The sequence below is a fragment of the Euleptes europaea genome, chromosome 18 (assembly GCF_029931775.1).
Source record: "Euleptes europaea isolate rEulEur1 chromosome 18, rEulEur1.hap1, whole genome shotgun sequence".
Classification (NCBI taxonomy): Eukaryota; Metazoa; Chordata; class Lepidosauria; order Squamata; family Sphaerodactylidae; genus Euleptes; species Euleptes europaea.
The window spans coordinates 16,839,435-16,981,441 of NC_079329.1; the positions used below are offsets into that span (position 1 = coordinate 16,839,435).

General features: G+C 47.7%; 3 protein-coding genes across 5 annotated transcripts; all 3 read left to right on the forward strand.

Moving 5' to 3' along the window:
• The first annotated feature begins 3,906 nt into the window (after positions 1-3,906).
• On the forward strand, positions 3,907-25,038 carry LOC130490565 (von Willebrand factor A domain-containing protein 5A-like). The gene is made up of 19 exons (XM_056864386.1): positions 3,907-3,958; positions 5,483-5,685; positions 6,371-6,593; positions 8,468-8,640; positions 10,409-10,523; positions 10,671-10,849; positions 11,146-11,234; positions 12,234-12,378; positions 13,443-13,522; positions 14,901-15,015; positions 15,609-15,773; positions 15,940-16,043; positions 17,736-17,941; positions 19,115-19,309; positions 20,546-20,581; positions 22,032-22,124; positions 23,548-23,696; positions 24,109-24,232; positions 24,959-25,038. Exons 1-19 carry the CDS (start codon positions 3,919-3,921, stop codon positions 25,036-25,038), a joined length of 2,514 nt encoding a protein of 837 aa, XP_056720364.1. The 5' UTR covers positions 3,907-3,918.
• Positions 25,039-33,222: 8,184 nt separating this feature from the next.
• On the forward strand, positions 33,223-60,726 carry LOC130490566 (von Willebrand factor A domain-containing protein 5A-like). Its single transcript, XM_056864387.1, has 16 exons — positions 33,223-33,262; positions 33,900-34,102; positions 35,706-35,928; positions 37,129-37,301; positions 38,947-39,061; positions 39,363-39,529; positions 39,717-39,805; positions 41,500-41,644; positions 44,495-44,574; positions 46,582-46,696; positions 48,030-48,194; positions 48,817-48,920; positions 50,755-50,960; positions 58,667-58,818; positions 58,940-59,063; positions 60,647-60,726. Exons 1-16 carry the CDS (start codon positions 33,223-33,225, stop codon positions 60,724-60,726), a joined length of 2,181 nt encoding a protein of 726 aa, XP_056720365.1.
• A 35,710-nt stretch (positions 60,727-96,436) lies between these two features.
• NDRG2 (NDRG family member 2) lies at positions 96,437-132,179 on the forward strand. Of its 3 annotated transcripts, XM_056863935.1 has the most exons (16): positions 96,437-96,514; positions 103,255-103,299; positions 106,990-107,095; positions 111,327-111,447; positions 111,552-111,614; positions 112,693-112,753; positions 114,966-115,052; positions 115,999-116,055; positions 117,549-117,652; positions 119,291-119,335; positions 124,194-124,245; positions 125,177-125,224; positions 125,915-125,950; positions 128,867-128,918; positions 130,063-130,096; positions 131,855-132,179. In XM_056863935.1, exons 1-16 carry the CDS (start codon positions 96,437-96,439, stop codon positions 132,051-132,053), a joined length of 1,188 nt encoding a protein of 395 aa, XP_056719913.1. In that variant the 3' UTR covers positions 132,054-132,179. The 3 variants fall into 3 exon arrangements, with proteins under 3 accessions (XP_056719913.1, XP_056719911.1, XP_056719912.1); XM_056863933.1 differs by lacking the exon at positions 130,063-130,096; XM_056863934.1 differs by lacking the exons at positions 103,255-103,299; positions 130,063-130,096 and having other exon boundaries at positions 96,438-96,514.
• The last annotated feature ends 9,828 nt before the right edge of the window (positions 132,180-142,007 follow it).

Genomic DNA, 142,007 nt, shown 5'->3' on the forward strand with positions numbered 1-142,007 from the left:
TCCATCCCCCCCCATTAATTTTTAAAAACAGAGATACTGGGAAGGGTGGGCAGTTCTGTCAGGGAATCTCAGGGAGGTCATCTGATCTCCGAGCCTTGTTTGCTTTAGTAAATCTGACTGCAGCTGTTCACCTGCTGAGAGAGGGATCCTGTGCTTTTTGAACAAACCCTCACTGGCCCTCCTCTTAAACTTTAACACAGATACATTTTAGGACTAAACTGTTGCTCAAAAACAAAGCAAACAAAGCACAAAGAACCAAGAAAACCCCTAAACCAAGCATAAAAACAAACAAAAGAACCCTGAGGACTGGTAAATAAGAAAAGAGCCCAGGGGCTTGTTAGACATTGACAACAGTTTTGGAAATTGACATGACTTTTAAGAAGGAGTTGGTTTTTATATGCTGGCTTTCTCTACTACTTAAGAAAGAATCAAACTGGCTTACAATCACCTTCCCTTCCCCTCCCCACAACAGACACCCTGTGAGGTAGGTGGGGCGGAGAGAGTGTGACTAGCCCAAGGTCACCCAACTGGCTTCATGTGGAGGAGTGGGGAATCAAACCAGATTCTCCAGATCAGAATCCACCACTCCAAACCACCGCTCTTAACCACTACACCACGCTGGCATTTAAACCTGTCATGGATAGACGATAATAATATGTGAACTCCGTTTTTATTATCTGGGAAGGTTTTTTTTTTTAAGAAATTCATAATAGCAATCACCACTGGAAGCTTTTTTATCTATTCTCATGAAGTATTGTATAGAGTATCTTATGATTTATGTCAAGAAATATTATTATGATCACCATTTAATGTGAATTGTTATATCGCAATTTACTGCTCATAATTATTGCTATCGTTATATAGTGTTTTTTGTTTGTTACATCATATGCACTTTTTCTTTTTACGATGGCATGAATTAATCTAGTCTTGGTGGCCAGTGACACATCCTTACACTTCAAAATCTTTTCTAGCTCCTTCATGGCTGCCCTTCCCAGTCTCAATCTCCTTCTGATTTCTCGACAAGAGTCACTGGAAAAGACAGTCATGCTAGGAAAAGTGGAGGGCAGCAGGAAAAGAGGAAGACCCAACAAGAGATGGATTGACTCAATAAAGGAAGCCACAGCCTTCAGTTTGCAAGATCTGAGCAAGGCTGTCAAAGATAGGGCATTTTGGAGGACTTTCATTCATAGGGTCGCCATGAGTCGGAAGCTACTTGACAGCACTTAACACACAACAATTGTTGTGTGTGATATGGCTACTGTTTTTCTGTTTTCTGTTCTGTTCATATTGATTTAAAAAATCTTTTAAAAAAAGAAAAAGAAAGAAATTGACACCACCTACTCCAGCATCAGTTTTTGTGAGTCTGTGCTCAAGGGACATGTTTTTTCCCCCAGGGGCCACTATTCGGTTGCATTATGTGATACTGGTTCAGCCCCTAGGAAAGCTGGAGGGGGCGCCTTGCACTGCCCTCCAGCTGAGAAGGAAAAGAGCGGGGGAGGGGGCGGTTTACTGAATGTCAGTCCTTGTCCAGGAGAGTTTTGAAGAAGCAAGACTCCTTCCCAGTTGGAGAGAACCTTGCAGTTCGTAGGAAATCACAGCTTCAGGATAAATCCTTGAGACACACAGCTGTGCAAAAGGAAATGGGCCTACCCCATGTTAGTCAGTCAGGGTTTTCCTCTACCCTGCAGGCTAAGGAGGGATGGATGTTACGAAATCCAGTTTTGTGGGCTGAAGCTATTCTGCTCCACGCCTGGATTCTTTGAAATCCGTGTATATATAAGACCATCTGAAGTCACACAATAAAACCAACAACAAAGGGTGTTCTGTTTGTCTGTTTATTAGATTTCTATTCTGCCCCTTCTCGGCTAAGGCCAGGCTTGGGGCGGCTCACGTCCAATATAATAGAAATCGTAATGCAATTCAATTTAAAACCATACATCATAATGGACAAGTTGCCATTAAAATCTCTAATAAAATCCACAATGTATACATTCCAGTATCCAGAGGTGCCATTCAAAACTTTAATAAACCCTTCAGTCAGGAGAAGAAGGTGGGCGGGCAAGATGGAACCAGGTTAGAATACACAAGGAGCAGGGGCAAGGGATCCAGCCTTGGTGTGTGTGTGTTGAGTGCCGTCAAGTCGCTTCCGACTCATGCTGACCCTATGAATGAAAGTCCTCCAAAATGTCCTATCTTTGACAGCCTTGCTCAGATCTTGCAAATCGAAGGCTGTGGCTTCCAGCCTTGGTACCGTCATTCTTTTCCTGTCCACTGTCTCTTTACGCCCCTTCTCGATGGCCATTTATGCAGGGTAGATTTTGATGCTCGCTCAGAGCTCCTTTTTTAAATCCAACCTTTAAAATGACTATTCAAGGTCCCAATGCAAGAGGAGAAAGTCAAACAAATTCCACACACCCCCACTCGCCTGCTCCTTCGTTCCTTCATTTGCATAGTCATTAGCAATCATCGTTTGCATAGCTAAGCCGCGGCTATGATTCTTCATGCTTCCTTCAGTGGATACTTTGAGGTGGGGGTGGAGCAAATACAAACCGTTCGCGTTAAAGGGGCTCTTAAGAAATGTGAAGCAGGTAGGCGGCAGCTTCGCAGTGACATCTGGAGTGATGGTCCAGCGTGAAGAAATTAAAAAAAAAATATGCGGGGCACTTCAGCCTGGAACGCACTGCTAATTACCAAGCATAAATGGCCACTCCCTTGGCTCTTCCTGTTCCCTTTTTCTCAGTAAACCCAGAATTCTGCCCCAATTCCATCAGCCGTCGCTCCATTTCTCCCTGGCCGCTCCCCTGCCATTAGGGCTGTCTGCTTTTATCTGCCTCCTCTTTTTGAAAGGCCCGTTTAAAAAACTCAGATTGGTTCTGCTGCTCTTACGCAGAAGTCCTTCCTTGCCTTTTTCTCCTCTGCCCCTCCTCTGTGGTTAACCTCTTTCATTGTATGCCTTTGGGCAGGGCCTGTGTCTGTATAGAAAGCACTGACTTATTCTTTTGGCTGTGGAAATAATATTGAGCCAAGTGGGTTGACTTGCTCTATTCTTGCTGGGGAAATCTTGTTCTTCAGGAAGCAATTTTCCTCCAGGCCAGACTGGCCAGGGATCCTGGAGGGTTTTTGTTTTTTTTTGCCATCATCTGGGCGTGGAATAAGGTTCACTGGGAGTGTGTGTGTGGGGGGGGGGGGTAGTTGTGAATTTCCTGCATTGTGCAGGGGGTTGGACTAGATGACCCTGGTGGTCCCTTCCAACTCTATGATTCTAACAGCCTTTTCGCAGACTGAAGAGGAGATAATAGAACTGTGTGTCTGTAGCATCTCAGAAGATGGCTTCCCTGAAGGATCCAGAAATCCTGCCTTCCTCTTGTAGCCTAGCCAATCAATGTTTTCTGTATGTTGGGATTCATCGGTCATGTTAGAGAAAACATTTTCAGCATCTCATGGCGCAGTCCTGGCAGCTCAATATGATTCTGAGTTCACGGTTGTGTCCTCTTCATCGATGCTAAATGTTAGCCTGGTTTTCCATTGTCAGTTAAATGTACTGCCCGGAATGTGACTTCTAATCCATACTAGTGCAAAGCATCAGCAGCTGTATCTATTCCAGATGAATCATCTGAGAGAAAATGGCTCTGGCTGTCTCAGCATTTAAACATCCATTTAATCTTTTAACTGATTAAACTGGCAGGGGGGCTTTAGAACTTGAAGCCGGTCCAATTTGAGTCAGGGAGAAATGTGAACATAACACTGTATTAGGGATGGGCAGCTTAACAGAATGGCGAGTTTTTATCAGATGCAGGCTTTCCAGCGCTTTCTATCCCTGCAGCCAAAAATAAAAACACGTTCCATTTTATTTTTGTTTTGCATGGCTAGGTTTTGTCGCCGCGTGCCAACTTCATTTCCAGAGATCCTCACTTAAACATGACGGTTTGCGGCCTCCTAAAGAACTCTCAGGAGCCAGGTAAATAATGTGCCCGTGGTTATTCAGCTCTGTCTCTCTGTCTCTCTGTGCCTGATGATTTTATGAAGAAGAGTTGGTTTTTATATGCTGACTTTCTCTACCACTTAAGGGAGTCTCAGACGGGCTTGCAATCACCTTCCCTTCCCCTCCCCACAGCAGACACCATGTGAGGTAGGTGGGGCTGAGAGAGCTCTAAGAGAGCTGTGACTAGTCCAAGGTCCCCCAGCTGGCTTCATGTGGAGGAGTGGGGAAACCAATCCAGTTCACCAGATCAGCCTCTGCCGCTCATGTGGAGGAGTGGGGAAACCAACCGGGTTCTCCAGATCAGAGTCCACCACTCCAAAGCTGAGAACAATAACATTTCATATGGCACTAAAAACTCAGATCGGTTGTAGATCTGATTTTTTTTCAAGTACTTTTTGGTACTAATCCAACTAGCCAGCTTAAAAGTTCCACAGAGCCTGCAATGCAAGACAGAGATGTTCCACCAGGCCTATGGTTGAGGACAGTATCAGTCACACCTGGTCTCCCTTCCCTTCCCTTCCTTCTCCTTGCCTTTCTTTCCCTTCCCTTTCCCCTCCCTCCCTTCTCATACCTTCCGTCTTTCCCTTTGTGTTTTCCCTTTTCCTGTGTCCTTCTGCCTCCATCTCCCCAAAGGAATGAAATCGATGCTAGCTGTTGGCCCCCATATTATCATTCTTGGTTCACGGCTGCCTTGTTGAAACATTCTCCCTAAGGTGAAATAGTTGATTAAGGTGCCATCTGTATGTAGTATGTATTAGTTTAGTTTTATGATTTTAATTATATTTTTAAACTTCGTGTGTGTGTGTATCTGCCCTGAGCCCGATTTGTCTGGGGATTGAGGGCGGGCTAGAAATCTAAATTAATTAATTATAAATTAATACAATTATATGATGTCAGACACCCTGAGCCCAGCTTGCCCAGGGATTGAGGGTGGGGCGAAAATCTAAATTTATTAATTAATAATAAATAAATTAAAATATATGATGTCAGCCGCCCTGAGTCCAGCTTGTCCAGAGATTGAGGGCGGGCCAGAAATCTTAATTAATTAATAATAAATTAAAATATATGATGTTGGCCACCCTGAGCCCAGCTGGCCAGGGGAGAGTGGGGTATAAAATAAATAAGCATGAAGGAAGCAGAGCTGACTAGGATGGCTGCTGGGAGTGGTTCCCCCAAACCGTGCGGCTTAGCTTGGAAGTCTGGGCTCAGGATTTCCGACCTGAGGGAGGGGCTGTGGCTCAGACTGTGGAGCATCTGCTTGGCATGCAGAAGGTCCCAGGTTCAATCCCCAGCGTCTCCAGTTAAAGGGACTAGGCGAGTAGGTGATGTGAAAGACCTCTGCCTGAGACCCTGGAGAGCCGCTGCCGGTTCGAGTAGACAATACTGACTTTGATGGACCGAGGGTCTGATTCAGTATAAGGCAGCTTCATGCGACCCTTGCGCAGAATCATCTTGAGTTGACGTGGCTAACTGTACTTGTCCACTGTTTCCTCCTGCCAGTGCCTTTGCAAAGCATCTCCGTGGATGTGGTGGTCCAGGGCTTTGTGGCCGACGTGGTGTCTGAGCTCCAGTACAAGAATGAAGAGAAGAACCCGGTGGAGGTTACCTTTGTTTTCCCTCTGGACGACGAAGCTGCCGTCTATGCTTTCGAGGGCCTGATTGGTGGGGCACGGATTGAGGCTCAGATCCGAGAGAAGAAAAAGGTGAGGGGGCTCAGGGAAGCAGGGGGAGTATTTGGGATTGTGGGGGCTTAGTTTCAGAGGGGAACTGGAGACTTCTCTTATGGAAGATCAGTTTCCCAGCCCAGACCTTTGTCAACCGAAGGGGAGAAAGAAGAAGAAGAGTTGGTTTTTATACCCTGCTTTTCTCTACTTCAAGAAATCTCAAACCAGCTTACAATCGCCTTCCCTTCCCCTCCCCTTGACACCTTGCGAGGTAGGTGGGGCTGAGAGAGTTCTGAGAGAACTGAGACTGGCCCAAGGTCACCCAGCAGGCTTCACGTGAAGGAGTGGGGAATCAAACCCAGTTCCCCAGATTAGAGGCCGCCACTCATGTGAAGGAGTGGGGAAACAAACCCGGTTCTCCAGATTAGAGTCCACTGCACAGTTCTCTCCGGACCCTCTCAGCCCCACCTACCTCACAAGGTGTCTGTTGTGGGGAGGGGGAGGGAAGGCGATCCTAAGCTGCTTTGAGACTCCTTAAAGGTAGAGAAAAGCAAGGTATTAAAACCAACCCTTCTCCTCTTTCCTGGTTAGGGCCCTGTTTCAAAGCATTTCCTATAGGCGGCATATTAATTTACAATCATAGTTTATTTTGTGTCTGTGGCAGGCTGTTTGCAGCACACTCCCTGCATCTCTAACTTTCTGTCTTCTCCCTGTTCCAACACAGGCACAGGAGGAATACGAGGATGCCCTAAGTGAGGGACGGCAAGCCTTCCTGCTAGAGAGGGAGACGGACACCAATGACATTTTCACCTGCAGCCTGGGTAACCTTCCTCCCGGCGGGGAGGCCACGCTGAAGCTCCGCTACGTCCAGGCGTTGGCTCCGGAGCCTGACGGGGCTGTCCGCTTCGTCCTGCCTGCTGTGCTGAACCCCCGCTACGTACCCCGGGGTATGTGTGCGCACTTTAATTCCATGTCGGAAAGTTAGGAAGGGTGTGGTTATCCTTTTACCAAACATCACGAAGGTTATTAACGTATCGGAAAATCAAATCAGGGAAACTGCCTCCTTTGTCTGAAGTAAAGAACCACCACCACCCCTCAAGTTTCAAGGGAACTGGACAAAGGGGTCTGAATCTATTGGCTCTTGAACAAGCTGCCCCTCACCATCATTCTCTGCATTGTTCTCTATGGGAGAGGAACGGTAGGTTTCTGGAGGCCTATTGTTTTAAAACAAAAGCAAATGTGTCATAGAAAAGAAAAAGAGTTGGTTTTTATACCCAAATTTCTCTACCTTTAAGGGGTCTCAAACCAGATTACAAACACTTTCCCTTCCCATCCCCACAACAGACACCTTGTGAGGTAGGTGGGGCTGAGAAAGTCCAGAGAGAACTGTGATTAGCCCAGGGTCACCCAGCAAGCTTCATGTGGAGGAGTGGGGAATCAAACCCAGTTCTCCATACTCTGGTTTCTCTTCAGATCGTATCAATCTTTCACCTTTTACTAAACCCGGTTCTCCAGATTAGAATCCACCACTCTTAACCACGACACCACGCTGGCTCTCAAAAGCTAGTGACTAATAGTAATCAAAATGAATCAAACCAGTCTGTAGTCTAGGTGGGGGTATAGCGCAGGAGTCCCAGTTCCAGACCTTCAAAATAAATCCAGGACTTTTCCCCAGCAAGACAGTAGCACCCAAAGAGCAGTGGGTGCGAAATGACTGCCCGGGGGTGTTGGCTGCCGTTGAAACTTCCTTCCCCTCGACCATTCTGCCCCCTCCCAGGGTAAAGGAGGACTGCCTGATTGACTAAGGACAACTCTCCTGATCCCCCCCCCCCCCGTTTAAATAGAAATCATTCAGAAAACATTTTCTCCAGTGGCAGATGCCATTCTGCACCTCTGGCATGCGTTGAACTAGGCTGAGAGAATTCTTCTGGAATCTGCTGCTCATAAATGTGAGCTTTAACTAGGCAGGCGTCGAAACCTGAGACTTAAATCACAACGGATTTGCGATTTCATGACTGGGGTTTCCTTTAACACAAAGCCTCAGTACCAAGCTCTGAGTGGTTCTGCGTATTATTGTATGAAAGTTAATTTTAGCCATTTGAATTTTAGATAACTCTGCATGTTAAATTTGTAGCAGTGTTCTGTGTTCAGTATTTTGATATGTTTTGGCAGGTTTGAGAGACACAGTGGGCACTATCACACAGCCCAAATAATGCACTTTCAATCCATTTTTGATGCCCTTTGAAAGTGGATTTTACTGTGTGAACTGGCAAAATCCAATTGCAAACGATCGTTAAGGTGCACCGAAAGTGGATTGAAAGTGCATTATTTGGGCTGTGTTGTTGTAATCAATGGGGGTTACCGCACTTTGTATTCCCAGCTATGTATTAAGAGTTTGAAAAAGTTGTAAAAAACATCACTTTAAAAGGGTTTTTGGATACCACGGCTTATAAATGGTTGGAAGACATCTTCACAGCTAAAGGGGCCAAACAAAGTGCTAACAGTATTATTTTATAACATTTTCAAACTCTTAATACATCGCTGCAAATACAAGTGCGGTAACAGCCAATGTTTGTTACCTGGATTTATACCATTTTCAGATTAAGTTTTGCACGGCCTTTGGCCATATGCAATAAATTTGAGCCATGGTGGACCTAGAATCCAACCCTTCCTCATGCTATGTGAGTCTGTCTGACTGCGCCTTTACCTACAATAACCCCATTTCTCCTCCCTCTCATACTGCGGGGGCAGTGTGTGCAATGGTGAATGAAGACTAACCAGGCTAACGTATCATGGTGTCCTTGCCTATCTCTTTCTGTAGGGTCAGAAGGGGACACGGTCACCAAGCATATACCGCGAGTGCCCAAGGGAAAGCTCCCCTACACGCTCAGCCTCAGCGCCACACTGGAGTCCTCCCACCGCATCAACCGGGTGGAATCAAAATGCAATCTGGAGCCCCTTCACTATACAGCGGAAGACCATACTGCTGCCCAGGTGGGCTACTGATAGGGTTGCCAGCTCCAGGTTGCGAAAATGGGGAGGGGAGCCTGAGGAGGGTGGGGTTTGGGGAGGGGAGGGACTTCAATGCCATAAAGTCCAATTGCCAAAGTGGCCATTTTCTCCAGGTGAACTGATTTCTGCCTGCTGGAGATCGGTGGTAATAGCGGGAGATCTCCAGCTACCACCTGGAGGTTGGCAACCGTAGCTACAGAGGAGCTGACCCATTTATGTTAGTGTTGTTTATGAAGGGGGGTTCCCCCTTCCAGAAAATTCATGTAAGCCCTGCCCCAAATTGTTACTATTTCTGCTTAAAACCTACATTTCAACTCAATAATTCATAGGCATACGCCACACACAGCTGTAGTCTAGATGTAGGTACTACAGTAGGGTGCTTCATGATTAGATGTTAATCGTAACAAGGGTTTTTTTCCTGTTTACAGTAGGAACAAGTGAGTTTGCCAAAAAAACTGTGTATTGCTCTATGGGGGCCTGAATATAATCCTTCTCTGTGTTGTGACTAAATAGAAAGGGCAAGTCTAGAGGAATATCCCCCAAGAACACACATGCGCCCTTTTAAGCATTTCCCCATGATGATGCCACAGTGCACCGAAAATGCATGGGGCTAAGGGCTGCTAAATGCTTTAAAAGGTAATGGTAGTCCCCTGTGCAAGCACTGGGTCATTACTGACCCATGGGGTGATGTCATATCATAATGTTTACTAGGCAAACTGTGTTTACAGGGTGGTTTGCCATTGCCTTCTCCTGTCATCTACCCTTTACCCCCAACAAGCTGGATACTAATTTTTCTAACCTCGGAAGGCTGAGTCAACCTTGAGCCCTCTGCCTGAAACCTACTTCCGTTGGGATCAAACTCAGGTCATGAGCAGAGCTTGGACTGCAGTACTGCAGCTTACCACTCTGCGCCACAGGGCTTCTGTATGCTTAGGCAAGGAGTATTATACCAATGCTGACTGACGTCACACAAACATCGACAAAAGAATGTGATTGAGTGGGGAATGAGGGCATCTATCACCATTCTGTAAATCTCCTTAGTTCCCCTTTATGCCAATGGAAAAGAATTTTAAATTGCATTTTCCAAGCACCTTTCCAATGGCCTCTGATTACTTAAATAGTATGGGGGGGTGGGGGGAAGCTGATGTTCAGTCATTCAGGAGAAGCCCATCAGAACATTTTACAAAGTACAGTTTCCTAAATCTGTATATAGGTCAGTAATCTCTCTGTGTGTGGTGGGGTGTTAGGAGTTATTTGTGATCTCCTGGTCCTTTTGTTTGACATCCTTGGTTCAGGGGTAAACATTCTCCAATTATTCTTACCCCTGTGTTTCTGCATGAGTTTCTAATCTGGGCATGCATTCTCATAGAAAGGAGGGAAGCCCACAACAGTGACTCATGGGTGTTATTCAATTATCAGTCTACCCAGGCCAGAGAAAAAGAGTAGTGTTAGTGAAAGCTGACAACGAAAAGACAAGGCCAGAGCAGTGACTCATGCAGAGGCACAATGAGCAACCTTCTCTGAGAGAGTACTTATTGGGCTCATAGGAGCTTCAAACTGTAATTAATTATTCACAGTACAATCACAGTTCTGTCTAGATAAAGGGTGTGGGAATATCCAATATTTACCATGTGGCAATTTTTAAGAAATTACCTACAAAAGTCAATGATTGGGGTTCTTCTGGAAGTTGGTATTTTTCCCAGCCTCCAATGATTCATTCAGTTTCTTGTTCTTCTTTTCTCACCCAAAGGTCTCCTTGGCTGAAGGGCACCAATTTGACCGGGATGTGGAGCTGCTGATTCATTATGAGGAAGTTCACAAGCCCATCGCGGTCTTTGAGGCTGGGAAGCCTGGAGCTGCATCAGGTGGGCAAGCCATGGATGGATAGGGGCTGACGTGCAAGGGATTCTGGGAGATGCGCTTGGCCTGGATGGGGATGGGAGGTACAACCCTTGGTGAGGAGTGTTAGATGGAAGTGTCTGTTGAATCTCCTTTCTTCCTTTGCAAAACAGGCTCCCTGATGGGGGACCCAGCCCTCCTGGTTACTCTGTACCCCAGCTTACGCAGTGCCCCCAAGCCGGGCCTGAGTGCCGCTGGGGAGTTCCTCTTCCTGCTGGATCGCTCGGGCAGCATGGATACCAGCACTGATTACAACGTTCCTGATGCGCCACAGCGCATTCAGAGCGCCAAGGTACGTACGAACAGATTAAATGCTGCAGTTTCCGAAAGACAGCGAGGTGGTGTGGAGGTTGGTTCAATGAGGAAGGAGATAGAGGAGGGAATGAGAGAGCAAGCAGTTCTGTGGAAAATGGAGGACACGCAGAGATGCAGAAGCCAACTAGGAAGAATGCTGGAGGTGAGTTGTACAGGGGAGGAAGTGAAGTTGTCAAGGAGACAGGAAGTGCTCTGGAAGCATGGGCATAATGCTGGACCAAATTCAGGAGGGACGTCTAGGGTGACACTATCTTTTCTCTCCCCCCACCTCAGGAGACCTTGATTCTCCTGCTGAAGAGCCTCCCTCTGGGATGCTTCTTCAACATCTACGGCTTTGGATCAACCTACGACTCGTTTTACCCGTGAGTGTTGAGAACGTCGCGTGTTTGTCAGCCCTTCCTCTCGGTCCTTATTCCATCTTGCCTCCCTGAGTCCAAGGGAAAGGAAGCAGAAAAGGGGTGCTGGCTCCCTGGCTGCTACTCTTGATGTACCAAGGTCAACAAAAAAAACACAGTAGTAGTCGCTTCCCATTTCGGTCATCTTTGCAGTCCCTGCTTTGGGCGCCCTGGCCATTTGGCGCTAGATGTGTGGCAACCCGAGAAAAGGCCTTCTCTGTTGAGGCACCAAAACTTTAGAATTGCCTCCCCATGGAATTTTGTCTCCCTCTGCCGTTGTCTTCCATCAGCTGGTGAAGACTTCCTTTTCTCGTTTGGTGTTCCTCCACTAACTCCTCCCTGGTTGTGTTATGCATGTTTGTGTGTTCACATATTTCATTGAATTGTTTAAATATTTCATATGTTGAAATGTTTGGATGTTTGCTACCTTGGGGACTGACCCTGTTTGAGTGGAAAGGCAGCACAGAAATGTTTTAAATAAATGAAATTATTAATAATAGCTTTGGCAAAGGAAAGGTTTAAAACCACCCCCCCCCCAAAAAAAAAGGTCACCAAAGGTGTTGGAAAGAAAAGAGAAGAGAAGTCCGTTGGGACTTTGCAAAAACCGCAGCTTTTCATTCTTATCTTCAGACCTTCTTCTTTTGGAAGGCGTATCTTGGACCATAGAAATTGTCTTGACCTTATGCTGCTACCATTAGTCTTTCTCTTCCCAGTAAACGTCGTGATGTGACCTCACCCCATGGGTTAGTAATGACCCAGTGCTTGCGCAGGGGACTACCTTTACCTTTTTAACTTGTCACTAATGGCTTGAATTTGAGTGAGTGAGGATTGCTACTAGACTAGGACAGTTTGAATCAGTTTGTACAAGCTTGGGACAGTGCAGGGAACAGACAATGTGGTTAAAACTCTTCAGAAATAAGTCATTCACGTTCTTGAATTTCTGGAATTGTCTTGTACCTTCTTCAGGCAGAGTGTAGAGTACACCCAGCAAACCATGTCAGACTCTCTGCAGCGCGTGAAGGCCCTAGATGCTGACTTGGGGGGCACAGAGATTCTGCAACCCCTGAAGGCCATTTACAGCCAGCCATGCCGAGAAGGACATCCTCGTCAGGTACTGAAAACTCTACTGAGAGTTTCCTTCCATACAATATATGAACGTTTCAGTGATTTTGTTTTTGCCATCACGTTGCAGCTGACTTATGGCCACCCAGTAGGGTTTTCAAGGCAAGAGACTTTCAGAAGTGGTTTGCCGTGGGCTGCCTCTGTGTAGAGACCCTGGTATTTCTTGGTGGTCTCCCATCCAAATACTGACCAGGGCTGACCCTGCTTAGCATCTGAGACAGATACAGGGTCCCAATTACCCTTATTCTCTAAGTCTGCCATTACCCCCAGACAATTGAGCACTCAACACCTACTGAATGGCTTGACATCTCCTCAAACTGCCTTTAGAACCAGGCACTTTGCTGCTGTGGAGTGGAAACCTTCTCTGTTATGGGGCTGCCAGTGGAAAAAGCTGGGGGTGGTAATGTTCGTTCCTAGTGCTGGGTCACTGGCGCCGTGTTGCTAAAGCCGAACTTTTTAAAAAAAATTTTTCCAAAGGTAGCTTCTTGATTATTAGTTCAAGTACTCTAGTTTGAAAACTATTGAATAACACGATGGGTAGCCAAGTTAGTCTGTCAATAGCAGTAGAAAAGAGCAAAAGACCAGAAGCTAAAGACAATGCATTCTCCTGGATTGAATAGAGACCTGGGATTCCTGTCTCATTACCAATGCTAACTTCTCCACACCTACTATCCGTCTGCATATCACACCTAATCCAATCGCGCCTGCGAATGTCATTCATTTGCTTTTGACATTTCCATTGCCATTGTGTGTCTAATTCACTCTTCTCTACTTAAGGATAGATGGACTCACATTTTAGTTGTATCTGAAGAAGTGAGCTGTGGCTCATGAAACTTCATACCCTGCCAGAAATGTTGTTAGTCTATATGGTGCTACTGGACTCTTGCTCTTTTCTACTACTATTAGAATAACATACATGTCAGGCACTGGCATCCCTCGACTATTTGTGAGGCTGAACTCGACATGGAGAGGATGAATAAAACCTTTATGCTAGTGGGTCTCCACAGATCAGCGTTCAGCCTCCAATCTCACATCCCCCTCTTTCTCTTTCAGCTCTTTGTGTTTACAGATGGAGAGGTATCGAACACAGGTGAAGTCATTGCAGAAGTTCAGCGTCACAGCAGCTCCCACAGGTTGTTACGAGGAACAAGATATCAAAACACTCCTTTCTCCCTGTGTCCTTCTTTGTATCACCTTCTCTTCCCTGCTCTCATTTCTCCTCCCCTAATAAATTTCTCATATAATGGGTAGCCAAATGTCACCCAAATCCTGTTCATTCTGTGATCAAGTTAACACAAAGAATACAAGGTATGTTTCTTTGTCGCCCTGACCTGGATGGCCCAGGCTAGACTGCTCTCATCAGATCTCAGAAGCTAAGCAAGGTTGGTCCTGGCTGGTACTTGGACGGGAGACCTCCAAGGAATACCAGGGTTGCTATGCCAAGGAAGCCAATGGCAAACCACCTCTGTTGGTCTCTTACCTTGAAAACCTTACCGGGTTGCCATAAGTCAGCTGTGACTTGACGGCACTTTACACACACACACACACACACACACACACACACACACACACACACACGTATTTCTTTGTCAGATAATCCCCTATTAATAATAGTTCAGAATATTTGGGAATCTTAAGATCTGTGTGTCTATTTTCAGTAGTCTACTTTGTTTCTCCTTTCAGTGACTGTGGTCAACTTTCAATGCTGTCGGTAGTGAAAGAGGCCTCAGCCTGGCTTGCTGGGGATGAGGGCGGGCTATAAATTTGAAAAATAAATAAATAAAGTCGGAGGAGTAGATGGTGTATATGACAGGGGCATCTGCAGCCAGAAGATTTAGCAGATGTTCCCACTGAAAAGGATTGCCCTGCTTGGCAAAAACACTGTGCCTCAAAATACCAATCATTGTACTATCTGCCTGGTTTGGGAAATACCTTGACTTCCCAAGGACGTGGGTTGGGGTGGGATTCTGTTAAAGAGTGGGACTTGTTGACTGAGCTGGCCTGTTATCTGGTACAGTACCTGCCATTCATAGAGGAAAGTATTTTGCTTGTATCCTCTGACAGGCAAGCTGGACTGTGGCAATGGAGGGATCCAGTTTGAGGCAGGTGGTAAATCTGTATTTTCCATACACAAAAAAACCAGGAAACATCTGCAGGGGCAGGGGCAAATGTTTTGATTTTCTCTGCTGTTTGCCAAGCAGGCACCTTTATAGAAGATAGGGTAGCGGCTTTGTCCTGTCCCTGTCCACTGAATGGCAAGCCATCCTCAATCAGAACTGTGTGCAAGCTTTTGAGTTCTGCTGTAAAGAAATTGCTAAAAACAAAAAATGTCTCCCTTCCATATATATTTTTTTTCTTTCGTTAGCCTGATGAAGGGTTCTGGAGAACTCAGAAGCTTGCACACTGTTCTGTGTGACTGTTATGCGACCAAATAAGTTGTATTACATGGCTTTTTTCCTTGTTTTTGGATACAAACATTTCCAAACCCCATTTTTGCACCCTTCCGTATAGGTGCTTCTCCTTCGGCATCGGGGAAGGGGCCTCCACCGCCCTCATCAAAGGTGTCGCTCGAGCAGCTGGAGGCAGTGCTGAATTCATCACCGGCAAGGAACGGATGCAGGCCAAGGTGAGCCGGGAGCCTGCCTTCCCCCTCCATCGCCGGCTGGGTTCCACTTCTCTCCCCTGAGCTCTAGGTAGTTTGTGTAACTCCCCTCTAGGCTGAAGAGCACCTAAAAGCTTGGATTCCCAGCCCATCACACTTCTGAAAGCAACGATATACTCTTTCAGTCTTTCCTCAGAGCTTGCTAGGAATGGGTCCTTGGACTGATGTTTCGTCTTGGTCCTCTCCTCTTGTTCCACTGGACTGCTTTTTCCCCAACTTTGAGAGCTAATAACTCCCAAAGGATCTAGATGTAGTGTTTTTCTTTAGGTGACATTTAATACAGTCTCTACTAGTGAGCGTAGTGTGCTTTTTTTTTTCCATTGGAAGAGAGTGCCCCACCATTCCTGCATGAAAATCATGCTAATTTAGTGTTCATTGCCTGCTGGGTGCTTAAATGACCATCTGTGAAACATCTCAGGATAAAATAAAGAGGATGTCCTATTTAGCCATTGTTCTGGCTTCGAAAGGCATATCCTACACCATTTTTATCTTTCTTATTTGGCCAAGGAACCCTGCTCTCCACAGCACACCTCTTTACGCCTCTTTTCTTCCTTCAGGCCCTGCAATCGTTGAAGAAGGCCCTGCAGCCAGCAGTAACAAAGATCTCTCTGAGTTGGGACTTACCTTCCGGTTTTGAAGCAGTGCTAGTGGGGTCTGGCCCCCAGGTCATCTTCGAAGGGCAGCGCAGCCTCATCTTTGCCCGGATATGTGGGCAGCATCAGGCAAGCGACCTCCACCAAGGCCCCAAAGACTGACCATCCATCCCTATCCACCTCCCTTGGCCGAAGGAGCCCTAAGACCTTTTGAGGCCAAAGTTCTGGTGTCATCTCTACTCCCAGAATGTATAACTCTTTTCCTTCTGCTCTGCCAATTTCTTTTCCTCTGCAGTCCTCAAGTGCCTCGGAGGGGTCCGTTGCACTGCAGTATGACTTCCAAGACCAGACTTTCACGGACATGGTGAAGTTCCCTCTCCAAGCTCAGGAGAGTAACAGGTGGGACACTGTTCCACGTATGTCCTCATTGGCCAATGGGATGGAATTTAATTGGGAAGAGAGATGTGATTGCTTGAAGAAGAAGAAATCAGTAATTGAGGGGGAAGTGTCTAAGTGTGGTGTAGTGGTTAAGAGCAGTGGTTTGGAGCAGTGGGCTCTGATCTGGAGAACCGGGTTTGATTCCCCAATCCTCCCCATGAGCGGCGGAGGTTTGTTTCCCCATTCCTACACATGAAGCCAGCTGGGTGACCTTGGGCTACTCACAGCTCTGATAGAGCTCTCTCCGCCCCACCAACCTCACAGGGTGTCTGTTGTGGGGAGGGGAAGGGAATGTGATGGTAAGCCGGTTTGATTCTCCCTTAAGTGGTAGAGAAAGTCAGCATGTAAAAACCAACTCTTCCTCTTCTTCCTGGGGATTTTTTCCCAGATTTTTTTAAAATACTTTTTAAAGCATTTAACAGTAGTTTTTCTGATGGCTATGTCAGCAGTTTCTTGGGAGCACTGAAAACAAAAACCTCCTGTGAAATATTTTCAAGTGCTCCATTGTGAGGTGAAGAGAAGAAGAAAAAGAAGAGTTGGTTTTTATATCCCACATTTCTCTAACAAAAGGGCTTTCAAAGTGGCTTACAATCACCTTCCCTTCCTCTCCCCACAACAGGCACCTTGTGAGGTAGGTGCCATTGAGAGAGTTCAGAGAGAACTGTGACTAGCCCAAGGTCTCCCAGCTGGCTTCATGTGGAGAAGTGGGGGAACCAACCAGGTTCACCAGATTAGAGTCCGCCGCTCTTAACCACTACACCACACATTTGGTGTCATTTTCAAGATGCTCCTGACATAATTACTCGCGTGGAAAATGCTTCCTGAATGTTACCATCACAAATCAGTTCCTGAACCCATCTTTATGTGCTACATCTTGGAGAGCCAGTGTGGGGTAGTGCTTAAGAGCGGTGGTTTGGAGCAGTGCACTCTGATCTGGAGTACCAGGTTTGATTCCCCACTCCTCCCACATGAGCGGCGGAGGCTAACCTGTGGAACAGGATTTGTTTACCCGCTCCTACACATGAAGCCAGCTGGGTGACCTTGGGCTAGTCACACTCTCTCAGCCCCATCTACCTCACAGGGTTTGTGTTGTGAGGAGTGGAAGGGAAGGTGATTGTAAGCCGGTTTGATTCTTCCTTGAGTGGTAGAGAAAGTCGGCATATAAAAACCAACTCTTCTTCTTGTTCTTCATTATTATTATTGTTGTGGTTTTTGTTGTTATTCGTAAAGCTGAGTTTTGTACCGGAGTGCTGGCATTCCTGTGTCCTTTGAGGCTGAGAGAATAGCTGGACAGTGGGTCTCATTCTGGCCACCTTTTGGGGGTGACTTTCCCAAAACTGCTCACGTTCACCAGGTGCCCAAGCGACAGCCAAGCATTGTGTGCTAAATGCAGGTCTAAGACATAGTGCAGAATGCTGCCTTTGGAGCAGACGTCGCATCAGTCTGGCTACTGAGTCTCTGTACAAACTGGCCAGCTGTGACTGGTGGCTTCCATTCCCTGTCCAGTCTCAGCAACCAACTTGCAGGCCGCATTTTACTACGCGTGGGACAAAAGATGCTTCTGTAGTTGAGGTGGTCCCATTTTTTTTCTCCAGCCATGGATATAATATCCACTGTGCCAGACATTCAATTCCTCTGCTGCTCTCTCCCCAGGCTCCCTGTTCATCGGCTGGCGGCCCGCACCCTGCTGCAGGATCTGGAGGGTACCGGAGAGAAGGAGGAAGAAAAGCGGCGCCTGGCTCTGGAGACGAGCCTGAGCTCCGGGGTGGTGTGTTCCCAGACGGCCTACGTGGGGGTGAACACTGAGCTGGGCCAGACAGTGCAGGGGCCCCTCGTCCACCGAGATGTCCCACATGCATGTGAGTTAAAGAGCTGGGCTTCCTCAGGTTCTGCGCCAAAATCTCCAGGTATTTCCCAACCTGGAGCTGGCCACCCTAGCTAAGACTGTTGCTATAGCTGGTTAACAGTAAACAGTACCTTTATTGGCATTAACAATAGGAAAACAGAACAAAGAAACAGCTAAATATAAAACTAAAAACAAAGGATTACACATTTCATCAATAATTACATTATAAAACCGATAATTATGAGCTTCCCTCCTCCTTCAGAACCTTGGCCAAAAATTCAGCTACCTGCTTGGTAACTTCCGGACATTTATCAGCAAGTAAATAGTCTATATCTCCGGTAGACACCGCATTAGTGAATTGGGGAAGCGAACCAATTAAACAAAACCGAAGCTGTGTGAAAAGCAATATAAGAGAATATGATGTCAATGTAAAGAACCTGACACAATACACCTACAACATCTTGCTTCTCGTGGAATTCCCTTATATCTACCATTAACAACAGCTGAATGAAATATGTTGAATCTGGCCATCAAAAATGCTCTACGGTGAGAGGGTATAATTAAGTTAAAAAAATACTGAGCCATAGTGTGAGTTTGGTAAGAGAGGCCTAAAAAACGTGGAGAACAGATACCTTCTGCACCAGACTATAGCTGGTTGATACCTTCATGACCAACTCCTTTAGTGAACCTGCATCGGCTGCCAGGGTCTAATCGGCTTTCAGCGCAGTGGGGGAAACAGCGGGGAAAGAATGTGACAAAAAGAAAATTGCCTGATGACTCCACCCCTGTCTTCTCTTCCTCGATCTAGTCTTCTGTGCTGGAAAGCCACATGTTATGAAGCGATGTGCACCTGCAGCCCCAGGTGCATTTGCTCTATATGCTTCCATGCCCATGATGCCTGCATGCAAAACAGGTAACAGAAGCAGTTCAACAACAGAAATCCCGTTTATATTCTGGATGGAAGGCCCAGGCTCTAGTTTTATGCGTGAACATCCCTGTGTGTGATGGGGTGGGTGAGAAATAACATTCATCAGTGTCCCGAGGTCGGCCCCTGCCAAGCCGACTTGGACCCTCAATGGACCCCCGAACCTCCTCGGGAATCCACCCGCCAAGGTTCGGGTGGAGCCAATGGGGCATAGAGCGAGTAGCGCAGCCCCTTCACCCGGCCGGCTTACCTTCCTCCCAGGCAGAAACATTGGGGGACGGACAGCCGGGAGCCGAGAGACACCCGACAAACATGCCACTGCCAAGGAAAGAAGGACGGGCCCCGTCCTGCAAGGAAGCAGACGAGGGCAGGAAGACGGACTAGTCGGCAGCCGCTGCGCCGCACGAATCAGGCGTGTCCCCGCTTCCCAGCTGAGAGTCGGGCAGGCCCGCCCAGGTTGGGGGAGCACACTCACAGAGGATACCGGGAGGAGGGGAGCACCGGGGAGGGAAATGGGGGAAGGTTCACCCTAATAAGGACTTGGGGGGGGGGAGAAGCTAAGAGAGAGGGGTTTATGAGCCAGGCCTATAAAAGGCCAGTAGAGCTGAGGCTGAGGAGGAGGATGGTCGGTGGTCTCTACTCCTGCTGGCTATAGCGAGAGCGCACGAGTGAGAGACCCTGGCTGCATCCGGGGGAGAGAGGGACTCAGACTCTCCCTCGGAATGGTCTGAGGCCGAGGAAGCTCCCTTGGCTCGGACCCCAAGGATCCCTGAAGGGCCGGAGAGGGTCAAGTCTGAGGCGGCGCTCCACAATCAGGATATAGTCATTTGCCATCTTGAACTGGGTTGCCCTATCTTCCAGTGGTAGGGTTTCTGCATGGGACAGGTTGGAAAAATCTGGTGTTCTGGGAGAACAAGTTTGAACTGAGAGTTGGGGAGGGGTGTGTGAATGCATAGGGAATGAGACACAGTATTGTGGATCCCATAGACAGAGGACTGGAGTTGGTGTCCAAAGAACCACGACCCCTTGAGCCAGCGTGGTGTAGTGGTTAAGAGCGGTGGTTTGGAGCGGTAGACTCTAATCTGGAGAATCGGGTTTGATTCTCCACTCTTCCACATGAGCGGCGGAGGCTAGTCTGGTGAACCGGGTTGGTTTCCCCGCTCCTCCACATGAAGCCAGCTGGGTGACCTTGGGCCAGTCACACACTCTCAGCCCCACCCACCTCACAGGGTGTTTGTTGTGGGGAGGGGAAGGGCAGGTGATTGTAAGCTGGTTTGATTCTCCCTTAAGTGGTAGAGAAAGTCGGCATATAAAAACCAACTCTTCTTCTTCTTTACTAGTGAGTATCTCTTCTTCCCCTTTGTGTTTTCTAAGGGATCTGGCAAATTCCACCCACTCATCTTTCAGCATTTTTTAGTTTTCTTTTATGAGATCTTAGGATTTATAAGGTCTAGAAACCTGGTCAACCAAATGGGGCTTTGAACTCATTCTAGGGCAACAACTAGGGTCTGTTTCAGGCAGTTGATCCAGAATAGAAGAAGCCTGGTCAGGGTAGAGGTAATACAAGGGGCTTCTCTCCTTAAACCAGAAAGCTAGTTACAGAAAGCAAGGAGGGACATCAGCTTAAATGGAGCATTCAGAGAAAGCGAGAAAAATTCTAGAAATCTGAATCCATTCTTTCTCTTTTCACAGAAATAATCGATGATTCACTCCAGGGTGATTTTTCAGGTAACGTATCAGAAGGATTTCTGAGACATGGAGGGGGCAAAGAACTGATGGACGAGCTAAATAATTGCATATCACTGTTTCTGACAGGTAGCCCATTCCTAAGGAGGGGGTGTTACGCTGGTAGTCATGGGCAGCACAGCTGCTCCATCCCTATGCAGTTTCTCGGACGGAATAAGTGAAATTAAAAGCATTTAAAAATGTAAAAATCGGGAAATCGCCCCGTTCACTTTAGCGAGGCTATGCCAGCAAAATAGCTAGCATGGCAATGCCACAGCATGAGGAGGCATTTCCAGGGCAAAAGGGTTAGGAAGCAGACTAACATCTGCTCCGCCCCCAAGAACGCCCTCAGGATGACTCCCAAGACGCCAGTGTGGGGAGAGATGGGGCAACACCGGCAGAAGGCCGCACCAGCATCCGAGAGCTGCGCTGCTGCAGAGGTGCAGGGAGGCTGGCATAAGTCACCCAATGCCAGCGTCCGTGCCAGTTTGCATACCGCAAGTGGCATGGACGGCAGCGTAGGGGTCATGCTGGCTCCTATGGGCATTCCCTCCCCCCTTCAGAATTGCACAATTAGAGTTGCCTAAGAGAAAATCAAATATCAATTGTGCAGTGCCATTAAACTTAATCCGTCAGGTGATTGTGGGGTGGCCAAAGCAGAATGAGTGAGAAGCATAATATGGATAAAGATCTCTATACAAGGAGAGGAGGGACGTCTGAATAGAACTGACTAAGGCCATTTATGCTTGGGAGGTTTTGCCTTGGATATGCCACTGCCTAGAGGCATATTTTCCCCATCTGAATTCTCAAAACTCAAAAACAAACCCCCATGCAGAGTTTTGAGAATTCGGATGGGGAAAATGTGCCTCTAGAGAGCAGCAAATCCAAGGCAAAACCTCCCATGCATAAATGGCCTAAGACTGTAGCTGGTTTGAGTCCTCTAGTGGACATTACAAAAAACTTCCACCAGTACATTCCATCCATTAGCAATATGTTGTATTTGTGGCCTGCAGACTCATAAGTTAGGTAGAAGGTACTTTTCCCCATAGGAGTGTGCTTGGCTTGTCCTGCGACCGGCCCGTTCCCGGGCGTCGCGGACTTGGGCCCCACCCCACCGGGAGCCCGGGGGGGGCGGGAGGCGACCCGTTCCCGGGCGGCAAAAGCTCGGCCCTCACCCCGCCGCTCACCGGGAGTCCGGGGGAGCCGGGAGGCAGCCCGGTCCCAGGCGGCAAGAGCTCGGCCCCCACCCCGCCGCTCACCTGGAGTCCGGGGGGGCTGGGGGATGCGCGCGGCGTCCCAGAGCGGGGAAGGGCCGGCGGGGCCGGCGGGAGAGAGCGGCCGGAGGGGAAGGCGCGCGGAAGGGAGACCGGGCAGGACGAGGCTGGAGGCCCTGCACCCCGAGAGCCGGCTGGGTGGGTCGGCCCCTCACGAGCCCTTCCTCTTTCCCCCGCAGACCCAGGGACGCTTGGAGGACCCTGGAGAAGGTCGGGAGCATCGCCTCTGCCGGTGGCCGGCAGGTCCCCAGCCCGCAGCGAATGGCCGGACGGTGGGGCACCCAGGGACACACCTGGCGACCCTCTGACCCGCGGACGAGCGAGAGTGGGGCGAGGGCGGGGTTACCGGGGCCGGATCCAGTAGGCGGGACCCTGGAAGGGAGGGAAACCCCGGCCTATATAGCCGTGTTGGCGAACCTATGGCACGGGTGCCACTTCCGGCACGCGTAGCCCTCTCTGCCGGCACGCGTGGTTCCTCCAAGCCGCTGGCCATTCCGGCTCTGCCCTGCCCCGGATGGGGGAAAATGTGCATCTGGAGAGTGGCAAATCCAAGGCAAAACTTCCCATACTTAAGTGGCCTCTTTCTTTCTCCGTCTCCCTCCGTCCTTTTCTTTCCCTATTTTTCTTTCTCTCCCTCACTCCATTTCTTTCTCCTTTCTCTTTTTCTTTCTTTCTCTCCCTCCCTTTCTTCCCTTTCCCCCTCCCTTCCCTTTCTTCCTTCCTTCTTTCCCTCCAGAGGCTTCTCCGGCGCCCTCTGGGTCGGTGCGGGCGGAGGGGCGTGCAGTCCTTTTCCACCTTTGAAGTGCCCACAAGCCATCCTCCAAACACCTTTCCATTTGTCTTGATATGTAGAGAGAAAACACTAAGGAACTAGTTCTCAATCTCCAGGTACTAGCTGGAGATCTCCTGCTATTACAAGTGATCTCCAACCAATAGAGATCAGTTCCCCTGGAAAAAATTGCCACTTTGGCAATTGGACTCTATGGCACTGAAGTCCTTCCCCAAACCCCGCCCTTCTCAGGCGCCACCCCAAAAACCTCCCACTCATGACAAAGAGGAACTTGGCAACCCTAGCCTCTCCTTCTGGGTCCCCTCTGGGGGTGGTATTCAGGTTAAATTGCCGCATTGGCACTCGGCGATAAATAAGTGGGTTTTGGGTTGCAGTTTGGGCACTCGGTCTCTGAAAGGTTCGCCATCACTGCTATATAGGCTCGGGAGGGCGGAGCCGCGGAGGGGGGAGGAAGGGCTTAAAAGGGAGCAGGGGAGTGGAGGCCGAGGAGGATGGCTGACTAGGAGGGGCCAATTGTCTGTGGCCCTAACCCTGGCGGACTCAGACGGGGAAGTGAGCTCAGACTCCCCGGCTGAGTGGTCTGAGGCCGAAGAAGCTCCCCAGACCCGACTAGAAGGGGGAGACATCGCACGCGGCTCCGCGCTCCCTCGCCCGGGGCACGACATGGCTGTTAAGAAGGAAATCTCCCCAAGTAAGCAAAAGAGTAGAAAAACAGATATAATGTTAAGCCTAACCCAATTGATTGCCTTCAGCTCTGACTCTGAACATACAGTGAATGCTGGATTTCAGTTCCAGAATAAAAGGCATAGAGGTACTAAGACCAAAATTGTACAACCATGAAATATGTTTCTGGCAATGTATTAATTTGTAATTCTTCTGACTGCTCTTCTCAACCTTTAATGCAGAAGAAGAGCCCACCCCCAAGAAAGAGGAACCCCCTCTCTTGAGGCTGGTCTCCCTGCAGAATGCGGATGGCTCCTGGGTCCTCGATGCCAGCCTGGCCAGTTTGCTGGGCCTGAGTGAGGCTGAGGTTATGAGCAAAACACCCAAACAGGTAAGTTCTGTGACAAAGCCAGAACCTGGCATTTGACTGGGCACCTGGGAGGGGAAACAGCACTCTTAGGGATCCGTTTGCCTGGTTTTAGTGTGAAGAGCAGACATAACATTAAGCCTAACCCAGTTTATTGCCTTTGGTTTTGATTCCAAGCCTACTGTGAAGTCAGGATTTCAGTTCCAGAAAAAAAAGAGGAAAAGGTGGGAAACTGACTTCACCATGGTCTACTCAGTGAATTCAGTAACATTCAGCCATCATTAATGCAAACCAGGGTTTCACATCTTGATTTGCCCCCCAGCTGCAAACATAGCTTCATCTTTCTTGCTTGACCATGGTTAAATGTTAGGCCTGTCCAGGGCCTGTGAGCAGGCAGGACTCAGGGTCTCTCTTCTCTTCCTTCCCCCACCACTAGGTGCCTCCCAACGTGTGGGCAACTGTGCTGGCCGTCTTGTGGCTCCACTCCCGAGCTGTGGAGCAGAGGGAGGAATGGGAGCTCCTGGAAGCGAAAGCCCTCAACTGGCTTCAAGCAACTGCAGGTGAGGGGCTGTGGCCGGGGGAGGAAAGGATCCTGATAGGGTTGCCAACCACCAGGTGGTGGCTGGAGATCGTCTGGTATTACAACTGATCTCCAGCTGATAGAGATCTGTTCACCTGGAGATAATGGCCGCTTTGGCAATTGGACTCTATGGCATCAAAGTCCCTCCCCAAACCCCACCCTCCTCAGGCTCCGCCCCAAAAATATTTCCCAACCTGGAGGGTCAGGGGTCCAATTTTATGGGCCCCCAAATGGAGGGAAAATGGGGGCCAATAACATTGGAACCCCTCACCCAGTCTTTACCCAACATGGAGGTTCTTCTAAGGAGAGTCATCAGCAGCTATGCTGCAAATTTGGTGCCTCTATCTTTAAAAAAAACAGCCCCCCAGAACCCTGCAAAGATTCCCCATAGACTAAAATGAATCTATATCAGATGCGAGAATCTCTCAGGCTTCCTATGCTGGGAATTTTTTTATCTATGTCGTTTTTCCTTTTTAAAAAAATGTCTAAAGGAGTTGCTCCCCCTCTCCTGTACAAGAGCACAAAGGTCCACACACTTAAATAAGAATCCAGAAATAAGATCTCCTGCATTAACCCTGGAAGGGAATCTAGCTCTCCTTTCATCGAAAAGGGACTTACAGAACCCTCACAGAGACATGCTAAAATGCATTCTGAGTCCATTGTGCTTGTGGGGAAAGACTCTTAACACTTTCTCTGTCTGTTGCAGGGTCTCAGCTAGCAGACTGTGTGAAGACCGGCAATGCAGTGCTGGGCAGCAGCGTGAGCCCCCAGGCTTTCGGTCTCTGAGCTCCTCTCTGTTGCCTTCAAACTGGAGTTCCTGCTTTGCTCCCTTTTCTCAACCTGCTCAAATGTAACCAGCTACTTTTATGAGGACTTGATTGAATTTCCTGGACAGTCGTTCCTGGATAGTAGTTCAGTCTGGTGCCTGAGGGTCTTCTTTACCAGTGTCCTGGGGCTGTCTTGTTCTTAAAAGCTGCTGCTCTTTCCCCAGCCATGAGGTGCCTTATGGTCCCAGGTGCTTTTCCCTAGCTCATGCTGTGTGGCATGCTCAGTAATCAAACTCTGCCCTCTAGTGGTTAATGTTTAGGATTGGTATAATATGGAGAATAAGCCTTAAGAGAGTTATATAGCTGCTAAGAGGGCGTGAGCAATAAATATAGTGTGTGATGAACTGTTTTCTTTCTTCTGTGTACCAAAAAAAAATGCATCTGAGGAAAAATAAATAGAAAATTCAAACCCTTCTGTTGATTTAGATGTATTGTGTGTGTGAGGGGGGGGACACACGACATTTATATGCCTGCCTTTCTCTTAAGCCTCTCATCCCCCAAGGTGGCTCAGAACAATGTAAAAAGAACTTTATTAAACAAATATTAGATAAGACACATATAAAAACATTCAGGTCACTCTGAAATCAACTCATATCATCCACCTGTGGGTATTCCCTCTCTCCTCAAATTCAGACAGGTCTGGGAGATCTCCTGAACATGATGCATTTTGCAGTGTTGCTAGGAGGGTAAGAGCTCTCTGGACCTCTTCCAGAAGGCTATTAGAGAGGCACGGTGGTGGCCCCTGTTCGAGCCCAGACTTATTGCTGAACACAGCTTGGATGTAGGGGGGAGAGTACTGACAGACTCAGCCGGGAAGAATGAATCTACTGTACAAGAACATGCATGGGAAGCAGTCTTTACAGTATGCGAACCTCGGGACATAGAGGACTGTAAAATGAAGTACCACCACCTTCAATTGGACCAAGAGACAAATGGGCAGCCCGTGAAGGGAACTCAGAATTTTATTTGTCCATTTAGTAGATTTTTAACCCACCCTTTCCCAACCAAGGTTGGGCTGCTGGTCCGAGGAGACAGTGCAGGGCTCAATGGGCCAAAAGGCTGGCTTGGTATAAGGCATACACATATTCCTGTGACTCTCAAGCTGCAGAAGTATAGCTTAGAAGGTCGGTGAATTTAGCCACTCTGGTTCAGCCATAATAATAATACCTTTAAGCAGGTTACAGCTAAGGATCCACCAAGGTTGAACTATATGGAGCATGCTCTCATAATTGAACTGTTCCATATCTACAAGCAATACCTAAGAATATTTTTGTGGGGGGTTGTGTGTTGGATTTCTGACCAGCCATAACAGCATAGAAAAAGAGTTGGTTTTTATATGCCGACTTTCTCTACCACTTAAGGAAGAATCAAACCGACTTACAATCACCTTCCCTTCCCCTCCCTACAACAGGCACATTGTGAGGTAGGTGGGGCTGAGAGTGTTCGGAGAGAGCTGTGACTAGCCTGAGGTCACCCAGCAGGCTTCATGAGTAGGAGTGGGGAATCAAACCTGGTTCACCAGATTAGCCTCTGCCGCTCATGTGAAGGAGCGGGGAATCAAACCCGCTTCTCCAGATAAGAGTCCACCACTCCAAACCACTGCTCTTAACCACTACATCACACTGGATGCATGCACATCATCATTTTCCAAATATGTAAAAGGGGGGGGGGGAAGAGCAGCAATTTTCATGGATGAAAACCATGTTTGCCAGAGCTTGGACAGAATCCTGCTCCCCAGTGTCAGGTTTAGTCTCTGGCAAGAAGCAGACACAAGAACCATGCTTATTTTATTAAATAAATGGTTCTGGTTAAGAGCCATCGACTGGGACTGGAACACCTGGATTTGAATCAGCTCTTAATCTCATCAGGCCACTTTGCGGCAAGCCTACGGTTAAAACCCAGCCTACCTCACAGGGCTGTTTGTTTAATGTGGGAACTGGCTGACACGTGTTTCCTTTTGTCCCTGGGAGCTCTATGCGAATCCTGTCAAAGTGAGTCCTGATGGGCAAAGTAAGGGGCACACACACCAGGAATAGGGTTGCCAAGCCCCAATTCGCCACCGGCGGGAGGATTTTAGGGTGGAGGGTGGGGTTTGGGGAAGAGAGGGACTTCAATGCCACAGAGTTAGGATTGCCAGCTCCAGGATGGGAAATATCTGGAGATTTTGGGGATGGAGCCTGAGGAGGGCGGGGTTTGGGGAAGGCAGGTGTTTTAATGCCATAGAGTCCAATTGCCAAAGAGGTCATTTTCTCCAGGTGAACTGATCTCTGTCGGCTGGAGATCAGTTGTAACAGCAGGAGATCTCCAGCCACTACCTGGAGTAGTGTAGTAATGGCTACACTTTTGAATCTTACCCCTTGTGGGAAGCAACATGTATCCAGCACTTTGAAATATTATTAAGATGTGCAATATAAGAGGAACCTTATTGAAGGACTGATGAAGAATTCATATTCAAAGAATTTGAAACGGCCGTATCCTCCATGAATTTTTTCCTCATTGAATATTGATATTCTCCTACCTACCTGCATTGAGAAGAGCGCAGAAGAATGATGTTTGTACTCTCCGAGACACGTCATATATGAACTGTTCCCTTTCTTCCTTCTCCTTTGAGGTGGTTGCTTGTATGTATGTATGTTTTACTGTTGTTATTTGCATGTTGTATACATTTTATATGTGACTTAGAATATTGATGTATAAGGTTAGACACAGTAGCATATAAAGATATTTTTGCACTTTAAATCTGATTTCGCTCCTGTACTGATTTCCTTATTTCCCCGATACTAGTACAGTGGTGTCTATTTCTCCCCCACTATCTGAAGGTTATTCACAGTATCCGAAGAAGTGAGCTGTGGCTCACGAAAGCTCATACCCTACCAGAAAATATTTTTGTTAGTCTTTAAGGTGCTGCTGGACTCTTGCTCTTTTCTACTACCTGGAGGTTGGCAACCCTAACCAGGAAACAGGTTTTCCCAGATCTCCCAAAGAGCCCACACCCTTCTTCCTTCAGGACACACAACCCAAGAACCTGCATTCCTTGCCAGCGTCCTGTCCTGGCCCTAAGAAAAGGACCCTGGATTGGCAGGGAAAGCCACCCCGGCCCTTTCCGGGCAGCATCACAATCGGGTCAGGAATTTGTACTGATACTACAACAAAATATCCCTAAAACACCAGAAATGATGTTGTTGAGCATAACTCCAGACACCATAGTGACCCAGAGACCTTTTTTGATATATGCCACTACTACCGCCAGAATGGTATACGCTAGGAGATGGAAAATGATGGATATACCAAATAAATCGGAGTGGATTGAAAAAATGATGGAATTAGTAGAAATGGCAAAAAGTACGGCGTTGATAAATCAAAAGGACAACAATGAATTTGCAAAAGAATGGGAGGCATGGATAAATTACTGTAGAAACGAACTTAAGTGTGATATTAAGAAACATATTTTGATCTCTAATTCAGAGTGGATGTACAAGATATGGATGCTTTTGGCATAATTGAGTTAGATAAATAATACAAAGAGAGAGACAATGTTAAATAAGGGGCCAGAGGAGGGGAGAGGGGAAGTTAAAGAATTATACTCTTTGATATGTGAACTGGAATGTATAATGATTTGGGAAAAAATAAAAAAAAAATTTTTTTTAAAAAAAGGAATTTGTTGACGCTCCCTCGGCGGAGGTGGGGCGAATGGGCTTGGATCGGAATTGCTCTAGATTAGAAGTTTTGCTTTCTGTTCTGCTGCGCAGGACCCGCTGCTTCGGGCCGGCCCAGGTAAGGCGATTCTTTCTTCTGATCTAAGAAGCCGGGTCCCTTTTTAACCCATCTGCCATCAGCGCACCGCTGGGGAGTCGGGAGCGAAGCGCCAATTCTCTTCCCAGATGCATCCCCCTACGTCGACCTGTAGGAGAAATCCCTCTTGCGCCCAGACCCCATCGCTCCCAAGTCCACTGCGGGGGCAGACTAGAGCTATTTTTCTATGGGCCATTTTGATGCTCGCTCAAAGCTCTTTTTTTTTTAAAATGCGACTTTAAAAAAATGCCTTTTCACGGTCCCGACGCAAAAGGAGAAGGGCCACTCCCTCCACTCGCCTGCTCCTTTTTATATATATATATATATATATATATATATATATATATATATATATATATATATATATATATATATATATATATATATATATTTCTTCATTTAATACATCAACATAGAAACAGCATCCAATACTAAATAGTAATAATAAAAATAAAAAAATTATATCACTAATTTAACAGTAAAATGACTCCCCCCTCTCCCTCTTCCATCTAGAAATAAATTGTATAAACTTTTGCTAACGGAGCGAATCCCAATATTATTTTAACCTGTTCTTATCCTAGCCAACAATATTAAATCAATACCTAATATAAAATTAATACAAAGTGTAGATAAGGGACTAGAGCAAAGAATATCCTTTAAATGATCCCATTAGAAATTGATTTTCACAGTAAATTCTCCAAGCCTCCCATTCCCCCCAAAATTGTACATTATCATTCTGGTTTATCAAAGCTGTAAGCTTCGCCATTTTAGTCAATTCCAGCATCTTTTTTATCCAATCCTTTTTGTCGACTGTCTTCCATTTAGCCGCATATATCAACCTTGCAGCCATGGTGGTATAAATCAAAAAGGTTCGATGGGTAAAAATGGTATCCGGTATCATACTTAATAGCATCATTTCAGGTGTTTTAGGAATATTTTGTTGTAAAATCAACCTTATTCCATTATATATCATCTCCCAAAATTTCTTAGCTTTTTCACAAGTCCACACTCGCCTGCTCCTTTGTTCCTGTTTGCATCGCCGTTAGCATATGCATAGCTAACACGCCTCTGTTGTTTTGCGTTGTTTCTTGAAGGGGATTCTTCCCGGCAAACACCAAAGGTGTTAAATGGGCTTTTTACTAATGCCAGGTCCCCCGTTTTCCTAATCCCTAACCCTTACAAAGCATTGGTCCATGTCAGTATTGGCTACTCACTGGCAGCTGCTGTCCCGGGCAGTGGCGGACTGGATCTAAAAATATTGGTTGCCAGGAGACAAAGGAGGCCCACTCACAACTATAAGGCTATCATTTAATTTTTATAAGAAATAAAATAAAATCCCAGGCTGGGATTCCCAGCTCAGCTTCATTGCACAGTCGCAATAGTAAAGATCCGAGCCTATATAACGTATATTAAAATAGCAATACAACGTAAATTTTAGTTGCATACATTAATATTGGAACTTCTACTGTATTTTCAAGCGACTAAAAGATCATTCTAAAAGGACTTTCATTCATAGGGTCGCCATGAGTCGACTTGACGGCACTTAACACACACACACACACAAAAAAAAGGTCATTAACATTTTTAACATATTCCCTAATGTTTAAGGGGCCCCACTTTATTAGGGGCCCACTTGCCATCGGGCAAGCTGACACCGTGGCCAGTCCACCACTGGTCCCAGATCTAAGGGCTGTCTTTTGCGTCACCTGCTCTTTGTGTGTGTGTGTGTGTAAAATGCCGTCAAGTCGCAGCCTATTTAAGGCAACCCCTTATGGGGTTTCAAGGCAAGAGACTAACAGCGGTGGTTTGCCAGTGCCTTTCTCTGCACAGCAACCCTGGTATTCCTTGGTGGTCTCCCATCCAAATACTAACCTTGCTCAGCTTCTGAGATTTAACAATATCAAGCTATACCATGCTGCCTCCCCTCCAGAGAACCAGCATGGTGTAGTGGTGAGAAGCGGAGGACTCTGATCTGGAGAGCCGGGTTTGTTTCCCCTCTCCTCCATATGAGCAGCAGATGCCAATCTGGAGAGTCGGGTTTGATTCCCCACTCCTACACATGAGCAGCGGATGCTAATCTGGTGAACTGGATTTGTTTCCCCACTCCTACACATGAAGCCAGCTGGGTGTCGTTGGGCTAGTCACAGCTCTCTTAGAGCTCTCTCAGCCTCCTACCTCTGTGTGTCTCTTGTGGGGAGAGGAAAGGAAGGTGATTGTAAGCCGGTTTGATACTTCCTGAAGTGGTAGAGAAAGTCAGCATATAAAAACCAACTCTTCTTCTTCCTCCTCCTCCTCCTCCCTGCGTCACCTGCTACCTGATCCTTTTAACTGCAAGTGTTGGGGATTGAACCCGGGATCTCCCGCAGACAAAGAAGGTGCATTTCCACTCTCTCCACTCATTAGGTAGGGCCTGATGATGTCACAGATGGGATGCAGCAGCAGGATGGGGTGGGACGTGGGGAAGTTACATTGAATGTTGTATTAAGAATAGTAGTATGTACCAGGCTAAACAACAATAATATGGAAAGTAACTATATGCTAAATGTAAAACATAGTTGAGTTTTTAGTGGTCATTATTGTTTCTCCTCTCCAATTGACCGTCTCCTAACATTCGGTGAAGAAAGAGACTGAGAGGTGATATGATAACCGTCTTCAAGTACTTGAAGGGCTGTCACATAGAGGAGGGTGCCGAGTTGTTTTCTGTTGCCCCAGAAGGTCGGACCAGAACCAACGGGTTGAAATTAAAGCAAAAGAGTTTCCTTCTAGACATTAGGAAGAATTTTCTAACTGTTAGAGTGGTTCCTCAGTGTGTTCACACAGTGGCCAACCAGGTGTGTGGCCAACCAGCCCACAGAAGCATCCTACCTGTATTCCATGGCATCTAATACATTAGGCATGCTCCGCTGAACCTGGAAAATCCCCACTTCATTCTGCAATTTTCACACCGGCTTCCTTTTTTTAGTCCTCAGCACTTCCTTGCTGTTCAGCCTGTTCAGCCAAATCTATTCTCAGTAACCCATTTCAGTACTTTCTCTTACTCTCTTCAGTAAGCCTGGAATTCTGCCTCCAGTTCCTCTGCCATTCCCCCCCACACACACACACACACACAATTCAGTGTTCCCTAGCTCCTGCCTCTTGATCTGTTGAAATGCCTGTTTAAAAAGTCATAAGAACACAAGAAAGGCCCTGCTGGATCAGACCGAGGCCCATCCAGTCCAGCAGTCTGTTCACACAGTGGGACAACTGATGTGCTCCCCCCATTATCGTAGAGTCCAATGAGCAACAATGAGGGCAGGAGGTTGGTTTGAGCTTACAGCTTGCTTTATTGGCCAAGGAGTCATAACCGGGTGAGCCAGGATCCAGACCAACAGCTCCGCGATCCTGTCACCCCGAGGCAGGGCTAATGCAAGAGGTTTTATAGACATTTGAGATTCCAATACAACAATGATACATTTTCTTAAGCGCTTCCTTGTGTGTTCAGCCTGTTTATGCAGGGCCTGTGGTTTTTGCTCTGTGTACATTGCAGACTTATTGTCTGCACTTAAAATGGGGGGATAGTTCACTATGCTATTGCAGGAAAATTTGTTTACTTCCTCAGGAACCCTTTGCTGCATGAGGAGGCAATAATAGGGTCATGAATCAGTAGCATTTCTAAAGGCAGCTTCCCTGCAGAGTCCAGAAATCCAGCCTCATGACACCAGTGCCTCGATCAAAATCTTTCAAATGGGGACTTGGGATTCATCAATAATGTTAGGGGAAACAATTTCAGCAACTCGTGAGACAATCCTGGTAGCTCAATGTCCTTGAATTGGGTTTCTGGCTGTGTAATCATGAGTACTAAATGATACCTTGGGTTCACCTTTTCTTTTTTAGTCCAAATCCAGATAACTTTGTATGTAGGTATTAAATTTTTACAAAATGTATTTAGTACTCTGATAAGATCCAGTGGTTAGAGAAACACACCCTTTGGGCTTTAAATGGTTACTTTTAACAATGTTTGCCTGCTACCCAGGTTTTTTTTTTCCGTTGTCAATTTTTATAACAACAATAAAACTGAACTTGAACTCTTTTAGTTAAGTGTATTGCGTGCAATGTGGCTTCTAATCCACACTAAAAGAAGAAGAATAGCTTTTATATGCCAACTTTCAGAGTCCACTGCTCCAAACGACCGCTCTTAACCACCACACCACGCTGGCTCTCTGAATGGGAGACACTGGTTTATAGGATTTCTGCTCTCAAGCTTTTTGTCCCTCTAACCAAAAATAAGAACAGAAATTCGAATTTTGTTTTGCCCAGCTGCGGCGGCGTGTGTCTGCCTCCCAGAATCATCTCTCCAGAATCATCCTCAACCATGGCAGTCGGTGGCCTCGTCACGAATTCTGATAAGCCAGGTAAGTCACTGACTTGTGGTTGTTCAGTTGGGTGTGCCTAACAATATTTTAGAAGTTTAGAATTGTGAGATCTGACATTCTGCATGCCACTAAAATTCAAAAATAAGATTTGTAACTTATCTGAACTTATTTTTTTGCCCTAGTGTAACTGGCCATCTTCGTAGAAGGAGAGTTCGTTTTTGTATGCCAACTTTCTCTGCCACTTAAGGAAGAATCAAACCGGCTTACAATCACCTTCCTTCCCCCCCCCCCCATAACAGACATCTTGTTAGGGAGGTGGGGCTGAGAGAGCTTTAAGACAACTGTGACTAGCTCAAGGTTGTCCAGCTGGCTTTATGTGTAGGAGTGGGGAAACCAACCTGCTTCTCCAGATTAGTGTCTGCCTCTCATGTGGAGGAATGGGGAACCAAACCCTGTTCTCCAGATTAGAGTCCACCGCTCGAGATTAGAGTCCACTGCTCGAGATTAGAGTCCACCGCTCTTAACCACTACCATGTTGGAGAACCCAATATATGGCTGCTGGGCATAGTTCTCCCTTCCCCAAGCTAACTCTGGGCTCAAGTTCTGTTGCCATGGGTTGGGCCTCCTCTTGAGCTGATGTGGCTTATCATGTACGTTCCTTGTTTCCTTGAGCCAGTGCCCTTACAAAGCATCTCAGTGGATGTGCTGGTCCGTGGCTTCGTGGCTGACGTCGTGTCTGATCTTCGGTACAAGAATGAAGAAGGGGACCCAGTGGAGGTTACATTTGTCTTCCCTCTGGATGACGAAGCTGCCGTCTATGCTTTCGAGGGCCTGATCTGCGGGACACGGATTGAGGCCCAGATCCGAGAAAAGAAACAGGTACGGGGACGCAGAGGAGTCTTTGGGACTAGGGGGACTTCGTTTCCGAGGGGAACCAGAGATTTGTCTTAGGCGAGATCAGTTTCCAAATCCAGAGCTCATGTCAAGAAACCATAAAGTTTTTTTGCTGAATCGTAGAGTGTTGTGACCTCACTTCAGGGTTCAACGCAGAAATGATGTCACGCCATCAGTGCAACAACCGTTTTTGCCTTATTTTTTCCCCTGTTGGCAACTGAGCAGCAGCAGGTAGGCTGAGGGTAGGCTGATACACATGTCTCTTTTTTGTAAGCCGCTGTGAAGTGCCCTGGTTATTGTGTAAGACAACATATATATATATCTATAATAAATTCAATTGGGGTCAAGAATAATGGTGTATACTTGAGGACCAGTAGTATTAAAGATTGAGAATTTACCTCCCTTCCACCTTTTACCTTTTTCAGTCAACTCCCATTCCTCACCTTTGACTGAGAGAAACCAAAGCTTGGAAGTCTCAACCATGTTGTGGGGCTGAGAGCTCTAAGAGAGCGGTGACTAGCCCAAGGTCACCCAGCTGGCTTCATGTGAAGGAGTGGGGAAACCAACCCGGTTCACCAGATTAGCCTCCACCATTCATGGGGAGCGGAGGAACTCTTAACCACTACACCACACTGACTCCTCTAGCACTTCTGTTTGGGCACGACCAGTGGTTTTCAACATGTCTTTTCACAAGTGGACGTGCTGGTGGAAGAGGAAGCAGGCTTCATACCAGAGGTCATCTTGTGCGCATGGAACTTATGCATAGGATCAAAGCCATTGAGTCTATGGGAGTCAGCTTGTGCCAGCCGTTCCTTGTCCTCAATCTCCATCCTCTCCCTATTCCAATACAGCAAGGGTGGGGAATTTTTTTTCCACCAAGGGCCATTTGGATAGTTATAACATCATTCGCGGGCCATACAAAATTATCAACTTAAAAATTAGCCGACCAAGCCCCAAGCAGGCAACTGCCACAGATGTTGTCCCCCCCCCACCACGTGGGCAAGCAGGCAGGCATCCAACCAGTGGCACACTCGCCCACCTGGTGGCACAGGATGGTCTGTTGCACCAGCCAGGCACAGCCGTCCAGCTGCACGCTGGAGTTGCTCCTGCTCTGCATGGTCGGGGCCAGATTCTACAGCCGGCTCCAGCTACATCCGCCTGCAGGGATGAAATGAGGACACGCTGGCTAAGAACTCACACCCACCCACCCCCCCCCCGGCACATTCTGGCCCTTCCTCCTTTAACCCCTCCATTGCCGCCACTTCTGTCCCCAGCCCTCTTGTAATACAGAGGGAATACGTTTCTCCATGGCCCAGGTGGGAAAGGGTTGACACAGTTTCTTGGGCGGTCCTAGCAGCTCCATAGCTAACGACTCTTCTGCAAGGGGGAAAAAAGGTTCCTTTTCTCGGCAAAACAAACTCACATCTGCCTTGAATAGAGGCTATTCCTGTCCACAGGAGGGGGCGGATCACCAGTCTTAGATCCTTCTGAGCTAGAGATCTGCCAGGACCCACGAAGGGCCAGACCAAATGATTTCGCAGGCCTTTAACACCCCCTGGGCCTGACGTTCCCCACCCCTGTGATACAGGCACAGCAGGAATATGAGGATGCCCTGAGCGAAGGACTACAAGCCTTCCTGCTCGAGAGGGAGACCAACACCAGTGACATTTTCACCTGCAGCCTGGGTAACCTTCCTCCCGGCGGGGAGGCCACGCTGAAGCTGCGCTATGTCCAGCCGTTGGCTTCGGAGCCTGACAGAGCTGTCCGCTTTGTCCTGCCTGCTGTGCTGAACCCACGCTACGTGCCTGCGGGTAAGACCCTGCCACCCAGTACATTTTCTTACACACACAGTCTGGCAAGGTGAGGCCGAGGTTTGCTTAAAGAAGCTGTATGTCTTGGCACCGCCGACTTGGATGAGGCCATCCGTTCTCTTCGCTTCTCCATGCTTTGTCAAGGGGTGTGACCTTCATGCTAATCCCATCCCCTTAGCTCCAAACCATCAGGATAGGGTTGCCAACTGCCAGGTAGTAGCTGGGGATCTCCTGCTATTATAACTGATCTCCAGCCGATAGAGATCAGTTCCCCTGGAGAAAACGGTCATTGTGGCCATTGGACTCTATGGCCTTGAAGTCCCTCCCCTCCCCAAACCCTGCCCTCTTTAGGCTCCACCCCAAAAACCTCCCGCCAGTGGCAAAGAGGGACCTGAGAACCCTACATCAGGATCTCATTGGTTTAAATGCTAAGGCCTGACCTACACAGGTAGAGAAATGGGAATGGAGAACCCTGAGAGGATACCAATTCAGACTAAGGGTTGGGGACATGACCTTTCTAGCATTCTCCTGTGCTTAACAAAATCTCTGGTGGTAGAAAATACGGTTCAGGCAGCTGCAGTATATGCAAGGACTTTGATTCCTGATGCAAAGTTCTTTACTGTCAAGGAGCTGTTTACATGGGAATCATTCAGAAGTGTTGCCTGAAGTGGTAGATTCCCTTCTCCGCCTGCTGCATGCGTTGACTAGGCCGAAACAGAGACTCCATCCACAATCCCATCTGTCATTTGTGCTATGCATTTGCTACCCTGTGCCTTTACCTAAAATAACTCCATTTTTCCTGCCTCTGATACCAAGGCTGTGTATCATGCAGAAGAAGAAGAGTTGGTTTTTATATGCTGACTTTCTCTACCACTTAAGGAAGAGTCAAATCGGCTTACAATCACCTTCCCTTCCCCTCCCCACCACAAACACCCCGTGAGGTAGGTGAGGCTGAGAGCTGTGACTAGCCCAAGGTCACCCAGCTGGCTTCATGTGTAGGAGTGGGGAAACCAACCCCGTTCAGATTAGTGTCGCCACTCTTGTGGAGGAGTGGGGAATCAAGCCCGATTCTCCAGATCAGAGTCCACCGCTCCAAACCACTGCTCTTAACCACTGCACCACGCTGTTGGAGTATCAAGAGAGGGATTTCCCATAAATGTGTCCTATAACTATTTCCTTGCCCTGTGTCTCTTTCCACAGGGTCAGAAGGGGGCACGGTCACCAACAGCATACCACGAGTGCCCGAGGGAAACCTGCCCTATACGCTCAGCCTCAGCGCTACAGTGGAGTCCTCCTATCGCATCAGCCGAGTCGAATCGAAATGCACCCTTGTGCCTCTTCACTTCACAGCAGAAAACCATACTGCCGCTCAGGTGGGGTTACTGATAAACTAAAGCATTGGTGCTAGTGATTGATACTGAGGAAGGGTTATTTCTTTCCCAGAAAATCCATGAACTCCCCATCCCAGGTTTTTGCTGCTTAACCCTAAATTTCAACAGCTCACTAGAATGTGCTACCAAAACAGATAATGGGTCACCCACGTGGTACCGGGGGGGGGGGGAGCATGGCACCTGCCAACACCTTTCCTGGCTCCCGCCTAGTGTTTGAGAAAGTGGGCAGGGCCAGGTGGGGCTTTTGCCCAGTAGGGCTCTTGTTGGTCAATAGGGTTGCCAGGCCCCTCTTCGTTACTGGTGGGAGGTTTTGGGGGCAGAGCCTGAGGAGGGCAGGGTTTGGGAAGGAGAGGGACTTCAATGCCATAGAGTTCAATGGACAAAGCGGCCATTTTCTCCAGGTGAACTGATTTCTGTTTGGCTGGCGATCAGTTGTAACGGCAGGAGATCTCCAGCTAGGACCTGGAGGTTGGCAACCCTATTGGTCATTGGAGATCTGATCGGCTGTACAGATTTTTTTTAATGTTGCTTTGAGAGCAGCTGGCGCCACTGCAAAAGGATCTTCACTCCCTGACTGAAGGGAAGCTGTTTGTATGCAAGAAAATATGTTCATTTAAAAAAGGCATCCTGTTAAGCAGAGATTCTGCCAGAAAGGTTGAAGAGTTACTGTTAGAGTTATGCATAACCTCACCCCCTGACATTTTGTGCTCGGCTCTGCTTTCTGCAGTGGCCATTTTTGTGGCTGGCTTCGCTTCCTGTGGCAGCCCTTTTGTTTTTGCGCCCACCACCCTGTGTTAGTATCCCAAAGGTGCCCACAAGCTCAAAAACTATGTCCTGTAATCTAGATGCAGCTACTACAAGAGGATCCTTATTTAAGCTGTGAACCATCAAGGTTAATTCCTGTTGAGAGTAGGGACAAGGGAGTTTGCCAAAAACTGGACCACTTTGTGGTGGCCTGAATATAATCCTATCACACCCACACTTTTAAGCTGCTCACCAGCATAGTGTAGTGGTTAAGAGCGGTGGTTTGGAGCGGTGGAGTCTGATCTGGAGAACTGGGTTTGATTCCCCACTCCTCCACATGAGTGGCGGACGCCAGTTTGTTGAACTGGATTTGTTTCCCCGCTCCTACCCATGAAGCCAGCTGGCTGACCTTGGGCTAGTCACGGCTCTTTTCGAGCTCTCTCAGCCCCACCTACCTCACAGGGTGTCTGTTGTGAGGAGGAGAAGGGAAGGCGATTGTAAGCTGGTTTGAGACTCAAGTGGTAGAGAAAGTCGGCATTTAAAAACCAACTCTTCTTCTTCTTCACCATGATGGTGTCACAGTACTCCCAAAATTCACAGGGCTGAATTTTGCCACATGATATGGTAAGATAAGCTGAGAGTGTGTGACTGTCCCAAGCCTACCCAGCAAGCTTCCATGGCAGTACGTCTCTCAGATGTAGTTATAGTACACAAATACGTGGGGAGCTGTCCAGTCTCAGGACATGGGACTTGAACCTGGGCCTTCCAGATCCTAGTCGGACACTCGAACCATCACATCACCCTGGCTCTCAGTTGGAGTTCTTTGGGGGACTGAAATCTTTCCCAGCATCCAGCTCTTCATTCTGTTTCTTCTCACCCGAAGGTCTCCTTGGCTGAAGGGCACCAATTTGACCAGGATGTGGAGCTGCTGATTTATTATGAGGAAGCTCACAAGCCCAGTGCGGTCCTGGAGGCTGGGAAGCCTGGAGCTGCGTCAGGTGGGCAAGCCATGGATGGATAAAGGCTAGAGGGCAAGGGATTCTGGGAGATGCATTCGGCCCGGATGGGGATGGTGAGGAGCATGAGATGGAAGTGTCTGTTGAATTGCCTTTCTTCCTGGAGGCTGGGAAGCCTGGAGCTGCTTCAGGTGGGCAAGCCATGGATGGAGAGGGGCCGAAGTGCAAGGGATTCTGGGAGAGGCGCTTGGCCTGGATGGGGATGGGAGGTACAACCCTTGGTGAGGAGCGTGGCCACTTGTGGAACCGCCTGCTGAATCTTCTTTCTTCCTGGGCAAAACAGGCTCCCTGATGGGGGATCCGGCTCTTCTGGTTACCCTGTACCCCAGCTTACGCAGTGCCTCCAAGCCAGGCCAGAATGCTACTGGGGAATTCCTCTTCCTGCTGGATCGCTCTGGCAGCATGGCTTCCGGCAGTTCTCGCTCACCATCTCGTATTCAAAGTGCCAAGGTACATCACGAACTGATCAAATGCTGGAACTTCTGCAACCGGAAAGGTGTCCTGGGGGTTGGCTCTACAGGGGAAGAACTGTACTAAGGAAGGAGAACTCCCTGGAAGCACTCCTGCTATAATACAGGAGTGAGTTCAGAAAGGTAACTTGGACCATCTAGGAGAACTCTAGTTTTTCTCTCCCTAGGAAGCCCTGATTCTCCTGCTGAAGAGTCTCCCTCTGGGATGCTTCTTCAACATCTACGGATTTGGATCCACCTACGACTCATTTTATCCGTGAGTGTCAGAATCTTGTATGCTTGTCAGCTAGGGTTGCCAACCTCCAGGTGGTGACTGGAGATCTCCTGCTATTACAACTGACCTCCAGTCAATAGAGATCAGTGCACCTGGTGAAAATGGCCGCTTTGGCAATTGGACTCTATGGCATTTGGACTCTAAGTCCCTCCCTTCCCCGAATCCCGCCCTCCTCAGGCTCCACCCCAAAAATCTCCAGGTATTTCCCAACCCGGACCTGGCAACCCTACTGTCTGCTCCTTTCGTTCCTTGTTTCTCCGTGTGGCCTCTCCCTTACTCCCAGGGAAAGAGGGGCACTGGTTAATGGGACTGTTCATCTTGAGCTACTAAAAAGCATCAAAATGGCTATCCAAGGTGTTGGAAAGAAAAGAGAAAACAAGTCATCCAGGGCTTTGCACAGATTGCAACCTTTCAGTTGTTCTCCTCAGTCCCTCTTATTTTGCAAGGCATGTATTGGACCATAAAAACTCTCTGGTTCTTTGCTGCTACTGCTAGCCTTCTCAGTTGTACATTTCTAGCCATGTAGCTTTCTGCTCCCTTCTTCTCTTCTAGCAGCAGACATAAGCTGAGAGTATGTGACTGTCCCAAGGCCACCCACCTTAGGCAGATCATGAGAGGAAGGGTGAAGTGCTCCCCCCATCATCGTAGAGTCCAATGAAATCAATGAGGGCAGGAGGTTGGTTTGAGCTTACAGCTTGCTTTATTGGCCAAGGAGTAATAACCGGGTGAGCCAGGATCCAGACAAACAGCTCCGCGATCCTGTCACCCCGAGGCAGGGCTAATGCAAGAGGTTTTATAGACATTTGACATTCCAATACAACAATGATACATTTTCTTAAGCGCTTCCTTGTGTGTTCAGCCTGTTTATGCAGGGCCTGTGGCTTTTGCTCTGTGTACATTGCAGACTTATTGTCTGCACTTAAAATGGGGGGATAGTTCACTATGCAGGGCAAATGCAAGAGGTTTTATAGACATTTGACATTCCAATACAACAATGATACATTTTCTTAACATCCGATGTTAGCTTGTCAACGCAACGTCATTACTTTCTACAGCGCCTACGTGAGCCTTGCTACATTAATGAATGGAGCCTGTTCCCTTGAGAAATCCCTTGAGTGTCCTTTTGCAGAGCGAAACAAAAGTTACTGAAGGGGAGGGAGAGCTGGCTGTTGGGAATGTGTGTGTGCCTACATTCATGGTGCTAAAGGGGAAGCGGCTTCTGCCAGCTAACGGCTTTTGCGAGTCAGGGGCTTATGTGTGTAGCTTGCGTGTATGCAGGTATGATTACTCAGGCACAACAAGGGCACCTTGGCCATCTTCTGGGCAGGGAGTAGGGGGTGCTGGGTGTGTGTGTGGGAGAGGTAGTTGTGAATTTCCTGCATTGTGCAGGGGGTTGGGCTAGATGACCATGGTGGTCTCTTCCAACTGTATGATTCTATGCCCTGCCCATGTTGTATCCAGTTCATAGCATCTTATTGGTACTAACTGGCCACTAATGGCTTGATCTTGACCGGGAAAAGAATGTTATCACACTGGGGTGTTAACTTGTGGTTTGGGTGGGTTTAGTGAAGGTGTGCAAGTCCGAGACAGGGAGCAGAGTAAATAGAGTAGGTGAACCTTAGGGAACCGGGCATCCACATCCTTGACTCCCTGGCACTTCCTTTTACCCTCTGCAGGCAGAGTGTAGAGTACACCCAGCTGACCATGTCCGAGTCTCTCCAGAGGTTGAAGCCGCTGCAGGCTAACTTGGGGGGCACAGAGATTCTGGAACCACTGAAGGCCATTTACAGCCAGCCACGCCGAAAAGGACATCCTCGTCAGGTACTGCAAACTCCACTAGCAACCAGTTTCCTTCTGTACAGTATGTACGACAGTTTTGAAGATATGGAGTCCCCTTACCCTTATTACCTCAGTCTGCTGATACAACCATACACGAAAGCAGTTTGCATCTGCTGAAGGTCTTGACGTCTCTCCAGACAGCCTTCAGAATGAGGGGGATCTCTGCTGCACTGCTGCCAGTGAGAATAGACCGGGGAGGGGGACGTTCCTACCAAGGGCTAGGAAGTGGGAGCTATGTTTTATTTCTAGACTCCAGAGGCATGTCCGTGAGTGCCTTTAAGGGGAAGCATTGTTAATTCTGTACCAGATCGTGTGAGCAACTGTCCATGCAGCAAGACCCAGGATTTGGGTTAAGAGTTTACATCAAGCCACACGAAATATTAGATAAAAATATCTCATAAGGTTCATTTCCAGATGTGGTTTTTTATAATAATTTTCTGTATTGATTATCACTGCGGAAGGTCTGTTCAGGCTGAAACGCGTCTCAACAAGCGTTGGTCGTTTACATTGTAGAGCCAACCCTCACTGGCAGTCTTTAAGCAGAGGCTGGACAATCACTTGTCAGGGATGCTCTAGGCGAGTGGTTCCCAAAGTGGGTGGTACCATCCCCTGGGGGGCGGTGGGATTACCTAGGGGGGCACTAAGAGGCAAGGGGGCAGCAGGGGCGTGCTAGAGGCGGGCCCCTTCAACTGTGTTGTTCACTAATTTACAATAGCTCAATCCACAGAATGGGCCTGTGGATATTGTGTATTTGGATTTCCAAAAAGCTTTTGACAAAGTCCCCCACCAAAGACTGCTAAGCAAACTTCATAGTCATGGGATAAGAGGACAAGTCCTCTTATGGATTGAGAGCTGGCTGAAAAATAGGAAGCAGAAAGTAGGAATCAATGGTTAGTTCTCCCAATGGCGGGATGTGAGCAGTGGGGTGCCCCAGGGATCTGTGTTGGGACCGGTGCTTTTCAACCTGTTCATCAATAACCTGGAGTTGGGGGTTAAACAGTAAAGTAGCCAAGTTTGCAGATGACACTAAATTATTTAGAGTGGTTAAAACAAAATCGGACTGTGAAGAGCTCCAGAAGGATCTCTGCGTACTGGAAGACTGGGCATTAAAATGGCAAATGAGATTCAATGTGAGCAAGTGTAAAGTGATGCATATTGGAGCAAAAAATCCCAACTTCACATATACACTGATGGGATCTGTGCTGGCAACGACTGACCAAGAATGGGATCTTGGGGTGGTAGTGGATAGCTCAATGAAGATGTCAACCCAGTGTGTGGCTGCTGTAAAAAAGGGCAAATTCCATGCTGGCCATAATTAGACGAGGAATAGAGAATAAAACTGATGATATCATACTGCCCTTGTACAAATCTATGGTGAGACCACACTTGGAATACTGTGTACAGTTCTGGTCACCACACCTAAAAAATGATATTACAGAGCTTGAGAAGGTGCAGAAAAGAGCAGCCAAAATGATTAAGGGACTAGAGCAACTGTCCTATGGGGAGCGGTTAGGACGCTTAGGGCTGTTTAGCTTGGAAAGAAGGAGGCTGAGGGGAGACATGATAGAGGTCTATAAAATTATGCATGGTTTGGAGAAAGTGGACAGGGAGAAGTTTTTCTCCCTCTCCCCTAATACTAGAACACGGGGTCATCTGCTAAAGCTGGAGGGCGAAAGATTCAAAAAAGATAAAAGGAAGTATTTTTTCACACAACGCATAGTTAAATTGTGGAACTCCCTGCCCCAGGATATGGTGATGGCTTCCAGCTTGGAGGGCTTTAAGAGGTAGTGGACATATTCATGGAGGAGAGGGGTATTCATGGCTATTAGTTAGAATGGATACTGGTCATACTGCATACCTATTCTCTCTAGTATCAGAGGAGCATGCCTATTATTTTGGGCGCGGTGGAACACAGGCAGAATGGTGCTGCTAAAGTCGTCTTGTTTGTGGCTTCCTAAAGGCACGTGGTTGGCCACTGTGTGAACAGACTGCTGGACTTGATGGGCCTTGGTCTGATCCAGCAGGGCCTTTCTTATGTTCTTACAGCACCATGCTGGCAAATTTGGTGGAAACTATCAGAATTTTTTTCCAGACTTTGAAGAGCTGGGACCACTGGATCAAATTCATCATTTTTGTTGAATTAATTTAGTCTAAAAAGTTTTAATTTGATTTTGAATAGATGTGCGATTAATTGTTACTGTTTTGAAATTTTATTGTTATCTTCTTTAGTGCGTCATGCAAACCCCTATTTTGAATAATGCTTTTTATAGGGTAGGGTAGGGGGCGCTGGGGTTGAGTTTGTGGAACCAAGGGGGCGGTGGCCCGAAACGTTTGGGAACCACTGCTCTAGGCTGACCCTGCGTTAAGCAAAGGGTTGGGACCAGATGGCCTGTATGAAGTGCCGGTGCCAGTCATTTTTGTGCCCTAGGCAAGGCTAACTACTTGTAGGGCCCCCCTCCCATTGCTAACCAATTTTCAAAAACAGATGTCTTGTAAAAAAAATAAAAGCACAAAACTTTTTATAAGATGCTATAATTAATTATATTCCATAGCACTGTTGTGGTACGTATCTTAAAATAAAAAACCCATAGTCAGTTGCATTTTCCACCAAGATACTAATCTGTTTGAAACGGTGCCCCTCGGGCCAGTATTGTGCCCCTCTGAGGTCTGCGCCCTAGGCAACCGCCTAGTTTGCCTAATGGTAGCACCGGCCCTGCCTGTATGGCCCCTTCCAATTCTATGGGGAGGACCAATAAAGCCACCTCTGTGCTGCTGGGTCTCCACGGAAAAGCTTTTGCCTTCTGAGTTCACATCCCTCTTTTTGTCTTCCAGCTGTTTGTGTTCACTGACGGAGAGGTGTCTAACACAGACGAGGTCATTGCAGAAGTTGAACGTCACAGCTCCTCCCACAGGTAGAAACGGAGAATAAGAGATCGAAACACTCTTGGTATCCTGCTCTGCACCACGGAGCCAGCATGGTGTAGTGGTTAAGAGTAATGGCTTGGAGCAGTGGACTCTGATCTAGAGAACTGGGTTTGATTCTCCACTTCTCCACATGAGCGGTGGACTCTAATCTGGTGAACTGGATTTATTTCCCCACTCTTCCACATATGCCCTGACCTGGATGGCCCAGGCTAGCCTGATCTCATCAGATCTCAGAAGCTAAGCAGGGTCAGCCCTGGTTAGTATTTGGATGGAAGACCACCAAGGAATACCTGGGTTGCTATGCAGAGGAAGACACTGGCAAACCACTTCTGTTAGTCTCTTGCCTTGAAAACCCCATAAGGGGTCGCCATAAGTCAGCTGCGACTTGATGGCACTTTACATACACACACGCACAAGGCCAGCTGGGTGACCTTGGGCTAGTCACACTCTCTCAGCCCCACGTACCTCAAGGGCATCTGTTGTGGGGAGGGGAGGGGAAGGTGATTGTGAGCCGGTTTAAAGTGGTAGTGTAAGTCGGCAAATAAAAATCAGCTCTTCTTCTTCTTACTGTCTCTGCCTGAATCTTGCCCTTCTTCCCCCTTGTTATTTAGATTTTAGTCCATTCTGTAATCTAGTTCACATAAATAAATTCTATTATGTAGCTGGTTTCAAAGGGTAGTCATGTTGGTCTGCAGTTGAACATCTAGATTCGAATCCAGTACCGCCTTGGAGCCCAGCAAGGTTTTGGGGTTATAAGCTTTCAAGAGTCAAAGCTCCCTTCGTCAGATGCAAGAATTTATGTAACGTTTCTTAGCCAGATAATCCAAAAGAAATATGGGTCATTTATGCATGGCTGTTTCTTTGCCGACTGCTTCGGGACATTGCCTTGATTATGCATGCATTTTCCGACCTCAGAGGTCGCCTCCCTCTCCCCTCACATTTTGCCCACGTTTTCTGGATTTGTGTTTAGCCAGCGTCCAGAAAACACGGGCAAAATGCGCAGGGAAAGCAAGGCGACCTCTCACGGTCGGAAAATGCCTGCGGAAAAGTGTCTGCTATTCAAAACAGTAGAAATGAAAACAAACTGAATAAGTAATGCCTGTAACTTTCTTACCAATCAGTTTTTAAAAAAGTTTATTAAAAAGAAAAAAATATGCAAAATAAAGAAGAAAGTTTAGAAAGTGGCATTGGTCCAAAATAAAATCCAAACAAGAACACAACCTGTGTAATGCCTTTAATTAGGAGAATCCAATATCACAAAGAACTGTGTGCAAGCTTTCAAGTTCTCTAGACGTCTTCCTCAGGCTCGATGCTACAAAAATAAAAAGGGTATGGGGGGATATCTTTGTATCTCACCTGGTGTTGGCAGGACATTTGGATCAACTCTGTATTTCCAGTTCGTGGTTTAATTTTTGCTCCCAGAATGCCGGGAGCTGCTCACTGACCCTGGATTCATTTTAAATCTGCATACTTGCTCAGCATTTTACAAAGGAGGCTGACAAGGTAAGCCCTTGAGATCATGGCTGCAAACACACATACTTCTTTTTCTTTGTCTACCATCCAGCCTAATCATAGAATCACAGAGCTGGAAGGGACCACCAGGGTCATCTAGTCCAACCCCCTGCACAATGCAGGAAATTCACAACTACCTCCCCCCACACACACACCCCAGCGAACCCTACTCCATGCCCAGAAGGTGGCCAAGATCCCCTCCCTCTCATGAACTGCCTACGGTCATAGAATCGGCACTGCTGACAGATGGCCATCTAGCCTCTGCTTAAAAACCTCCAGGGAAGGAGAGCTTACCACCTCGTGAGGAAGCCTGTTCCACTGAGGAACCGCTCTGTTAGAAAATTATGTGTTCTGGAGAACTCAAAAGCTTGCTCCCTATTCTGTGTGATGATGATGGACAAAATAAAAGGTGCTACATGGCTTTTGTTCTTCTTTTTGGATAATATTTTTCAAACCCAGTTCTTTTGCACCCTCCCTTACAGGTGCTTCTCCTTCGGCATCGGGGAAGGGGCCTCCACCGCCCTCATCAAAGGCATCGCTCGAGCAGGCGGAGGCAGTGCCGAATTCATCACCGGCAAGGAGCGCATGCGGGCCAAGGTGAGGATTTGGGAGCCTGCCTTTCTCCTCCGTCATGGGCTGCTTTCCACTTCCCTGAGCTCTTAGTAGCTTGCCAGACACCCCCCTCTGTCTATACACTAAATTCATACCCCATCGCACCCCCATCAGTCTCTTGAACAAAAGGACCATTGTTGTTTCGTCCCATATCACACTCCCTTAGCTAAAGTTCAGGGTCAAGAAGAGACCAACACGACTAATGTGGTTCATTTGGGTTTTTTTAAATGAACTCCTACATGTTTTTAACTTCCTGTGATGATTCCCATCATCCTCTTACTCAATCAAAGGATCTTGTTGTGGTCTTAGTACTATGCCGGCAAACTCAACTTCTTGCCCCCCTCTGTCTAAGAATACCAAAAAGCGTGGCTTCCCAGCCCAGCTGACTTCTAAAGGAAACAAGAAAACCCTCTTTCCCAGCCTCCGGAGTGAATAAAATCGGTGCACAGTAGTCATGAATGGAGCAAAAAAACCACACACACTAGGGTTGCCAATCTCCAGGTACTAGGTGGAGATCTCCTGCTATTACAACTGATCTCCAGGAGATAAGAGATCAGTTCACCTGGAAGAAATGGCCACCCTCCTCAGGCTCTGCTCTTAAAATCTCCACATATTTCCCAACCCGGAGCTGGCAACCCTAACGCACACGGGGAAAGAAAGCTCTATTTCATCTCAGAGCCGAGGCACACATACCGTTTTTCGTCTCAACCATAAGTCGTCCAGAAGACGCCTCATTTCCTATGTTAATGTAAACCGGGGACTCCCCACACGGGGAAGTTCCACATAAAAACAGGAAGCGTGCAGGGACTGCCCCAAAGGCACTCTCAACAGATGTGACTCGGAGGCAGGGAAAATACAGATCAGGGCTGCGGTCTGGAAGAGGCATCCGTCTTTCTTCGGAGCCTGCTAGGAACGGGCCCTCGGACAGGTGCTCCGATTCGAACCTCTCCTGTCGTTGCACTGAGCTGCTTGTTTCCACCTTCAGCAGCAAGTCATGCCCGAAGGATTTAGATCTAGTGTTTTCCTGTAGAGGACAGTTAATACAGTCATTAAAAGCCAACGTATCGGAGTTTTTATTTTCTATTGGAAGAGAGTGCTCTACCCTTTCTACTCCTAAAGCTTGCTAATTTAATATCCATTGCATGCTGGAGCTTACATGCGTATCTGTGAAGCATATCAGGATAAAAAAAGAGGACATCTTATTCAGGCATAGTTCTGCCTTCAAAAGGGCATAGACGACACCATTTTTATCTTTCTTATTTCGACAAGGCACCCTCTGCAGCTTATACCTGTTGATACCCCTCTGTTCTTCCATCAGGCCCTGCAATCTTTGAAGAAGGCCTTGTATCCTGCAGCAACAGGGGTCTCTCTGCATTGGGGCTTACCTTCCGGTCTCAAGGCCGTGATGGTGGGGTCCGGCCCCCAAGTCATCTTTGAAGGACAGCGCAGCCTCATCTATGCCCAGATCCACGGGAAGCATAAGGCAAGCAGCCTCCACCAAAACTCCAAATATTGACTACCCATCCCTATCCACCTTCCTTGGCCAAGGGAGCCCTAGGACCTTTTGAGGCCTTAGTACTTGGGGAGGGGGCCATGGCTGAGTGGTAGAGCACCTGCTTGGCATGCAGAAGGTCCCAGGTTCAATCCCTGGCATCTCCAGTTGAAGGGACTAGACAAGTAGGTGATGTGAAAGACCCCTGCCTGAGACCCCGGAGAGCCATGAAGAGGGGCCATGGCTTAGTGGCAGAGCGCCTGCTTGGCATGCAAAAGGTCCCCGGTCCAATCCCCAGCATCTCCAGTTAAAGGGACCAGGCAAGTAGGTGATGAGAAAGACCTCTGCCTGAGACCCTGGAGAGTCGCTGCCGGTATGAGTAGACAATACTGATTTTGATGGACCAAGGGTCTGATTCAGTATACGGCAACTTCATGTGTACTTGTGGTATCTATGTTCCCAGAGTGGGAGAGTGCCAACATGGTGCCGCAGTCAAAGCTCCATATTTGAGCTCCCACTGCTGGTTACTATGCTTTATTGAGAATTATTGAGAGCTATTCCCAGAATGAATTCCTCGTTTCCTTCTGCTCTACCAATTCCTTTTCCTCTGCAGTCCTCAGGTGCCTCAGAGGGGTCGGTTGTCCTTCAGTACAGCATCGCAGGCCAGACTTTCAAGGAGACGATGAAGTTCCCTCTCCAAGCTCAGGAGGGTGACAGGTAGGACGCTCTTCAATCTATGTCCCCTCTCACTGGCCAATGCAATAGAATTTAATTGGGAATAGAAATGTGAAGGCTTGATGAGGAAAATAGTATTGCTGGAGTATGCCTTATACAACAAAATCTGCAGTGAAACTATTGGGCCATTGTTGGAACGATTCCCAGGGAGAGCTAATAAAATTAAAATAGAAAATCTCCTATCAGATAAAAACCATCAAACGACACGAAGGGTTGCCAGGTCTATAACCTCAAAAAAAATAAACAGCGTTCTGAAGTTAAAGAGTGGTTCAGATTTTAAATCCTTGGAGTGATCTTATATTTAGTATTCGTGAAGGGGTGTTAATATGTTAAATACACTACTTTTATCTGTATTTGTGGTTGATGTGTACCATGATTATTTTTAATTGCTTCCATTTTTTATATTTTTGCTGTATTTGCTGGCCGTGGACTGTAATAAATACCTTTGACTTTGACTATTAAGGGGGGGGGGTTGTGGTTTTCTATTTTTTCCCCTGAAGATTTTTTTTATTATTCTCATGAAAAAGTTATCAACTTGGGAGAGCACTGAAAAAACCTGGGGTTTTTTTGTTGTTCATGTTTTCTGAGTGAAATGCTTTTGAAGCACTCCTTAAGGAAGCGAGAAGTCTTGGCAAGAAACACAACTTTTTTGAATCTTCAAATAATGTTTTGTAGGCAGAAGACCGGGCAGTGTTCGAATAACTGAAGCGTGTTTCCTTCCTGTATCTGCCCTGTATCTGCATAGCTTTGGAATCTGGGGACACTAAAGACCTATCACTGCCTGTGAGATCCGTGCCTGAAACCGAGAGGATGCCAGTCGCATTGGCTGCCTTTATTTATTCTGCCTGACATTATTATTTAATGGAAAAATCCTTCCATAACCTTTTGTAATATATTCATTTTGTAATATATTCATTTATTCATAAAGCTCAGTTTTGAACCTGAGTGTTGCCATTCAGGGTCCGTTGAGGCTGAAAGAATGAGCCCAGGGGGATGAAAAGTTCCCATTTGTGGGAACTTTCCCAAACTGCTCATGTGTGGCAGGCGTTGAATAGAGAACCAGATCTCTTATCCCACCAACTGTACACGTGTGTGGAAAGTGCCGTCAAGTCGCAGCTGACCCCGTAGGGTTTTATGGCGACCCCGTAGGGTTTTCAAGGCAAGAGACAATCGGAGGTGGCTTGCCATTGCTTGCCTCCACGTGGGCTGAGAGAGTTCTGAGAGAACTGGGACTGGTCCAAGGTCACCCAGCAGGCTTCATGTATGTAACTGTACAGAGATAAAACAATTAGATAAAAACAATACAACATGCTGATAGGCAGCATCCTTCTAAGGAGTCAGAGCCAGCATGGTGTAGTGGTTAAGAGCAGTGGTTTGGAGCGGTGGACTCTGATCTGAAGAACCGGGTTTGATTCCCCACTCCTCCACATGAGCCGCAGAGGCTAATCCAGTGCACTGGATTTGTTTCCCCACTCCTCCGCACGAAGCCAGCTGGGTGTCCTTGGGCAAGTTACAGCTCTGTTAGAGCTCTCTCAGCCCCACTTCCCTCGCAGGGTGTCTGTTGTGGGGAGGGGAAGGGAAGGGGATTGTAAGCCAGTTTGAGTCTCCCTTAAGTGGAAGAGAAAGTCGGCATATAAAAACCAACTCTTCTCCTCCTTCTCCTCCTCCTCCACCTAGCTGACATCTGTCTGATTTAGACAGCAGTTGTCCATCATCTTGAGCCGTGGTCTTTTCCAGCCCCTTTATCTAACCCATTATCCAAGATGGGTGTAACTGAAAATATGAAGCAAACCAGGGCCCTCGTTTTTCACTCCAGGCTCCCTGTTCATCGGCTGGCGGCCCGTGCCCTGCTGCAGGATCTGGAGGGTACCGGAGAGAAGGATAAAAAAAAGCAGCACCTGGCTCTGGAGACAAGCCTGAGTTCCGGGGTGGTGTGTTCTCAGACGGCCTATGTGGGGGTCAACACAGAGCTGGGCAAGCCAGTGCAGGGGCCCCTCGTCCACCGACATGTCCCACTTGCGGGTGAGTTAAAGAACTGGGCTTAATCACAGAAGGGCTCATGAACTGAACCCACGGAATTGGGACTGGGCATGGCCTTTGAAATGTGGTGTTGGAGGAGAGTGTTACGGTTACCCTGGACTGCCAAAAAAACAAATCAGTGGGTTATAGATCAAATCAAGCCTGAACTGACCCTAGAAGCTAAAATGACTAAACTGAGACTGTCATACTAATTTATATTACTTCTGATTAGATGTGTTCTATTTTCTGGTCAAATGACGGTAAGAATAAAGAATTGAAGTCCCTTTTCATATAAATCTTCATCAGTCGCGTCTGTGCCTGAGTGGAATTGACCAGTGTCGGAACGTGGTGATCCTATTCTGAGATCCTGTAGGATTCTTCCTTAGGAGCTTAACATTTCTATCATTTAAACGGAGGAGCATTCTAGCTGTCTTGCAATGGCTGAGTCCTAGAAATAGATAATGTTAAGCTCCTAAGGAAGAATCCTACGGGATCTCGGAATAGGATCGCCACGCTCCAATGCTGGTCAATTCCACTCAAGCACAGACGCAACTGATGAAGATTTATATGAAAAGGGACTTTATGTACCAGACTCACTTTTCGCATACCAGTGCTGAAGATTTATGACAATATCAGTTCAAGAGTAAGATTACTCCTTCTTTATGTCGAAGTAGTTAGGAGATATTGTTATTTTTTGGTATATCGCTGGGATTTGCAGACAGTGCATATATTTGTTGTTATCTGTGCACACATGTAATATAGCAGGAGATCTCCAGCTAGTACCTGGAGGCTATAAGAATAACTCACTCTACTGTAAGTAGTGTTGATCAAACAAGACAGTAGTAGGCAAAAATAAACAAGCAATAGACGAAGATAGCAGTTAATATAGACAGCAAAGCTATCACTGTAATACAATGATTGCAACAAACATAAGCAAACAAGCTAAGCAACCGAGGTTACAAAGCGAAAATAGCAAAAACAATGTGGCAGAAGCTGATAATAAATATACAAAAATTCATGTAAGGCATGAACGTCACGTAAGGCATGAACGTCACGTATGAACTCTTCTGATAGCAGCCCGTTTTGGGAGCTCCAAACTTATCATAGGAATTGTACAATTAAACCCTTGTGGCTGATGAAGCTACTTTTTGTAGTGAAAACGCTGGAATACTTCCGGAGCCGCGTTACCACCTTTATCTCCGTTGCCTGAAGAATTTGAAATTGACTAGAACGCAACTCCATGCCTTACATGAACTTTTGTATATTTATTATCAGCTTCTGCCACATTGTTCTTGCTATTTTCGCTTTGTAACCTCGGTTGCTTAGCTTGTTTGCTTATGTTTGTTGCAATCATTGTATTACAGTGATAGCTTTGCTGTCTATATTAACTGCTATCTTTGTCTATTGCTTGTTTATTTTTGCCTACTACTGTCTTGTTTGATCAGTACCTGGAGGCTGGCAACCCTGCTTGAATGTCTCCATGAGGACCAAAGGGAAGCTGGCTCAAGTAGCCATTGTATGATGCTCAGCACCACCGTTGTAACGTGTGGAACAACTTTCGACATGGATTTGACATCTGCTGTGTAAACTGGGCGGCTGCCCCTTCCAGCCCTGCCAGAGGGCAGCCACTGAAAAAGGGCAGCCCACTGAGGAAGTATATTAGAAAAATCCATAGCTGATAGTTTTACCTGTGGATATTACCCTTGCTACCTAAATGGAACCTCCATGTGCAGGGGCAGCATACCTCTGTGTGCTAGATGCTGGGCACAAGTGATGGAACACTGTTGCCTTAAAGCCCAGTTTGTGTTTCCCAGGGACAGCTGTCTAGCAAGAGTTGGAGGCCAAATGCAGTACGGCACAGCCTTGATCTGATCAGCTAATTCATATGTTCTTCCTCAGGCAATGTAGGAAAGGTAGCAGAAAGAAGGGGCTGTGGATCAGTGGAAGAGCCTCTGCTTGGCATGCAGAAGGTCCCAGGTTCAGTCCCCGACATCTCCAGTTGAAAAGGACTAGGCAGTAGGTGATGGGAAAGACCTCCGCCTGAGATCCTGGAGAGCCGCTGCCAGTCTGAGTAGACAATACTGACCTTGATGGACCCTGGGTCTGATTCAGTATAAGGCAGCTTCATGTGTGTGTTCAAAGCCAGGTCTCTAGCCTTTGTTAGGGAACCTTAGTCCTTAAGAGCACTTTGAATTGTGTCACATATTTTGGGGGCAGTGGAGAAATGCTAAACCTGCGTCAGCTGCCAGGGTCTATTCTGCTTTCAGCTCAGTGGGGAGAAACAGTAGGACGGAAATGTGATCGATAAAATTGCCTAGTCAATCCCAGCCCTGTCTTTTCCTCCTCAATGTAGCCGTCCATTCTCCGAGCCAATTCCAGCCTGCAAAAGCAACGAGGGCTTCTTTTTTCGGCGGCCTGACCTCAAAGTTTTTGAAGAAAACCCCTTCAGGTAACAGAAGAAATGAAGCCAATGGAGATCTCATTTATGTTCTCCACAGAAATCATGATTCTACATTTTCTGGTTTTATATGCAAACATCTGTATATGATGAGATGGGGCAGAAATAACATACATCCGGATATTTAGAGAGCCAGCGTGGTTAAGAGCTGTGGTTTGGAGCGGTGGACTCTGATCTGGAGAACCAGGTTTGATTCCCCACACCTCCACATGAGCGGCGGAGGCTGATCTGGTGAGCTGGGTTTGTTTCCACATTCCTACGCATGAAACCAGCTGGGTGACCTTGGACTAGTCACAGCTCTGTTAGAGCTCTCTCAGCCCCACCTACCTCACAAGGTGTCTGTTGTGGGGAGGGGAAGGTGATTGTAAGCCAGTTTGATTCTACCTTAAGTGGTAGAGAAAGTTGGCATATAAAAACCAACTCTTCCTTCTCTTCTTCCTCCTCCTCCCTCTTCTTCTTCCTCTTCAGTGCAGTTTTGAGAGTTAGTGTGGTGTCATGGTTAAGAGTGCTGAGAAGGGCCTTGGTGACTCAGGTTCAAATCCCCACTCTGCCATGGAAGCCGGGGGTGTGTGGTGACCTTCGGCTAGTCACACACTCAGCCTAAACTACCTCACAGGGTTGTTGTTGAAATAAAATGGAGGAGAAGAGAATTATGTATGCCACTTTGGGTCCTCATTGAGGAGAAAGGTGGGGTGTAAATGAAGTAAATCTATTTTTTAAAGTGTCTCATGCTGGAGTGGGGATGGAGGACAGGAAGGTGCCAGCTCTCCTCGCAAACTGAACATTGAACATGCCGCTTCACCCAGCTAATGTGCTATGCTTCACGTGAAGCAATTTCCATACTTGTTTCTGCCTGCCTCAGATGTTGTGTGAATTTGCGTACCTGTGTAAAATTTAGACCCCACCACTCCCTCATCTTCCATCCTTCCAAGGTCAGTAAAACGAGTACCCGGCTTGGTGGGGGTAAAGGGAAGATGACTGGGGAAAGCACAGGCAAACCACCCCGTAAAACAAAGTCTGCCTAGGAAACGTTGGGATGTGACGTCACCCCATGGGTCAGGAATGACCCGGTGCTTGCACAGGGGACCTTTAGTCCCTCACCAAGCAAAACGCGGGGCTGCTGGTGTCAAAAATGCTTAGCTTTCATCAGCTTCCAGGATCTACTCTACTTTCAGCTTAGTGAGAGAAACAGCAGGACAAAGATGTGAAAAATAAGAGAAAATCACCATTCTAAAGCATACCAACAACTTTAGTCATGCCAGCCCTGTCTTTTCCTCCTCTGTCTGTGCTACAGGGCAAGAATCTAAGAGGCAATTCAGAGGTGCATGCCACCAACGAATGGTTTGCAGGAGCAATTCCGATAAGGCAATTCCGATAAGGGATTGCTGCTACTCAGGTAAGAGAAGCAGTGAGGCCAGCAGAGATCCCTTTTATGTTCTCCACAGAAATCATTTGGAGTTTTATAGGCGAACATCTGTGTGTGATAAGGTCAGAGAGATATAACATATATCGGGACATTTAGTTGCACTCTTGAATTGAGAGCTATATACTGGTTAGAGTATGAGGTTAGAGTGTCAAAGTAGGCTCTGGGAGATGCAGGTGGGGGAGGGGCTGTGGCTCAGTGGTAGAGCATCTGCTTGGCATGCAGAAGGTCCCAGGTTCAATCCCCGGCATCTCCAGTTAAAGGGGCCGGGCAAGTAGGTGATGTGAAAGACCGCTGCTGGTCTGAGTAGACAATACTGACTTTGATGGACCAACGGTCTGATTTGGTGTAAGGCAACTTCCTGTATTCACGTGAGTTCAAGTCCAAATCCCCACTCTGCCATGGAAGCCGGGTGGGTGACCATAGGCCAGTCACCCACTCTCACCCTAACCTACCTCACAGGGTGGTTGTTAGAACAAAATGGAGCAGCGTAGGGAGGAGGTAAACCACTTTGGGTCCTTGTGCGGGAGAAAAATGAAGTAAATATATAAAATAGGTTCTTCTAGTTGGTGGGGTTTGTGAACTTGGGGCAGGAGGGAAGAATTCGGTGTTTTGAGAGGAAGCATATATGGATTTGAAATGATGCTGAGGCAGAAGATAGAGAACAGTAGGAGGTCCCGTAGATGGAGGCTTGAATTGTGTCCAGAGGTGCCCAGCCACCATACTTTTGAGAACCTCTTCTTTAAATTGTGTTAAATTGTGGAACTCCCTGCCCCAGGATGTGGTGATGTCTGCCAACTTGGAAGGCTTTAAGAGGAGAGTGGGCATGTTCATGGAGGAGAGGGGTATTCATGGCTACTAGTCAACATGGATACAGGTCATGATGCATACCTATTCTCTCCAGGATCAGAGGAGCATGCCTATTATATTAGGTGCTGTGGGGACACAGGCAGGACAATGCTGCTGCAGCCATCTTGTTTGTGAGCTTCCTAGAGGCACCTGGTTGGCCACTGTGTGAACAGACTGCTGGACTTGATGGAACTTGGTCTGATCCAGCAGGGCCTATTATGTTCGTATGTTCTTATGTTCTTTCCCATTCTGTTTTATGAGGATCTGGCAGATTCCACGCACTCACCTTTCCGCGTCTCTTACAGCGCATTCCTGACATGCGCTGGTGGCCCAACCCAAAGGCCTGTGGAGGCCGGCAAAGGCCTCCGCCGGCGTCCAGGTGGTGCATGCCAGCATTTGTGGCCCCAACGGAGCCGGACATTGGCAAAGGCCACAGCGGAGACCCCGGAGGCGTTCCCGGGGAGTAACGGCATCCCGGGAGGTGTTCCCAGGGCATTGTGGCGCTGGCCAGGGGTCGGGGCTGCCGTTAGGCAGTTCCCCAGTTATGACTTGGGAATGCCCCCTTTTTTTTGGCTGAGATACGCCACCTTTTAGGTGGCGGTTGCCCGGATTTTTGGCACCGGGCCAAAAACTCTACCACTCAAGGAAGAATCAAACCCGCTTACAACCACCTTCCCTTCCCCTCCCCACAACAGACACCCTGTGAGGTGGGTGGGGCTGAGAGAGATTGAAGAGCTGTCACTAGCCCAAGGTCACCCAGCTGGCTTCATGTGTAGGAGTGGGGAAACCAACCCACTTCTTCAGATGAGCATCCACCGCTACAAACCACTACACCATTCTGGACCTGGAATATAAGAGGCAATACGGAGGTGCAGGCCCACACACAATGGCTTGCATTCCTCCTCCAATACTCAGCTGCCCAGGTAAGAGAAGCAATAAAGCCAGCATGGTTTAGTGGTTAAGAGCGGTGGTTTGGAGCGATGGAGTCTGATCTGGAGAACCGGGTTCGATTCCCCACTCCTCCACATAAGCGGCAGAGGCTAATCTGGTGAACTGGATTTGTTTCCCCACTTCTACACACCAAGCCAGCTGGGTCACACTCTCTCAGCCCCACCTACCTCACAGGGTGTCTGTTGTAGGGAGGGGGAAGGAAGGTGACTGTGAGCCGGTTTGAGTCTCAAGTGGTAGAGAAAGTCCGCATATAAAAACCAACTCTTCTTCTTCTTCTTTTGTGTTCTCAACAGAAATCATTTTTAGTGTTATATGTGAACATCTGTGTGTGACAAAGTCAGAGAAGAATAACATATCAGGACATTTAGGCTCGGGGAGGCTGGTGTCAAAAATGCTTAGCCTTCATCAGCTGCCAGAATCTGTTCTACTTTCAACTTAGTGAAAGAATCAGCAGGACAACATTGTGAAAAATAAGAGAAGATCGCCATTCTAAAGCATACAATCAACTCTAGTCACGCCAGCCCTGTCTTTTCCTCCTCTGTCTGTGCTACAGGACATACATTTCTTGCGCCCATAGGTGGATGCCAACTCGAAAATGTTATGGGTTCTCCCACGTGCAGCTACTTAGGTAAGAGGCGCAATGAAGCCAGCAGAGATCCCTTTTGTGTTCTCAGCGGAAATCATTTGTAGTTTTATAGGCGAACGTAAAGTAGTAATCCGAGAATCTAAATTTCCCCCCTGGTTCCATACCTATAAGAAATATAATCTCAGATCCCCCTATTTGGTCAACCTCACATCACAGAACCTTAGGGTGGCATTCACCTCCCTAAGATTTCAGACTATGCCTTCGGCCCTTCTATCAGGACGGTATAACAAAACCCCAAAGGAACATTGCACCTGTATCTGTGGATCCTCATCATTGGAGGACATATTTCACTATGTGTTAATATGTCCACTGTATAGTGAGCCTAGAGCCAAATTTCTGGATGGAATCCTGAAGGGAGCAACTATCTGTTCTGAATTGGAAAAATTGATCTTCCTACTTTCTGACTCTGATTCGCGTGTAACCGTTAGAATATCACAATTTGCTATTGCAGCCAGGAAGATTAGAGCCCTTGAAGTTATTAAGATAAATTCTGCAGAGGAATCCAAATAATGTTTTAACAGAACTTGCGTATGTAATTGATTTTACCAGGAAATTGCATACTGTTGTAATTTTTTTTTTGATATCATTTTAAGTTTTCTGTATTTATGTAAGGAAGCTTTGTAATGGCCTTTGGCTAAACAAATAAATATATATCATATCATATCATATCATATCGGCGAACATCTGTGTGTGATAGGGTCAGAGAGAAATAACATCTCAAGACATTTAGTTGCAATCTTGAACTGAGAAATAATACAGTGTCAAAGTAGGCTCTGGGAGATGCAGGACCAAATCCCCACTCTGCCATGGAAGCTCGGTGGGTGACCCTAGGCCAGTTGCACATTTTCGCCCTCCCCTATCTCACAGGGTGGTTGTTCGAATAAAATGGAGGAAAGGAGAAGGAGGTAAGCTGCTCTGAGTCCTCGTGGGGAATGCTTGGGCATTCCATTTATCTCCTCTTGCAGGGAAAATGAAGGCCAAAGTAAGCCCCGATTAGCCCAGAGACCTACATTCAGAGGTCACTCTTTGTTGGCATTAATTGGAGAGATAAGGATCGCTATGCAAGGAAAGGAAAGAAGGAATGGAGATTCCTTGGAGAATCTCTTAATTGGAGATAAGGGTCGCTATACAAGGAGAGGAAAGAAGGAATGTGCGAGCACCACTAAAAACCAGACAAACTGAGAGTGGTGTTTGGAGTAGAACATTAGCTGAATACGACCTTAGCTATAGCTGGTTAATGCCTTCAAAACTTTGAGGGCAACCAACTCTAGCAGGCATCACAACTTCTGTCTGCACATTACTGTTGATGGCTTCTGAACAGGGTGTGAAAGCTGCCGGTTGATTCTGTTTGGTTTTCTGACTGTTCTTCTCCGTCCCCGTAGAGGCGAAAAAGCCCACCCCCAAGAAAGAGGAATCCCTTCTCTTGAGTCTGGTCTCCCTGCAGAATGCAGATGGCTCCTGGGTCCTCGATGCCAACCTGGCCAGCCTGCTGGGCCTGAGTGAGGCCGAGATCGCGAGCCAAGCACCCGCACAGGTAAGTTCCGTAGCAAGGCTAGGACCTGGCATTTTCAGGGGGCACCTTAAGTGATGGGCCTGTCCAGGGGCTTGTGAGCGGACAGGATTTAGGGTCTCCCTTCTCTTCCTCCCTCCACCAGGTGCCTCCCAATGTGTGGGCAACTGTGCTGGCCATCTTGTGGCTCCACTCCCGCACTGCAAAGCAGAGGGATGAATGGGAGCTCCTGGAAGCGAAAGCCCTCAACTGGCTTCAAGCAACTGCAGGTGAGGGGTTGTGACCGGGGGACGAAAGGATCCTGAGAACAGGGCGAGAGAGAGAGGGCGATGGTAGGCGGAAACTGGAGTTTGGAGAGTAGGACTTGGACCTCAGCTTCCAATCCAATGAATCCCCAGTTATCCAGCCGTGGCTATTTCATCCCTTCTCAGACCACAGCCCAATATCCTCTCCATGCAACTGCAGGTGAGAGGTTGCGGCCGGGGATGAAAGGATCCCGAGAACAGGGTGAGAGAGAGAGGGAGAAGTAGGCAGAGGCTGGAGTTTGGAGAATGGGACTCGGACCTCAGCCTCCAGTCCAACGGATCCCCAGCTTAGGGTTCCAGTTACCCAGGGGTGGCTATTTCATCCCTTCGCAGACCGCAGCCCAATATTCCTTCTGTCCAAGCTGAACAGTAGTGTGTGGTTAACTTCAGTCAATCCATCAATCAAATTTTATTTCGATACAATATCAGCTCTGAATGAAAATCAAAGTTAGATTAAAATAACAAAAAGTTGATGGTTCTGGGAGAGATGATTTGAAGAAGAGGAGGGAAGATCTTCTATGGGGAAAGGTTTTCAATCAGCCATTTACAAATCCCACAGGATTTTTTTTTTTTTTAAAGCTGCCAAGGCAGCAAAAACTGGAAGGTTTTTGTTGTTTTGGCCATCTTCTGGGCATGGAATATGGGTCACTGGGGATGTGGGGAGGGAGGTAGTTATAAATAATAAATAAATTTTATTTGCGGCTAGTATGCCAGATAAAACAGGTAAAACAGAAACTGACTCTACAGAGTAGATGTTAAGGGAGGTAGTTGTGAATCTCCTGCATTATGCAGGGGGTTGGACTAGATGACCCTGGTGGTCCCTTCCAACTTTATGATTCTATGAACCTTGCAATGCAGTGAGCTCTGTTTGAGATCTCTCCTTCCTTTATGAATGTCTGGAACGTAACAGTGAAGCCATCCTTGTGCACATGCTACTGACTCGTGGTAGCTGCTAGGACTTGCAGAACCCTCACTGAGAGACTAGAAGAGATTCGTAAGTGTAAGGATGTGTCACTGGCAACCAAGATCAGGTTAATTCATGCCATCTTATTCCCTATTACTATGTATGGGTGTGAGAGCTGGACATCAGAAAGCTGATGGGAAGAAAGTAGATTCCTTTGAAATGTGGTGTTGGAGGAGAGTGTTACGGATACCCTGGACTGCCCCCCCCCCCAAAAAAAAGCCAAATCAGTGGGTTTTAGATCAAATCCAGCCTGAACTGACCCTAGAAGCTAAAATGACTAAACTGAGGCTGTCGTACTTTGGACATATTATAAGAAGACAAGAGTCACTGGAAAAGACAATAATCCTAGGAAAAGTTGAAAGCAGCAGGAAAAGAGGAAGATCCAACAAAAGATGGATTGACTCTAGAAAGGAAGGACTTTGATTCATAGGGTCGCCATGAGTCAGAAACAACTTGATGGCACTTAACACACACACACACACACACACACACACACACACACACAATGAGAGACACTAAAATATCATCAGAGAACCTCATGCTTGTGGAAGAAGATTCTAAACACGTTCTCTCTCTCTCATAGGGTCTCAGCTAGCGGACTGTGTGAAGACCGGCAATGTAGTGCTGGACAGCAGCGTGAGCCCCCAGGCTTTCGGTCTCTGAGCTCCTCTCTGTTCCCTTGTGCCTTCAAACTGGAGTTCCTGCTTCCTGCCCAAGTGTAACCAGCTGCTTCTACAACGATATCTCTCAACAGTAGTCAGTTCTGCTCCTTCTCCAGCCTTGGAGGTGCCTTATGGTCCCGAGTCCTCTTTCCTGAGCATATGCGTAAGTATGCGTAAGCATACTTCCTAGCAGTCAACATTGCTGCACTTTGTAAGCCTTCCAGTTGCAGTTGGGGTGGAGAGAAGAAGTGTATTAAGGATTAGCACTGGCGTGTTATGGAGGATGAACCTGAAGCAACGGATTCCAATTTCAATGGTTTTAAAGAAAGATGTGAGCACGAAATATGGTGTGGGATGGCAGTACCATTCCCTTTCATGTACCAAAGAGCAGGGGACAGAGCCAGGCAAATGCTGGACTGGAAAATAAATGCAAATTTTACATTCCTCCTTGCGGTGCTCCTAGCCTGAAATTAAGTACCTAAAAGGTCAAGCAAAAAAAAAAAAAAACAGCCGACAAGGCTGATTAAAAGCTAAACCATTAAAAAGTTTTCTGAATACATATAAGTTTAATGCAAGTTAAAATCCAAATGATGCTAATAACTCCTATATGGGTTTAAAAGAAGTCTTCCAAACACATATACTAAAATAACACTAGAGGCATAATATACAATAAGACATACAATCATACACAAACCATAAACAAACAATCACATATAGACCATACGCGTTTCAGCGTATTTGCCTTCTTCAGTGGTATAAAAGGCACTAGCCTGTCTGGTATGCTGGTGTCTTTTAGACCACTGAAGAAGGCAAATAGTCGAAACACATATGGTCAATTTGTGATTGTTTGTTTATGGTTTGCATATGATTGTATGTCTTATTGTATATTATGCCTCTAGTGACCCATAAGCCTGCTTGACATTGCAGCAAAGCTATATAGCAAACATCTGCTGCATAAATTGGAGGAGTGGGTGACCGAGAACCACATTCTGCACCCACACCAAGCAGGATTCAGAAAGGGATTCGGCACAGTAGATCATTGCCAAACACTCTACCAACTTGCCTCTAGTGTTATTTTAGTATATGTGTTTGGAAGACTTCTTGCAAGGCCATATAGGAGTTATTAGCATCATTTTGGTTTTAACTTGTATTAAACTTATATGTTTTCATAACACTTTTTAGTGGTTTGGCTTTTTATCATATTGTTGGCCTTGTCCACTTTTTTTTGTTTGACCTTCTAGGTACTTAATTCCTTTTATAGGGTTAAGTTTTGTTTCCCTCCCCCCCTCTTTTTGGGGCTCCTAGCCTGAAAAACAGGATGGATTGAATCGTTCCCTCTCTTTCATGTGAGTTCTCTCACTACTGCCCAAGCAAAATATTAAGGACAAATGCCGAAATCATGTTAAAAGAAGGAATACAGTCCCTTCGCTTGCAATGTAAACCTGACTTAGAAACTCATGTTAAAAAAATGCCTATGTGCACACCAGTCAGATGTTTTGAGACCTAGGAGAGGTTTCCCTGTCAAGAGATCCAAATGCAACAAAATGTAATGCCTTTTATTATTTGGACTAAATCACTGTCGCAAAGGGTTGAGCGATGTTCGAGTTCCGCAAACTTGCACGAGCTCGACGTTCTCTTCCAAAATGTGCAGCGGGGCTTAGAAAAGATGTTTCCATATGTTATGGGAAAGCCCCGCCTCTGGTTTATTGTCCTCTTCTTGAAAAAGAGATCAGAAGTCATTGCACAGGGTATAAGAGTAGCTGGTACTGAGTGCGAAACATACTTCAAGACACAGCATAGACTGCAGGAAATGGCTACTACCAGACATATTCTCCCCAGTTCTACGTGAAAGATGCATGTAAGGGGAAGAGCAGAAAAATATGTTCAGTCCAATCCTGAGAATGCTTTGCTGGTAGTAATCCCTACTGAGTAAGACTTAAGTAGGCCTTCTTGGGACTGCTGTTGTAATAACAATCCTAGAGTTTAATTTTAGATGCTGCACTAGGTAGAAAATCAGAGAGAAAAATGTGCAAAGCAGCAGAGGTTACCAGGCGTTTATCTAATCTCTTGCAGCTACTCCGAAGTTTACAAAATTAGCAGTGACATCAAAGATTCAACTAAATCGCAAACATGTATTACAGCATACATATGAGCAAACGCAAAAAAAAGTGTTGATAATATAACATAAAACCGGAACAGTGACAGGATATTGAAACAGCATACTAGCCGGCAAACCTGTCACTGTTGTGGTTTTATGTTATATGATCAACACCTTTGCTTTTTGCGTTTGCTCATTATTTGTAAGCATGTTTGCGATTTAATTGAACCTTTTATGTTACTGCTATTTTGTAAACTTTGGAGTCGCTGCAAGCGATTAGATAAACGCCTTGTAACCTTGGGTGCTTTGCACATTTTTTCTTCTCTCTTATCAGAGGTTTCTCCCCCCCTTTTTTCCTCCCTAGATAGAAAGTCAACAGAAGCCTAACTAGATAGGATTTGGATAGTAGCTTTTAGCAGACATGAATCCTTTGTCAGTCCTGCAGAAGGTCATCTTCCTCCAGGTTTTGGTTCCCCCTCTTTGGGATGGTCAATTCCAGTATTCTCCATCTCTAAAAGTCCAAGGCAACTGTGTTTGTCTTTGGGGAAAACTCCAAATGCGGTTGTGCATCAATGGCCATTCATGCACGGCTGTTTCCCTCGTGGTCACCCCCCTCCGACTGCTCCGGTGCTTCATTTTGATTATGCGTGCCTTTCCCGACCGTCAAGAGGTTGCCTCACTCCCCCTGCATGTTTGCGGGTGTTTTGCCCATGTTTTCTGGATGCTGGCTAAACACGAATCCAGAAAACCCAGGCAAAACATGCGGAAATGCGGGGGGAGAGCGAGGCGACTTCTGAAGGCTGGGAAATGCAAGCATAAAGCAAAGCCCCGAAGTAAGTCGGTGGGAGACCACGGGGAAACAGTCCTGCATAAAAGGCCATTGTCTTTTCTTAGTACCAAACATCCTAAAGTAGCAAGCGAGCTTTAGAATCCCCCACTCTTTCTGCATCCTACAGTAAAGAAGGGGGGTGTTTACCCCAGTACAAGACACGTGGGGAACATAATGCATATCCAAAGAGAACAAGGTATGAAAGGTCTGTGATCAATCTGTGAAGAGTTTGAGGTACTCCATGATTCCTGTCTGATTTTACGGGTTTTTTGATCATCCCTAAAAGCAGTAATGCAAAATCTGAGACCTGATCTGCTTTTAAAACTATGACTTGATATAATACGATTAAGCAATGCAAGGAACTGTGATAATTTCAGCATTTATCTTCACAGTAATAGTAGGGTTAACTTTTCATGCCTGTATGTTTTTTCCTGTCTTGCGCAATAAAAAAGAATATATTGTTATCTCAATAAAAGATAAAAAGTTGCTACCGGTGTTCTGTCTGGTTTGCGGGTTACTAGTTCAAAGAGCCGAACCCAAAACTGCCATTTTCTCCAGATGAACTGATCTCTGTCGGCTGGAGATCAGTTGTAAGAGCAGGAGATCTCCAGCTAGTACCTGGAGGTTGTCAACCCTAGATACATATGATGGAAATAACTGCAGATCTGTATAACCTGTGTGGATCTGGTGGGGCAGAACCAAAAGTGTGGGAGGGGGGAATCACTGTTAAATGTTAACCAAAAAATGTTGCTTATGTGAGCCTTCTGTTGGTGGCCACCTGGTGGCACTCTACACACAGAACATTGAAATCCTCAGGGATGTTTGAGAAGTCCCAGGGCGTTTTCACACATGCTGAATAATGCACTTTCAGTTCACGTTATGGCTGGATTTTACTGGCTGAATCGGCAAAACCCACTTGCAAATGATCACTAAAGTGCTTTGAAAGTGCATTATTCAGGATGAACACATGAAGCTGCCTTATACTGAATCGGACCCTTGGTCCATCAAAGTCAGTATTGTCTACTCAGACCGGCAGCAGCTCTCCAGGGTCTGAGGCAGAGGTCTTTCACACCACCTACCTGCCTAGTCCCTTTAACTGGAGATGCCGTGGCTTGAACCTGGGACCTTCTGCATGCCAAGCAGATGCTCTACCACTGAGCCACAGCCTCTCCCCGTGTGTGAAAGCGCCCACAAAGAAACGTATTCCTGTAGGGTTTTTGCTTCTGTTACTACTCACCCTTACTAACTAACCTACCCTCGTCCTGTCAGGCTGAAGACTTGGAGTTCACCAAGCCTTCTACTGTGACCATTCAGCAATGGGCAGCCGAAACTTTTCATAGTAAGGAAGTAAATAGCATCCCTCAGATATTAAAGAGACAGCTTAAAAGACCTGTTTAACAGCTGGCAGCCCCAGCAACACGGTAATTTAATTCCAAACACACATCTCCTCATGACTAGGGTACCCTTCTGCTTGGAGAAAATAATATCCTGTCCCTTTAACAGAGGCTTCATAGGATGCTATTTGCCAGGTGATGTTATTTCCTTCCAGCCGAAAGCTCCCTGTGCCCAGTTTTGCACATGAAGCCTCTATTAAGGAAGTAGGATGTATTCTTCTGTTGGCAAATGGCAATCCTACGTTTTGACTAGTTTGTAAAAGCTCTGCTTGAATATGCAGAGCTGGGAGGGACGGCAGCATGGTATAGCCCAGTGGTGGCAAACCTATGGCACGCGTGCCAGAGGGGGCACTCAGAGCCCTCTTTGTGGGCACGTGCACCGTCACCCCAGCACAGAGTTCGCCTGAGTTCATTGCTAGAAGGACAGAGGGACACGGGGCCGGGCTGCTCCTCTCCCCCTCTCAGGGTGGCTCACATGCTGGGGGGCTCACATGCGGCGTGAGGGTGCGGTGCAGACGGCAGCCTGTTGAGTCTGTGGCGAAGGTGATTCCCGTGGTGGGGTTGGAGAGGAGCTAGGTTGGAGGAGAGCATAGCTCACAGTGTGGCATAGCTGGAGGGGAGCAGAGCGCTCGGGCCAGAGCGCGGGCTTTGCGGCGCCTCCAACCTTTCAGTGAAGGGGGTTGGACTAGATGACCCTGGTGGTCCCTTCCAACTCTATGAGTCTATGTAGAGTTGGGGAGAAGCAGCTTACATTTTGTAAGCCTGAGCCTTAATTGGCCGCGTGTGGTTTACCACCTTAATTTTTCTTGGCACATAATTTGCCCTGTCTTGGCATGGAAAGTGACATAACCTGCTTTTAGAGACTTAAAAACTGGCATCTTGTCCCTATTTTTTGTTATCTTTTTCCTCCGTGTTCAATATGCCAACGTTCTTTGGGCCTTTTTATTGTTGTTGTTCTATGTCATGCATGCCTAAGCCCTTACGCTCCTCGTTAAACTTCTCTTTATTTCTGTCATTTTTAAAAAATGTGACGATAAAATCTTGGCATGGTATCCCAGTTTGTGTGTGTTCAGTGCCGTCAAGTCTAGGGTTGCCAACCTCCAGGTACTGTGGAAAGAGACAGCACGAGGCTCAAAACTAACCAAATAATATAGTATTCGAAAAACTTATAGTAAATACAACCATTTACTAATTCAAAAAAGAGCAACAGAAGGCAACAACACTAAAAATTAGTTGCGTAATTCATTCATTCAGATGCCTCACAGGGCTTCATGCAAAAGCAGGATTGGGTGTTAATTCACACGTTATGCCTCACAGGGCTTAAACAGAAACTTATCAAAATTGTCAAAACAGAAACTTATCAAAATTTACAATAGCCAACTACGGCTTATACAACTGTAACCGTGGCAATAAGCACTAAAATTCAAATTGAGCAAATTGTGCCGCCATGTACTAATCACAAAGAAATAATTCCAAAGTCAAGTCCATGGCAAGGGTCCGTGGCTGGACTGGGGTTTGTGGCAAGGACACATTTTGAATGTCCTTCATCAGCTTGCCGACCCGGTATTTAACATGGGCTTGCTGACCCGGTTTTTGGCCGTAGAAATCGCCGTCTGTCATTGAATTTTCTAGGATATAGCAGACAGGATACTAAGTGACCAACTAAAAACGAAACAGTTACTACAACTTATACTATATTATTTGGTTAGTTTTGAGCCTCGTGCTGTCTCTTTCCACAGTCTATACTTATTCAGCACAACCTCCAGGTACTAGCTGAAGATCTCCTGCTCTTACTACTGATCTCCAGCTGATAGAGATTAGTTCACTTGGAGAAAATGGCCGCTTTGGCAATTGGACTCTATGGCATTGAAGTCCCTCCCCAAACCCCAGCCTCCTCAGGCTGTGCCCCAAAAACATCCCGCCGGTGGCGAAGAGGGACCTGGCAACCCTAGTCAAGTCTCTTCTGACTTATGGCAACCCTATGAATTAATGGCCTCCTAAACGTCTTATCGTTAACAGCCTTGCTCAGGTCTTTCTTGGGCCTCCCCTGATCCAGCTTGATACAGGTGGTGGACTCTAATCTGGTGAACCAGGTCGGTTTCCCCACTCCTACACATGAAGCCAGCTGGGCAACCTTGGGCTAATCACAGTTCACTCCGAACTCTCTCAGCCCCACCTACCTCACAAGGTGTCTGTTGTGGGGAAGGGAAGAGAAGGGAAGGACATGATTGCTCTCTTTAAGTATTTGAAGAGCTATCATAGAATCATAGAGTTGGAAGGGACCACCAGGGCCATCAAGTCCAACCCCCTGCACAATGCAGGAAATTCACAACTACCTCCCCCCTCCAGCCCCTAGTGACCAGAAGATGGCCAAGATGCCCTTCCTCTCTCACTTAGAGAAAGGCAGGGAGCTGTTTCTGTTGGCAGAGGATAGGACTCGCGCTAATGGGTTTAAATTGAGGGAAGAAAGATACTGGCTGGATATTAGGAAAACATTTTTTACAGTAAGAGTTGTTCGATAGTGGAATCAGCTACCTAGGGAGGTGGTGGGCTCCCCCTCACTCACATTGTTTCAGCAGAGGCTGGACTAACGCTTGTCAGGGATGCTCTAGGCTGATCCTGCATTGAGCAGGGGGTTGGACTAGATGGCCTGCATGGCTCCTTCCAACTCTGTGGTTCTATGAGATCGTAAGCCATTTTGATTCTCCTTAAAAGGTAGAGAAAACCAGCATATAATAACCAACTTTCCTCCTTCCCCTCCATCATTCTTAATGTTGCCACCAGGTCAGATTTTGCCCTATTTTAACATAACTTTTTATGAGTCGCTTCCAATAGGGCTGATTCAGGCTCGTAAATGGCCACTTGCCTGATCACCTAGGGGCAACTGGGAATTTTTACCTTCAAGTTCTCAGGCAGGGAAGTCTATATAAACTGGTTATTTTCAGGCCACTGGTGTTCCAAAAGCAAATAACCTTTACATGTGGGCAGGTGAGCTGAGCAAAATGACTGGGGACTAATATCTTGGAACTCTTTACTTATGCTTGGCTTGTTTATAATGTACACATAAGCCTGATGTTATCGTTACACAGCCAGACAGGTTGCAAAAGCAAGTTATACAATATTTTTGGGGGGGAGATAAAGGGCACACAGTCCATTGTCTAGAAAGCAGACAAATTGTTGCACATCTGTGCCTTTTCTTATTTATCTTTATTTTTACCCCATTCTTCTCCCCAATGGGGACCCAAAACAGCTTATAACATTTTATTCCCTCCATTTTATCGTTATACCAACAGCCCTGTGAGGTAGTTCAGGCTGAAAGAGAATGACTGTCCCAAGATTACCAGCTGAGCTTCCATGGCAGAATGGGGATTCAAACCCGGTTCTTCCGAATCCAATCTTTAAAAATAAAAAAATTAATTGGTGGGTTTTAGGGAACAAAAATAAGGGGAACTGGGGAAAGGGAAACGAAAAAATAGTTGAATTTCAATTTCCAAGTTCAGTTCATAAAATTTTACATTATATAGAAAACAAATTAATCTATGATGCACCCAGTCAAGTGATTCCTCATCATTCTACACAAATATTTACACTGGTGATATATATACATTTTAGTGTCTAATCAAATATTCTTGCCCTAATAAATACAATTGATTAATTTTAATCATCAAGCATATTTATCATAAAAAATGCCATTTACACCAGAAATTGTTGCCAGTTCCGTGTTGGGAAATACCTGAAGATTTTTAGGGCGGAGCCTGAGGAGGATGGAGTTTGAGGAAGGGAGGGACTTCAAAGCCATAGAGTCCAATGGCCAAAGAGGCCATTTTCTTAGGGTGAACTGATCTATATTGGCTGGAGATCAGTTGTAATAGCAGGAGATCTCCAGCTAGTATCTGGAGGTTGGCAACCCTAGTTGGGAGTCAGGAGTGGCTTCAGGAGCCAGCATGGTATAGTAGTTAAGAGCGGCAGACTCTAATCTGGAGAACCGGGTTTGATTCCCCACTCCTCCGCATGACGCCTGCTGGGTGACATTGGGCTAGTCACAGTTCTCTCCAAACTCTCTTAGCCCCACCTACCTCACAAGGTGTCTGTTGTGGGGAGAGGAAGGCGACCATAAGCCACTTTGAGACTCCTTCAAGGTAGAGAAAAGAGGGATATAAAAACCAACTCCTACTCCTCTTCTTCTCACCTCTCCACCTGAAACTGAATTGCTGCTCTTGGAAGGGTGGGTGTGTGACCATCTAAGCATTACATTACTTTACATTACATTACATTATGGTAACACCTTTTAAAGGGCGTTCCTCCAGCAAGTTAATACAGGTGTGATTTCTCCTTCAATCAGCGGCTGTGCCTTTGCTGACTGGGTAAGATTGCTTCACCTCATAAGAACATAAGAAAAGCCCTGCTGGATCAGACCAAGGCCCATCAAGTCCAGAAGTCTGTTCACAGAGTGGCCAACCAGATGCCTCCAGGAAGCCCACAAACAAGATAACTGCAGCAGCATCCTACCTGTGTTCCACAGCACCTCACATAATAGGCATGCTCCTCTGATCCTGGAGAGAATAGGTATGCATCATGACTAGTATCCATTTTAACCAGTAGCCATGAATATGCCTCTCCTCCATGAACATGTCCACTCCCCTCTTAAAGCCTTCCAAGTTGGCAGCCATCACCACATCCTGGGGCGGGGAGTTTCACAATTTAAAGAAGAGGTTCTCAAGAGTATGGGGGTTGGGAGTTCCACAATTCATGCGCTGTGTGAAGAAATACTTCCTTTTACCAGTTTTGAATCTCTCACCCTCCAGCTTCAGCAGATGACCCCACGGTCTAGTATTGTGAGCGACGGAGAAAAGCTTCTCCCTGTCCACTCTCTCCAAACCGTGCATAATTTTATAGACCTCTGCTGTGATGGAGTCAGAGATTCACCGCTGATGCCTCCTGACTTCCCACTGACCTGAGCCACAAAGCAAAGAGGTTGAACTTGGGCCTTTCGGAGTTCTTTGCCTGCGTATCCTAGGACTGTTGATCTTGGCCACCATCTCTGAGATCCCTCTCCTGCGTAAACAGTTTTGTTCGATGTGTTCATTTGCCACCAACGGGGGGAAAAAAATACTGAGTTGTGACAGACTGTTTGCAGCTGTACGATCTGCCTAGAAGGAAGAGGAGCGCTTATGAAACAGGGACCGTTCAGGGCCCGTGGCTTAACCGTGGCTGACTCGATGACCTAGAATTGGGTGGCAGCGGCAGGCAGGAGTTAATTCCTCACTTGAGCAAAACCGGATGCTTCGAGGGAGTGAGGATTTCTTTTTTTTTTATCCACCTCTGGCAAATGCTTTGAAGCTGGCAGGCTCGGGAGGAAGCTGGCTAGAGGGGAGGGGGGTACCCCGACCATCTCGTCCCCGAATCAGCCCAACCAGCTGGCTCGGTGGGGAACAATCGCGGGGCTTTTCCCCTTCAGCTTTGCTCCCCGGGGGGTGCCCGGGGGCAGGATAGATCCGGCCCTGGCCTGCTGTCCCTGGCTCCCTGCCATGCGGTGCCTACACGTTTCCAGGCTCCGAGCCAGCTCCTTTTGGATTTGCACCCCCTGTTCCCCCCCCATATCGCCCTGGAAACTGCCCTTGCAGAGCCTCGGGGTGGACAGATTCTCCTTCTCAACCGCCCTGCATTTGGAAGGGTCCCCCTCGAGATGCCTTTCCTAAGCAGAGCACCCCTTGAGACAAATCCCAGTCGCCGGGCCCTATGGGGCCAACCCTCAGCCTAAAAGGAAAGGGCAGCGGTGTGTGTGCGCGCTGTTTGTCAAGCCTGCGAGTCCCCCTCCTTGGCAAGCCGGCCCGGGCGCACAAAAGGGGCATTGAGAAGTCTCTCTCTCGCACACATACCCCCCTCACAGCGTCCAGCATTAGCTCTTTTGTTCGCTTTACTGGGAAAAGCCGCCTCACCCTGAGTCTGGCTCAGGGACGGGCCAGAGCCAGAGCCTCACACGGGTGGGAGGAAGCAAGGAATGGAGGGTGTTTGGAAGGGCAGCTGCTCATTGTTTCGGCCAGGGCCTTTTTCGCCGGTAGGGTGCCTGGGCTTTGAACAGCTGCCTGAAGCAGAAAGGCAACCTGACGAAGCTTTCCCCATTCTGGCGAGCCGAGTTGCCCCTGTTGGATTTCTGCTTGTTGCGCAGCAGTTAAAGGCACTGGAGAAGACCTGGTAGGGTTGCCAACCTCCCGGTAGTAGCTGGAGGTCTCCTGCTATTACAACCGATCTCCAGCCGATAGAGATCGGTTCACCTGGAGAAAATGTCCGTGTCGGCAGTTGGACTCTATGGCATTGAAGTCCCTCCCCTTCCCAAACCCTGCCCTCCTCAGGCTCTGCCCCAAAAACCTCCCACCAGTGGTGAAGAGGGACCTGGCAACCCTATATAGCATTAGTCGTTCCCCTGTAGTAATCCGGATATACTCTCAAAGCAGGGTCTTGGCTTTCAGATCCTTTTGCCTATCTTCAAACAGTGTTTGTAGTATTATGGTTACATGAGAATGTCCCCCCACAGTACTCTAGATTTAGGGTTGCCAAATGCCTGGTTATGGTGAGCAATTGCCCGCCAATGAACAGGGCTGCCCATTGTCCCTCAGTGGGCTGGTGGGCATAAGCAGGCCAGCTAAAGGCGGAGAGATTCATGTGTGCACGGCACGCGCAGCGCAATGACATCACTTCCGGGGTAAACCCAGCATTGTGCCAGGGTCACTCTAGCACTCTCCCCAAAAGCTATATGGTTTCCATAGAGGTTTTGGAGGAATGTGCTAGAGCGTCCCACCGAACGCCCACCCTGCCCCGCAAAGCTCCCACCAGGGGCAAAGAGAGACCTGGCAACCCTACCTAGACTCCTTTCCTGAATGTTCAACTTCCATTTTAAAGAACAGTTCCTATAAAGTCCTATAAAGTCTGTATTCTGCCTTGCTTAATATGTAAATTTGTTCCTGTTTTCCAGTGAATGCAGAAATATTGGAATAAAACATCACATGGCATGTGGTGCTCTGACCTGGATTGCCCCGGCTAGTCTGATCTCATTAGCTAAACAGTTTTGGCTCTGGTTAGTATTTGGTTGGGAGACCATCAAGGAATACCAAGGTTGTGATGCGGAGGCAGGCAATGGCAAACCACCTCTGAACGTCTCTTTCCTTGAAAACCCCACCAGGTTTGCAAAATTGCAAAAAAAGGCACTTGGTAACAACTAAAGTGCTGATCGCCACTCTGGGGTCAGGGAGCAATTTTCCTCCAGACCCGTTTGGCCAGGGATCTTGGAGACGTTTGGACTAGATGAGCCTGGGGGTTGGACTAGATGACCCTGGAGATCCCTTCCAACTATATGATTCTATGACTTTAGCTGAATAAGGTTGCCAACCACCAGGTGGGACCTGGAGATCTTCCAGGATTATATTATGGTTGTTACCCACCCTGAGCCTGGCTTTGGCCAGAGAGGGTGGGCTATAAATTGAAATAATAAACAAACAAACAAATAAATAACTGATCTCCAGACTACAGAGGTCAGTTCCCCTGGAAAAAATGATTGCTTAGAGGGTGGACTCTATGGCGTTATATCCTACTGAGGTCCTTCCCCTGGCTCCACCCCCAAATCTCCAGGAATTTCCCGACCTGGAGTTGGCAACCCTAAGGCCTCATGATCCCCAACATAGCCTTTTGGGTGGTCAAATGGAGCCCACTCCTCCCTTTTTTCATCAGGGGAAAAGCGAGCTGGATCCAACCCTTAGAACCGACGCTCCAGAGAACACAGTGAGCTGATCCACTTTCTCTGGCCCCCTAAACCGAGCACGGTGGTTCAAGTGTCTTGCGACCAAATCCATTTATATCCCTTTATTTCCATGCCTGCCGTTTTCTAATCACCCACCACCAAGCACTGTTAGGCTCAACACCCCTTGCCAAGTCTTGGAAAAGGGCCCAGGAATCCTGGTTCTTCCTGTCCTTCCACCCACTGAGCCGCATATCTTCTCGGAGAATCCAGGAATCATGTTTCCCCCTCCGCCTTCTCCGTCCTGCCACCTCCTGTGCCCTCTGCAGGAGGGAAAGGGCCCAGCAACTTTTAAGGGTCAAGCCCTCCCACCTTCCTCCAGTAAGCAGATCCCCATTATTCACCGGGAACAGCGGGTTCCCTCTCCAGCAAAGAAGGGATTAGTTCTCCCCATTACCCCGTGTGCGGTGGTGTGTCTTAGGCCCCGTTAAAGGCTTGGCGTCTCCCACGCCCTGTGCCCGCTCCGGTGTCTCTTTAAATCATTCCTTGTTCGCCTGGCACGCTCTGCCAAGTGTCCTATTTTTAGAGACGCTCCTTGTCTCCCGTCCGACCCCCACCCCTCGACTTGTTTTGCAGCTTCCCCTGCCAGCCTCTCCGAGCCCGGGCCAAGGGGTAGCTCCGTGCCAAATGCTTCCCCCACCCTGAGGTTGCCCCCATGTCTCTTTGTGCCCCCTCCCATCGGCCTCCGCAGCGGGACCCCCATAACATATCCCGTTGCGCAGATCTGGTTCTGCACATGTGCCTCCGTAGGCAACCCTTGGCTTTCGTGGGCTGCTCCCTCCTGGCCTGATCTAGTCCAAACCACGACTCCTCGGCAGTTGCTGTTCCCCTTCTCATTCAAAGCAGGCAGGGACCGGGTTCCACTACAAACTGTGCATTGTTCAGTACTCCTTAACAGAAACCCGGGCCTTTCTCTTTTTCTCCGGGTGCTCCCCTTTAGAACTCGAGAGGCGGAGGGAAGAGAAAAGAGCAACGCCGGGGCTGGCTTCTCGGCACTGTTCTGAAGAGCCGGGAACTAAATGTCCCCGAAGCGAGTCCAAAACAACAAAAATTGGGGTTGAGGGGTGCGAGGAGTCGGGGAAGAAGAGCGAGGAACTCTCTGGAAACGCCAGCGGAGCTAGCCCGGTAGTCCCGTGGAGAAACAGGCACAGCCAGCTCAGATTCTGACACCCAAGCGGACCCTTGATAGTGTAGGGTTGCCAGTCTCCAGGTATCAGCTGGAGATCTCCTGCTATTACAACTTATCTCCAGCCGATAGAGATCCGTTCACCGGCAGAAAAGGGCCACTTGGGCAATTGGACTCTATGGCATTGAAGTCCCTCCCCTCCCCAAACTCCGCCCTCCTCAGGCCCCGCCCCCAAAAACCTCCCACCGGTTGTGAAGAGGGACCTGGCAACCCTATTGATAGTGAGATATGCAGGCTGGGGCACATTTTGCGGCACTGTTAGGCAGTGAATTGTCAGTTATTTATTGTATTGTTACTGTTGGCATGGTGCTGTTTGGGTTTTCTGTCTCCAGTGCCAAAATATCATAGGCAGGCCCTGTTAAGATGGCACACACACATGCACAGCCTGGACGCACAGCCTTCTGCCCTAAAGTACATGAGGCAGCTCACATACCTGATTGTTAAACTGCCTACTGTGAAAAGTCCTTGGATCACAGGGGTAACAAATAATTGGTAGGGAAGTTCTTTAATGTTGGTTGTAATCGTGTTAACCTATTGTAAAGGTAAGGTTCCCTGTGCAAGCACTGGGTCATTCCTGACCCATGGGGTGACGTCACATCCTGACGTTTACTAGGCAGACTTTGTTTACGGGGTGGTTTGCCATTGCCTTCCCCAGTCCTCTTTCCTTTACCCCCAGCAAGCTGGGTACTCATTTTACCGACCTCGGAAGGATGGAAGGCTGAGTCAGCCTTGAGCCGGCTACCTGAAACTGACTTCCGTTGGGATCGAACTCAGGTCGTGAGCAGAGCTTGGACTGCAGTATTGCATCTTACCACTCTGCACCATGGGGCTCCTATTGTAGCAAAAGCTTAAGGAGCTGCTGGACTTTTGTTTTATTCTTCAATGATGGTCCGGTGATAATTGTTTCACCTATATAAATATACAAAAAACGTTGTACTTTCTAAAGATTTTTTAAATCCATATATTCCCCTCGGGCCCAAAGAAGTTTACAATAACAGCTTCCAGATATAACAAACCTAAAATTAAAATATACCGCCGACTATGAGCAGCCAGAGAGCAGCCAACACAAAACTCCACAAACTCAACAGCCAACGCCCAATCAACTCTGTAAGTTTATTGTGTGTGTGTTAAGTGCCATCAAGTTGCTTCCAACTCATGGCGACCCTATGAATCAATGTCCTCCAAAATGTCCTATCTTTGACAGCCTTGCTCAGGTCTTGCAAACTGAGGGCTGTGGCTTCCTTTATTGAGTCTATCCGTCTCTTGTTGGGTCTTCCTCTTTTCCTGCTGCCCTCAACTTTTCCTAGCATGACTGTCTTTTCCAGTGACTCTTGGCTTCTCATAATGTGATCAAAATACAATAGTCTCAGTTTAGTCATTTTAGCTTCTAGGGTCAGTTCAGGCTTGATTTGATCTAAAACCCACTGATTTGTTTTTTTTGGCAGTCTACGAATCCGTAACACTCTCCTCCAACACCACATTTCAAAGGAGTCTACTTTCTTCCTGTCAGCTTTCTTCATTGTCCAGCTTTCACACCCATACATAGTAATAGGGAATATGATGGCATGAATTAACTTGATCTTGGTTGCCAGTGACACATTCTTACACTTCAGAATCTTTTCTAGCTCCTCCATGGCTGCCCTTCCCAGTCTCAATCTCCTTCTGATTTCTTGGCTGCAGTCTCCCTTTTGGTTGATGATGGAGCCAAGGAATAAGATTATTAGTTTGTGTTTTTAGATTGGTTTGAAACTTGTACATTATATTTTTGTATTTACATGATGTTAGCCGCCCTGAGCCCGGCTTGCTGGGGGAGGGAGGGACACAAATGTATTATTGTTGTGGTGGTGGTGGTCTTAGTGCAGTAATATCCCCCTCCCCATGACTGCTATGAGACATTTGCTAATGCAAGGGCAGAAATGTTATTTCAAGGCTCCTGAAAGACAAAAACTCATCCACAGAAGAGAGCTGCTCATTGTATCTCTGCATGTTGTTATTCTAACCTTGACTCTTTTCTCATCAGCCTCTGCTAGGGTCAGCTAATGCTGCTGCATTAGATGTCATGGGATTACTACATCGATCTCAATGCAAAGAGGGGAACAGAATTACTGTCTTCAGAAGAAGCTGTTTGTTGCATCTTGGTTAAGGGGTCTCCTGTTGAAGAAGCAAGCTCAAAAAAGTGACATCTAAAACAAGATGTTCTCCTTTGAGGACAGGTAATTCCTAATGCTGGCTTTCTTAAAATCCTGCTAGAATCATAGAATGAAAGGGGGCTCCCAGGTCATTTCGTCCAACCCCCTGCACAATGCAGGAAATTCACAACTACCTCCCTCCACACACCCCCCAGTGGCCCCTGTTCCATGCCCAGAAGGTAGGGGAAAAACTTCCAGTGTCTCTGGCCAAACTGGCCTGGAGGAAAATTGCTTCCTGACCCCAAAGTGGTGATCGGAGTTACCCTGGGCATGTAAGAGAGGGCCACAAGAGCCAAACACTGATGCAACCCTTCCTGCTCTCCCTCTCAAGATCTGCCTAAGTTCACAGAATCAGCATTGCTGACAGATGGCCATCTAGCCTCTGCTTACAAACCTTCAAAGAAGGAAAGCCCACCACCTCCCAAGGAAGCCTTTTCCACTGAGGAACCAATCTAACTGTCAGGAAGTTCTTCCTAGTGAGAAGCCTTAACATGATTTGTTTTCAGATTACGGAAAGAGAAGATGTGTATACCTCCACAGGATATGCATTCCAGAAGCCAGGGGTCCCTACCCTAAAGGTCTTGTTCTGCACCATACCAGTTCTAACTTATTTCAGTGATGAGTACAGTTACCAGGTCCCTCTTCGCCACCGGTGGGAGGTTTTTGGGGCGGGGCCTGAGGAGGGCGGGGTTTGGGGAGGGGAGGGACTTCATTGCCACAGAGTCCAATTGCCAACGTGGCCATTTTCCCCAGATGAACTGAGCTCTATCAGCTGGAGATCAGTTGTAACAGCCGGAGATCTCCTGCTAGTACCTGGAGGTTGGCAACCCTAATGATGAGACCTTGAGTGTGGAGATGGGTATAATAAAGAGTAGTGATATCCTTGATTGCTGTCCCTTGCCGTTGCCTTCATCGAATGTCAAACGTGTGTGTGTAGAACAGGGCCGTGTATATTTACATTTTGTGTTTTGGGGTATACGCGGAGAGCCCAGATACTTTGGTGCCTCCGGGCAGGAAATCCCAGTGGCAGCATCCTCCTTGGTTGATATATACACTTAAGTCACAGAAACCAGACACCCTTTCATGCTACTGCAAAATCCGCTGCCGGAGGCCGGTTATCTCACCCTGGGGCGGGCTCCACACGTATGTTGTTGCTGTTTGCAAAGCCTGAGATTTGAATCGTCGTATAAACCTAAATTATTGCAAATGGTGTTGGCGGAGAGTAGCAGGAAAAGCAAGAGGAAGAACAGATGAGTGAATAATTTAAAGGCTTAACAGTGACATTCTTTAAAAAAAAAGATTTTATTCTGTATAAATATAAACAGAACAGAAAAAAGAGAAAAATAAACGCCATAACACAGCAATGATTACAATTGCATCAAAGGAAAAGAGAAAAATATATATAACATATGACAAACATGATATCATAAACAATATATGGTGATAGCAATAATTATAAGCAGTAGTGATATAATCGTTCACATTAAATGGTGGTTATCATAATAATATATCTTAGCATAAATCATAAGATATCTTATACATTACTTGAGAAAAGTAGATTTTAAAAGCTTGCAGTGGAGATTACTATTATAAATTTCTAAAAAAAAAACCTTCCCAAATAATAAAAACTGAGTTCACATATCAACCCGGAGCTGGCAAACCTAGATAACTACCTTGCATTACATTTTTATTGCTGCTTTTTGTGGTGTTGTTAACAGGTTTTATATTTAAAAAATCACTGCTTAGTGTGATTGTTTTATTTAACTGTTCTTAGTTCTTCTTGTAGATGACTGGGGAAGGCACTGGCAAACCACCCCGTAAACGTAGTCTGCCTAGTAAACGTCGGGATGTGACATCACCCCATGGGTCAGGAATGACCGGGTGCTTGCACGGGGGACTACCTTTACCTTTAATTCGTCTTGATCTTTTTGGAGTAAATCTTGAAAATAAATTTTGCAAATTAAATTTCAAAAGCAAATGACTGCAAGCTCTCTCACTGAGAAAACAAATGCACATAGGGTTGCCAACCTCCAGGTGGTGGCTGGAGAAAATAGCCGCTTTGGCAATTGGACTCTATGGCACTGAAGTCCCACGCCCTCCTCAGGCTCCACCCCAAAAACCTCCAGGTATTTCCCAACCCGGAGCTGGCAACCCTATTTATACACTAAGTGAAGGCACACTCCTAACTAGCCTTCCACCCTCCTAAGCCCATTGACTTCCGTGGACTTAGGAGGGTGGAACTCTGCTTAGGATGGCGCCATGAGCCACTGCAGCCCTGGGAGACTATGGTTGCCAACCTCCAGGTGGTGGCTGGAGATCTCCCACTATTACAACTGATCTCCAGGCGACAGAGGTGGGTTCCCCTGGAGAAAATGGCCGCTTTGGCAATTGGACTCTGTGGCACTAAAGTCCCTCCCCTCTCCAAACTCCACCCTCAGGCTCCGCCCCAAAAATCTCCAGGTATTTCCCAACCCGGAGCTGGCAACCCTATGAGAGACCTCCTTTCTGCCAGTTCTACATGAATAGGGGTGGACTATGGTGCTAAGAAAGCATTCTGCACATGTTCAGGAGTACCTCCCCTCCTCTTGCACATTCACCTTCGAGAAGAGCTACTACAGTGACAATCCGGCTGTATTCATGCTTGAACACAAGCCTTATTATCCAACTGGGGGAGGGGGGAGCGTGTGGGAAGCCTTGCCAAGCCATCCGGCGGGTGAGCAGGGGAGGGTGTGTGCCCACGTGGGCCGCTGATTCTGCACTAGGATTGGGTCAGGATGCAAACAGCTCGGGGGGGGGTACCTAACTGGTTTGACCGGATCGACATGCCCGAGGAATGTGCCAGGCAAAACAGTCCCGCCCAGCCCTGCCAGAAAAAGCAACATATAAGTGGGTGGGCTTGAAGAAACAGAACACAGACATCAGCTGAGAAGTGGGGAAAGCAAGAGGCTTGAGAAATAATCCCTTTTTTAAAGGGTGGCGGGCAGAGATGCTGTGGCTCATAGCTGTCTGGGGCTTCTAATTCAGCAGTGTTTGGTTTGCACTGAAGGGTGCGTAGTTAGCACATGGGGCTCTCTTCTTAGAGGAGTAGGGTTGCCAGCTCTGGGTTGGGAAATACCTGTAGATTTTGGGGGCGGAGCCTGAGGAGGGCGGGATTTGGAGAAGGGAGGGACTTCAGTGCCAGAGAGTCCAGTTGCCATAGTGGCTGTTTTCTCCAGGGGGACTGATCTCTATCGACGGAAGATCAGTCATAATAGCGGGCGATCTCCAGCCACCGCCTGGAGGTTGGCAACCCTGTAGAGGAGGCCAACACCAGTTGCAGCCCTCCAAGTGGATATAGCCTCCCTATAGTGTTGCCAACCTCTAGGTGGTAAAGCAAACCAGAAACACCATGCAAGAACAATATGATATAAATATACATATATTAAAGTGACAAGTGAAAAGGTGAAATAAGCAAAAATACAAACAGTACAACAAAAAATTCCCAGCCTAGACAATTCAAACAATCGTCAGAAACTGATATGATATAACAAGTTCAAAGGTAAGTATTCAGATCACAGATCTTAAAAATGCTTGTTCTGTATAATCTTGTATTTATCTTGCATTTCTCTTTTGCAGGAAGAAGTAGACAGAAGGCTTGGGAACAAACATCAAGAATTAATCCATAGCTTCATTGATAGGACGTGTTGTCTAGATCATGTGACCACGTTTCGCTATGGGCTTCATCAGCTATGCTATCAAAAAAAGAGGAAATAGAATCCACCTAATAGGTATCATTTCATAACGGACCAGACTGGTTCCTCACAAGGATCTCAAAGACACGAGATCTCACTTTTTCACTTGTCACTTTAATATATTTATATTATATTGTTCTTGTGTGCTGTTTCTGGTTTGCTTTACCTACTATACAGCACGGAGCCTTTCCTTTTTTCCCCAGGTTAACCTCTAGGTGGTGGCTGGAGATCTTCCGCTATTACAGCTGATCTCCAGGCGACAGAGATCCTAATACTAGAACGGGGGGTCATCTGCTGAAGCTGGAGGGTGAGAGATTCAAAACAGATAAAAGGAAATATTTCTTCACACACATTTCTTCAAGCAGAGTTAAATGTGATGATGGCTGTCCACTTGGAAGAGGGGAGTGGACATGTTCATGGAGGAGAGGGCTATTCATGGCTACTTGCCATGATGCATATTCTCTCCAGGATCAGAGGAGCATGCCTATTATATGAGGGGCTGTGGAATACAAGCAGGATGCTGCTGCTGCAGCCATCTTGCCTGTGGTTGGCCACTGTGTGAACAGACTGCTGGACTTGATAGGTAGGGTTGCCAGGTCCCTCTTCGACACCGGTGGAAGATTTTTGGGGCGGAGCCTGAGGAGGGCGGGGTTTGGGGAGGGGAAGGACTTCAATGCCATAGAGTTCAATTGCCAAAGCGGCCATTTATCTCCTGGTGATCTGATCTCCATCAGCTGGAGATCAGTTGAATTAGCAGGCGATCTCCTGCTACTACTTGGCAGTTATATATAAAGGCAGCACGTGGCTCAGAAATAAATGAATTAGAACTCCAAAATAGGATGTCACAGTAACAATATATTAGTTTCAGAATCCGATTCTGAAACTAATATATTGTTACTGTGACATCCTGTTTTGGAGTTCTAATTCATTTATTTTTGAGCCACGTGCTGCCTTTATATATAGTTGTCACTAAGTTCAGCATAGGTTTCTCTTCTCTTTAGTAAACTACCTGGCAGTTGGCGACCCTATTGATGGGCCTTGGTTTGATCCAGCATGGCCTTTCTTACGTTCTTATGTAACATGAGGGGCATGTTCCTTCCACAACAGTACCAAAATGCCCATCATTGTTATAGAAGAACATCTTCTGGGGGTGGGTGCAGCTTAAGCCCTTCTTAAGTGTTGTCAGGAGTCTCAGTATGACATTTACAAGATGTACACAAAAAGTTTGTTGAAAAACACAAGGGCTGGAATACAAATACTATAGGGCTGGAATACAAATACTATAGGGCTGGAATACAAATACTATATAATTTATGACCGCTGGGGAAGGCCCAATAGGCCGAAATGTGTACGGTCTTGCATTGGTCATTTATAATGTGTATCATCAACTGGTGTTTTATATCTTTGTAACAGTTTATACTGATGGTTTTATATGTAGCCTGCATTCCAGGCCATATGTTTTTAACAAACTTATTGTGTACACCATATAATAAATATAATTATTTTGTTATAGATTGTATAGTTTCCAGCTCAACCTTTGAGGTTCCCTGTACTTCTCTGGTTGAGTCTCCCCCCCCCCACTTTTTTGTTGTTGTGGTTGTTTAATGACATTTCCAAGGACCAAATAAAATTACAGAGAAGTGAGCAAGATTTCCAGCACATCCAGACTCATCAGGAAGAGAGTTAATCAGATAAAAAGGGGTAGAGGAAAAGGATGTCGTAAAGCTAGTGTAATGCCTATTGGGCAATAAGGAGACCTGGGTTCAAATCCCCACTCAGGCATGAAAGCTTTCCCGGTAAATTTGCATCAATCGCTCTGTCTCAAACTACTTCTCAGGGCTGTCTTGAGAATCAAATGCAACGCTGGCTTTTTACGGGGGGGGGGAGAAAACGCCATAAAACTGCTAGTGACTTAAATGTTCGGGTTAAAAAAATCCACCTTTTCCCACCTTTCTGTATTCTGGCCAGTGATTGTAAAGCCATTGGGGTCACTGATAAACACTTGGCACATTGTTTAATTACATTACCTGGATTAATGTTTTGGCTGTTTCACATTTATGGTGCTCCCCACTGCCAAATTTCTGGCTTCAAGCCTGTGCACATTTGAAATCACATGTGGGAAGCACCGTGTGAACAAACGCGCCGCTAAAATAACCTCTAATTTATCCCCAACCAGGAGCTGAAATGAATTTGAGGAAAACAGTCTCAATGAAATGCTTCCTGGTTTTTTTGCCTCCTGGCACATGAAGGGTTTAGCCCTGGAATTTCTTCTTGTTATTGAAGGGGACCTCAGCGCATGTGCAGAGAGAAGGAGGAGGAGAGCTTCCAGAGGCGAGAGTGCAACTGTCCTGGCAGGTATTGAGGCGCTTCCCATTGAACAGTCCCTAATTCCCATCTCAGATGGAGGGAGGCGAGTTCCAGATCTAGCCGTTGAGCTGAAATGCACCCTGTACATGCTGGTGATGCTGTCCCATTCCCCCCCCCCCCAGGACTCTGTTCCAAAACAGGTACTTTTGGGGGCCGAGCCTTGGGGGGTTCAATGATGCTTCGTATTCATCACCAAAAGCGAAACTAGATTTGGAGTGATTGTTTTTATTCTTTTTTTAAAAAAGCTTTAGTCGGGAATATCCCCTATCGGGTAGAGAGGAGCACAGTTAACTTGTGGAACTCCCTGCCCCAGGATGTGGTGATGGCTGCCAACTTGGGAGGCTTGAAGAGAGAAGCGGACATGTTCACGGAGGAGAGGGGTATTCATGGCTACTAGTCAAAATGGATGCTACTCATGACACATTCCTCTTCTCTCCAGGATCAGAGGAGCATGCCGAATACATTAGGTGCTGTGGAACATGGACAGGATAATGCTGCTGCAGTCGTCTTGCTGGTGAGCTTCCTAGAGGCACCTGGTTGGCCACTGTGTGAACAGACTGCTGGACTTGATGGGCCTTGGTCTGATGCAGCAGGGCCTTTCTTATGTCCTTATGATGCATACCTATTCTCTCCAGGATCAGAGGAGCATGCCTATTATTTTGGGTGCGGTGGAACACAGGCAGGATGCTGCTGCTGCAGCCGTCTTGTTTGTGAGCTTCCTAGAGGCACCTGGTTGGCCACCGTGTGAGCAGACTGCTGGACTTGATGGACCTTGGTCTGATCCAGCAGGGCTTTTCTTATGTCCTTATGATGCATACCTATTCTCTCCAGGATCAGAGGAGCATGCCTATGATATTAGGTGCATTGGAACACAGGCAGGACAATGCTGCCGCTTTGCGGGCTTCCTAGAGGCACCTGGTTGGCCACCGTGTGAGCAGACTGCTGGACTTGACGGGCCTTGGTCTGATCCAGCAGGGCCTTTCTTATGACCTTATGAGGCATACCTATTCTCTCCAGGATCAGAGGAACATGCCTATTATCTTAGTTGCTGTGGAACACAGGCAGGATGGTGCTGCTGCAGTCATCTTGCTTGTGGGCTTCCTAGAGGCACCTGGTTGGCCACCGTGTGAACAGCCTGCTGGACCTGACGGGCCTCGGCCTGATCCAGCGGGGCCTTTCTGATGCCCTTGCGTTATTGAGGATTCGGGGGAGGCGTGCGCCCTGCAGGGGGCGCTGGACCCCCGCTGCCCATCTCGCCGCGCCACAATGTTGCCTACGTGCGCGCAGAAGTCTCCCGCGGCCGAATCGCGGGCGGCCGCCGAGAGGTGGGGGGATCGAGCCCCGGGGGCGGCGGGTTGGGTGGGCGGGCGGGTTTTTGAGGCTCCCCGTGCCGCCCTTCGCCGGGATCCCTTTTGTTGCCGGGATCCGGGGGGGGGGGGGGAGATGGTCGCCGCCGGCCTGTCGGCTGCCTCCTCCCCCTCCTCCCCCCCATCTCCTCCCCCCACCCCCTTCCCCTTCCCCTTCCCCGTTGGCCGTCCGGATTGGCAGAGGCGGAGCTGGGGGGAGGGGATTGGGGGGGAGGGGTCTCTCCCCGGGGGGGGGCGGGAGGCGGCGTTCGCAGCCGGAGTCAAAGGCAAGTGAAGGTGGAAAAGGCAGACGGAGCGACCGGGAGCGGGCAAAGGGGCGGCCTCCGCGGACCGACCGACGGACAGTGGGTACCTTCCGGGGGGGGGGAGATTTTGGGGAGGGGGGCGTGCGTGCTGCCGGTTGTCGAGACGGGGCTGCTCCTTTTCTCCCTCTCCCCCCCGGGTCTGCCTCTGTCTCCTTTGATCCCGAAAGAGGGGAGGGGAGGGGAGGGGAGCTAGATCCGCGGCCAGATGTTGCCCAGTTGTCGAGGGGATTAAATGCCCTTTGCGCCCCCCCCTCCCTCCACCCCCCCAGGCTTTTAGATCGGGCGTCCTTCATCCCCCAAGCAGGTTATACAAAGGAAGCCCTCCAAAGGGTTGGGTTTTTTTTGGGGGGGGGATGTCTCGGGGAGGGGGGGTCCCCTCTCTCCCTCCCCCCTCCCCTCCCTCCCCCCCCCATCGCCCCGCGGCGGCTTGATTCGATTTCCTGCCTCGCTCCGCTTGCGCCGCGGACACGAGCCGCCGGGCTCAAATGTCAAATGGAAAAACACCCTCCCTCCTCCCCCCCCCCGACGACAATCCCCCCCCCGACCACAACAACCGCCCCCCTCCAGGAAAGCAGCGGGCTGGTGGTGTGCAGATGGGGAGGGGGGGCTGGATGCGAAAGAGGGGGGTGGGAGGGGGGTCTCAATAGGGAGAAAGGGGGAGGGGTGTTGGGGGGGGCTGGAGGGAGGGATCTGGCCTCCTGCTGGAGAAAAGGGGATGGAGTGGGCTTGCGGCGAGGGGGAGGGTGGGGGGGGGCCTGGCCTGGTCGGACGCCTGGGGTCTTTGGGGGGGGAGGGGAGAAGGGGGTCAGGGTGCTGGGAGCCCAGGCCGACTGCTGCTGGGGGCTCGCCCGGGAAGCCAAGGAGGGTGGAGATCAGAGGAAAGGTGGGTTTCCTGGATTTTCGGGAGCAGGTGTGATCTGGCCAGGAGGGAGCAGGTGGAGAGGGGACCAGAGAGGGCAGGTGGGTTTTTCCCCTCTCCTTCCTTCACAACTTGGGGCCGAAAGCTGCTCTGGTCCAGATGCCTGGGTTCGAAGCCGGGGCGGTGAATGACCCGAGGGTTCCTTGGAAGAGGCAGGCAAGTCACCTGGCGTCTTAGTTCTTTGGGAGGGGTAGGGCGGGCATCCGGCCAGGACTTTGGGAGGGAAACTGGGTGCGGAGCAGAAGGCTCGAGCTGGAGCAGGAGGGTCGCATAAGAACTCCCGAGGGTCTCACGGGACTCCTGCCTTTGGTTCCAGAAGAGAGGTGTGAAGCCTGGAGTTTTCAGGTCACGGACTCTCAGCTCTTCGTTCCTTCCTCGGAACAGGGGTCTGCCCAGCTAGGGGTCTCTCCGCGTGCTCTAACGGGGACCCAGCATGGTGTAGTGGTCAAGAGCGGTGGTTTGGAGCGGTGGACTCTAATCTGGAGAACCGGGGTTGATTCCCCACTCCTCCACGTGAGCGGTGGTCCCTTCTCTGGAGACTGGGTTGGTTCCCCCACTCCTCCACATGAAGCCAGCTGGGAGACCTAGGGCTATTCACAGCTCTCTTAGAGCTCTCTCAGCCCCACCTACCTCACAGGGCAGCTGTTGTGGGGCGGGGAAGGGAAGGTGATTGTAAGCCGGTTTGATTCTTCCTTAAGTGGTAGAGAAAGTCAACGTATAAAACCCAACTCTTCTTTTTCTTCTATTGTTTTGCTTCATGTTTCAGCGGCAGAAGTGGTCTTGGCTGCAGGTGTGTGGCCTGTCTTTCCAATGCATTTGGCGTGGGTGCCAAGGGGCGCTGGCACACTGTGTGCCAAAGGTTCCTGGCACAGTCACTCCCCGTGTATGAACCCACACTTGCTTGGAAGCGCTCTGCCTGCCTACATTGTGTGGACACGCATACACACACACACACACCCAAGACACTACAACAGTGCTCCCCTTCTTTGCTAGATCCTGGGTGAGGGGGGACCCACCCACCACCCCGAGCCTATCTCCAGCATTGTGGCTGAGCTTCCTGGCTTGGGGAGGGGCTGTGGTTCAGTGGTAGAGCATCTGCTCGGCATGCAGAAGGTCCCAGGTTCAATCCCCGGCATCTCCAATAAGGATCAGGTGGTAGGTGATGTGAAAGACCTCTGCCTGAGACCCAGGAGAGCTGCTGCTGGTCTGAGTAGACAATACTGACTTTGATGGACCGAGGGTCTGATTCAGTATAAGTCAGCTTCATGTGTTCATGTGGGCCGCCTCTCGGGCAAACCCCCTCATCCCACCAGAGGTGAAGGACAGAACTGAGGACGCCTCTCTGTCCGGTGACCTACCTTCTAAGCCCAAGGGCTGGATAGCAATTGGCATGTTATAGGGCAAGCACTGGGTGGGGAGCCATGGCAGAACTTATCAGCCTTGACAAAGCCCGGTCTTAGTCAAGACTCCCCCACCTCCGAGGGGGGTGGATAAATTATGTTATTTTTCTTTTAAGTTGGAGTGCCTAGGTACCAAGTTGGGGCACATGGATAAGAACATAAGAAAGGCCATGCTGGATCAGACCAAGGCCCATCAAGTCCAGCAGTCTGTTCACACAGTGGCCAACCAGGCTCCTCTAGGAAGCCCCCAAACAAGACGGCTGCAGCAGCATTGTCCTGCCTGTGTCCCACAGCACCTAACAGAATAAGCATGCTCCTCTGATCCTGGAGAGAATAGGTATGCATCATGACTAGTATCCATTTTGACTAGTAGCCATGACTAGCCCTCTCCTCCATGAACATGTCCACTCCCCTCTTAAAGCCTTCCAAGATGGCAGCCATCACCACATCCCGGGGCAGGGAGTTCCACAGTTTAACTCTGCGTTGTGTGAAGGAATCCTTCCTTTTATCTGTTTTGAGGGTCGTGCGGAACTTGTGACCTGCCAAGCCCAAAGCAGACTGCCAGCTGGCTCAGTTTTTTGCCATCTTTGCCTCCTTGGGACTGCAAAAGATCCGGGGGGGGGGGGCATGGGGCAGCCCACATCTAGCTTGGTGGTATGGATTTGGCGCTTCAATTAAAAAATGGGAGTGGCCAGAGATCAGGTTTGCTTTTAATTCTGTGTAGGATATAGAGAGGGGTTTTTTAAATTTACACATGCTTAGTTGCACTCCTTCCACATTTCTTAAGGCTGTGAAAATGGGAGAGGGGTTAAGATCGAGGGGTCTTGGATCCAACCAGGCTGTGTGAGAGAGAGGAGGGGGAGAGGGAGAAAAATTCCTTACCTTCAAGCCATCTTTGACTAGCTTAAATTCTTTGCAGTATCTTCCCATGTTGCCAGTTTCTGCTGGCTCGGTGGATGGAAACTTCGTTCCTGGCAAGCTCCGGCGCCTCTGAGAGCTGCCAAGCAGGCACATATTCAACAGGTGTTACTTCCTTCCACCCGTGCAACTCCTGGCCAGGAAAACAACACCTGTTGGGTTTGGGCACGCTGCTCAGCGGGCGAAGTCACCAAAGCAAGGAGTGGTGGGGCGGCAGTTTTAGAAGGGCTTCCCTATCAGACATTGAGAGAGAATGGGGCTAGGAGGCCAGGAATCCCCCGTGCTTCCTTTTGTGCCATCTGGGACCCTTGATTTGCTGCTTTGGTCCTCTTGGCATTTAAATTGTGGAAGGCTTGAAGAGGGGAGTGGACATGTTTAAGGAAGAGAGGGGTATTCATGGCTACTAGTAAAAATGGATACTGGTCATGATGCACGCCTATTCTCTCCAGGATCAGAGGAACATGCCGAATATATTAGGTGCTGTGGAACACAGGCAGGGTGGTGCTGCTGCAGTCATCTTGTTTGGGGGCTTCCCAGAGGCACCTGGTTGGCCACTGTGTGAACAGACTGCTGGACTTGATGGGCCTTGGTCTGATCCAGCAGGGCTTTTCTTATGTTCTTATGTTCTTCCATCTGCCATGGGTGTCTTTTATGTATGTGATTGCTCCTTTGCAGGCGACCAGAGGGATGATCTTCCGACTCGCCTGTTTCTCACAGGCCCCATTAAGGGCCCCCGAGAGGCAGGGAGCCCCGGGTGAACTGGATCCCTGCCTGGGGTCAGGGTGATGGAAGCAGCTATTTCTGGCCTAGGAGGGGGATCCTTGAATCAAGGCCAGATTTGGAAGATAGGGACAGCACCCGGGAGGAAGTGAGACTGGGAAAGGGTGTGGGGGGCTGCCTGCTGTCCCTGGGCTCTGGGGAGGCAGCCCCGATGCCAGTGATGGGATGTCACCAAGGGGCAGGAGGAGAGGGAAGGCTTGGAGCCAGAACTCTCGGGTTCTTTTCCCAACATTGGCAGGGAAGCCGAGTAGGTAAGGGAGGGGGGATGCTTAGTCATCCAACACCCCCCTTGCAATGTTCTTTCCCCCTGCTCTTGAAAGATAATTCCAATTTTTTTTTAATCCCTCGGCGGCATGATAGGGCATGCAAATGTTCTCAAGTAATCTATCAGGAATGGGAGGGAGGGGTAGCTGCCGCCCTAATGAGGACAGAATCCCATAGTTCAGGTCTGAAGTTCTTGCATCCTTGTTTCAATGCTGTCCATGCTTGATATAGGAGCAAGTGTAGTTTAGAAGAAGAACATAAGAATGACCCTACTGGATCAGACCAAGGCCCATTAAGTCCAGCAGTTTGTTCACACAGTGGCCAACCAGGTGCCTCTAGGAAGTCACAAACAAGAAGAGTTCGTTTTTATATGCTGACTTTCTCTACCACTTAAGGAAGAATCAAACCGGTTTACCCTTCCCCTCCTCGCAACAGAGACCCTGCAAGGTAGGAGGGGCTGAGAGAGTGTGACTAGCCCAAGGTCACCCTGCTGGCTTCATGTGTAGGAGTGGGGAAACCAACCCGGTTCACCAGATTAGCCTCCACCGCTCATGTGGAGGAGTGGGGAATCAAACCCTCACTCTCCACCTCTCCAAACCACCACTCTTCACCACTACACCAAGCGGGCTCAATTTCAGTTTGGGGGGGGGGGTTCAAGTTCTTGGGAGCATTGTTCATTGCTCAGGGTGGGGGCACAGATGCAGTGTGCATCTATCCTTTTGCTATTTGGGGTGCCCCAGGGCAGTAGGAACTTCAGTTGTTCAGCTCAGAGATTCATCAAGATCTGTGAATGTTGGCAGCGTGGATGCGGACACACCCCTGTCCGGCACATTGTATTCAATAGCATGTCTGAGTCGTAACAATGGGCCTCGCAGTCCTTATCTGGTTTCATCTCGGCTGCGCCACCCTGCAAGAAGTGCCGGCTTGCATGTTTTCGTATTGGACGGCTGCAGTCCCACTCGATGACTTGTCCGTGGGAATGAGCCTTTCGCTGGTAGGAGGGGCTTCACCTCTGGAGGCTTTTCAGCCGGCGGTTCACACATTCGGTTGCCCGGTTGTCAGATATTGAGAGATCAAGGGGTGACACCAACACATGTGAATCATCTTGAGAGAGAGTGTGTGATTCAGCCAAACCCACTTAACAAGCTTTGGGGCTTAAGCCCAAAGGATTGATTTAAATCACCGAGGAAGTGGGGGAGAAAGACTGATTTAAATCAAGCTTCCCATTTTGAAATCCATACATAATACCTGGCTTCTCTAACGATGAAAGCAACCAAATAGAGCTTTGGTACAATCTCGGGACATAATCGAAAACCTTTGGGCAGGCAGCCAATGTGCTTTTTGCGTTGCGCTTGGATAAACAGCTTTGAGTTTAGATCCTGCTGTATACATGGAGTAGGGGTCACTGGGGGTGTTGGGTGGGGGGAGGTAGTTGTGAATTTCCTGCATTGTGCAGGGGGTTGGACTAGATGACCGTGGTGGTCCCTTCCAACTCTATGATTCTGTGCAAGGACACTAAGCAAGATCAGTGGCTTGAAGGCTTCCGGTGCTCACCCAAGTGGGATTTGGTCCCACTGAAGAAAGATTTACAGCTTCGCCCTGTGCATATTTACTCAGAAGTAACTGTCCAGAACATTCAATAAACAATGTCGGGGAGTTCCTGGATAAAATAGTGTTCCTCAATTAGATGGAACAGAGATTTCCATGCTGTTTGGTTAACTGAGTCATAAATATTCATAGTTGGAAAAGAGAGCACAGAGAAGAATACAGATATTTGGAGAGTGCCGAATGGGAGTACGAGATTGCCCGTGTTGTCACTTCGGATGGCGCTGGTGATACAGAAAAGGTGGCACCTGTGTTATGTCGCTATTCCCCAGGTTCTGTTAGGAAGTTCATCCTAATATAATTGACATGTGGCCATGCATTTACTGTACAAAGAAGACACAGAAATCTGTTGTTTTTCTGCACAATCCCTTTTGTTTTTTTCCAAAACTAAAAACAGCCTTTAGCTCTTCATTGTTTTGCAGATGACCATATGATTTAGCTTTAAAAGTTTGCAAGCGCAGACTGTAAAAAGTCTGTATTTAAGACTAGAAGAAGGGTTGGTTTTTATATGCCGACTTTCTCTACCACTCAAGGGAGAATCAAACTGGCTTACAATCACTTTCTCCTCCCCACGACAGACACCCTGTGAGGGAGGTGAGGCTGAGAGAGCGCTAAGAGAGCTGTGACTAGCCCAAGGTCACCCAGCTGGCTTCATGTGTAGCAGTGGGGAAACCAACCCGGTTCACCAGATTTGCGTCTGCTGCTCATGTGGAGGAGTGGGGAATCAAACCTGGTTCTCCAGATTAGAGTCCTCCTCTCCACTTGAGTCTACTAGGTTATTTGGGGGGGGGGGAGACACAGGGTTGGATCCAGCACAACATTTCCACAAGTTCCAGGAGTTTTGCCAGCAGTGGGTGACTTTCTGAGCACCCCCTTCCCATGGCATCCTGAAATGCCCCCTGAAATCTTGGTCCGAAGGGTTCCCCCGTCTCCCAGGAACAGGATCTAAAGGGACACTTCAAGCTTATATGAGTGTGGGGTGTGCGCTAAGAAAATCATGCTGCATGGACAGATGTTGTTGCTCCTGTTGCAATACTTGTAATGGATTCAACCTATCATACTGGTTTTTAAAACCCATTTATTCATTTAAATGGAATCATTCATGTTTGGTTTGGTTTGTAAAATCAAGTGGTATGGGGGTCACGGTTTCGGTCTCAGGGATCTGAACTTGATATTTCAGCCGCTACACACACCTGCCAGGAAAAGCTGGCATAGAAATAAGGGTGAGGAACAAGCTGGCTTGAGGAAACGTCAGAACCTGAGGCATGGTATAAAGTTTTCCCCTGGCCCGAGCGTTGGGACTTCAGTTACCGAATGCACTCTTTGCCCCTCTTTATTTATCAAGTGCACTGAACGAGTTGTGCAATAACAAACCGGTTGTCTGTAAATTTGCTTAGTAATAAGAACATAAGTTACAGATGGCCTGCTGGATCAGACCAGCGGTCCATCTAGTCCACGCAGTAGCCAACCGGTTGCTGTGAAGGCCCAACAAACAGGGCACAGATGCCAAAGCTTTCCCCTGGTGCTGCCTCCTAAGAACACAAGAAAGGCCATGCTGGATCAGACCATCAGGTCCATCAATAGGGTTGCCAGGTCCCTCTTCGCCACCGGCGGGAGTTTTTTTGGGGGCGGAGCCTGAGGAAGGCGGGGTTTGGGGAGGGGAGGGTCTTCCATGCCATAGAGTCCAATTGCTAAAGCAGCCATTTTCTCCAGGTGTCTATCAGAACAATAACCTATGCTGAAAATTATGGCTATAACAAGAAACAACAGCACGTAGGGCTGTTATGGAGAACAGATCCAAGAGAAAGATATTTTTCTCATAGATATTTTTTCCTATACATATAATGTTTGTTCAGTATAAATAATTTTACACAGTAAATTGTCATTTCTTAAAGAGCCCTACGTGCTGTTGTTTCTTGTTATTTTCTCCAGGTCAGCTGATCTCTGTCAGCTGGAGATCAGTTTTGAAAGCGGGAGATCTCCAGCTAGTACCTGGAGGTTGGCAACCCTATCCATCAAGTCCAGCACTCTGTTCACACCAACCAGGTGCCTCTAGGAAGCCCACAGACAAGACAACTGCAGCAGCATTTTCTTGCCTGTGTTCCGCAGCACCTTCTATAATAGGCATGCTCCTCTGATCCTGGAGAGAATAGGTATGAATCATGACTAGCATCCATTTTTACTAATAGCCATGAATACACACGGAGCTGCCTTATACTGAATCAGACCCTTGGTCCATCAAAGTCAGTACTGGCTCCTCTGACTGGCAGCAGGATCTCAGGCTGAGGTCTTTCACATCACCTACTTGCCTAGTCCCTTTAACTGGAGATGCCGGGGCTTGAACCTAGGACCTTCTGCATGCCAAGCAGAGGCTCTACCAATGAGCCGTGGCCCCTTCCCAAATAGCCCTCTCCTCCATGAACATGTCCACTCCCCTCTTAAAGCCTTCCAAGGTGTACTGGTACTCCTCGTACTGGTATTCAGAGGATTACTGCCTCTGGATATGGAGGTTTCCTGTAGTCACCATAGCTAGTGCCCACTAATGGATCTGTTCTCCATTAATAACCCCCTTGTAAAGCCATCCATTCTAATTCGCTGTGGTCATGCCTGGTTATGTATGTACTTCCTTCAGGTATTAGCAAGCCTGGTATATGTCCACCTGGACGTAGCTGGCCAGAATGTTCTGTTGCCTTTGAGCAAGAGGGTTGTACCCCTGTTGGGTTAGGAGATACACCTGCGCACCTGGAGCATGGATTTACATCATGTGAGAACCTTTTTTTGTTAAATCACCTTTCAAAAAGCATGATGTTAGAGCTTCTATGTAAAATCTGGCTGTTTTTAGCTCACTTCCATTTTTCGGAGGAAGTGCGCTGTGACTCATGGAAGTTCATCTTGAAAGAAATGTTGTTGATCTTTAAGGTGCTGGAACGGGGCAGGGGAATATCTAGTCGGAAGTCACCGGTCGTGATTGATGACCCTCCCCGCCCCCCCAAAAGCGGTAGTGCCCCAAACTCCAACCGCCTGACCTGCTTGTCTTTGCCAACCCGAGATTCCTTCTAGGTTTTTCCAATGCAGTCATTCTCTAAAGTTTAAAATCTGGGCGGGGGCACCCTTTTGCTGGCACGGTTGTGACCTTGGCAGGGTACTTAGGGAAAGGGGAAAGTTCCAGGACCGTTTATTGATCTAAGGAAGCTAGGTATAGTAAAAACTTCAGAGCTTAATAAATGGGAAGAAAAGAATAACCGTGCTTATCAAGTTTCTAATGCAAACACGAGAAGGCACTTGAGTTTGGGGAGGGGCGTGATGTTGGTTCTCAGAAAATGACTGGATTTCTTTCCCCTTGGTTTCTTAGAAGCCCCGCCTGGAAGGCCAGCCTCCGCTGGGGAGGAAAGCCAGCTATAGAGCCCTGCCAAGCGGTCCCATTGTCGGGTCAACTGGGAGACGCCCCCCCCCCCCCCGATCGCTTGAAACGTTTCAGACAGTTACGGGACACCAAATTTTTTCCCCCAGCATACACACAGCGAGGCCAATCTGAGAAATGTGCCCTGACACCCCCCCCCCAAGCGGGGAGTGATTTGCTAGTGCATGCACACACCCCAAAAGATATTGATGCCCCAAGCAACTGTGTTGTTTACTTGGGCTGTCGGGCAAAGCCTGGCCCCCTGCCAAGGAATAGCTATTGAAATGGAAGCCTCATTCACATCCAGTTACATAAGCAAAGGATTTGGGTGTACAAGTCCTGGGCTCTCCCCTTCGCTCATGGACTCATTGTCTTGCCTCGAGGCAACCGTTCACTCGGCTGCAGTTCCTCGACCCTGTAAAATGGAAGATGGGTTTCTTTTGGGGGGCACCCCCCTCCCCCCCAAAAACAACCATATAGAGCAGTGGTTCCCAACCTTTTTTTGACTGGGGACCACTAGGACTTTTTTGTTCGGTTCAGGGACCCCAAGGTTCAAAATAAAAATTCCGAGAATTTGAAAATAAACTTTAATCAGAACTGTTAGTTAAACATTAAACTTAGAATGATATTTGAATATATTTTTATAGTAGAGAACTTTTAATTGAAAATAGTAATTTATTATGGGTTTATGACTTTGTTTCGTGGACCTTAATTTAGTTCTCGCGGACCCCTGGGGGTCCGTGGACCCCCGGTTGGGAACCAGTGATATAGAGTCTACGCTGAACAAATGACAGTCCATGAGCAACACAAAGCAGCAAGCGTGCCATCCAATACGCAAATGAGGTGAAAACAATCTGAAACGTATTTCCCCCCCCAAAAAAAATAATATTTAGCCTATAAAGGTTGAATAGCAAAAAAATATATATTTAGGGAGTGTTCTTATCAATTAAATTAAAATCGACTGCCACGACAAGAAAAGAGGAAAGGACTAAAACAGACCAGATAAGCATCATCAAAACGTTTACTCATTACATACTATCAACCGAAGCCGAAAAACCATGAAAATATTTTTATAGCTCCTGTCGCTCCTTGGCAAGCTGACATTTTGTCCGCGTGTAAAAATGAGAGTGTCTTTCCTCACAGGGTTGTTGTTGGGTCAGCTTGATAAAAGTTGAACAAAAATCTGTGAATGATAAATTGTAGTAGTGGTATTTAGACTTTGACTATTTTCACAAGTGGTGCTTAAAACCAGTTCTTTGCCTTTTATTTATTTGTGCACCGATTTTTGTTTAATTATCATTTTTATTCAGTAAAAAAGTTGAGTGCAAAGTTTTACAAATTCCTCTTCAGTTCTATAAACAAATCATATAGACGTTAAGTTCATTCCATCATGCTAGTCAGAAAAAACATTCCATTTATCGAACTCATCCAACTTTTTACCATGCACCGTGCAAGTTAGTTTACTCAACTGTACACATTCCTTTAGTTTCTCCAGCCACTCCTCTTTATTGGGAGTTATATTCCAAATAAATAAAACTAATCTTGCTGAGGTAATGGCATTTAAAACAAATTCTTGAGGATTCTCGGAAAGGAAGTTTGCATAATTGAACAAGGAACATTCAGGGGAGAAAGGGAACTCTTTACCTATTCCTTGAGAAATAGCTCTAGAAATTTCTGCGCCAGTAGTTCAAAACCTACAGGGGTTTAAAGTTGGCGCTTGGCATTACGAGGAGCCCCGTGGCTCAGAGAGGTAAGCTGCAGTACTGCAGTGAAAAGCTCTGCTCACGACCTGAGTTCGATCCCGACAGAACTCGGTGTCAGGTAGCCGGCTCAAGGTTGACTCAGCCTTCCATCCTTTCCAGATTGGTAAAATGAGTACCCAGCTTGTAGTACCCAGCTTGTAGCGTAGATGACTGAGGAAGCAATGGCAAACCGCCCTGTTAAAATAGTCTGCCTAGTAAACATCATGATATGATGTCAACCCATGGGTCAGTAATGACCCGGTGTTTGCACAGGGGACTACCTTTACCTTTTATTTGGTGGCAAATGGTCTCCTTTTGATCCTGCATTCAGAATGTGCAAGGGGCTTAGAAGTGAAAATGCATTTGGTCAAGGATGGTGTTCCAGAGGAGGGCAACAAAGATGGTGAGGGGTCTGGAGACCAAGTCCTATAAGGAAAGGCTGAAGGAGCTGGGTATGTTTAGCCTGAAGAGGAGAAGACTGAGAGGTGATATGGTAACCATCTTCAAGTACTTGAAGGGCTGTCATATAGAAGATGGTGCTGAGTTGTTTTCTGTTGCTCCAGAAGGTCAGACCAGAACCAACGGGTTGAAATTTAATCAAAAGAGTTTTTTTCTAGACATTAGGAAGAATTTTCTAACAATTTGAGTGGTTCCTCAGTGGAACAGGCTTCCTTGGGAGGTGATAAGCTCTCCTTCCCTGAAAGTTTTTAAGCAGAGGACTAGATGGCCATCTGTCAGCAATGCTGATTCTATGACCTTAGGCAGATCATAAAAGGGAGGGCACCTTGGCCATCTTCTGGGCATGGAGTAGGGGTCACAGTGTGTGTGTGGGGGGGAGATAGTTGTGAAATTCCTGCATTGTGCAGGGAGTTGGACTAGATGACCCTGGTGGTCCCTTCCAACTCTGTGATTCTATTATTCTACCTCCTTGCTAGATTAAGGTTCCTATCTGCTTCACTTGATCTGCATGGGATGGCTGGCTGGCAACCGAATATGTGAACTGTTGCCTCTGGAAGGGATTCCACTGGAGGGGCTACAAAACTCCATTTGTGATTTTGACCTTGCCAGGATCTTCCCAGTGGCTCCTTTGTCACCTGATGATGAATGTGCAAACTGGCCCTAAGATAGCACGTGTCAGATTGGATACAGCCTGCTTTTCTACTGGGAAAATAGCAAGAAAGGTCCCCTCTGACCACCCCAAAAGGCTGTGCTGGAGACCAGGGGACCTGAATGGGCAAAGTCGTGAGACAAAGAGTGTAGTTAGGAGGGGAAATGGGTGAGATTGAGTGAAAAAGCTGGCTGGATCCAACTCGCCTTTGAGGATTGACTGGAAACGAAATCCCGTTCCTAAGCCGTGGTTTATCAGATTCAAAAAGCCATCAGCAAACATGGAGCTTGATGTTTGCGTCTTTTGTTCCAGGTGCCATGACGGAACTCCAAGAAGTACAGATTACGGAAGAGAAGCCACTTCTCCGGGCCCCGGGAGGACCTGATCCTGGCAAGGTCAGCAAAAGGGTGTGACTCCTCCAGCTTCCCTTTGCCCCTCTCCTTCCTCCTTCTCACCAGTATTCCTCAGGTTTTCCAGTCCCCCTTGTTTCCTTCCCTCTCTTCCATCTAATGTGGGTTGCATTGGAAGCTGCTGTACTGAATCAGTCCCTTGGTCCCTTCTAGCCCGATATTGTCTAGTTGCAACTGGGAGCATCCTTTCCAGGCTTAAGACACAGGGCCTTCCCAGTTCCTCCAATACAGAGCTTTTTAGCTGGGTGGCTACGGTTGAAGTCCTCCAGGTGGGGACAGGAGATCTCCTGGAATTACAACTCATTTCCAGCCCATGGAGATCAGTTCCCCTTAGGGTTACCAGGTCCCTCTTTGCCACCGGCGGGAGGTTTTGGGGACAGAGCCTGAGAAGGGTGGGGTTTGGGGAGGGGAGGGACTTCCATGCCATAGAGTCCAATTGCCAAAGTGGCCATATTCTCCAGGGGAACTGATCTCTGTCGGCTGGAGGTCAGCTGAAATAGCAAGAGATCGCTAGCTAGTAACTGAAGGTTAGCAACCCTAGTTCCCCTGGAGAAAATGGCTGCAGTGAAGGATGCAATCTATAGCATTATATGCCCTGCTAAAGTCCCACCCTCCCCAAAACCCACCTTCTCCAGGCTTCACCCCCAAATCTCCAGGAATTTCCTAACCCAGGGTTGGCACCACTATGGGTGACTGAGCCTGAGGCTTTCAGCCTGCAAAGTGTACGCTCTGCCAACCCTAGTTAGAACTTACAAAGGGCATCCCTCACCAAGCCACAAGCTCTGAAGGACCATTTCCTTAGGGGTCCAAGACCTCCCTCCCAGAACTGATCCCTCTTTTTTCTCCTTCAGAATTTTGAAGCACTGAGAGAGAGTAGGCCTCTGCCGGGACTGCTGTTTGATGTCCCTTATCTACCCCCCACCCAAGAAGTGTCAGCTTTCAACAAGCGGTACTTAGATCTATCTCTAAATTCAGCCACAGTTGATCACAGAGATTTAACAAGACCGTTGAAGGCAAATCAAATGCCTGCCTTTTCCCAGTGGGAAGGCGGCCAAGTTTTAAACCAACATCTGTAGCTGCTCTTTGAACAGACACTTGATCTATAGCTATCAGCAGGCAATCCTGTCTTGCCAGCGTGAAAACTGTCGCATGCTGTGTTTTTGCTTAGGTGGCCTCTGTTAATGGGACAGGGAAGGAAGAAGAGTTGGTTTTTATATGCGGACTTTCTCTACCACTTGAGGAAGAATCATACTGGCTTACAATCACCTTCCCTTCCTCTCCCCACAACAGACACCCTGTGAGGTAGGTGGGGCTGAGTGAGTTTGGAGAGAATGGTGACTAGCCCCAGGTCACATTAGAATCCACGACTCATCTGGAGGAGTGGGGAATCAAACCTGGTTCTCCAGATTAGAGTCCGCCGCTCATGTGGAGGAGTGGGGAAGCCAACCCGGTTCTCCAGATTAGAGTCCGCCGCTCATGTGGAGGAGTGGGGAAACCAACCCGGTTCTCCAGACTAGAGTCCACCACTCTAATTAGATTAGAGTCTAACCACTACACCAAACTGGCTTTCAGCTGCTTATTCCTTTCTCTTTCTAGTAAGTTGGGCCAGTCACAGTTCTCTCAGAACTCTCTCAGCCCACGTGGAGGCAGGCAATGACAAGCCACCTCCGAAGGTCTCTTGCCTTGAAAACCCTGTAGGGTCACCGGACGTCAGACATGACTTGATGTACATTTATCTACTTTATTTATAACTCACCTTTCTGCCTAATGGGGATCCAAAGCACCCTACATCCTCCCCCCCCCCCATTTTATCCTCACAACAAGTCTGTAGGGTGGCTGAGGGTATGTTACTGCCTCAAGGACTGCCCCAACAAGCTTCCATAGCCAAGTGGGGATTCAAACATGTGTCTCCCAAATCCTAATTCCAACGCTCTAACCACTACACAATGCTGGCTTAAAACCCAGGGGGGAACACCCTGGTCTGTTCTTGTCTTATGCCTTTAACATGTATTTTGATGTGCTGAAATTATCAAGTGGAACTTTTCTGAGCTTGGAGCTGAACATTATCACTGGCTGATGATCAAGGCACAGCTAAACGGCCAACTGAGAAAAACCGGCAAAGCCCTGACTGAATCCTGGCTGAAACAGGGATTAAACTGGCAAACCACCCCGCAAACAAAGTCTGCCTTGGAAACGTCGGGATGTGACGTCACCCCATGGGTCAGGAATGACCCGGTGCTTGCACAGGGGACCTTTACCTTAAAGCGACCATGCGTTTTCGCCCATAGAGTTGGAAGGGACCACCAGGGTCACGTAGTCCGACCTGCTGCACAATGCAGGAAATTCACAACTGCCTCCCCCACACACACCCCCAGTGACCATGCCCAGAAGATGGCCAAAATAAAATCCTCCAGGATCCATGGCCAATCTGGCCAGGAGGAAAATTGCTTCCTGACCCCAAAGTGGCGATCAGCATTTCCCTAGGCATGTTAGAGAGGGCCAAGAGAGCCAAACCCTGACTCAACCCTTCCTGCCTCCCTCTCGTGATCTGCCTACGTTCACAGAATCAGCATATCCATCTAGCCTCTGCTTACAAACCTCCAAAGAAGGAGAGCCCACTTCTTGCCGAGGAAGCCTGTTCCACTGAGGAATCGCTCTAACTATTAGGAAGTTCTTCCTAATGTTTAGAAGAGTTCCTGTTTGAAGAGTTCTGGCTTGGCGAAGGATGGCCCCTATCCTAAGTGCATCGAGAGAGCCAGAATGGTTGTTGTGGTTAACGCGTCAACCTAGGATACTCAAATCCCTCTTCAACCACAAAGCCAGTGTGGCGAAACAGTGAAAGTGTTGGAGTAAGTTCCAGGTTCAAATCCTGAAGTCGACCTTGGGCCACTCTCCTCACAGCCTGACTCACCTCACAGGATTGTCGTGAGGATAAAATGGAGGCAGAGGAGACAATTATCTAGGTCACCCTGAGCTGTGTGGAGGAAGGGCAGGATAAAGAAGCGCTCGAGGGACACGTAATTCTTTTAAATTCTGTTATGATGATTCACAGGTAAATACATAATCATATTCCAAGGCCAGAGAAGCCATACGCTTGTCTTGCTTTAACTGTTCGGGGAAATAATGTACATGGAAATTTTAACCAGTAATCTAATTGAGGGAATCCTTAAATAAAAAAAAAAAGGCCAACAGCTGCAGTGAGGTGATATGAACGTTAAGGTTTGTATTGATGAAGTCTTAAAACGGTCTGCTCTTGGAATATTTGAAGGACTGTCGACACACTTGCAAACCTTCCTGAATGTTAACATCATCAGCTGAGGGCTCTACCTTATGAAGAGAAGTAAGAGGCTGATACAGGAATGGCACCTTCAGTGGTGGCCCCTTCAATTGTGCCACTGTTCCAATTATATCCGTCATGCTCTCACTTTACTACCTCTTTAAGTGTCAATAACCATGCATTGGCCAGATCAGATTTTATTGGGTTGGGTCTGACCAACTTTTCTATTCCATCTCGCTCAGTTCTTCTCTTCCATCCCACATGGCTTTTGTCCATGCAAGTCCCATGACCCCCAGCATTGTCTTTTTGGGTGGTCAAAGGGGCCCCGCTTCCCTTTATTACCAGCAGAAAAGCTGGATGGATCCAACCCTTTGTATGCCTCCTTCACAATGTAGAAAACAGTGGACGTTTTTAATTGAATGTGACGTGATAGCTTTAGAGTCCAATTAAATACCAAAAGAATAACATGGTCATAAGGCATTTTTTATTCCTTTATTTTCTGCTCAAGGCTATATCTGTATGAGCAGAGATAGATAGATAGATAGATAGATAGATAGATAGATGGCTTTAGAGTCCAATCCCTAAGAATATTTCCCCGAGAGTAAACCCAGTTGAACAGACCTGAGTAGACCTGATTAGGATTACACTGCCATTGTGATAATAAATTGATCAACTTGGTCAAAAGGGGGGCTGGAATTGTGCTAGATAAATAAGCGAAGTAAAATTATATTCCCAAAAAAGGTTAAGACAATATAAACATGGACTCTCTATCTCTAAGTCAAAAGCATAAAATTTTTAAAAAATTAGGGAAATATAGATATATTTATTAAGAAAAAGATTAAGGCAAGATAAACATATGGGCTCTATCAGTCCAAAGCATAAATGTAAACAAATATAGAGAAATATGTATATATTTAATACACCATTCCTTAAAAATGTATATCTTGGCCCAAATCATAGCCTAATATATAAGCGAAGTAAAATTATATTCCCAGCAAAGGTTAAGACAATATAAACATGGGCTCACTATCTCTAAGTCAAAAGCATAAATTTAAACAAATATGGGGAAATATATATATATATTATGAAGAAGGTTAAGACAATATAAACATATGGGCTCAGTATCTATCAGTCCAAAGCATAAATGTAAACAAATATAGGGAAATATATATATTTCATACAACATTCCTTAAAAATGTATATCTTGGCCCAAATCATAGCCTAACAAATGTACATCAATACAAAGGTCCGTTATTTCCCTTTCTTTTTCCTTTTGTAAAATTGTATTATACAATGACTCGGCTGAAGAGATCTTGTGATGTCTCTATTAATAAACTATGGGCTACATTTAGATGTCAGTCTAATCGCCTGGTGTGCCACCAGTGATGGGCATGCTGGGCTCCTGGGACTTCAACATCCGGTTTAGCGATGCAGGAAGCTTCAACTGCTGAATCTGACTGCTTGTCGGCTGCACAGCTGTTAAAGGCTCAGGCGCCCTGTCAGGGAAGCAAGCCAGCAATGTTCCACACAATGTCTCCTTAGCTGCCGTGAAGAATGCTGGCGGGAAGTTAGTACCCTTTTTTAAGGAGGTCCTACTCGCCTTTTTAAGAGCCCCGTGGCGCAGAGTGGCAAGCTGCAGTACTGCGGTCCAAAGCTCCGCTCACGACCTGAGTTCGATCCCGACGGAAGTCGGTCTCAGGTAGCCGGCTCAAGGCTGACTCAGCTTTCCATCCTGCCGAGGTCGGTAAAATGAGTACCCAACTTGCTGGGGGGGGGGGGAAGGGAAGATGATTGGGGAAGGCACCAGCAAACCACCCCGTAAACAAAGTGCCTAGTAAACGTCGGGATGTGACGTCACCCCATGGGTCAGGAATGACCCGGTGCTTGCACAGGGGACCTTTACTTTACCTTTACTCGCTTTTTGGGGAGCCAGGGTGGCGTAGTGGTTAAGAGCGGCAGACTCTAATCTGGAGAACCAGGTTCGATTCCCCGCTTCTCTGCATGAAGCCTGCTGGGTGACTGTGGGCCAGACACAGTTCTCTCCGCACTCTCTCAGCTCACATGGAGGCAGGCAATGGCAAACCACCTTTGAATGTCTCTTGCCTTGAAAACCGTTCGGCAGGGGTGTCAAACATAAGGCACGCGGGCCGGATCCGGCCCCTTGAGAGCTCTTATGTGGCCAGCTGAGGCAGCCACCACCCCACACTCTCAATCGGGGTGGCAAGGCATGGCCCAACCAAGTGACATGTCATATCCAGCCCTCATAACAATTGAATTAGACACCCCTGCCCTACGGGGTCACCTTAAGTCAGCTGTGACTTGACTACACTTTCCACCACCACTCACTTTCCAGCAAGAAGGTCTAGATGTGGACTGCTAATCTCGGAGCATTAAAGGTGCATATCTCTAGCTGTTCCCAAGATGCCCTAGGACATCTGGACAGCTGTTGCAGCTCAGCTTTCCTCATCCATCAGTGCAACTCACAGGGACCGGGTTTGTTGGGCCCAGATTAAATTTTCTGCTAACGGAAGGCACTTCACTCAGCAGAATGGAGCTTCCCCGCTTTCCCACTTCCACTGCAGCCAATTGATTGCCCCAGTTTGCTGCTTCTGGGGGGGCGGGACCCTCAGGAATGGCATGGGGGGGTCTGCAACAGGAAGGAGGCGTTGTCAGCATGGTGTAAGTGGGAGCCAGCATGGTGTAGTGGTCAAGAGCGGTGGTTCGGAGCGGTGGACTCCGATCTAGAGAACCGGGTTTGATTCCCCGCTCCTCCACACGAGCGGTGGAGGCTAATCTCATGAACCGGGTTGGTTTCCCCACTGCTGCACATGAAGGCTGCTGGGTGACCTTGGGCAAGTCACACACACTCAGCCCCTTGGGCTAGTCACACTCTCTCAGCCCCACCTACCTCACAGGGTGTCTGTTGTGGGGAGGGGGAGGGAAGGTGATTGCAAGCCGGTTTGATTCTTCCTTAAGTGGTAGAGAAGGCATATAAAAACCAACTCTTCTTCTTCAGAAATTACACTTCCCTGTCTGTTACGGTGTTGGATCCAGACCACATTTTCCACTGTTAGTAGGCTGTCAGTCTAAATGGCTAGCTTCCTGCATTAAAATGTGTGTGTGGGGAGGGGAGTTTTGCTTTGCCCCAGAGCATCTTCTGTGCCCCCCATTGAGTTACCCATAAGTTTGGAACAGAGCCGATGACCCCATTGATAATTAGGTTGCCGTTCTGGAGTGTCCTTAGTTTTCTGGTGAATCCCCCATGCTTTAGAACTGCTTAACCCCCACCACGGGTTTTAAGGATCTCAACCTAGGTCAGGGACTGCAGCTGACTTTGTTCCATCCCCGCCGCCACCATGCCAACCCTGATACTTCTTTCCTCACTTACCTCCTACCTTCTCGCACTTTCTGTCTGTCTCCCCCCCCCCCTTCTTTCTCTGTGTTCTAGGATGCTGAACTGATAACAGCCAAACTGCTGCAGGCGCACGGCCAGGTAATTCTCCCCCTTCCCTTCTGTCTTGTTCATGAGGAGCAGAACCGGTGCTCCCTCCCTAACCTTGCAGAAATCCCCTTCCCATCAGAAAAGCCCCGATGAGAAGCTACCCGTTGGCCAGCGTGGTATAGTGGTTAAGAGCGGTGGTTTGGAGCGGTGGACTCTGATCTGGAGAAGCGGGTTTGATTCCCCACTCCTCTGCATGAGCGGCGGAAGCTAATCTAGTTAACGGGATTTGTTTTCGCACTCCTGCACATGCAGCCACCTGGGTGACCTGGGGCTAGTCACAGTTCTCTTAGAGCTCTCTCAGCCTTACCCACCTCACAGGGTGTCTGTTGTGGGGAAGGGAAGGTGTTTATAAGCCGGTTTGATTCCTCCTTCAGTGGTAGAGAAAGTCGGCATATAAAAACCAACACTACTACTACTTCTTCCCTCAGTGGTCCCCTGTCTACTCTGCTCCCCACCCATGCTTCCACATCTATAATCACTGGACATAGAAGGCAGAACTCTAAGTTTATTTCTCGGGCAGAAATCTTGTCTGTGTAGCTTTTCCTAGTCTGGAACAATAGTGATGGGAAAAGCCGCACCCGTCAGTCTGACGGCTGCGGAGGCGCAGCTCCTCTGGCAGGAAGATGGCAATCCAGGGAGAAATCCTGGTTTCTCTCCTGCGCTGTGGGGGTGGTTGAATGAGTCAGCGTAAGCAGAGCCCGGTGCAATGACTTTTGAGTTTCCTGGGAGCTATTTCAGGCCTCTAGGGGATGTGTGGGTCTTCTCTAGAGCTGTCGCCGCTCCCGGTGGGATTCCTGTGCCTCTGACAGCCCGTGCAAGAGACAGAAATTCAACCAATACAGATTCACCTGTTGCCCCGCTGAGAAAAGTTGCATCAGTTGAATTTCTGCCCCTTGTGCAATTGTTCAAGGCACAGGAGCCCTGCCAGGAGAAAAGTGGCAACCTGCCCAGGAATGCTGGCTCCCAGGCCAGCCTGTTCCCTCATTTGCTGGCTTCGATTTTGTAGCTTGTCCTCTCCCAGTTCCAACAGTCTAATCGCTATTCTGATTTGATGCCTGCCAGTTTCTCCCTCGGATATTGAGGTGAACACGCGGAAACCAGATCTGGGTTTGAATTAGAGGGGCCGCCTTCTCTGCCCCCCCCCCCCCGGGGCTTTGCATAGTTGCACAATACGCAGCATTTCGACAGCTGCAGCTTCCCTCACCGTCACTTGAACACATGAAGCTGCCTTCTACTGAATGAGACCCTTGGTCCATCAGAGTCAGAATTGTCTACTCAGACCGGCAGCGGCTCTCCTGGATCTCAGGCAGAGGTCTTTCACATCACCTACTTGCCTAGTCCCTTTAAGTGGAGATGCTGGGGATTGAACCTGAGACCTTCCACATGCCAAGCAGATGCTCTACCACTGAGCCACGGCCCCTCCCCCCAAAAAAGTCACAACTTTGGGCTGCCAGATTTTTACAATTCTTTGCTCCTGTGCTTTTAAAAAGCATCTGGACCTGAAGGGTTAGCAAAGGAACAGTGCCTTCGCGTCCTGCTGTGAAAAGGTTCAGTAGCTGGTTTCTGCAGCTGCAATGAAAGGCCTATGAGCTAGAGAAACGGCGTTTTTTTCTGCCCCACTGGAAACTCCACTGCTCTTCCATGCTGGAAGAACCTGTAGGATTTCTGCTCATTGCACAGCTAATGAGGTCAGCCCTGTAGCTGCTTAAGTATGACATCATTCGCTGCTCTTAGGCAGGGCCCGGTCTCTTCGTTTCCCTTTCCCAATCTGTATGACAGGAACATTTTAATTATAGGGTTCTTATGAAGTCAGGTGATGCGGCGATGGTTGACCAAGCACCAGGTAGGTTTCTCCTTTGCCCATTTTCCGGATGAGGAACTGAGGCTGCAAGAAACCAGTCTTGCCTGAGACCAGCCGGCTAGATGGAAATCTTTACCGAAAGGTCCAGCCCTTGGCTGGCTAGTTTCAAATTCCACCCGAGAGCTTCCGAGAGAATATCCAGGAGGCTTGGATTTCCCAGACTTAAGAACATAAGAAAAGTCCTGCTGGATAACACCAAGCCCCATCAGGTGCAGCAGTCTGTTCACCCAGCCAACCAGGTGCCTCTAGGAAGCCCACCAGCAAGACGACTGCAGCAGCATTATCCTGCCTGTGTTTCACAGCACCTAATAGAATAGGCATGTTCCTCTGATACTAGAGAGAATAGGTATGCATCATGACTGGTATCCATTTTGACTAGTAGCCATGGATAGCCCTCTCTTCCATGAACATGTCCACTCCCTTCTTAAAGCCTTCCGAGTTGGCAGCCATCACCACATCCTGGGGCAGGGAGTTCCACAGTTTAACTGTGTGTCGTGTTGTACCACCTTTTAGTTAAGCTGGGTGGGTTACAAGTGGTATAGGATTATGCAAGTCCCTGCTTCCTCTGCTGGGCCACGGCATCCTTGTCTGTAAGTCATAAGTCAAGATTCTCCACCTCTCGGCATTACTGCCTGTCTTCTCTGCTGTCTCTTTCACCTCCGCCTTCTCCTTTTTCATACCTGTGTCAATTGTGGCTCTGGAATGGGGATATCAGCAGGTGCCAAACCGCTCCGCCCTTCCCTGCCTCTCTGCTTGCTTGTGAACACGTCGAGGTTCCTTGGGTGCCATACAAGAAGGCCTCAGCAGGAAGAGCGAGGAGAATAAACAATGAACTTCTATATTTTTAAAAGTCCAAACAGAATGTGATTGTTTTGAATATTTACCCAAGCCCCCCCCCCCCGTGTACCATGGGAGTGGTAAGACGTCCTTCAAAAAGGATGTGGACAGAATGGAGCAGGTGCAGAGGAGAGCGACGAGGATGATCAGGGGCCTGGAGACCAGTCCTATGAGGAAAGGCTGAGAGAGCTGAAATGTTTAGTCTAGAGAAGAGGAGGTTGAGGGGGGACGTGATTGCTGTCTTTAAGCATTTGAAGGGCTGTCACTTAGAGGAGGGCAGGGAGCTGTTCCTGTTGGCAGCAGAGGATAGCACTCACAATAATGGGTTTAAATTGTGGGCCGAAAGGTTCTGGCTGGATATTGGGGGGGGGGGGATTACAGTACGAGTTGTTCAACAGTGGGACCAGCTACCTAGGGAGGTGGTGAGCTCTCTCCTCACTAGCAATCTTTAAGCAGAGGCTGGACAAACACTTGCCAGGGATGCTCTAGACTGATTCTGCATTAAGCAGGGGGTTGGTTGGACTAGATGGCCTGTATGGCCCCTTCCAACTCTGTGATTCTACGGAGATGCTCCTTCCTTTGTGTCGAATTCCGCACTTATTCTGTAACGCTGTGGCTACCGCTTTAGTTGACTGGCGCTGGTCTTGTAGGGTTTTGATTTGACATTTAAGCACCCAATATATACAGCCTCGCATATAAGAGCAAAATAGCCCATGGCTTAGCCCCAAGTTTTGACACAGCCCATTTCTCTGTTGTTTTTCTGCCCAGAGAGCTTCTTCCTCAGCCCTGCTCTCTGAGGTCCCTTAAATGGAAAAGCCAAGGATTGGACCTGGGCCTTTATTCATGCAAAAATATGTCACTGAAGTATGGCTCCGTTAACATGCCCTAGAAAGGTCTGTTTTACAAGCGCGCCCTCCCGGAACTAGGAATCCCAGCCCTGCTTTTATTCACTCTTGTGTGTTTCCTCTCCTTCTCTTTCCCAGAAACATCAAGTGGAAACACCCTATGGGATTGTCACAATCACCATCCACGGGACACCCAAGCCCAAACGCCCCGCCATTCTCACCTACCATGACGTCGGACAAAACCGTAAGACTAGAACACCATCTTGTTGGGTGGGGGTGTTGGAATTGTTTTTACCATTCCTGCAGCTCCAGGAGAGAACTTGGAGCTTAACTTGCCAGTGAAAGTCACCCAATCCATCAAGGATCTTGTCTTTCCGAAATAACCCTAAGAATGTCTTGTTCAGAGCTTCCGAGAGTTCTGCATGCACACATGAATTTATTTCTTTTTTTCCCTTTTTTGGGGTTATTTTTTAAAAAAATTCATATCCATAGAAATACAAAACAAAAATAGAATACATATCAACATGACATAAACAATACAATACAATACAAACACAATGCCAACATAAGACCTAAAATCTGTAATACAAGCAATTTCTGGATGAGCATATAGAATTTTCTTTCCATTTTAGTAACTTCCCTTTATTATGCTAATCTAGTTTTTTAACCTTAAAAATGCTACTTTTCCTTGGTCGTTCCTTCTCTATAATATTAGTAATTTGCAAATACGTAATAAAACTTGCCTTACGAAATTCTCATCTAATTAACGTTAGTGCTAGCTTAGTAATTATTCTATTCTTTACTTTTCCAGTATAACTATATAGGGTTGCCAGCCTCCAGGTGGTGGCAGGAGATCTCCTGCTATTCCAACTGATCTCCAGCCGATAGATATCAATTCCCCTGGAGAAAATGGCCGCTTTGGCCATTGGACTCTATGGCATTGAAGTCCCTCCCCTCCCCAAACCCCGCCCTCCTCAGGCTCCACCCCCAAAAACCTCCTGCCGGTTGTGAAGAGGGACCTATATATCTAACCATTTTCAATTCTATTTATGTATATTTCACAACACATGAATAGTACAATTTTCAATTCTTTTGAAACTTTTCGCTGGGTCTTTTATTCACTTGATTAGTCAGCTTGGCCATCATACATGAATTTCTTGTGTGTCTTCTGCTGGAAATGCACGGACGTACCCCTGCATACCCCACATATTGCAACTGAACCTCCCACCCCCCTTCTCATGAGGAACGAGAACCAAAATTTGGCAGGCCATTGAGAACTGAAACTTAGATTGCATGTTCCTCATTAGGTGGCTGTGGGCATTCATAGTGCAAAATAAAAGGCATCCTATCTTCCAGTAAATATTCCACCAAAGAGGCCTCAGAGGTATAAGAGTGTAGAAACAGAAATAGCAGGGGAGTAATTAAACAATTTCTGGCATCATCATAGTATTCACAATGAAACAATATATGTACTATTTGCAATCAAAATACGCAAAAATAGGGTGGAAAAAACTGTTAAACTCTTTTATACTTTTATATTTTTAATAATCTTAAGTTGGCAAGCCACTTTTGTGTCATGCACTAATTTTGTATATCTTATTAATACCCGATTTTTTATCAATTTTTGTAATTTGTAACAGTTTTTACAGTTTTATCAAGTTGGACAATATGATAAACTAACTTCTGGCAGGTCAAATAGACCGTATTAATAAACTTGACTTGACTTGAATATATGTACTAGCGTCTCCACCACATGTGACTTCTATCCTTTCCGGGAATGTTGGTGGGAGAACATTTAGAATTTCATACAGATGACAGGTGTGGCCCAGCCCCGCAGTTCTGCCACTAGCCTTCCTTGCAGGGTTGTTTTGACCAGGGGTTAGGATGTCCTTTTTGCACCTCACGGGGTATTCAAGGTTGGGATATCGTTATTTAATGTTGTGATGTTGTTATACTGCTTTTCAACCAACTATGTGGGTCCCACAGAAGTCAAAATCCATTTTTTTTTAAAAAGAAGGGCCATGGTTCAGTTGTCGGGGGCCTGCTTGTCATGCCAGCAGTCCAGGTTCAATTCCCACAGAAGTCAAAATCCAATTATTATTTTTTTTGAGAAGGGCCATGGTTTAGTTGTCGAGCGTCTGCTTTTCATGCAAGCAGTCCAGGTTCAATTCCTGGTGCTTTGCGGTTAAAAGGACCGGACAGTAGGTAGATGTGAAAAATGTCTGCGTGAGACCCCTGGAGAGCTGCTGCCAGTCTGAGTGGACAATGCTGACCCTGATGGGCCAATGGTTTGACTTGCTGTAAGGCAGGTTTGATATAAATGTCAATTAAACTTTCCTCGAGGGGGGATTCTCAGCTCAGCATAGAGGGGGGAGGAGGCACCTGGATCCTTTCACCTCATCCTTTGCTGGCCTCCACAAAGGTAGCCGGGCTATTTGGGGCTCTTGGCTGGAATTAGGTTCTGCATTCACTCTGGGGGGCATGACTGGCTGCTTCCTGCCCTCCCTCTGATATAAATGATCCCAAATTATGGCTGTTTTTGAGATCTGCTTGTTTTGTGTGCGGAGCTCAAACTGAGTCAAACGAAACAGAGCCAAACAAAACAAAACCGAAAAAACCTTGTAGACTGCCACATAGACTGTCTCCCCTACCCCTCGTAATAAACTAAGGCCACTTTCACACATGCCAAATAATGCACTTTCAATCCACGCTCAATGCTCTTTGCAGCTGGAATTTACTGTGTGAAACAGCAAGCTCCACTTGCAAACAATAGCGAAAGTGCATTATTCAGGATGTGTGAAAGTGCCCTAAGAAGGAGCCCTGTGGTGCAGAGCGGTAATCTGCAGTACTGCAGTCCGATCTCTGCTCATGATCCGAATTCAGTCCCGCCGGAAGTCAGTTTCAGGTAGCTAGATCAAGGCTGACTCAGTTTCCCATCCTTCCGAGGTCGGTAAAATGAGTGCCCAGCTTGCTGGGGGTAAAGTGTAGATGACTGGGGAAGGCACTGGCAAACCACCCCATAAACATTGTCTGCCTAGAAAACACCATGATGTGACATCACCCCATGGATCAATAATGACCCAATGCTTGCTTATTTACCTAATAAATTAACATGAGCTGCAGCTCTCAGATACTACAAGCGTATAGTTCCTACACTCTGCCCTACTTTGGGGCTGTACTTTCCTCTGCTTAAAAGGCCATGCCCCCAAAGATCCACTTTTTCCTCCTCTGCTTAAAAGGCCATGCCCCCAAAGATCCACTTTTTCCTCCTTAATCAAAAACGTGAGTCCTTGAAATTTTCAACCTCACAGGTTCCAGTGTCAAACTGAAATTTAAAATGGGTGCTATCTTTTCTTTTGTGCTTCTCGTGTGAATGGTGCTCCATTGTGAAATTTGGCTGCCCCTCCATCAGAGCCAACGGTCCCCTCATTCTGAACAGATGAGGACCTCCTTCTCCTCTACACTGGCGTCCCTTACAAGTCCCGCTGCTCTGAACACCCCCTAGATATCTTGACACTTGAGGGAGAAACACCAAAAGATGCCTCTCATTAAATGATGTAGAATTTAACAGTTTGTCACTCTTCAGTAGAGCCACGTGGCACAGAGTGGTAAGCTGCAGTACTGTAGTCCAAGCTCTGCTCATGACCTGGGTTCGATCCCGAACAAAGTCAGTTTCAGGTAGCCGGCTCAAGGTTGACTCAGCCTTCCATCCTTCCGAGGTCGGTGAAATGAGTACCCAGCTGGCCGGGGGGTAAAGGGAAGATGACTGGGGAAGGCACTGGCAAACCACCCCATAAACATAGTCTGCCTAGTAAATGTAGGGATGTGATGTCACCCCATGGGTCAGGAATGACCCAATGCTTGCACAGGGGACTACCTTTACCTTACCACTCTTCAGTGGCACCTTAAATCTGACAACAACGAAAGGGGAGGGAACTTAACCCTAAAAACTCCAGAATTAAGTACCCTAAGGTCCAGAACAAACATACATAAGGGCCAAAATTAATACTAAGTGCAAATAATCTTCTACAATTGTATATAATGAATGTGTTACAGGAAAAAATCAACAACTTGTATACCACTGAAGAAGGCCACATGGCCGAAACGCCTATGGTCTTAGTTTTGGTCTAATTGTTTTGTTGTAATTATGTGTCGATTTGTGTTTTATATCCATATTCATAATAGAAACATAGAGGCTGTATACAAGTTGTTGACTTTTGTCTGTAATAAATTCATTATATACCACTGTAGAAGATTATTTGCACTTAGTATTAATTTTGGCTCGTATGTTTGTTCCGGACCTTGGGATACTTAAACCTTCAGTCTGACACCTGCATCATTTTACCTCATGACAGATAAGGCTGTCCCTTCAACAGATATATATTTTGGGCCTTGCCAGTCTGACCACACTGCCTGTTGCCCTTTACTAGCCTGACACCCCCTTCTTCTGTCTCCCCAACCCCGTCCCCACCCAGATCATTCGTGCTTCGACACCCTCATCCACTTTGAGGACATGCAAGAGATCATAAAGAACTTCGTGGTGATCCACGTGGACGCGCCGGGCATGGAGGAGGGTGCCCCGGCCTTTCCTCTGGGGTGAGCCTTCCAGCCCCCACTCCCGTCCCACCCTCATGGCTGGGTGTGATGGGGACACCGTCCAGCCGTCTAATGCAGCCCCCGCTTTCTGCTTCTTTGCTTAGGTATCAGTATCCTTCCCTGGACCAGCTCGCTGACATGATCCCCTGCATCTTGCAATATGTGAAGTGAGTCTGGATGGGATGATGTGGGTGGGGGGAGAGAGGAGGGGCAGTGTTGGGGTTTGATGGCAGAACATCATCTAGCAAGAGGAACTTTGGGTCTCCCATCAGCATCTCAAAAGCTCACTCTGGAAGGTCAAATCAGAATATGCACAATACATAAAACATCCTTGTCTGTGGGTCATAAGTCAAGATTCTCTGCCTCTCAGCATTACTGCCTGTCTTCTGTGCTGTCTCTTTGACCTCTGCCTTCTCCTTTATGGATATATAAATATATCTGCATTATATAAATAAATATTGGGGAGGGGCTGTGGCTCAGTGGTAGAGCATCTGCTTGGCATGCAGAAGGTCCCAGGTTCAGTCCCTGGCATCTCCAGTTAAAGGGAGTAGGCAAGTAGGTGATGTGAAAGACCCCTGCCTGAGACCCTGGAGAGCCGCTGCCGGTCTCAGTAGACGGTACTGACTTTGATGGACCAAGGGTCTGATACAGTATAAGGCAGCTTCTTGTGTTCATGCTGTATCCTGCCACCAAGTTTCAGAGGTTTACTGCCTCTGAATATGGCAGATAAGGGGACCTTCATGGACAAAAGCCATGCGGGAGGGGTATTGTCATTGGGAGTGGAACTGGGTGAAACTCAATGAAAAAGCTGGTTGGATCCACCCAAGGAATAAAACATTAAGAAGAAGAAGAGTTGGTTTTTATATGCCAACTTTCTCTACCACTTAAGGGAGAATCAAACCGGCTTACAATCTCCTTCCCTTCCCCTCCCCACAACAGACACCCTGTGAGGCAGGTGGGGCTGAGAGAGCTCTTAATAGAACTGGAACTAGCCCAAGGTCACCCAGCTGGCTTCGTGTGTAGGAGTGGGGAAACAACTCCAGTTCACCAGTATTTGACAATACTGGCTTTGATGGACCAAGGGTCTGATTCAGTTATCAGGCAGCTTCATGTGTTCAAATATGTATAAATTAAAATAAGACCCACTCCTGTTTCAGGTGACCATTTTAAAATCTCAGGGGGTTCTGGGAGCTCCTTCTTCTCTGTGTATTTTGTAACTTGACCTTTACTCTTTCCTTCCTGCAGCTTCACCAGCATTATTGGAATCGGAGTGGGGGCTGGCGCCTATGTACTGGCGCGTTACAGCGTAAGTCACTCTGGACAGAGGAGGGTGGGGAGCCATTTAGCACTGGCTGTGTGAGAGGGGGCATATTTTTAAAAAATGGTCATGCCAGATGGATGTGGTAAGATCACCTCTTGGGAATAAGGCCTTTGCCTGTGATGATGGCCGGCCATTGGGTTCATACCAGGCCACAGGATTTCAGGGCCCTGCCAAGGTGAGATCTGGATTATCTGCTGAACGGAGATGTGGCGGGAAGCTGTACCTGGCACATTGCAGTTAGAGCAGAGGACTGGGTTCCAATCCAGATGAGCCGTGAACTCGCTGGTGGAGTTAGGCAAGCCACTGCCTTTTCCGCCTTGGGTGAGGATGATCATCCTAAGCAATTTCAGAAGAAGTACTGCGGTAGTGTAGATGAAGATGTGTGAGCGTTTATTATTTACTTAATTTCTATCCTTCCTTTCTGGCTGAGAGACAGAGCTGTGAGCTAGAAAGTCCCCTGGTTCAAATCTCGCCTCTGCCAAAAAAAAGAAAAAAAGAAAGATTATTTAAGTTAATAATTAAAAACTAATGGCTCAGGCCAAAGATCCATCTTGTCCAGCATCTTGTTTCATCCATTGCCTCTGCAAAACCTGCAAACAAGCAGGGCCTGAAGGCAGCGGTTCTCTTCTCCCCCGCCCAGCCAATATACCCACAGTAGCTGGTATTCAGAGGTGTGCTGCCTTCTCTATCTAGTAGCTCTGTTGGCCATGAATTGGCCTTTTTGAAGCCACCTAAGGTGTGGGGGGGCGGGGCGATCCCCACCTCCTATAGCAGTAAATTCCCCCCAAAATTTAACTGTGTCATGTGAAAGAATACTTTCTTATGCCCCTTTTGAACCGATTGCCTTTGAATTTTATTGGGCAACCCCCAAGTGCTAATATTTCGGGTGTGAGGGGAGTCGCTCTCTGTATCATTCCCAGTTTCATGAACCCTCCTATAGAAATTGGTGTTGCTTTTTTGAAACTTGGAATCTCCAAACCTGTAGCTCTTTGAAGGCAAGATGCTTTGGCACTCTGATCATTCTAGTTATTCCCTTCCTGTGCCTTTCCTAGTGTTTATTTTCTTTTCCTTTTTGAGAAAGGGTGACCAGAACCCTACCTAGTATTCCAAATGCATTTGTTATAGAGTTATATGAAGACATTATGATACTGGCAGTTATATTTTCAATCCCTTTTCTAATGTGCTGCAATGTTGAGTTTGCTGTAGGGTTGCCAGGTTCCTCTTCGCCATCGGCGGGAGGTTTTTGGGGTGGGGCCTGAGGAGGGCAGGGTTTGGGGAGGGGAGGGACGTCAGTGCCATAGAGTCCAATTGCCAGAGCAGCCATTTCTCCAGGTGGACTGATCTCTATCGGCTGGAGATCAGTTGTAATAGCAAGAGATCTCCAGCTAGTACCTGGAGGTTGGCAACCCTAGTTTGCTGTCTCAGTGCTGTTACCCACTGAGTGGGCTGGGGTGTCCATTATGGCCCTAACCTCTGGCAAGTCACTCTCAATTCAGCCCCCATTCCTCCCTCCTCTCTATCTTATATAATATGACTTGGGTTGGGGTTTTTGATTTGCTTCGATATGCGTTTTGTCCCAATGTTCATCGCTTTATTTTCATTAGGCAGCCTTTTCACGCCACACTCTCTCAGCCTGGCTCCAAACTAATTCCCACCAAATCCTCCTTCTCACTGTGGACAACCTTCAATGTGTTCCTCAGGGCTCCCTGCGCCCAAAGAGAGCCATTTTGTGGAGATCAATGGACCACAGTGGAAGAGGGGAGGCAAGAAAGTTCTGTTTTGCTGGTGGGAAATTTATTCTGGATCCAACCCCCTGCCACCAATAGGTGATAATAATATTGGTCTACCTTTGAACAGTTTCTCAGAATTATTGAGATCTAGTGCTACACATGTGCTGGAATGAACTGTACCACAACAGCATGTGGGAGGCCACATGTTTTAATGTTCTCCTTCATTAAAGTAAAATGGAAATAGAAACCCAGCACCGCAGAAAAAGGTCTGGAATAGAACATTTTTTATGTTGATGTGCTGGTAGTCTCTTTTTAGGGAGATTTTTTTTTTAACATTCAAAAGTGCAATGCAATACTCTACCACTTTGTTCTGCTATATGAGTCGACCTGGCTTGAAACGCTGTACGTGAAACGCCTTGAACGTGCCAAAGAGCTGTTTCCATTCTAAAGGTTATGATTCTCCACAGCTTTCTCATCCTAACACCGTGGAGGGTTTGGTCCTGATCAACATTGACCCAAATGCCAAGGGCTGGATGGACTGGGCGGCTCACAAGGTGAGGAGGAACAGCGGGGAAGGGGAAGTTTCAGGGTAGCCTGCCTGTCCATTAAGCTTCCCCTGAACTTGTGAGAGAAGAAGATTGGCCGTGGCTCCCGTGTCTATCTAAACATAACGCCACTGTAAGATACAGTGCAATTGCTGTGCACGGCGATTGAAGGAAGGAGGAGGGAAGCTATTAAGGTGTCTTTACTCTTGCACGTTTCAATGTCTTACCTTCAGCTCTCCTGGAAGGCAGGTATCTCCGTACTCCCTTTCATCAATGATTGTGTGTGTAAAGTGCCGTCAAGTCGCAGCCGACTTATGGCGACCCCTTTTTGGGGTTGTCATGGCAAGAGACTAACAGAGGTGGTTTGCCAGTGCCTTCCTTTGCATAGCAACCCCGGTGTTCCTTGGTGGTCTCCCATCCAAATACTAACCAGGGCTGACCCTGCTTAGCTTATGAGATCTGACTAGCCTGAGCCATCCAGGTCAGGGCTTCATCAGTGATTATGCCCATGCAAAACAGAGAAAGTGGAAATAGAACATGTTCAGCTGCAGTGTCCCTTCTACAATGACATAAGATCGCAGTATATTCTCCCCATAATTGTCATCCTTTCCTGGGAGATCGGAAGAAGCTCAAGTTTCCCTTCTCTTAGCAGACTCCTCTCGGGAGATAACCACTCAAGTAGCCAAATTTTGCCTCCAGTCTAGTGGGATTCGTAAACGGCTGATTGAAAACCTTTCCCCATAGAAAATCTTTCCTCATCTTCTTCAAATCATCCCTCACAGAACCATCAACTTTCATTATTTTAACCTAACTTTGATTTTTATTCAGAGCTGATATTGCATCGAAATAAAATTTGATTTGGATTTGGCTATTAAAAGCAAGGTAGAAACATCTATGTAATAAATGCCTTGAAAACAGTGTTGGTCTTCCTTCTCATTCTGGTTTTTCTCTACAGCTGACCGGCCTCACATCTTCCATCTCAGAGATGATTATGGGACATCTCTTCAGTACAGTAAGTGTGCACAGGAATAGAGAACTGGGCGGAAGTCTGAATGTGGAGAGGGAAGGAAGGGAAAAGGTGGTGCATTGCTACTTGGGGTAAAATAAAGCTTTTGTAAGCCTCTGCCCTGAGGAGTTTGCAATCTGTTTCCCGACATGTAGTTTTTAACTGGAGGTGGGAAGGCAAGAGCATCGGGCAAGGATTTGAGTCAGAGCTGGTATATGTGCTTTGGCTTAATTTCTGAGGGGATGATTCACGCAAGAACAGGTTCAAACTCACTGGCGCAGATGGTTTTTTGGTCTGAGAAGCGGGATAAAAATGTAAGGGGAAAAACAGCGCACGAGGGCAGGCCCATTAGCATATAGCGCACGTATGTGCCTGATTCCGGCTCACAAAAGGGCTTGGAGGTTTGCCACATTCTCCTGCGCAGGCTCCCCAGAAATGAGGTCGAACTGTTTGTTTCGACGGGGATGGAATTGCCAAGCACATCGTGCCCACGAGGGGGTCCGTCTCCCATCTGAACGGGGTCCAGAAACCACTGCCTGGCAGCCACCTCATCTTATCTCACGACAGAGCCACCTGGCATGAAAAAGCTTCTTTTGCATTCCTTGACGATCTTTGCTGGAGTGAAGGGATGAGGCACTTGGGGGGTTGCTGCAGCAGCGCCCAGTCAACTGCCAAGTTTAGAGAGTGAGTCATGCACATTTCTCAACTCCCCACCACCACCACACCGTGTTAGCAAGCGGGGATGTTCGAGTCATGACTGGAGAGCGCCAGGTGAGTGGAGGAAGAGACCCGTCGCAGTGTCCGCTTCGGTTACCTCAGTCTGCAGTTCAGCTCCGGAGCCCGGCCCGTTTTGCGAAGTTGAAACAAATGAACGCGGATGACTTTCTCTAAACAAGGCGCGGTTGGATTTGAGGTCCCACCTGTGTGTCTCGAAAAAAAGAGGGGAAAAAACATCCATTTGGATGTCACATTTGAGTTGTTTGGTGCGTTTTCGATCTTTGCAAAATTTAAATTACAATTGGATTGTTAAATGACCAGGGGGAAAACCCACATCTTTTAACACCAGCTTAATCTGCAGAGATCAGCAGGCAAAGTTTTACATGGCCGGGAAAGAAGGATTATCACCTGCTAAAATCTGGAGAGCCAGCGTGGCGGAGTGGTTAAGAGCGGAGGACTCTGATTTGGAGAACCAGGTTCGATTCCCCACTCCTCCACATGAAGCCTGCTGGGTGACCTTGGGCCAGTCACAGTTCTCTCCTAACTTTCTGAGCCCACGTGGAGGCGGGTCATGGCCAACCACCTCCGCATGTCTCTTTCCTTGAAAACCCTGTGGGGTCGCCATAAGTCAACTGTGACTTGATGGTAAAATCACACAGACAAACCCTGCACATGGTGTTAAAGGCAAAAGAGTAGAAGCTCACTGAAAAGCTGGTGTCTATAGAAAGCTAGACAGTATATAGGTGTGGGGAGTAATGCCCCCTCTCTTTGTTCTTCCCCAGGAGGAACTTTCCAAGAACACTGAGATGGTGCAACAACAGCGGGAAATCCTGAGTCATGCAACCAACCTGCCTAATATTCAGCTCTACTGGAGCAGCTACAACAGGTATAGGGGTTGGGGAGCATGGGGAGGCCGGGAGGCCCAAAAGAGTGGCAAACTAGGGTTAGCATTAGCAGGAGGGAGAGAGAAAGAGGAACAGAATACCCGTGAGATATCCTTTTCTTCCGATGAAGTGTTTCCCAAACTTCTGCTAAATGAGGCATTTTGGTTGGCGGGGTGGGGGTGGAGGGTGAGGGGAGTCGAGTTCCTCATCCATTCTTGGCGTGGCGGACTCTGATCTGGAGAACAGGGTTTGATTCCCCACTCCTCCACATGAGCGGCGAACGCTCATCTGGTGAGCCGGGTTGGTTTCCCCCACTCCTCCACATGAAGCCAGCTGGGTGACCTTGAGCTAGTCATGACACTTAGAGCTCTCTCAGCCCCACCTGCCTTCACAGGGTGTCTGTTGTAGGGAGGGGAAGGGCAGGGGGTTGTAAGCCGGTTTGAGTCTACCTTTAGTGGTAGAGAAAGTCGGCATATAAAAACCAACTCTTCTTCTTCTTCTTTCCCCCAAACTTCTGGTTTGGTTAGTGGGGGGAGGTGAGGGGGGTCAAATTCATCATCCACTCTTGCAGTGAAGGAACTTTCCACCCAGGAAGAAGGATAGCTCTATGTTTTTACTTGAGGCTGGATTCACACATTACAAAGTTCATACGGCGGACATATGCGAGTCATAGGGACTCTGGGTCAAGTGTGCCCTAGCTGAGAACTTAATTCCCAGGCACACAAAGGTCCGTTTTGGAAAGGGAGCCTGGTCCACAATGAGAAGGGGCTCTTCACCCTTCCAACCTAAACCAGCCCCAGGGAGCCACTCTTTTCTCTGGCGGGGAAACTTAGATGAGGCTCCCCATGCCTGTTTCTACCCCTTCTGTGCGGAAGACCCAGTTCAGATCTCCTCTCTGCCTATGGAGTTTGCTGGGTGAGTTGGGGCCAGATACTCCCTCTCAGAGCCAGCATGGTGTAGTGGTTAGGACTGGCGGACTCTAATCTGGAGAAGCGGGTTTGATTCCCCACTCCTCCACATGAGCAGCGGACTCTAATCTGGTGGACAAGATTGGTTTCCCCACTCCTCCATATGAAGCCTGCTGGGTGACCTTGGGCTAGTCACAGTTCTCTCCGAACTCTCTCAGCCCCACCTACCTCACAAGGTGTCTGTTGTGGGGAGAGGAAGGGAAGGTGATTGTAAGCCGGCCTGAGACTCCTTAAAGGTAGAGGGGGGGAAGGGTATAAAAACCAACTCTTCTTTACTTCTTCAGCTTAAGCTACCTTACAGGGTTGCTGGTGTGAGGATAATGTGGAAGAGAGGAGAGCACTGTTGTAAACTGCTTTGGGCCCTCACCGAGGAGGACAAAAAAATGGGATGATGATAATGATAAATGGGAAGGAGAAGTCAGGCCCATTCAGACCGACCAAACTTCTCCCTGCCACACCCTCTTTAAGATGCAGAGAGTACCCTTCAAGCTTCGGGGTTGGCAACTTGAGAACGAGGTTAGTGTAAGAAGGAAGAGACAAAAGGGGCAAGAGCTGGCTTTGATGCTCGGAGAAGGCAGGAGCCGAGAGAGGGAAGTAGGAAGGGGGTTGCTAAAAGAGAGCTGATCGTATGCAAAATGCTTACTTACCGTTCCCCTCTCCCTCCCCTTACAGCCGCAGAGATCTGAGCTTGGAGCGTGGAGGAGACATCTCCTTCAAGTGAGTCTTGACTTCCCCTCCTTCATCCACTCTTGAGAAGGCCTTTGGCCTATGGTGGCCACCTTTTATTTTTCCCAAGGTTCGTGTGCCTTTGAACAGTTACATGAGGTGGATGTTCAACAGGGACCGTTTCTCCTGCCTCGCTGTCTTTCCTGATAGAGAGAGCCCCCCCCCCCCCTTTGTAGATGTGTATTCTAGGCACACAGGAGCTTCGCCAGACAAACTGTGTCCTCTGGATGACTTTTCGAGTGGGCATCGCAAGCTGTCCCATCACTTGCTTTCATCCAGACAAGATGCTGAAAGAGCAATAAAAGGGTTGGGCTTTTATCGTGTCCTTCCAAAAAGGAGACGCTTTAATCCACGTGAACTGTTGAGTGGGCATCAGTGACGTGGGGAAGAAAGAAAGGACGTTGTATTTATTTTTTCACTTTCTGATCGTTCTTGCCCTAGTGCTAATAAAAAGGGGCATGAGTAGGGTTGCCAACTGACTAGGAAAATTGATCTGGCTTGCCTTCCTGTGCCTTTAACACCAGCTTGATTTGCAGGTGGTGCCGGTGCGTGTACACTGCTGCTGTTAAATGCACAAGAGTATGGGCTAGTTGGAAAGTGGACACCGTTATATGTCAATGTTTGGCATTTGCATCGAAATAATTATATCAGTAAATCAGAGAAAAAACAGAGGAAGAGGGTGTTTTTTTTAAATGCACCATCGTCTCCCACCGACTTCTGCTTTTTTAGCTCCTCATTTCTAATTAATCCTGTTCTAGATTAATTAGCCCGCAAGCCTGCTCCATTTAAAAAAAAATCCATCCCCCAAATGGATACTTGCTTGTATGGTTAATTAATTCAAAAGAAGAGGTGTGACCTTGTGAACAGCCCCAGAGGTAGTCAGATGTCATCCCCCCAGCCCAGAAAGAGACTAAATATAGAGTTTAGATTATGTCTGAATTTAAGCAGCCTTCCACTGCTGTTTGTTTTTGGACTGGTCCCTGCTCACAGTGCCGGCATTATCGGGTTGGGCATCCTCAGACAGTTGCCTGGGCCCCGGCATAGGGTTGCCAACCTCCAGGCACTAGCTGGAGATCTCCCGCTATTAGAGCTGATCTCCAGCCAATAGAGATCAGTTCACCTGGAGAAAATTGGCAATTGTACTCTATGGCATTGAAGTCCCTCCCCTCCCCAAATCCTGCCCTCCTCAGGCTCCACCCCAAAAATCTCCAGGCATTTCCCAGCCTGGAGCTAGCAACCTTTTAGGGGGGAGTGTGTGGAGGATAGAAAAGTCAGCTAGAAGGTGACTTGCCAAGGGTTCCCAAAAACCTGTAGCCAACCCTGCCTGTTTGTTCAATTGGTTACTCTTTGATACTCTTCACGACTTTCCTGCCAATGGATACTTCCTTCTTCTAGGAACCATGACTATACTTCGGTCAAATAATTTTCCATTAAAAAAAAAAGTCCTACATTTTTACAAAAGGAGCTATGCCTCCTTTTACACATGTACTCGTGATAATTTTGCTGGTGTGTGAAGGAGAGTGTGCAGAGGGACTGCTACTTCTCTCAGTAGCTTTTGGACAGAGGCCTGGCCCTTCCGACAAGTCCAGGAGGAGACAGTGCCAACTCAACTTAAATTGCTGTCTAACCAAATTGCTGCCTAAATTGCTCTTTCCCCACCCCCAGTACCTTGTAGCCTGTGGGGTGGGTGAACTGTACTCTGTCTTCAAAGGTTTTCCCAGTCTCTCTTACCCCTTCTCCATTGAGAAGAAGATGGTGGCTAGGTTTGACTAGGTTGATACTTGCACACAGCTTATATGGGAGACATATACAGCCCAGTATAATAACTTAAAACAATCTTACCAGATGTTGGTGTAACTGGTAATATATACAACCTATTACCTGCCTGGTCTGTTTTATATTGCCTGTATATGTAAACATATTTGTAATATGCATGTTTTATATGGGTTTCAAATAGACCACTGAGGAAGGCCATATAGGCCGAAATGCGTTTGGCATGTGGCGACAGATATCAACCTTAGGAAATGCCATTGTGCGGTTTTAATGTTTTTTAAATAATTTTAATCTTGTCAGAGCTCTTCTAATAAATTATATATTTCCATTATTTATATATATATTTTCATCCCGCCCAACCTTGGGTACCCAACTAGCTAAGACGCACCCGATCCAGACCATGTTGCTAGGGCTGTCAACAGGCCTGTAGAAAAATGTCCTGATTCTTTCCAACAGGCTTAATAGGGTGTTATTTGCCAGGTGATGTTATTGACCTCCATACCACGACAAGCTTCAATTGGCCATTTACACATCAACGGGCAGGCCCTTTTTCTCTTGGCCAACTGGCAACCCTGCTTGTTGTCCAGAGGTTCAGGCGTATTCTTCCCTTGTGGGCTTTTCAGAGTAGGTTTGTGCCTCTTGGAATCTGCTGCTCCAAGTAACTGCCTGGACTGACTATTAAGTAGGGCTTTCCCTGGCAGGGTTAGGATGTTGGGAATAGGCTACTATTGCTAAGCAACCCTCGAAAGAGCTACTCGGCCTCAGTGAAATAGCTGGCCCCAAACTGGTGCAGCCAACGAGAAAAGCCCCCTTAGGACAAGCGCCCCTGAGTAGACCAGGCCTTATCTTTTCCAGTCTCTTTCACGGAGGGGCTAATTCTAGCCAACCGGATGGCTTCTCTCCGCCATCCACTGGGCACGCAAAAGTCATCCTGAGTCGTTTGGTGTTTGCAAGGAGGGAGGAGATATGATGGCCAGAGAGCCTGGCTACGCATTATTGCTTGGAAAAAAAATAGTCCCATCACATGAGCAGTGCCATGGCGGGGAGGCAGAGGGGCAGGGACCGAAGCCAGCCATGCATCGGAGACAGAGCTGCCATTTCAGCATTCCTTGTTTATCTCTTTCCTCTTGGAGGCTAATTTTCCTGAGCAGTGAGGAAGGAGAGGGAAACTGAGCTGCTGAGAAGAGCAAGATTAACCCAGGGTTGCCAAAAGGCAGCTAGCAGCTCCTTTTTATCTCAGGGAATTGGGTCCTGACAGCTTTTCTTTTTGCTTACTCGTGCCCCGTTTCCCTCTTTTATTAGTCTCTATCCCACGTGGTTTGGTAGGACCCTGTGGTACCCAGCTAGAATTTTTCTAAAAAATATTTTATTAGCATTGTAGACATTACAATAAACCTGACACTTAACACACATACACATACCCATTCACATACAAATATAGCTTCTTCCAGAAAGTCTGTTAACAATTCAAGGTATCACAACAGTTATTTTATACATTAACTTATATGCATAAACTATTCTGTTTTAACTATTTTACATATAAGCCTAATTTTTAAAAAAATTCCAGTCTTCTAATTAATCCAAGTTTAAGCTTCTAAATTCTTACATTATAAATCATTTCTGTTATTCCTGATTCACTCTAATTTATCCTAATTCTACCATATATTCTAAACTCTCAAGTTAGTGTAGTCAAAGTAGCACTTCCATTTAATTCAGAATTCATCTATCATTTTCCCTTTCATCATACTCTTTTATTAGTCTCTATCCCATGTGGTTTGGTTAGACCCTGTGGTACCCAGATAGATTTTTGGTGTGTGTGTGTGGTCAAAAATGACTCACATCTGCCTTTTTGACCATCAGAAAAAAATTGGCTGGATCCCTGCTCTTCTGGCTCTATTGATTCATTAGCTCATGCCCTTTTGGAATGCCGCTTTTATGAGGAACTCTGATCACGTTATCTCTCTCCCCTTTTAACATATAAATCTAATGCCTCTGTGTCTGTCATAATGCCTTTTTTATTAAGTGGCAGGGATCCCAAGGCTACATTGTCAGTGGCAAGATTGATCTCAGTCCTGATATCCCTCAAACATTAGATTTACACTGTCCAGACGTTCAGACACCTGATGACAGCAGCCCCATATCTGATGACACAGGAGGTGAACAAATTTAGAAGGGCTTTAACATTATCCAGATGTGGAGCTTTGCCATCTGCCGTCCTAGAAGGCAGATATAAAAAAATTCCTCTTTCCGAGAGAGTCTGCCCGTGCAATGGTGAAGAAATTGAGACCCGTGAACACGTCTTCTTATACTGCCCTCTCCATCATGAGTCTAGATCTAAGACTATTCAAGAAACTCTAAGAAATAATACAGGGCTCTCTGACAAAATCTGTATCCAACGACTACTGGAAGATAGTAACACACAAACTTCGAGATGTGTGGTCGAATTCTGTGCTGCTATCTATAAGGCCTGAAAGGATATAACGTACAAATAGGTACAATTTGAATAGATAAACGTTTTAGAAGCTAGTTTGCTTACCTTTTTAGATATGGGATTTTATTGATATATTTTATTTTGCGGACTTTTCGATTGTCTGATATTGTTATATTACAATTTATGTAGCTCTTGATTAGATGTTCTACTTTTGGTCAAATGACCGTAAAATAAAGATTGATTGAATTATGCTGCTCAAGATCAATGGATCAAGGAGCTTCTAAAGCGGGGGTGTCAAACATAAGGCCCGTGGGCCGGATCCAGCCCCTTGAGCGCTCTTATCTGGCCCGCGAGCCAGCCGAGGCAGCCACCCCAATCCCCATTCTCGATCTGGGCCCGGCCCGACCAAGTGGCATTTATGTCATGTCCGGCCCTCGTAACAATTGAGTTTGACACCCCTGTTCTAAGGGGGAAAGGAAAGGATCCAACCTAGTGTGTGATTTCCATCTCTTGTCACATGATGATAATAGTGTGTCCTTCAAGTTCTACCCTTTCATACCCCAACCCTGTTTATTTGGAAGCGAGTTCCGGGTAAGCAACTTAAAACCCTTTTTTTTCCTTTCCTCTTTCTGTCCATGTTGCCAGGTGTCCTGTGATGCTGGTGGTGGGAGACCAGGCCCCTCATGAAGATGCCGTGGTGAGTGATGGCACCTGTCTCTTTTTTTGAAAGCCCCACAGCTGTGAGAGGAGCCCTGTGGCACAGAGTGGTCAGCTGCAGTACTGCAGTCAAAAGCTTCACACGACCTGAGTTCGATCCCAACGGAAGGTGGTTTCAGGTAGCCGGCTCGAGGTTGACTCAGCCTTCCATCCTTCCGAGGTCGGTCAAATGAGGACCCAGCTTGCTGGGGGTAAAGGGAAGATGACTGGGGAAGGCACTGGCAAACCACCCCGTAAACAAAGTCTGCCTTGGAAATGTCAGGATGTGACATCACCCCATGGGTCAGGAATGACCCAGTGCTTGCACAGGGGACCTTTACCTTTATGAATAATAGAATCATAGAGTTGGAAGGGACTACCTGGGTCATCTAGTCCAACCCCCTGCACAATACTAGTAAACGTCGGGATGTGACGTCACCCTATGGGACAGGAATGACCCGGTGCTTGCACAGGGGACCTTTACCTTTTTTACAGCTGTGAGAGGGCGATAGAAAGAGAATGCAGCTTCTAGGTCTCTTGATGTCCTCTCTCCCAGTTTATAATGAAAGCAGACCTTCTCCCTCGTATCTGGTTCTTTGCCTTTTGTCCGTGGTGTGGTGAAGAGCGGCAGACTCTAATCTGGAGAACTGGGTTTGATTCCCCACTCCTCTGCATGAGCGGCGGACTCTAATCTGATGGACCGGGTTGGTTTCCCCATTCCTACACATGAAGCCTTCTGGTTGACCTTGGGCCAGTCACAGTTCTCTCCGAACTCTCTCAGCCCCACCAACCTCAGAAGGTGTCTGTTGTGGGGAAGGGAAGGGAAGGCAATTGTAAACAGTTTTGATTCTCCTTAAAAACGCTAGAGAAAGTTGGCATAAAAAACCCAACTCGTCGTCGTCTTCTTCTTCACACTCTTTGTGCTTTAACAGGTGGAGTGTAATTCCAAGCTGGATCCGACCCAGACCTCTTTCCTCAAGGTAAGAAAAAACCTGCAAATTTCACCCAGTACAAAATTTCCACTTGCAGTAGAGCGCTTGCACAAATGGAAGCACAAGAAAAAGACGGCAGTGGCCACTTCCACTAAATCAGAAGGATTGCAACATCTTGCGCAGTATAAGGAGGAAAGCGCTAGGTGCACCATAGGATCTTAACACGAGCAGAATGGCGCTAAATGCAGTTACGTTTCCGCTTGCGCATTGCTGGATCCAAGCTCATGTCCCTCCAATCAACCACCACCCCGCCCTGCATCTCTGCGAGCGTTTCTTTGATGCCATAACCTATCTTGGGTGTTCCCTAAAGCTTGGCTAAACCCTCTGAATTGCTACCATAAGCTTTCATAAGCTTTCAAATCTTTGGGGTGGGGTTCCTGTGCAAGTGATTTTCCTTGGAAGGGAGAACTCTGTTTTGTTGACGTAGCAATTTGTGTGGACGCGTGTGCGCGCGGGCAAGGGGATGGAGCCATTTTCCTCCGCCAGATTTTTAGCACCCTTGTTGGAGCTCCCATCTTTCCCCTGCTGCCCTTGAGCTTTTGAAGACAGGTACCATTCCCTGCAGAGCGCCGCCTGAGGCAGCCGCCTAGAACTAAGAGCAGAACTCCCTCAACCGCCTCGCCTGACCTTCTTCCTTCAAGTTCTACCCATTCAAGTTTCTCTTTTCTGTCTTTTCAGATGGCAGATTCGGGAGGACAACCACAGCTGACCCAGGTGAGAAGAACAGAATCAAGTTGGGGAGCAGAATGACGGTTCTGAGCAGGGTTAGGTTGAGTATGCGCGGTGTGCTTTGTCAACCCCCTGTGGTAGTGATGTCGTGGTTAAGAGCGGTGATTTGGAGCAGTGGACTCTGATCTGGAGAACCGGGTTTGATTCCCCACTCCTCCACATGAGCAGCGGATGCTAATTTGGTGAACTGGAGTTGTTTCCCCACTCCCACACACGAAGCCAGCTGGGTGACCTCGGGCAGGTTACAGTTCTATTAAGAGCTCTCTCAGCCCCACCTACCTCGCAGGGTGTCTGTTGTGGGGAAGGGAAAGGAAGGAGATTGTAAGCCGGTTTGATTCTCCCTTAATTGGTAGAGAAAGTTGGCATATAAAAACCAACTCTTCTTCTTAATGCTTCATTCCTTGGGTGGATCCACCAGCTTTTTCATTGAGTTTCACCCAGTTCCACTCCCAATGACAATACCCCTCCCGCATGGCTTTTGTACATGAAGGTCCCCTTATCTGCCATATTCAGAGGCAGTAAACCTCTGAAACTTGGTGGCAGGACACAGCATGAACACATGAAGCTGCCTTATACTGTATCAGACCTTTGGTCCATCGAAGTCAGTACCGTCTACTCAGACCAGCAGCGGCTCTCCAGGGTCTCAGGCTGGGGTCTTTCACATCACCTACTTGCCTAGTCCCTTTAACTGGAGTTGCTGGGAATTGAACCTGGGACCTTCTGCATGCCAAGCAGATGCTCTACCACTAAGCCACGGCCTGCATGCCCTGTTGTTGGCCATCTAGAGTACCTGGTTGGTCTCTGGGTGAGACTAAATAGACCACTGGTCTGATCCACCAGGGCACTTTATATCTGAACCATAGGAATTTTTGGTAGAGAAAGGGGACCCCTCCTACCTTTTTCATCAGGGGAAAAGCTGGTTGGATCCGACCCCTTCTTTCCTCCCTACAGCAGACTTCAGAAGCTCAATGTAGCCCCTCCCTTCCTTTAGTCGCTGAAGGAAGTATAAAATAGCTTACATCTCAAAGCCTAATTAAATGTGATGGCTTATTTTGTGTGCGTGTGTAAAGATATTTTGGGAGGTGGTGATTTGGAGCTGAGGAAGCGCAAAGAAAGGGTTTGGTTCACCCTTTCCGCTCTGGCTGTTTTTCCCATGCAGATGCGTCTCCCCGCCACCACAATCCTGAATATTCTTGTGAATACAGCACACATGTAGAATTGTTTTTTTCCTAGCCTAGAAACTTATCGTGCACACATCAACCCATCTTCAGGGGTGTAAATCCAACACGACCAAGTAGAGCTCTCCAACCCCAATATCGCTCCTCCTGAGTAGGGCTGCAAGAGTCCTAGAGATCTCCTGGAATGACAACTGATTTCCAGATGACAGATCAGTTCCCATGGATAAAATAGCTGCTTTACAGGGTGGAATCCATGGCATTATACCCTGTCCTCCCCAGGCTCCATCCCAACATCTCCAGGAATTTCCTAACCCAAAGGTGGCAACCCTACGAGTCCTGTGGCAATCAGCATACTTCATTAGAATTCCTATTCAAGCAAATAAACCCCAATATTATCTGGGTTTATCCTTTATAGCATATCAGAGTAGAAGGTCACACTATGGTACGTTGCCACTTGCAGACGGTTGCCCATTTTCTGTACTTTTATTGCGTGCAATTTAATCTGTAAGATGACGAGAAGATAAGCCTTGGCTATATCTCCGTGATGGTCTTACATATTCTTGGCCGCATAAAGCAAACATCCCAGGCGCAGCATATGTTCCAGAAGATGAATCACTGCTTGGTAACAAGGACAACTATTCCTTCATAAAACCCGTGCTTAGATGACTGATTGAGACATGTTGCCGTTTGGTCGTACGTGGCGAACTAGGTCTTCTATGACATCCCATTCACAAGGAATTAGTATGTTTATTTTTGATGCGTTGATTTTGTCAATCAAAGCATCATAAAACCCGTACTTAGTCCCTCACAATACCACATGTTAGAGAGCTGGTGTAGGGTGGTGGCTAAAAGAATGAGCCCTGATCCAAAAGAGGTGTGTGTGCCGTCAAGTCAGAAGCTGGCTTATGGCGACCCCATAGGCCGGGCTTTCAAGTTCGGAGGTGGTTTGCTTCCACTTGAGCTGAGAAAGTTCTGAGAGAACTGTGACTGGCCCAAGGTCACCCAGCAGGCTTCATATGGAGGGAGGGGGAATCGAACCCAGGTCTCCAGAATAGAGTATATCGCTTTTAACCAGTATACCACACTGGCTTTCTATCCAAAAGATGTTGGGTTCGAATTTTGCCTCTGCTGCAAATTCATTAGGTGGCCTTGCTCAGCCTTCCCTCTACAATGTGGCGATCATACTTGCCTACTGTACAGTGCTGTTGCAAAGATTTCTGCAAAGTTGTTTGTGGAACACTTGTGGAATAATTCAAAAGTGTGGTAGCAATGTTGTTAATGCATGTCTTAATTAGCCATTGCTAATTCAAATTCCCACCAATTAACTCACATCTATTGATTCAAGCCCTTAAAACGTGTCGCCCTACTATGATTTTAATTTTTTTCTGCTACTGGAATTTTTCTGCTATTTTCTAACCAATATGGGTAAATTGGTAGTAGATACCTTGAAAGCCACCACTGAAAGGAAGGAAATGTTTAAAACTAATACTTGGTTGCTCTGAATTGTTTTTCACCTAAATTGCATTGGTGAATCTGCAAGACAACTTTGCACAAATTAAGGATCCAACCCTTCCTGATATCCCAAGCGTTTTAAAAAAAAGAAAAACAAAGAGAACTTTATCTTGGGAAAAAAGGAATCAAGCACCCGAGTATTGTAGAGCAGTTTTCTGGCACGTGCATAGCTTTCATGTCGGCTCTGTTCTTTTTCTCTTCCATCCTGCAGCCCGGGAAACTGACGGAGGCCTTCAAGTACTTTGTGCAAGGCATGGGATACAGTGAGTATTGGGTCCTTAGACCCTGTTCCCGTATGCATTACTGTAAATGTTGAGCGCCGTACTTCATTTAATCCCCAACAAGGTTTCATGGAATAGTAGTCCCTTCACAATTCAAAGGCACAGCTCCTGGAACTATTGGCCCTTATCAGTGATGATGGCTCTTTCACACACTAATGCAATAATGCACTTTCAGTCCACTGTCAATGCTCTTTGTGACCCTTTCTTACTAAGGCCATTTATGCTTTGTAATTAGCAGCGCGTTTCAGGCTGAAGTGCCCCACATATTTTGTTTTAGTTTTTCACGCTGAACTGTCATTTAGGAAGTGACTGCGAAGCCGGCGCATGCCTGCTTCATATTTCTTAAGAGCCCCTTTCACGTGAACTTTTGTGTTTGCTCCGCGGCCCCCCGCCTCGAAGAATCCCCTCAAGGAAGCATGCAAAATCACAGCCATGCGTTAGCTATGCAACCGGCAATTGCTAATGGCTATGCGAACAAAGGAAGAAGGAGCAGGCGAGTGGAGGGGGGTGGAATTTCTCCTTTTGCATCGGGACCGTGAATAGGCATTTTAAAGGTTGCATTTTTTTAAAAAGAGCTTTGAGCGAGCATCAAAATTGACCCTGCATAAATGGCCTGTGTGAAACAGGAAAATTCGCTTGCAAATGGATGCTCAAGTGGATTGAAAGTGCATTATTCGGCTTGTGTGGAAGCGTTGGCGGGACTGGGTGATCGCCAGGGCCAAGCCTGACGAAGAGTCCTACAGAGCCGGCGCTGCCAGAAGCTGTCGTTTTGATGCGGAGTCCTGCCAGGTCTGAGACACTGGTCACTGTTAGAGTTCAGTGCTCACATGCATGAAGGCCCGGGTTCTTTAGCGTCTCCATTTAAAAGGACCAGGCAGTAAGATATAGAAAGGAGCTCTTCCTGAGACCATGGACAGCCACTGCCAGTCAGAGTAGGCAATACTGACTGCGTACACTGAGTTCTGTGCCTCAGCTGTAGCCACACAACTGTTAAGGGGCACAACGGTTAAGGGCCCCCCAAAACCATTCTGGCCCCGTCCCCGAACAACGACCAGTGGTGCATTTTCGTCCCCAGAGAACTATCTTTTTGTCACGGGCTGAGGCGTTCTTTCCTGTTTTTCCTCAGTCCCTCACGTACTGGACAAGAAACTGAGTCTGGGGTCAGGTACCTTCTGTGGCATTTCCCCCCACCCCATCCCATGCCCTGGCACGCTGCCCCCAACACGTCTACTCACCACCACCTCCTCTCCGTGACTCCCTCACTCCCGTATGCTCCAGTAACACACACATACACACACACACACACAACCCCCGTTGAGACACCAAATGGTTTGCAGTGATGGTGAGCAAGCAGAAACCGTGTAATTTGGCTTTTGTGTTGTGCATCTGAGTCAAGAAGGCTGGTGATGTGCCTTTTGCTTTGGAATAACAGCATCTCAGAGGCCAGGCCTGGCCTGCGCCAACCTGTTCTCCCTTCTGCACCATGGAAACCTGCGGTTTGCTTTCCAACATCAGATTGCTCACATTATTAACATGTTATGCAAAAGTCTTCTCATTACATCCAGTCTTGATCGATTTGCACCGTTTCTTGCATCCAGTATTTGAGACTTTTCCAAATTTGTGGGGGGGTGGAGGAACATGTCCTATGTCTTTCGTTGGAAGGGGTTAGAAAGAGAGACGAGGGCGTAAAGTTAGGGTTGCCAACTGCCAGGTAGTAGCAGGAGCCCTGCTAATTCAACTGATCTCCAGCCAATCGAGATCAGATCACCTGGAGAAAAATGGCCTCTTTGGCATTGAAGTCCCTCCCCTCCCCAAACCCCGCCCTCCTCAGGCTCCGCCCCAAAAATCTCCCGCTGGTGGCAAAGAGGGACCTGGCAACCCTACGTAAAGTACTATGGGGTAGGTTGTATGACTGCAGGCTGTGATGACCACGTTAAAACAGGTATCCATGCAAGATGCAAATCTGCAATACCTGTAAGCTTTTAAACATAACATTACCTTCGTGTAGGCTAAAAAAGTCTCCTCTAAAGGCTTGTATGGAGATGTCACATTCCTTCTTCCCATTGTCAGATCTCAGTTTCTCTCACTTGCTCAGAGATTTTCGGTGGGCAGCCAGCAGTGGGAAAAGTCAGGGCCCTCAACCTCATAAAAATTAAAGTAGGGAATGGCAGTCTTGAACAACTCCCTTTTTAAGGTTGCCAATCTCCAGTAGTAGCTAGAGATCTCCTGCTATTACAACTGATCTCCAGCTGATAGAGATTAGTTCACCTGGAGAAAACGGCCGCCTTTGGCAATTGGCCTCTATGGCAATTGAAGTCCCTCCCTTCCCCAAACTCCTCCCTCCTCAGGCTCCGCTCTAAAAATCTCCTGGTATTTCCCAGCCTGGAGCTGGCAACCCTATCCTTTTTAGTTCCAGGTCCCTATTTGGCACCCAAATGTTAGAACATAAGAAAAGCCCTGCTGGATCAGACCAAGGCCCACCAAGTCCAGCAGTCTGTTCACACAGTGGCCAGCCAGGTGCCTCTAGGAAGCCCCCAAACAAGATGACTGCAGCAGCACCATCCTGCCTGTGTTCCACCGCACCTAATATAACTGGCGTGTTCCTCTGATCCTGGAGAGAATAGGTATGCATCATGACTAGTATCCATTTTGACTAGTAGCCACGGATAGCCCTCTCCTCCATGAACATGTCCACTCCCCTCTTAAAGCCTTCCAAGTTGGCAGCCATCACCACATCCTGGGGCAGGGAGTTCCACATCGTCCTCACTCCCACTTTGTCTTATATGTATGTAGCAGTGGAGGTTGAGGGCATCACTGACCTAGGAAATGCTGTCACTTGCCCGTGGGATTGGAACGCGGGTCCCTCGTACGCAAGACCCTCGTCTGAGCCCGCCCGTTTTCTTTTTCTCTCCCCGCAGTGGCCTCGTCCTGCATGACGCGCCTGTCCCGCTCACGCACCGCCTCTCTGTCCAGTGCCGCCTCGGGGGACGGGAACCGGTCCCGCTCGCGCACCCTGTCCCAGAGCAGCGAGGCAGGGGCGCCCCAGCCGCCGGCCCCCACCATGGAGGTGTCCTGCTGAGCGCCGGGCCAGGGGATGAGACTGCCTCCCGCCTCTGAACAGGACTTCTTCTGCTATACCTACAATGCACTCCGGCCACTGGGCCACGTGACGATCTCCCCTAACGGTACTAAACATCCAGGGAGGCCCAGATGGATTGCAATGTACTCTCTCTCTCTTTTTTTTTTTTAAAGCAAACCTTAACTCCCCCCCTTACCCTTTCTTCTCAGCCAACACATACACACCTCTCTCTTCAGCCCTGCCTTCCCCCAAACCCTACTCTCTTCTCTCCCGTAACCTCAAACTAGTTCCAGCCCCCGTCCCTGGTTTCCTTAGTGACCCTGAACACCTAAGGAGATACGGATGGAATACTATCAGCTTTCTAAATGATTTAACTCTGAGCACTTAACTCTTATTCTTTCTTTGTTCTCCATCTCTTTGCACATAGTTCCCTTAATGAGGGAGGTCTGGATTCTTTGATATATTTTTTTCTCCCCCTTCTTCTTCTTCTGTCTAAACCGTAACTAGCCGTCATCCCTCCGCCTGAGTTCTGAGCGATAAACGTTCTTGGGGTCGTCAGGATGGGGATGTCGTAAGGATGGGGATCCGTTTGCCTCGCTCACTTTCTCCCTCCCCCTCCAGAGTGTAGAGAGGCACGACTCGCATTTCCACTAGAGAAAGGCTCGAGCCCCGATAAGGACTGGTATGGCTGCTGTTGGGCCAGAATAGCGTTCCCAAAACTGGAGGGGCTCTGGAGACATTCTTCCATCCCCGCCTGGCCTGGTTGGTTCTGATTCCTTTATGGGGCTTAAGACAATTTCATTCCCTGCTCTCTGGCTTCGGAAGAGCCAACGATCCTCCCCTCTTTCCCCCTCTTTTATAGCCCTTACCACCTCATGCACACAAACGTGCTTTTTGTTTTATATCCCTAAATCCCAGCCCTCTTCCCCGCACAAAGGCTGCATTTCTTACCTGTTCTCTTTCCTGCCCTCCCTTCCCCTCCCCTTAAAAGTAATCCTTTGTAGATGGTAGCCGCTTTGTGGTGTGCATGTACGGTTTCCGCTAAGACAGCGAGCGATTTTTTTGGTGGTTAGGGGCTTTTTGGGTGGCTGGGTGAAGCTGAATCGGGGGGAGGAGATTTCTCTGGGGGAGGGTGGGATCGTTCCTCAGAGGACGTTTCGGGGGGGGGGAATGCCGGGGTGGGAGACGTTTGAGCCAGGCTGAGCCGGCGCGACGGTGCCGGGTGCAGATGGCGACGGGCTACAGTAGTTTTGGCTTCGTGTAAGGAGATGGGTGGAAGAAACTGCGATCAGCTGTGAATTTCTTGTCAAAAACGTGCTGACTGTAGTGGGTTCCGGCTGCTAGCTTTGAGCAGGGCTCTTGTGGTGCCGTGGAGGGTGAACGTTGGGTCAGCTTATTACGTAAAGGGATTCCACCAACCAGTTCTTTGACATTATCAGCTGTATTTTAAAAAGCAAAAAAAAAAAAAAAAAACCACACGCACACCTTTAAATGTATAGATAGCAATTTTTTTTTTGCCACGTTGCTCTCTCAAAATAAGGGGGGGGGAATTCTTTGGATCAGCTGCAGTGAGAGCAATCAGTATGTAAACGTTTGAGAGACACAGAGCGCTTCGTCGAACTGCAGAGGAAAAGAGTTCTGTGTAACCCAAAAGCTGGAATGCTCCCACCCTAGAAGGCGATGGATGGTCCAATTAGATGGTCCAATTAGAAAGTCATCTTACCTATTCCTTAAACCTGAATAGGCGCTGGGGGTTAATGGCTCAGCGGCCTATGGTAAAGGGGCATTGTTTGAAATGGGTTCCAGCTGGAATTTTTAGCTCTCGCATGTAATGGGATCCTGTTGTATTTGAGAATGTGTGAGCTCTGTTTTTTTTCCCCCAGAGCAGTCGATGGTGAATCCCGACTCTAACAATAAAGTCTCTAGAGGAATGAGTTTTTGCTTCTTTTCTCATGGTTCGGGGGGGGGGGAATGCAGTCTATGCATCTAGCAGACCCCAGAAGTAGGTTCCAGTGCAGTCGGGGACGTTCGCTGAGGACGGCGGTTTTAAGATCTGACTATAAGAATGGTTGTCCTGGGTGGGGCAATCGGTGATCACCTTCAAGAAGTCCATCACCTTTCATTGGTCAGCTTTTACCAGCAAGGTGTTTGTGCTGGCTTTTGGCTGTAACAATCAATATTATTATTACAAGCAAGGTCTATAATACTCGGCACTTACATAATCCTACAGAACAGGGTTCCTCAACATTTTTGAAACGGTGGGCACATTTGGAATTCTGACACGGCACGGTGGGCGCAGCGACAAAATGGCGGCCGCAGGAGGTGGAGCCAGCCACAAAATGATTTGGAGGCATCCTAGAGGCCCCTGGTTGGCCACTGTGTGAACAGACTGCTGGACCTGTTGGACCTTGGTCTGGTCCAGCAGGGCTTTTCTTGTGTTCTTATGATTGCCACAGCTTAACTTCAGTAGCACAGTGCAGATCCTCATTATTTTCTGGCAGCTGCCGCCAAAGCAACATTTTTTTAAAAATCTGCACAGCCAATCGGAAGCCCTGCTGGGCAAAAGCCCTACCTGGCCCCACCCGACTTCCTAAAAACACTTTGCGGGCACAAGAAAAGGGGATGGCGGGCACCATGGCACCCACAGGCACCATGTTGGGGACCCCTGCTATGGAATGTTCCCCATACACTGGTTGAGTAATTCTCACATCAGCCTTGTAAAGTAGAAAGGTAGCCCTGGATTATGGATGATTTGGTGGTGAATTGGTGGATGCCAGAGTAGAATGCAAGTCTTCCCTAATGTGGCTCACATTCTGAGACATCACATCTGCCCCTACTGACTTTCCCAAGAAAGCATGTCTATCCCAGGTAACCTTGAAATAGCTCAGGGTGGCATACATAACTCTCTCCTTCTGGTGTAGTGGTTAAGAGTGGTGGACTCTAATCTGGGGGACTGGGTTTGATTTCCCACTCCTCCACATGAGCGGCGGACTCTGATCTGGTGAAGGGAAGGGAATCTGGAAGGGAAGAAGATTGAGCCAGTGTTGTGTAGTGGTTAAGAGCGGTGGTTTGGAGGGGCGGACTCTAATCTGGAGTACCGGGTTTGATTCCCCACTCCTCCACGCGAGTGGTGGACGCTAATCTGGTGAACCAGGTTGGTTTCCCCCCCCCTACACATGAAGCCAGCTGGGTGACCTTGGGCTAGTCACAGTTCTCTTAGAGCTCTCCCAGCCCCACCTACCTCACAGGGTGTCTGTTGTGGGGCTTGAAAAGGAAGGTGATTGTAAGCCGGTTTGATTCTTCCTTAAGTGGTAGAGAAAGTCGGCATATAAAAACCAACTCTTCTTCTTCCATTTTATCTTGACAACAACTATAGAAAGTAGGGTCAGCTTGAGAGACCTAAGGTTTCCCTGGCAGGTTTTATGGCTTATTGGGGCTTTGAACCCGGCTCTTCCTGGTCCCAATCACGCTAACCACTCTACCATATGGACTGCTGAGAAAAATGCACATCCTTTCATTCAGAACCAGTTTCTCTAAAGCCATTCCATCCAAGACGTCCAGCTTCCTCCCGTGCTCACAAGCAGGAATGGAGATATAGAATCTCCACTTGGTTAACAAGCCTGCCTCCCAAGAGTAGAAATGTAGACTCCTTGATCCTGCTTCAACAAATCAGGTCGGACTCATCCTTTGGATTTGCGTGGTGTGCAGAACGAGGCAGGAAAGTGGGACGACGAAATTCTTAACGGTGCCGCTTCAGCTGGGCAGGTCAGTCGCCTCCTCTGCGTTGCAAACTAAAGGTAAAGCACCTTTATGCAAGCACCAGGTCATTACTGACCCATGGGGTGACATCACATCACGCCGTTTACTAGGCAGACTTTGTTTACGGGGTGGTTTGTCATTGCCTTCCCCTGTCATCTACACTTTACCCCCAGCAACCTGGGTGCTCAACGTTTACTAGGCAGATTATGTTGACGGGGTGGTTTGCCATTGCCTTCCCTTGTCGTCTACGCTTTACCCCCAGCAAGCTGGGTATTCATTTTACTGACCTCAGAAGGATGGAAGGCTGAGTCCACCCTGAGCTGGCTACCTGAAACCGACTTCCGTCGGGATCGAACTCTCAGGACGTGAGCAGAGCTTTTGACTGCAGTAGTTCAGTTTACCACTCTGCGCCACGGGGCTCTTTGCCATGTTGCAAACTAGGGCAGCAGAAAGAAGACCTACTCCGACAAGGTGGAGTTTGTCACGTCGACATCAGAATAACTGCATGGGGTTGCAGTGGCAGGCTCTCCCTTCTGCATGTTAATTTCCTGTGTTTCAAAATAAGATCCCCGCTCCCTCCCCTCGGCTGACTTGGTATCATTCAGAACCTCCTCCATATTCTGTGAATTGCCCCTTAAGTGCATTAAGAAATTACTGTTCTGCATTAAAGGTGCTTGAGTTGAACCCACGGAAGGGCTCTTTGAAACTCTCTTCCACAGAATTCCCCCAGCCGATGCGTTTTCCGTCCTCGTCTTCCTTCCAGCAGGGCTGACCTTTTAGCAAGAGCCAAAAAGTGTAAATCTTTTTTTTTTTCCTCCCCTCTCCCTTTGCCATCCTGGGCCAATAAGCAGCTTTTGAATCCCCAAAGGCCGCTGAACGCTGCCAATTTCCCCCTTCTCCCTCCCTCCCCCCCTTTGAAAAGAAGGGTCAAAGCCCCTTATTGTTCAACTCGGGAACAAAAGGCGTATCCAGCTTGGTGGAATGGAGAAGTTTTCCGACCTGTCTCCACAAAGGCCTGGGCCCGCATCCCAGCCTGGGTCCACGTGACGGCAGCCAATGTTTTCGCTCTGAACGGAATTCGGGTCCTGTCTCCGCATTGGCAAAAAGAAGCTGGAAAGCCTGGTTGTTTTGAAAAGCAGCCATGTGAAGAGCTGAAACTGGAACTCGGCGGCAACATCCTCTCGGGCTGAAGTCATCCTGATGCCGCGGGGGTCTTGGTGCTTCTTAGTGAAGCTGCAGAGCGACGATCCTCAGCAGCTCACATGCCGCGTATGCGGCCATCCAGCTGCGCGCAGTTACATGGGATCGGTTGCACCAGGATCGAGATCAGTGGTTCCCACACTTTTCGGGCCACCGCCCCTTTGGTTCCGCAAACTCGACCCCAGCGCCCCCCTAGCCTATAAAAAGCGTTCTTCAAAATAGGGGTTTGCATGACGCACGGGAGAACCATAAAATTTCAAAACAGTAACAATTAATTGCACATCTGTGCAAAATCAAATTAAAACTTTTTAGCTGAAATTTATTCCAAAAAACTGATGAACTTGATCCAGTGGTCCCAGCTCTTCAAAGTCTGGGGGGAAATTCTGATGGTTTCCACCAAATTTGCCAGCATGGTGCCAGAGCTTGATCTATTGTAAATTAGGGAACAACACAGTTGAAGGGGCCCACCTCTAGCGCCCCCCTGCTGCCCTCTTGCCTCTTAGTGCCCTCCTAGGTAATCTCACCGCCCCCCAGCGGGTGGTACTACCCCTTTGGGAACCACTGATCTAGATGCATGTCTGAATATCCAAATGAAAGGAACATGGCAAAGAGATGATTATAGTGGGATGGGCACCGTCCCTAATGTGCATCTACTTGATACCTGTGGGCGCGCATCCCGGTGCTCTGGCACGACAGCATTACTTCAAATTGGATGTACATTTCACACGCTGGCAATGCAAGTTGTGTTGTGTGGGTCTAGAGCTCCGCTGGGACACAGGAGTTGGAGGAGGCGCTTACGAGGAACGTTTCCCCAAGACTTAGCTAAGGGACTAGGGCTTCAGCACCAGGCCATGGTCTTTTATGCATGGGAGTTTTACCTGGGGTTCGAGGCTCTCTTTGTCCCACACTTTTCTGTTCCGGATCCTAAAAATGCTGTGCATGTTGTTGTTTGCCCTGGAAAAAGTCCTGGGGTTTCCAGAGTATTGCAGAATCACCAGCTCAAATCCTGAAGCACCTGAGTCCCCGCCCCTTGAAAACGCTGTTTTGTAATTGGCGGTAGTGCTTACTTTGAAACGTCACACACCCCCAGCCCCTCTCACCCACGCTTTGGCTTATGCATGGAAATGGAGACGATTTGACCTGGGCTGATCTCAGGAGAGATCGAATAGTCGCATTACAACAGGATCAGGAAGACCAGGACATTGTGTGGGCTGGGAGCGAGGTCATCTCTAAGGGACAGAGAACTCATGCATAACTCCAACGAAAAACCGAGTCGGACCGGCGGAGAAAGTAAGTCAAGGTGCCTATGCATTAAAGACCCATGGCTGCCAATACATATTTGGATTTGACTCCAGATATGCACCCAATTGAAAATAATGCCCTGCAGAAGCTCCACAGGCATCCACAGATCTAAATCAGATGCACCGTCAAATGTGCTTGCTGGTGCACATATCACCTGTCTATATGGCATTTGCTTTCTGTTGCATGCGTAATTGGAAGCACGTTCCAGCTTGCACACGGTGTAGTGGTTAGAGGGTTAGACTAGGATCTGGGGGATCCAGGTTCGCATCCCGACTCTGCCATGGAAGCTTGCCGGGTAACCTGGGGCCAGTCACACACACTGCACCTCATCTGCCTCACGGGTTGTGTCGTGCAGACAAAATGCAGTAGAGGAAGCGGGATATAAATGAGGCAAACACATCCAAATGTGCGTCGTGCAGCCGTAATCTGGCACAACTATTCAGAGTGCTGGGTCCAGCCAATGCGTTTTGGTCAGTCTCCCAAACTGTCCACATAGCTCCCATGATCCCTAGCATAGTCATTTGGGATAGTCAGAAGGGATCCCTCCTTCCTCTTTCCCCTCGTCGAAAATCTGGTTGCATTTAACCCAGGATTAAGCACATACAAGTAAAGCTGAATCAAGGGGGCTAGACTGCTTTTTTTTTTTCCGTTTGATGGGGAGGGGCCGTGGCTCAGTGGCAGAGCATCTGCTTGGCATGCAGAAGGTCTCAGGTTCAATCCCCGGCATCTCCAGTTAAAGGGACCAGTGCAAGTAGGTGATGGGAAAGACCTCTGCCTGAGACCCTGGAGAGCCGCTGCCTGTCTGAGTAGACAATACTGTCCTCCAGGGACCAAGGGTCTGATTCAGTATAAGGCAGCTTCATGTGTTCGTGTGTTCAAAATCGGTTTCTTCATAATATATTTGAGTCCCCTTCAAGGACAGAGTTAAGCATGCTTAAACCCAATGAAATTGACGGGCCCGAGCAGGCTTAACTCTGGTCAGGATAGGACCGGAGATTTAAAATTGCTTCCTTCAAGTGGCAGAAAAATAACATTTTTTCCCCCACTGTAGCTGCGTTCAGTGCCAGCAAAGTATTAGATCAGCAAAGGGAAAATAAAAGGTCACTTTTTCTTACAGTTCTGTCTTCCATTAAAAACATTCATATGTGCATATGAAATACTGGGAAAGGGTGTCATGTGGAAATCGCAGCTGTCAACCAATTAAAAGACATTTTTTAATTGATGAACCATCTGCTTTTTAACCACTTCGGGACATTTTGGTACTACCGACACTTGAGTGTGCGTGTTCTTTACGGAGATCGAAGCAAGGGTGCGAGAACTTCCTAGGAACTATGAAAATGTAACATTCGCCATCTGAAGAAGTGAGCTGTGGCTCACAAAAGCTCATACCCTGCCAGAAAATATTTTTGTTAGTCTTTAAGGTGCTACTGGACTCTTGCCCTTTTCTACTACTGCAGACAGACTAACACGGCTACCCGCTGTGAATTATCGCCATGAGAAGGATGTGAAAGGATGCGAGTTATTTTCTTCTTTCCACGTCTCAGCAACACCCTAGAATCAGAACAGTTTGAAAACATAAGCAACAGTGCCCTTCCGTTTACAGCTTCTCTGCCAGAGAGTAAAAATGGGCAGCGGTCCAAGGGGAACTGATTTAGGAAGAAGCCGCATGAAACTGAGTGGCATGTACTTCTGAGTAAACGTCCCTCGGCCTGGGTTGAGAAGACAGCAGCCAAAGTGAAAATGCCTCTACTCTATCACTCAGCCATTTGTTTGCCCTTGATGGTGTAACCAGCGTGGTTAGGAGCGGCGGGCTCTAACCTGGAGAGCCGGGTTCGATTCCCCACTCCTCCTCATGAGCGGCGGAGGCTAATTTGGTCAACCGTATGGGTTTCCCCACTCCTACGCATGAAGCCAGCTGGGTGACCTTGGGCTAGTCCCAGTTCTCTTTGAGCTTTCTCAGCCTCAGTCTGTTGTGGAGAGAGGAAGGGACACATGAACACACGAAGCTGCCTTATGCTGAATCAGACCCTCGGACCATCAAAGTCAGGATTGTCTACTCAAGACCGGTTGCGGGTCTCTAGGGTCTCAGGCAGGGGTCTTTCACATCACCTACCTGCTAGTCCCCTTAACTGGAGAAGCCAGGGATTGAACCTGGGACCTTCTGTGTGCCAAGCAGATGCTCTGCCACTGAGCCCCGGCCCCTCCCCGAGATTGCAAGGAAGGCAATTGCAAGCCGGTTTGATTCTCCTTTAAAAGGTAGAGAAAATCGGCATCTGAAAGCCAACTCTTCTCCTTCTGTGGTCAGTCTGCAATCCGCTTTCAGGCATTCTGACACATTCAAGTGGATCCACTTGCGGTGGCTTGCATTTATACCCTGTGAGCCCCCAAAGTGACGTGCAGCATCGTTTTCCTTTCCTCCATTTCCCCCCCCCCCACAACAACCCTGTGAGGTAGGTTAAAGTGAATTATATGTATTGTCCTTTGGATGCATAGTGTTGTTCTATTTTTGTTCTCTGGCATGCCAATAAAGGTTAATGACAATGAGGACTGGCCCAAGATCCCTCAGCCAGCTTCGACAACAGAGCGTGGATTCGATCCTGGGTCCCGAGGTCCTAGCCTGACACTAACCATTACAGCATGCTGGCTGGATAGGGGAAAGGGCAGGTCTAACCTAAATACCGAGATGAGGCACAGGCTGCCCCAGTTGTTCCAAGGGACAAACCGTTTCCTTGCGGACACACCCACAACTGTGGAAAATGTGAATCCTGGATTATGCTTTTGAGGCGATTTCCAAGGCACATGGAAGTTGGGAAGATGTTGCTGCTCTCTGCTGACCATTACTGGCACTGCACCGCAAGTGGAACGTGCAAAGTGCAATTCAAAAGGGTTTCCAGGTTGTAATGCTTTGTGTGTGTGTTAAGTGCCGTCAAGTCGCTTCCGACTCATGGCGACCCTATGAATGAAAGTCCTCCAAAATGTCCTATCTTTGACAGCCTTGCTCAGATCTTGCAAACTGAAGGCTATGGCTTCCTTTATTGAGTCAATCCATCTCTTGTTAGGTCTTCCTCTTTTCCTGCTGCCCTCAACTTTTCCTAGCATGACTGTCTTTTCCAGTGACTCTTGTCATCTCATGACGTGACCAAAATACGATAGCCTCAGTTTAGTCATTTTAGCTTCTAGGGTCAGTTCAGGCTTGATTTGATCAAGAACCCACTGATTTGGGTTTTTTTGGCAGTCCATGGAATCCTCCAACACCACATTTCAAAGGAATCTATTTTCTTCCTGTCAGCTTTCTTCACTGTCCAGCTTTCACACCCATACATAGTAATAGGGAATACGATGGCATGAATTAATCTAGTCTTGGTGGCCAGTGACACATCCTTACACTTCAAAATATTTTCAAAATACACTTCAAAATATTGTGTGATGCTTTGGGACTAGTTATATTCTGTAAGCTTAGAAAGAATGGGTTAAAAAAACATTCTTTGGATCATGAAAACACACAAACACAAAGGAGATAGTTCTTGTCATGAAACAAGGAATGCTTTGCTTTTCAACAAGACTCGGCTCTTTTTGTACCCTGAGCTGCTGCAGCAATCCATGGGTCAGGGTGCTGTCCTGCTCACTGTTTGCTCATAAAGGACAAGGTCCGGAGGCATCTGCCTGTGCAAACAGCACCTAGGGACCTGCTAGGGCTTCCACCTGCCCCTGCAGGCCATCCCCTGGGCTTC

What these genes read in the sequence shown, in the direction of transcription:
- LOC130490565 (XM_056864386.1), top strand. Translation starts at nt 3,919, where the DNA reads ATGACGGTTTGCGGCCTCCTAAAGAACTCTCAGGAGCCAG. An exon ending in AAAGAACTCTCAGGAGCCAG is followed by an intron (nt 3,959 to 5,482) that starts GTAAATAATGTG and finishes TCCTCCTGCCAG; the next exon opens with TGCCTTTGCAAAGCATCTCC. An exon ending in ACTCCAGGGTGATTTTTCAG is followed by an intron (nt 20,582 to 22,031) that starts GTAACGTATCAG and finishes TTTCCCCCGCAG; the next exon opens with ACCCAGGGACGCTTGGAGGA.
- LOC130490566 (XM_056864387.1), top strand. Translation starts at nt 33,223, where the DNA reads ATGGCAGTCGGTGGCCTCGTCACGAATTCTGATAAGCCAG. An exon ending in CCCACGCTACGTGCCTGCGG is followed by an intron (nt 35,929 to 37,128) that starts GTAAGACCCTGC and finishes CTCTTTCCACAG; the next exon opens with GGTCAGAAGGGGGCACGGTC. An exon ending in CAAGCTCAGGAGGGTGACAG is followed by an intron (nt 48,921 to 50,754) that starts GTAGGACGCTCT and finishes TTTTCACTCCAG; the next exon opens with GCTCCCTGTTCATCGGCTGG.
- NDRG2 (XM_056863935.1), top strand. Translation starts at nt 96,437, where the DNA reads ATGACGGAACTCCAAGAAGTACAGATTACGGAAGAGAAGCCACTTCTC. An exon ending in ATGTACTGGCGCGTTACAGC is followed by an intron (nt 112,754 to 114,965) that starts GTAAGTCACTCT and finishes GATTCTCCACAG; the next exon opens with CTTTCTCATCCTAACACCGT. An exon ending in GACAACCACAGCTGACCCAG is followed by an intron (nt 125,951 to 128,866) that starts GTGAGAAGAACA and finishes TCCATCCTGCAG; the next exon opens with CCCGGGAAACTGACGGAGGC.